The sequence below is a fragment of the Oncorhynchus clarkii genome, chromosome 31 (assembly GCF_045791955.1).
Source record: "Oncorhynchus clarkii lewisi isolate Uvic-CL-2024 chromosome 31, UVic_Ocla_1.0, whole genome shotgun sequence".
NCBI classification, from domain to species: Eukaryota; Metazoa; Chordata; class Actinopteri; order Salmoniformes; family Salmonidae; genus Oncorhynchus; species Oncorhynchus clarkii.
In genome coordinates this window covers 41,365,919-41,510,097 of record NC_092177.1, presented here as the reverse complement: position 1 = coordinate 41,510,097, position 144,179 = coordinate 41,365,919, and the positions used below count along the sequence as shown (strand labels likewise).

At 43.0% G+C, this 144,179-nt stretch overlaps 1 protein-coding gene across 6 annotated transcripts; it reads right to left on the bottom strand.

Annotated features, from left to right (window-relative positions):
- Window positions 1–60,271: 60,271 nt before the first annotated feature.
- Window positions 60,272–132,744, bottom strand: LOC139391074 (protocadherin-19-like). Of its 6 annotated transcripts, none has more exons than XM_071138575.1 (5): window positions 129,492–132,744; window positions 125,534–125,870; window positions 88,033–88,088; window positions 85,688–85,872; window positions 60,272–60,898 (listed from the first exon to the last, which is right to left on the bottom strand). In XM_071138575.1, the coding sequence occupies exons 1-5, from the start codon at window positions 131,636–131,638 to the stop codon at window positions 60,309–60,311; spliced, it is 3,315 nt and encodes a 1,104-aa protein (XP_070994676.1). In that variant the 5' UTR covers window positions 131,639–132,744; the 3' UTR covers window positions 60,272–60,308. The 6 variants fall into 6 exon arrangements, with proteins under 6 accessions (XP_070994676.1, XP_070994678.1, XP_070994674.1 ...); XM_071138577.1 differs by having other exon boundaries at window positions 85,700–85,872; XM_071138573.1 differs by having other exon boundaries at window positions 125,534–125,888; window positions 129,492–132,016.
- Window positions 132,745–144,179: the final 11,435 nt, after the last annotated feature.

The window sequence follows — 144,179 nt, the reverse complement described above, 5'->3', positions numbered from 1 at the left end:
GAACAGTTGCATATCGCGGGGACTATTCGATGCAATTGCAGTCCGCCACCGTATGATTTTGTGCTGGTTAAGGGCAGTCAGGTCTGGAGTGAACCAAGGGCTATATCTGTTCTTCGTTCTACATTTTTGAAAGGGGCATGCTTATTTAAAATTGTGAGGAAATTACTTTTTAAAGAACGACCAGGCATCCTCGACTGACGGGATGAGATCAATATCCTTCCAGGATACCCGGGCCAGGTCGATTAGAAAGGCCTGCTCGCAGAAGTGTTTTAGGAAGTGTTTGACAGTGATGAGGGGTGGTCGTTTGACCGCGGACCCATAGCGGATGCAGGCAATGAGGCAGTGATCGCTGAGATCCTGGTTGAAGACAGCAGAGGTGTATTTGGAGGGCAGGTTGGTTAGGATGATATCTATGAGGGTGCCCATGTTTACGGATTTTGGGTGGTACCTGTTGGTTTCCTTGATAATTTTTGTGATTTTGAGAGCATCTAGCTTAGATTGTAGGACTGCTGGGGTGTTAACTCTAGGGTACGTGGCCAACATCCAGTGAGGTTGCAGAGCGCCAAATTCAATTACAGAAATGGTCATTATAAAAATTTGGAAAACAAAACATATTTTACATATGTTTAAAGATTAACTTCTTGTTAAACTAACCACAGTGTCATATTTATAAAATGCTTTTCGGCGAAAGCATACCTAGCCCAGAACATACCTAGCCCAGAACATAGCTCAGTTGACAAATTATTACAAACAGTAACCAGCCAAGCAAAAACATTAAAAAACTAAGAAATAGACATAAAATTAATAACCTGTTAAAGATATGGCAGAAATATGCCCCCTTTGGAGGGATTTGGTACCCCTAGTAAACTGAAAATAAAATCTGTCAAAAATTGCTAATATATGCATATAATAATTATTATTGGATAGAAAACACTCTAAAGCTTCTAAAACCGTTGGAATTATGTCTGTAAGTATAGCAGAACTCACAGGGCAGGCATTCTTCCAAACTAGTTTCTGTGGTCATGAAAGTTGGAGCAACTTTGACGTCATCGCCCCCACCCTTCCCAACCAGTTGGGGAGACTTTCTATGTCTTCCACTAGATGTCCTCATTCAGTAGAGCTTTTAATCGTTCAAATCCCGCGAGAATTGGCCCTATGGGAGTGATTTGAGTAAGTGCCACGAGGAAAAAACCTGTGCGTTAGGGCGCAAATTGGTCACAGCCATTCCTTTGTTCCAGCACTCAAGAGAAGGACAGATGATGGCCGATTGAATTGAAATTTGTTTTGTGTGTTAAAAACATCATAAAGCTTGCTTCTGCACTTAGTTTGACCTGTTTAGTCGACATATAATATGTAATTTTGAAGTTTTGATGCGCAACTTTTCCGGACCAGAGGACATTTTGGCTGCATTTCAGCTGATGTTATTAGCAGTAGCTAATACAAAGACGCAAGACTTGAAACCAAACGATGTATTGGGTAAGTATGAAGCCTTCCACAACATTCTGAACGAAGACCATCGAAGGTAAGGGAATATTTATGCTTAAATCTGTGTTTCTGTTGACTCCAACATTACATTGAAATGTAGCTTGTATCTGAGCGCCGTCTCAGCATATTGAATAGTGTGCGATTTCTGTAACGTTAAAAATAAATGTAACAAAGCGGTTGCATAAAGGAGCAGTGTATCTTTCTAACTATATGTAGAACATGTATATTTAGTCAAAGTTTATGATGTCTATTTACGTTATCTTGCCGCGCTACCTAGATTTCCTGCAGACATTTTTGAGTAATTTCTGACCATGAACTCAATGTAAATGGACATTTATGGATATAAATGGCATATTATTGAAAAAAAAAAAATGTACTGTGTAACATGTTCTATTACTGTCATCTGATGAAGATTTTCAAAAGGTTAGTGAATGATTTATTTTTTAATCCTGCGTTTTTTTGATAGCATGTTTTGGCTATTCAAATGAGCTGTGTCTGGTGGTGGTTTGACATAAATATGTACTATGTTTTCGCCGTAAAACATTTTAGAAATCTGACTTGCTGGCTAGATGAACAAGGTGTTTATCTTTCATTTGAGCTATTGGACTTGTTAATGTGTGGAGGTTAAATATTTTTAAGAATATTTTTGCGTTCCATGCGCCACCGTTTCAGCTGAACGTGGGAGGGTTGAGTCCCAATTGGGAACCAATATCTTTAATATCTTCCCTTACCTTTGATAATCTTCATATGGTGGCAATCAGAAGACATTCACTAACTCAATAAATGTTCCTTTTGTTCGATGAAGTCTCTTTATATTAAAATACCTCCATTTTGTTAGAGCGTTTTCTTCAGTAATCCACAGGCTCAAACTCAGTCAAAACAATCAAACAAAAAATCCTAATTGTATCCGTAAAGTTCATAGAAACATGTCAAACGATGTTCATATTCAATCCTCTGGATGTTTTTTAGCCTAAATGATCTATAATATTTAAACTGGATAATAACGTTGTCAATATAAAAGGTAAAAAAGAAATACACATCTAGTGAAAGGCATAGGAACTGCAAATGGAGTCCCAAGTCAATGGATACTGTAATGGCATTGAATAGAAAGCTACAAAACAAAAAAAAAATGACTTCCTGAATGGATTTTTCTCAGGTTTTCGCCTGCTAAATCAGTTCTGTTATACTCGCAGACACTATTTTAACAGTTTTGGAAACGTTAGTGTTTTCTATCCAAATCGACCAGTTATATGCATATCATATCTTCTGGGCCCGAGTAGCAGGCCGTGTAATTTGGGCATGCTTTTCATCCAAAATTCCGAATGCTGCTCCCTACCCTAGAGAGGTTAAGCATATCCCAGTTTAGGAACGAACTCTGAAGATAGATAGGGGGCAATCAATTCACATATGGTGTCCAGGGCACTGGGAGCTGAGGGGGGTCAAAAACATGTGGCAACATTGAGAGACTTATTTCTGGAGAGATTTTTTAAATTAGAAGCTCGAACTGTTTGGGCATAGACCTGGAAAGTATGACAGAACTTTGCAAGCTATCTCTGCAGTAGATTGCAACTCCTCCCCCTTTGGCAGTTCTATCTTGACGGAAAATGTTGTAGTTAGGTTTGGAAATCTCAGAATTTTTGGTGGCCTTCCTAAGCCAGGATTCAGACACGGCAAGGACATCAGGGTTGGCGTAGTGTTCTAAAGCAGTGAGTAAAACAAACTTAGGTAGGAGGCTTCTGATGTTAACATGCATGAAACCAAGGCTTTTTCAATTACAGAAGTCAACAAGTGAGAGTGCCTGGGGACCCGCAGGGCCTGGGTTAGCCTCCACATCACCCGAGGAACAGAGGAGGTGTAGGATGAGGGTACGGCTAAAGGCTAGCAAAACAGGTCGTCTATTGCGTTGGGGACAGAGAATAAAATAAGCAGATTTTTGTGCGTGGTAGAGTAGATTCAGGGCATTACGTGCAGACAGGGTATGGTGGGGTGCGGGTACAATGGAGGTAAGCCCAGGCACTGAGTGATGATGATAAGAGAGGTTGCATCTCTGGACACGCTGGTTATACTGGGTGAGGTCACCAAATGTGTGGGAGGTGGGGCAAAGGAGGAATCTAAGGCATGTACAGTGGGACTAGGGGCTCCGCAGTAAACTAAAACAATGATAATTATCCTAAACAGTATACAAGGCATATTGATATTTGAGAGAGACATAAAGCTAGGCATAAAGCAATCACAAGTGTTGATTGGGAGAGCTAGCTAAAACAACAATGGGTAAGACATCAAATAATCAGCTAAGACAACAACAACAGGTAAAATGGCGATGAATGTGCAGATAGGGTCGGTTAACTACACACAGGGCCTGAGTTCGGGGCTAGGGCCGACAGATAAACAAAGGTAAACAAAGTGGAGTACCGCGATAAATGAACAGTCCAGCAGGCATCAACTATGTAGCCAAATGATCATAGGGTCCAGTGTACAGCAATAGATGGAACAGGTAAGCCGCGGGGTAGTCGTTGCTACGCTAGCACGCGGGAGACACAGCGTTTAATGTTAGCAGTCCGGGGCAAGTATAAGCGTCTGCTCCGACGTCCGGTAAATGCCGGTTGAAGGCACAGCTGATGGAATTACGTCTGCGGACCAGTCATGGTGGTACGGCGAGGCTCCGTGTCGATGAAGGGACCGGGCCAGATGGCGAAAGATCAATGGTCCAGGATTTACTGCTGGAATCCATCGTTGTAGTGGATAAAAACTGTCCGAGGCTGGCAGGTATTATCCAGGCAACAAAACGGCTGATGCCTGAGCAGAGGGTAAAGGTCGCTAGCAGTGGCTAACAATGACTAAATAGTTAGTAGCTGGCTAGTCTCTGATGCAAGTTTTGGCTATAAGGTCTAAAAAGAAAAATTGCGGATCCGTGTCACATTGAGTGAGGCGGGTTACCGGAAGGTATATTTAATTTTAAAATGGAAAAAGAGATTGAAAAATAAATTGGAATATTGAGAGAGGACGACAAACCACGTCTGCACTGCTAAGCCATCTTGGATCAACAACTGACCTTATGGGGACACAGAATTCAGAACCATTCAAAATCGGATTTTTCCTTCCCTAACCAAACCCTAAAGCTAATCTTAGCTCCTAACCCTAAAACTCCTAACCCTTAACCTAATTATAACCCTAAACCCTTGACTTTGTTTGTTTACTATTCTTATAGGGGATTCTGGTCCCCACAAGTATAGTTAAACAAGTAGACACACACTCTGGTCCAGACACTGACTATCCCTCAGAGCAGAGCAAGCCATCGCCATTTGAAAATAAAAATGGCCCTGTAGAGGTCAACAGAAGCAGGTTGTGTGTGTGTTTGTGTACACGTGAGAGATTAGGGGAGCGAGGAGGGGGTCCTAGAGAAAGTGAGAGAGAGAGTGTGATTAGAGCATTAAGCATGCATCAGAGCCCCTTCAAGCTGCCTCTGCAATGGTGGGGCGTCAAGATAAATAGCTTTAATATCCCAGTGTGTTGTGACAACAGAACGAGATGCCGGCCTTTAGAAAGTAGTCTTACTCTCTCCCCCCTTACACTCTCAGCTCAACATATGACAACACAATTAAATGGCGTAATATAATGTACATTTTGTCAAATTGCGCTTTATGTTCTGTGATAAAACATTTAGCAAAATGTATTTCGAAATGTTTTACGCTTAATCAACATGACTAACAATTACTGGAATAAATTACTTCTTTAAATGCCTATTTACATCTATGTTGGGTAGCTACACCTTGGTTCACACCATGAAATGATTAATGAATGAACCAGCCGAGATGGGCCTTATCATTTACAATAGATACTGTTGCAATGGTGAGAGAGATTGGCATCAAACTGGTGGCAGTTGTGAAAAAGTAAATAGTTGGAAAAGTTGTATAGATAATTGAAAATAATGCTATAGTTGATTAGTTGCTTTTTTCATTAATTAAGCTATTTTCTCTTGAACCATATCGTCTATCTATTAGAAACTCCCGGACAATATGGACACAGATATAAAAACAAATCTACTATATATCAATACAACATTTTAAAAATTATTCAAGTATAAATTTATTTTCTGTTAATTACCAAAATTACTGAAGATCCAAGTAACTTTGGAAAATTACCGGTAGATTTGCAACCATAGTCTAGAGCCTTATTGCAAGGATATGTTTGTGAAAAGAAAACAGAAAACAGCATAATAATCATTGGTTATTATGTATGTAAAATAAAATATATTTAAATACAGATCAGTAAATTAACTGAAAACATTAACTCTGTAACCCTTTAAAGTTATAGCATCTTCGCCAAATGAACAGCTGTGTTCATCTAAATCTGTAAGCAGTAAATCAACTGAATAGGTCTTCTCAACAAAGTCCCTGAGGCAGTACGAACTGAACATGACCTAACGAGGCCATCTCGGCCTGGAAACAGTTTCTCAACCCTCCGTAGTTTCCAGGTTTGTCTGGGTGTGTTATCTTCTCCGATGAGTGCAACGTCACCCACTTTCAGTGGGGTGGCCTGTCTCTTCGCCAGCTGTTCCTGCAGCTGGTCACAAGTCTCTGCCTGTACTTCTATCTGCATGACGTTTCCTCCTTGTTGAACTTTGGGTGCTGAGTATCAGCCGGATATGGCTTGGGCGGAAAGAGATTAGTATTTTACCCACATGAAAGTGTGCTGGTGTCAGAGGTGGTGGTTCGTCCAGTTCATTGTTCACGAAGGTCAGAGGCCTAGAATTTAGTATAGCTTCAACCTCTCTCAGGACTTTGCACATTTCTTCAAAGTTGAGTGAAGCTCTCGCAAGAACCTTTCTCAGGCATTTTTTCACTGACCTGATGAGTCTTTCCCAGAATCCGCCCCACCTGGCTGCTCGCTCGGCGATGAACCTCCAGGTGATGCCCGTTTCTGAGAAGAACGCCAAGAGTTAGGGCTCTTTGATTTCCTTCCACAGATTAAATCCTGATCAGCTCTCTTGAATGTTTTCGCATTGTCCGAATAGATTACCTTGCATAATCCTCTCTTTGAGATGAATCTTTTCTGAGCTAACAGGAATGTATCTGTTGACTGATCTGAGACCAGTTACAAATGCACTGCTCTGGTTACAGCACAAGTGAACAGTGCAATGTATAGTATGACTTCTTCAAGAAACCATTTTCATTCCAATAGAGCGGCCCTGCAAAATCCACACCTGTGACTTCGAATGGTGAGGATTCAGTTCATTATTTTTGGTAAAGGTGCAGTAACCTGCTGTCCGGCCCTTGCCTAAAATCTCTTGCAGACTATATCAATCTTGCCACTGTGCTCTTGACTAGCTGCCTAGCGTGCAAGATCCAGAATCGCTCTCTGATTTGTACTAGAGTGTCTCTTACTCCAGAATGCATCCTCTTCTCATGGTACTCAGCATTTCTGAGTATCTGTGCTTGTTGGGCAGAAGCTATGGGTGCTGCTCTCTGAATGTGAAGTTGGACTGTTGCAATCTAAGTTTTATTCTGAGTAGTTCGTGTTTGTCCAGAAACGGTTTCAGTTATCTGATTTTAGAGTAATTGTTTAGTCTTTTTCCTGCCTTCAGTAGTTGATATCCTGACTGAAACTGTTATGTTACCTTGATCCAGTACTTTTCTGCCTCAAACAGTTCGTCAGCAGTCAGTTCACCTTGCATCTTTTTGTTTGTACGAGCATTGGCTATGAAGCTCTTTATCCAGGCAGCCACTCTGAACACTCTTTTCAGTTTGCTGTGCCTTTCAAGCTCCAACACGGGTTCAGTGATGTCTGTGCTATTTGCTGTGAGCTGTCTAGCGGCTGGACTTGAGACAACTGCAGAAAACTTCTCTGTGTTTTCCATTTGCTTTAGAATGCTCAGTAGCATCCTGAGTTCAAACACAAAGTCATTTGTTCCCGGTCTCCACACTAAACCTTGTGTTTCTAGTGCCAACGGGTGGTTAGTTGTCGTACTTTCCTCCCATTTTGTTTTCAATTCAGAAGAGTTGGTCATCCACTTGCAGAGGTCCATGCCTTCAGTTGACAGCATTCACTTTGCAGTTGTTGTCACAAAGTAAGCCTCTTCAACATCACTTGAACTTGCAATGAAGTCATCTACACAAAGTGACTCTCTCAATGTCTCTACAACTTCTGGCTGTTCTGTTTCATATTGTTTCAAGTGCTTCCTGATTGTAGGTGCGAGCAAGAATTTTGTTATTTTTTATTTAACCTTTATTTAACTAGGCAAGTCAGTTAAGGAAAAAATCTTATTGACAATGACAGCCTACCAAAAGGACTCTTGCGGGGACGGGGACCTGGGATTAAAAAAAAAATACAAATAAATATAGGATAAAACACACATCACAAGAGAGAACACAACACTACAAACAGAAAGACCTAAGAAAACAACATAGCAAGGCAGCAACACAACATAACGACAACATGGTAGCAGCACAAAACATGTTACAAACATTATAAAGGCAAGAAGGTAGAGACAACAATACATCACACAAAGCAGCCACAACTGTCAGTAAGTGTCCATGATTGAGTCTTTGAATGAAGAGATTGAGATAAAACTGCCCAGTTTGAGTGTTTGTTGCAGCTCGTTCCCATCGCTAGCTGCAGCGAACTGAAAAGAGTGACCCAGGGATGTGTGTTCTTTGTGGACCTTTAACAGAATGTGACTGGCAGAACGGGTATTGTATGTGGAGGATGAGGACTGCAGCAGGTATCTAGGATAGGGAGAGTAAGGACTACGAGGGTTTTATAAATAAGTATCAACCAGTGTGTCTTGTGACAGGTATACCGAGGAGTATAGAGTGCAGTAATGTGTCATATAAGGAGCATTGGTAGCAAAGAATGTCTAGCCCCTTGAGAGCAACCTTACCTGCAGATCTATAATTATGACTCCGTAATCTAGCATGGGTAGGATGGCCATCTGAATCACGGTTATTCTATATTTAACTTTAGCCTGCAGCTTTGACATGTGCTGAGAGAAGGACAGTGCACCATCTAGCCATACTCCCAAGTACTTGTATGAGGTGACTACCTCAAGCTCAAATCAAATCAAATCAAATCAAATTTTATTTGTCACATACACATGGTTAGCAGATGTTAATGCGAGTGTAGCGAAATGCTTGTGCTTCTAGTTCCGACAATGCAGTAATAACAAGTAATCTAACTAACAATTCCAAAACTACTGTCTTGTACACAGTGTAAGGGGATAAAGAATATGTACATAAGGATATATGAATGAGTGATGGTACAGAGCAGCATAGGCAAGATACAGTAGATGGTATCGAGTACAGTATGTACAAATGAGATGAGTATGTAAACAAAGTGGCATAGTATAAAGTGGCTAGTGATACATGTATTACATAAGGATACCGTTGATGATATAGAGTACAGTATATACGTATGCATATGAGATGAATAATGTAGGGTAAGTAACATTTATATAAGGTAGCATTGTTTAAAGTGGCTAGTGATATATTTACATCATCCCATCAATTCCCATTATTAAAGTGGCTGGAGTTGAGTCAGTGTCAGTGTGTTGGCAGCAGCCACTCAGTGTTAGTGGTGGCTGTTTAACAGTCTGATGGCCTTGAGATAGAAGCTGTTTTTCAGTCTCTCGGTCCCAGCTTTGATGCACCTGTACTGACCTCGCCTTCTGGATGATAGCGGGGTGAACAGGCAGTGGATCGGGTGGTTGATGTCCTTGATGATCTTTATGGCCTTCCTGTGACATCGGGTGGTGTAGGTGTCCTGGAGGGCAGGTAGTTTGCCCCCGGTGATGCGTTGTGCAGACCTCACTACCCTCTGGAGAGCCTTACGGTTGAGGGCGGTGCAGTTGCCATACCAGGCGGTGATACAGCCCGCCAGGATGCTCTCGATTGTGCATCTGTAGAAGTTTGTGAGTGCTTTTGGTGACAAGCCGAATTTCTTCAGCCTTCTTCACGATGCTGTCTGTGTGAGTGGACCAATTCAGTTTGTCTGTGATGTGTATGCCGAGGAACTTAAAACTTGCTACCCTCTCCACTACTGTTCCATCGATGTGGATAGGGGGGTGTTCCCTCTGCTGTTTCCTCAGAGGTAGTAATAACACCTGTGGGAGGAGGGACATTATTTTTACCAAACCACATTACCTTTGTTTTTGAAGTGTTCAGAACAATGTTAATGGTAGAGAAAGCTTGTTGGACACTAAGAAAGGTTTGTTGTAGAGCATTTTGCACAAAATCCGGGGAGGGGCCAGCTGAGTATAAGATTGTATAATCTGCATATTAATGGATGAGAGAGCTTCTTACTGTCTGAGCTCTGTTGTTGATGTAAATTGAGAAGAGCGTCTGGCCTAGGATTGAGCCTTGGGGTACTCCCTTGGTGACATACTGAGACAGCAGATTTTCTGACTTTATACACTGCACTCTTTGAGAGAGGTAGTTAGCAAACCAGGTCAAAGACCCCTCAGACACCAATACTCCTTAGCCAGCCCACAAGAATGGAATGGTATACCATATCAAAAGCTTTGGTCAAGTCAATTAAAGTAGCAGCACAATATTGCTTAGAATCAAGGGCAATGGTGACATCATTGAGGACCATTAAGGTTGCAGTGACACATTGACACACAAGAAGGGACTTGGGGAAGCTACAAATACCACTCTGTTCATCCTCAGCACGCGCAGCTCCTCTTAATTTTCTCCCCTTAGTGGGCCTGTGAGCCACAGGAATCTCATGGCGTCTTTGTCTTTCTCTGCTAGGGATATCTGCAGGAAAGCCTTCTTGATGTCTGCCATGAATGCAATCTCGTGTAGTCTGAACTACATCAGAACGCTGAGCAGATCCGGATTCAGGTTCGGTCCTGTGAGTAGACAGTGGTAAGTAGTATTTCCATTGTCTGCGCTTGATGCATTGTCCTTGGGCACGCCCTCTGCCATATCGTGTTGTAAGTAGTCCTCTACTACTTCATTGCATCTGCTGTACAATGTCACATCCTTCTTCAGTCTCTTCTTCAGACCGTTTCTTGGCAATTCTATAGTAGTCTTGTAGTTCTGGCATTTCTCATTTCCAAGGCAACTCCACATGGTATCGTCCATCTTTGAAGGTGGTTGTTCTCTTGAACCTCTGCAGAGCCTCATTTTCCTCTGAGTTCTGTGTTTTCTCGCTTGTGATACACAGAGTCTAAAGCTTCCAGAATGTATTCAGTTGTTTGGAGACTGGTGTGTCTTCATCAAATGGGATGAACATGGATGTTGCCTCGGCGACACTTGACATGGACACTGGTCCCTGCACCGACCATCCAAAGGTGCTCTCTAAAGAAACCAGCGCCTCTGTCAGTCGCTCCCTTCGGCCTGATACTATCTGCCAGTAGTAGTTTGCTCCTATCAGGATAGAGTTCAGGATCATTATCATATGCTGGAAAGTCTGCGAGCTGCAGTTCCTTTCTATTGAGCTCATGTTGAATCTGCTCACGAGGAACCTTCATCACACCTCTATTTCAATTCTCTGCTGTTTGTCCCAGACATTCTCCAAGATGAATTTCACTGTGTTGCGTTGGGAATATCTAACAATTTCACAACAAATACCTAATGCACATAACTCTATGTAAAGGAATGGAATTAAGAATATATTAATTTTTGGACGAGCAATGTCAGAGAGGCATAGACTAAAATACAGTAGATAGTATAGAATACAGTATATACATATGAGAAGAGTCATCCAAGATACATAAACATTATTAAAATGGCATTATTAAAAGTGTTCCATTTATTAAAGTGGCCAATGATTTAAAGTATGTGTATGTAGGCAGCAGCCTCTCTGTGCTAGTGATGGCTATTTAGGAGTCTGAGGGCCTTGAGATAGAAGTTGTTTTTCAGTCTCTCGGTCCCAGCTTTGATGCACCTGTACTGACCTTGCCTTCTTGGTGACAACGGGGTGAACAGGCAATGGCTCGGGTGGTTGTTGTCCTTGATGATATTTTTGGCCTTCCTGTGACATCAGGTGCTGTAGGTGTCCTGGAGGGTAGGTAGTTTGGTAGTAGGTAGTTTGCCCCCTGTGATGCGTTGTGCAGACCGCACCACCATCTGGAGAGCCCTGCAGTTGTGGGCGGAGCAGTTTCCGTACCCGGCGGTGATGCAGACAAGCCACATTTTTTCAGGCTCCTGAGGTTTAAGAGGTGCTGTTGCGCCTTCTTCACCACACTGCATGTGTAGGTGGACCATTTCAGTTTGTCAGTGATGTGTACGCAGAGGAACTTTCCACCTTCTCCACTGCTGTCTCATCGATGTGGATAGGGGGCTGCTCCCTCTACTGTTTCCTGAAATCCATGATAATCTCCTTTATTTTGTTGATGTTGAGTGAGGTTATTTTCCTGACACCACACTCCCAGGGCCCTCACTTTCTCCCTGTAGGCTGTCTTGTCGTTGTTGGTAATCAAGCCTACTACTGTTGTGAACAGTGAGTACAGGAGCTGGCTGAGCATGCACCTTTGTGGGGCCCCAGAGTAGAGGATCAGCGAAGTGGAGGTGTTGTTTCCTACCTTCACCACCCGCGGAGGGGCTTAATGATGAGCTTTGAGGGTACTATGGTGTTGAATGCTGAGCTATAGTCAATGAACAGCATTCTTACATAGGTATTCCTCTTATCCAGATGGGATACGGCAGTGTGCAGTGTGGTGGCAATTGCATTGTCTGTGGACCTATTGGGGTGGTAAGCAAATTTAAGTGGGTCTAGGGTGACATGTAAGGTGGGTACTTCTTCTTTGAGTTTCTGCCTATCGGAAGGGAGGAGTCGTGGTCATATTTGCCGAAAGGAGGGCGGGGGAGGGCCTTGTATGCATCCCGGAAATTGGATTAACAATGGTTGAGTGTTTTTCCAGCACAAATACTACAGTCAATATGTGAATAGAATTTAGGAATTATTTTCCTCAAATTTGCTTTGTTAAAATCCCCAGCTACAATAAATGCAGGGACAGGATATATGGTTTCCAGTTTGCGTGAAGTTCCTTGAGGGCAGTCGTGGAATCGGCTTGAGGGGGGATATACACAGCTGTGACAATAACCAAAGATAATACTCTTGGGAGATAATACGGTCAGCATTTGATTGTGAGGTATTCTAAGCCTTTTGTTCAAAAGGACTTGAGTTCCTGTATATTATTACAATTACACCATGAGTCGTTAATCATGAAACACACACCCCGCCCGTCTTCTTCCTGGAGAGCTTTATTCTTGTCGGCGTGATGAACTGAGAATCCAGATGGCTGGATCGACTCTTGCAGTATATCCCGAGTGAGCCATGTTTCTGTGAAACAGAGTATGTTACAATCTCTGATGTCTCTCTGGAAAGAAACCATTGCCCTGATCTCATCAACTTTGTTTTCCAGGGACTGAACATTAGCAAGTAATATACTCTGAAGCGGTGGATGGTGTGCGAGCCTCCTAAGTCTGACCAGAAGACTGCTCCGAATCCCTCTTCTCCGCTGGCGTTGTTTTGGGTCGGCCTCTGGAATCAGTTCAATCGCCCTGGGTGGTTGAGAACAAAGCATCCGCTTCGGGTAAGTTGTATTCCTAGTCGTAATGCTGGTAAGTTACCGCGCTCTGACAACCATTAGTTCTTCCCGGCTGTATGTAATAACACAACATCTTCTGGGCCAACATTGTAAGAAATAATACATACAAAAACTAAATACTGCAAAGTTTCCTAAGGCCTAGAAACGAGACAGCCCTCTCAGTCGGCGCCATTATATCTGCAACAATCTATCTTCCTGCCCAATGGGCCTTCTACTCATGCCTTTGCTGTTTGTAGCAACACATTGTTCTGTCTGATTTCATCGTCACTGAATCGGGAATAACTGAGGAAACAACAGCATCTGCAGAAACAGTAAGGGGTTGCACCTCACGGTACACTCAGCAATGTGTTGTCTGCTTCCTTCCACATGTTGGACATTACACATCTTTGACTTTAAAATGTTTTGCTCTGTGTTTCCTAAACATACAAAGCATCTAGTTTCTCTTTGCTTGCAGCAATATTGTGGTCTGGGCAGTTTTCAGATTTTTGGTCTGCACTGTCACAGAAGAGACAGTTTTGTTCCTTCTGGCTGGCTGTTTGCAGTGCCACAGAAGATGGCATGTTTGGTCTTTTTGTTTTCATTTCATTGGAGGAGCATGACTTGTTCCATGGTTTGCACTCTTTCTGTTGGTTGTATGATCTTGTCATGTGTAGTGCTCTCTCCCTGCTCTGAACCTCATTCTGAAAGAAACTGACTATCTCAGACACTTTCCATTCATCATCTACTCCCCTCTGACGACTATAGTTAAGCACTATGTCCTCTGGAATCAGCTGCAGTAAGATTGGGCATAGTAGGCTTCCAGAGGATTCTGACACTTCACCCGATGATTCCAAGCTCCTAATCTGAATTTCACATTCATCATATAGCCGTCTAAATGCATTTATGTCAAAGGATTTCTTTACAGGAGTGAGATTCAGCAGCTTTGACATGTGAGCACTAAACACAAGATCCTTCCAAATATGCTCTTGAGCAGAGTGATTGCATCAACATAGTTATTGTCTATTAACAGCAGTCCTTCTACTACCATTGCAGCTGGTCCAGTGAGATATGTTTTCAGGTATGTAAACTTCTCTTTATTGCACAGTAAATCAGTGTTGTGAATAGCAGTCTCATACTGGCTCCAAAATTCCTGCCACATTACTGATTGTCTCTGTGATCTGTTTGAGTTAGCATCACTCAACCTTGCTGGTAGTGGATTGAGGTCCTGTTTTTTCTTTATCACTCATTGTGCACGGCTATTCAGCATGAGAACACACTATTTTTAATCCCCCATGCAATCTCCGCCTCCAATCCGGCCAACGGAGTTATTTGTTCAATTCCATGATCAAGACTAAACAAGCTTTCCTCCTTAGCCTACAGTCGTGGCCAAAAGTTTTGAGAATTAAACAAATATTAGTTTTCACAAAGTTTGCTGCTTCAGTGACTTTAGATATTTCTTTCAGATGTTACTATGGAATACTGAAGTATAATTACAAGCATGTCATACGTGTCAAAGGCTTTTATTGACAATTACATGAAGTTGATGCAAGAAGTCAATATTTGCAGTGTTGATTCATCTTCTTCAAGACCTCTGCAATCCGCCCTGGCATGCTGTCAATTAACTTCTGGGCCACATCCTGACTGATGGCAGCCCATTCTTGCATAATCAATGCTTGGAGTTTGTCAGAATTTGTGGGGTTTTGTTTGTCCACCCACCTCTTGAGGATTGACCACAAGTTCTCAATGGTATTAAGGTCTGGGGAGTTTCCTGGCCATGGACCCAAATATTGATGTTTTGTTCCCCTAGCCACTTAGTTATCAATTTTGCCTCATGGCAAGGTGCTCCATCATGCGGGAAAAGGCATTGTTCGTCACCAAACTGTTCCTGAATGGTTGGGAGAAGTTGTTTTTTTCGGTTGATGTGTTGGTACCATTCTTTATTGATGGCTGTGTTCTAAGCAAAATTGTGAGTGAGCCCACTCCCTTGGCTGAGAAGCAACCCAACACATGAATGGTCTCAGGATGCTTTACTGTTGGCATGACAAGGACGCTCGCCTTGTCTTCTCCGGACAAGTTTTTTTTCCGGATGCCCCAAACAATCGGAAAGGGGACTCATCAGAGAGAATGACTTTACACCAGTCCTCAGCAGTCCAATCCCTGTACCTTTTGCAGAATATCAGTCTGTCCCTGATGTTTTTCCTGGAGTTAATTGGCTTCTTTGCTGCCCTTCTTGACACCAGGCCATCCTCCAAAGGTCACTGTGCGTGCAGATGCACCCACACCTGCCTGTGTCATTCCTGAAAAAGCTCTGTACTGGTGGTGCCCCAATCCCGCAGCTGAATCAAATTTAGGAGATGGTCCTGGAGCTTGCTGGACTTTCTTGGGTGCCCTGAAGTCTTCTTCACAACAATTGAACCGCTCTCCTTGAAGTTCTTGATGATCCGACAATGATTCCAAGCACCACCCTCCTTTGGAAGCTTCCAGTCTGTTATTTGAACTCAATCAGCATGACAGAGTGATCTCCAGCCCTGTCCTCGTCAACACACATACCTGTGTTAACAAGAGAATCACTGACATGATGTCAGCTGGTCCATTTGTGGCAGGGCGGAAATGCAGTGGAAATGTCTTTTTGGGATTCAGTTCATTTGCAATTCATCTGATCACTCTTTATAACATTCTGGAGTATATGCAAATTCCCATCATACAAGCTGAGGCAGCAGACTTTGTGAAAATTAATATTTGAGTCATTCTCAAAACTTTTGGCCACGACTGTATATGGGGCTTTGGTGACAAAAATGGATGACACAGTGATAGACTGCATCCAATTTGTTAACTTCTTATGGGCAGGTGGGATGGTAGCGTCCCACCTGGCCAACATCCGGTGAAATTGCAGAGCGCGAAATTCAGACTACAGAATTAAAAATAAAGCTTAACTTCTTGTTAATCCAGCCGCTGTGTCAGATTTCAAAAATACTTGACAGCGAAAGTTCACCATGCGATTATCTGAGGACAGCGCCCCACATACAAAAGCATGAAAAACACATTTTAACCAGGCAGGTGCCATTGGGTTTACTTGATAACTACTGACACAAATAGCTAGCTAGAACAAAGTGTTAATAAGTCAAAGTCAGAAATAACGAAATATTATATATTAGATTATATATAGATGATTTTCTTCTGTTGGCACTCCAAAAGGTCCCAGATAAATCACAAATGGTATTTTTGTTCGATAATGTCCTTCTTCATATCCATAAAAACTCAGTTTAGCTGGCGCGCTTCAGTCATTAATCCACCCAGTTTCCCTCCATTAAAATACATACAAAATTAATCCCAAACGTTATTAATAAACTTTTCCAAACAAGTCAAACAACGTTTACAATCAAACCTTAGGGTACCTAACACGTAAATAAACAATAACATTTAAGACGGAGAATCGTTATTGTCTGTACCTGGAGAAAAATACCAAATAACGCGCTCTCTTCCACGCTCTTGGAAACACTACTGCAAAAATGGGAGCCAACTAGAAAAACTACAATTTATAGCTCATTTTTCCAAAAACCAGCATGAAACTCTTTTTAACTCTTTCTGACTGTTAACATCTAGTGGAAGCCCTAGGAACTGCAATCTGGGAGGATTTCGCCTTATAATAAAAGTGACAGCCATTGAAAACAGTGGTAGGCTGGGGGGATGGTTTGTCCTCTAGGTTTCGCCCGCCATATCAGTTCTGTTATACTCACAGACATAATCTTAACAGTTTTAGAAACTTTAGATTGTTTTATATCCAAATATATCAATTATATGCATATCCTAGCTTCTGGGCCTGAGTAACAGGCAGTTTACTTTGGGGACGCTTTTCATTTGGACGTGAAAATACTGCCCCCTACCCAAAGAGAGGTTAAGTTGGAGAGCATTTTGTCAATGACATCGCCGAGTTTGAGGATGGATAGGATGGTCAGTTTTACAGCATGAGTGAAGGATGCTTTGTTGCGAAATAGGAAGCCGATTCTAGATTTAATTTTGGATTGGAGATGCTTAATGTAAGTCTGGAAAGAGAGTTTACAGTCTAATCAGACACCTAGGTATTTGTAGTTGTCCACATATTCTAAGCCAGATCCGTCCAGAGTAGTGATGCTGGATGGGCGGGTGGGTGCGGGCAGTGATCGGTTGAAGAGCATGCATTTAGTTTTACTTGCATTTAAGAGCAGTTGGAGGCAACGGAAGGAGAGTTGTATGGCATTGATGCTCATCTGCAGGTTAGTTAACACTCTGTCCAAAGAAGGGCCAGAAGTATACAGAATGGTGTCGTCTGCATAGAGGTGGATCAGAGAATCACCAGCAACAAGAGCGACATCATTGATGTATACAGAGAAGAGAGTCGGCCCGAGAATTGAACCCTGTGTCACCCCCATAGACTGCCAGAGGTCCAGACAACAGGCCCTCCGATTTGACACACTGAACTCTATCAGAGAAGTAGTTGGTGAACTAGTTGATGCCTTGATGACAGCTTTGCACACTCTTGGTATTCTCTCAACCAGCATCACCTGGACTGCTTTTCCAACAGTCTTGAAGGAGTTTCCACATATGCTGACCACTTGTTGGTTGCTTTTCCTTCACTCTGCAGTCCAACTCATCCCAAACCATCTAAATTGGATTGAGATCGGGTGATTGTGGAGGCCAGGTCATCTGATGCAGCACTTCAAATTTGCGATTTTTGGTTCCTACCGCCCTGTCTTTGTGAGACGCAGAGTAGGTGAATGGATGATCTCTGCATGTGTGGTTCCCACAGTGGAACTATCATTTGTTTTCAACAGGACAATGACCCAAAACACACCTCCAGTCTGGGTAAGAGTTATTTGAACAATAAGAAGAGTGATGAGTGCTGCATCAGATGACCTGGCCTCCACAATCACCCCACCATTAACCCAATTTTGATTGTTTGGGATGACTTGGACCACAGAGTGAAGGAAAAGCAGGGCTCAGCATATGTGGGAACTACTTCAAGACTGTTGGAAAAGCATTCCAGGAGAAGCTGGTTGAGAGAATGCCATGTCATTAAGGCAAAGGGTGGCTATTTTGAAGGATCTCAAATATAAATTATAGTTTCATTTTAATTATACTTTTTTGGTTACTACATGATTCCATGTGTGCTATTTCACAGTTTTGATGTCTTCACTATTATTCTACAATGTAGAGAATAGTAAAATAAAGAAACATCTTTGAATTAGTAGGTGTGTCCAAACTTTTGACTGGTACTGTACATGTTTTTTTGGGGGGGGGTTGGAAATGTGACCCAATTTTCATATCAGCCGCCCCACATGGGGTCGTGTTCTCTACTTTGGGAACCTCTCACATGGGAGGTATGACATGAACTGTGAGGGGTAGCGTTAAAGGGATTTCTACTCTGACTTCAGTTAACCATCTTCCTGTTGATCCTTTATCTTTGGACTGTCTTTCAAATGACAACAGTATGACTATGGTATGCTCTCAAAGCAATAAGTGGCATTTTCACTCTAATTTACTTTTGTAAACTATATGTAATGGTTTGAAGTGTAACATTTAAGTAAAAACATTTCTATTTAGTGCCTTTTCACATCCAACTGTTTCTTTCAGGTGTTTAACAACTAAAATCACCCGAAATTCAAAGGAATAACTATGCATTACTCTCCATGAGTCTGACTGAGGCATTTTGAATACATTACACTTCATGAATCAAACTGAGGCATTTTGAATACATTACTCTCCATGAGTCTGACTGAGGCATTTTGAATACATTACACTTCATTACTCTAACTGAGGAATTTTCAAGACATGCCATATCATAGAGCAGGGTTCACCAACTGGTCTTATTTGGCTCCCATGTTTTCTGAGAAAAAAGTATACAAATAATAACAACTTTAAAAACACCAGGAAATCAGCTCCAAGTGATTTTAATTTCAGAAATCTGTTCCCAAGTATTCCCACACTTTATAGAGTGACATGATCATATACAAATGTAAGGAAGGTTTAAAATTATTATATTTCAGTCAAACGTTTTATCTGTTTGGTCTTCTTGTGGTCAATTTGCAATCTACAAATGATTTGTAATTTTGTTCCGGCTCCCAACCATCCACTCAAGAGAGAAAATCTGCCCGCGGCTGAATCTAATTGATAATCTCTGTCATAGAAGATCAAAATGTTGTGTTTTTCCAGCTACTGTAGGCCTTCCGATATTATTTTGACCAGAATCTATGAAACAAGTTTATTTTGACCTTGACGTCCTGGTAATAGACATTCCTCTGCCGATGCTTCAATTCCAAGGACCGTCGGATACTCTGTCAGGCTATGACATCATGTGTCATCTGTACTGGACATTCACTTTGATCCGATTGCAGCAATGTGAGGTGTCAAGCCAACATGTGGCCATGATGAAATCATCCCGGCCTTAGCCTGATTCCTTTCCCCCAAGAAACCATTATTACATGGCTGTCGCCTTAGATTGTTAATATAGAACTGACGGAGAAAGTGGAAAAAAAAGAGAAAGTAGTGAGAAGCTGCCTTGGCCTTAGTTGCCGTAATTTATGTGGACGAGTGACCTCACTAAGTCAACAATGGAGCCAACCAAGAGGAAAATAATTGATATGGTTGTAAATAAATATTACTTCACCAATTTTATAACACCCTCCACACCTTGCCTTATAATAAAGTGTGGGAAGAAATCACCGATATGCAGACAATCAATGACCCCAATAAGAATCACTTGGCGCTACATTTGTACGGATGAAGTTATTCAGAATCCATGAAGAAAAGGAGAATCATTGATTACCTCAGAATTGAGTGGTGGACACTGAGAATGAGATTTTAGCTGCACTTTAATGATGTTTCAATTTCAAGACCTTAGAAATGCATTCGACTCTCCAGACAGCCAATTGTAGATCACTTTGTTTACACCCCCCCCCCCCCCCGAGGAGCAGTACACACTACAACCATTAAATCTTCTCAGTAGTAATTGAGGGAGGGCAAGGCTCTCTTCGAGGCACATGGGCGACAGCTAGGTGATCGCTGTCTCGGCAGTTTGATACGTGCTCCGTTTGAAACTGAGGTCGACCTGGACAAGGCAGGAGCCTCCCCTCGCCTTGCGGGAAGCAGCTCTGCCTACCCAGACTCTCTACTTAATGGCAAATTGTCACTGTGGAGCACACCTCGTCCGTAGGGAGATGGCTTGAGGACGGCGGGGAGAATGACCTCGGTGAGGTTGGAGACCCACTGCCAAGGGGGGTATAAAGACACTATAGAGTTCCTTGCTAATCTCCTAGAACAACCAGGCCATGGATTTAAGATGGTTAGACTCCTATGATTAGTGTTTTTTGGGGATCGTGAGCTGTTGCTGAAGCAGCAGCTACTCTTCCTGGAGTCCACAAATGAACTGGATTAGACTCTTTATCATTTAAATTGACAAATAAAGCAAAGCCAGCTCAGAAAGGGAACCCGAAAGCCACATCCGCTGAAATTGCACCAATTAGATGCTAGTAATAATCATGCCTACCTAGTTTGGTGATTTTGTTTTAGGCCAGGGTTTCCCAAACTTGGTCCTCAGGACCCCAAAGGGTGCACTTTTAGTTTTTTCCCCTAGCACTACAGAGCTGATTAAAATAACCATCCAATCATCAAGCTTTGAATCAGCTGTGTAGTGTACCCTTTAAGGTCCCGATGACCGAGTTTGGGAAACACTGATTTAAGCTGACCGGTTCTGCTCACACATCCTGCTAATCATCTAATCAGATCTGATGTGATTGGTCAAAAGACCAACAGTGGAAAAAAGATCTGAATTGGGCTGCCTGTCTAAATGCAACCATGCTGGTATATGTGCATCACTGATCCAGGATAACCCATTCTACTACGTAAAGCGAGGTAATCACAATGCTGCACCTTCCATGTTATTTCTCTCTGATCACATGGACTGTGCTCTGAATGCAAAGTACTATCCCGGCAAGGCTCGTCACCCAGCCGTTCCCAGGTGGCAGTACATACTCTGCAATTAGGGCCTATTGCACGTGGCGGCTCTAATTTTTTGGAAAGCACACCAGTTTAATTGCAGCATAACCCCAACTGATGGAAATGTCTGGTCTGTCTAGTGCTACAGTCAGCTGAAAAACATTGCTTGCTAATTTGTGCTGGCAATTTTAGCATATCATAGCTGACTGATGAAAACCTCATCTCCAAAACAGAAAGCTATTTTGAATCAATTTTCCTGGTCCTAGAGTCATGAAATGTTCAGAATACAATCAACACATTTTAAATTGGGAAAAATGTAGGTTTTCATCAGACCGCAACGATATATCGCTTCCACCTGAGTGCGTTCCCAAAGTACCCACCTACTCCATGATGAAACGGTTTGTCTTTAACTTAATGTTGACATTAGTGTTAGACTTATGATCTCTATATAAGGTTAGCCTGTGCGCTAGGGAAGGTACTATTAAACAAAACAGTAGGGTCATTTAATGGTAATAAAATACGATTTATGAAGAATTGATTATCCCTTCAGGTATTTTTCCAAGCACTCTGCATCAAAACATGCCAAGGCCCTATCGTAGTTCAATGTGTAGCTACGTTGTTGCAATTACCGCCGTTCAACTACCTAACCTTTCTCCAAAATGAATAAAGCACTTCATATGATAGCGAGCGTAGATATAAACACGCATCAATGAAAGCGAAGTTTCAGGGGCACGTGGCATTCTTTTCTCGTTATACACACACTCCTCTTTTGATGTAAGCTAGCTCAACTCATTTTTTGGTCGGCTGCTCACTAAAGAGCTCAAGGTAATCTATCAATAAGCTTATACATTTGTTTATTAACAGAGGGCCATAGGATTTTGAATTGAGCCCAACTCAATGAATAATATTGCTACGGTGTGTAGCCATGCTCTATAAAGTCTAGTGACCCGGTGAGCTCTGAATAGGGTTGCAAAGGGAGCGTATATTACTGGAAACTTTCAAAGGTAATCAGTAAACTACCAGATGTTGGGTATCTTTCAATGATTTTATGTAATCTAACACAAGATGTCTAGTGGCCCTTTAGGGAACTTCAGATTGTCACATTATTGTCACATTATTGTCACATTATCTCTGGCCCTCTGTGGCCTTATCACATTACAAATATATTAAATAATTAAATCATATGATTTTTAAAAACTATTTTGTGAAATGTTACCCTAAATACAAACCATTGACCTAGTGAATACCATTCATTGGTGTTTAATATTAGGGTTTCAGCGTAACATATACTTTCCATACATTTTTTGTATGTATTTGTTGTCAATGTTTTGGTGTCAAACTGGTGGCAGTTGTGAAAAAAGTCAACAGTTGGAAGTATTGCATATAATGCCATGGTATTGTTGATCAGATGCTTTTTTTCATTAATTAGACTACTTTCTCTTCAACCATATGTTCTATCTACTAGAAACTCATGGACAATATGGACACAGATATATTTAAAACATGTATAATATGTATTAAAGTTATTCAAGTATAAATGACTAAAGATACAATAGACTGCCATAGATTTTCTGTTAATTACCAAAATTACTGAAGTCTGAACTTTGGTAAATTGTCGGTAGGTTTGCAACCCGATCTCTGAATGCAGTAAGGCACAATGACTTGATTGAGTCAGGGAGGAAGGGTGAGGCAGAGCATGGGAGGCCACTCTCACACACTGAGGGTAGGGAGCATTGACTAACATCCTTGTTGAGTAGGATGCACTCGGTTAGCCAGCACCTGAGCAGTCTCTCACTAGAGAGGATTTCATTACTCGGAGGTTCGGTAAACACTTTCATCCGAGAGCTGCCCGGTGATCACAAACACTCTGGAGAATCATGTGTCTCTTTAAATTGTGTAAAGCGTTTAGTTCGCTGACTGCACATACCGGTACTACACAATGTCACTCACATACACACACACGTGCACCTCATTCACAACCTCTCACACTGATACCCCAGCAGCAACCCTTCCTCTTCACTCTGTTTTTCAGCATGTGTTCATCTCATTTCGCTCTTAATTTCATTTTCAAAACCACTCATTTGAGACATATTCATAATTACTTGGATCCAACCTCATATTCATATTGATAAGCCTCGCATGTGACTTAAAATGAAAGGAGTTTATTAGTTAGTTCATTACGCATCTATTTAATCTATTTAATGATCAGAAATGTTTTTCCCACTGTGACCTGTGTAAGCAATATGCTGTAGTTCCATAATGTTTCCGTAGTTATTATATTTTATTTTGTTGTTGACAGGACTGATTGGTAATCTGCTGGAATGTAGTAGGAAAGATATTTTATAATTCAAGCAATTCACACACTACCAGTTCTGTCAGGTCATTCCTTCTTTAGCTCCTTGATACCTGGATCAGCGGAAGTTCTGTTCTGTGTGGTGCTTCCCAAAGTTCTGCAAGGTAACACCGTCATTAGCATTTCCTTGGTATAACAAGTGACCTAGGATACTGTGCTTTGAATGGAACACTTCCTGTGACATTCCTCTATTTGATTCTAGGCAGTAACCTTGGCAATAGGCTCAATAACAGCCAATTAATTCCAGTCACGGCCCCCGTTATATCGGCCAATGCATTGTACTACCCACCCCTGATGCACCCTGAATACCAGCTAAGCCACAACGATTCCCAGGTCCCCAGACCCCCATCGGCACCTGTTTGCTCTCTCTCTCTCAAACTGGGCCACTTCTTTGTCTGCCCACCGGTTTTAGCTGCCAGATCATGAAAACTGGGTCCCGTGTGGCTCAGTTGTAGAGAATGGCGCTTGCAATGCCAGGGTTGTGGGTTTGATTCCCATGGGGGACCAGTACGAAAAATGAATGCACTCACTACTTCAAGTTGCTCTGGATAACATTGTTCGCTAAATAACTAAAATGTCAATGTAGAAACATTTTTATTTCCACCCAGCCGCCGATCATGTTGAGAAAAACGTTTTTTTTTTGCCAAATCGGATTGGTGAGAGCATTCTGTCACTCAGTCCCTATGCATGAGCATGTGATCATGCGTACACCTTAGTGATTGTGCGTGCCTGTCTGCCTGTCTGTCTGTGTGTATATATACATGAGCTGGTGCGTCTGTAGTTTGCTGTCGGACTACCAATAAGGGCCGACACTCAGGGATCTCAGGTCACTACTCCAGAGGCTCATTGTACATTCAGGCCACAGCGGGCGAACAAAGACAGCCCACTCAGAGTGTGTTGAATACAGCCTCAGCACTAAGAGCAAGCTTCCCCTTTTAAAGGCCTTGTTTTCAGGACCTCCAATAAAGTAGCTGCTTTGATGCCCGGCAGGTAGCCCTCTCTGCCTCTTTCTTTGTTATGGACAATTAATGAGCCATCGCATACAGCAGCAAGGCATTCTGAATATTGTGTCTGCTTTCAATAGTGCAGAGATGTAAGAGACAAAGGGATGGACCGGGTAGTGGTTGGATAGGACATTTGACTGTTCTAAAAGGAATGGGTTATCCTTGTTTCTTATCTGACTCCTATAATCTGTATGTTTGTATGCTCCATCATAATATATTTGTATTGCTCTGCCATCTATTCAATTTTTGGTGCATTGACATTTATTACCTGTAGTTTTTTACTTTGTTCTTTCAGTTATTCATTTGCCTGTGTGTTACCAGAGATGGTAAGGTTGAAGATGAGAACGTCAGTTGAGGAATAGTCTCTGAAGGCAACATGTGGTTTCACATGCATCTTAGTAAAAATTCGGACTTTCATTCAGCCACGTTGCATGACACATGACTTACAATGTTGTGTTCCATAGGGCACAAGAGGAGCATGTGGAATGTGGTTGGTCTCTATAATTTCTCTCGATTTGATTCTTCTTCTGCAAGAATCCATGTGAAACATTTTGAAGCCTTTGTCTGATACATCTCAGTCAGTCATAAAAACTGTAATTGTATGTCGGTTTGTACGTCCATTTCCTCAAGGTCTCCTGTCGCTGAGCTCCACAGTGTTCGAGCTAGAACAGCAGATGCCCCACAACTTCATTCACAATAACTGCAATACAACTGGATGGCATCAGACAATTTCATCTTGGAAAACTGCCATTACTTTCCACTGTTGTTAAAAACTGTATTTTCTATTTGTAGCAAAAAGCAATGCTGTCGTTTATCAAAGTGAAGGGCACTGCAGTCGGAAGCAAATTCCAACATGCTATCATTTCAAATTCAAGTAAAGGGCACTACAATTGGTGACACATTTGGAAATGAGTGGCTATTTTGAAAGTCCCTCTACGGTCTTTGTCTACCCTTTCAATTGAGTGTTATTTAAAAAAAAAATGCATTTGGACACTGCTGACTGGATTCATTTGCTACCTTTTTTGGCAATAAGCTGGCCCTTTGCTGATGCATCAGACACACTCTCTTTAGGGATCTATCACACCATGTTTAGTGGAAGCCCTGACCCCAACCCGCCGGGGTTCTGTTTGCCCATTGATAATGGGTCAACTGAAAATAAATGAGTTGTCGTTGTGTTGCATTTGAAAAAGAAACCAGGCAATAAAACAGAGGCCTGATTGGGGTGGACAAACAGATTGAAATTGCAGCACTTGAGGGTGGCAGCAATAGCAATTTGTTGGGTGTACGGCAGACATGCATTAGATTCACACTTCTGAGTGGGTCTATCTATGCCTATTCTGTAATGGTTGAACTTTGAGACATACACACAAGCTAATGTTTATAGTATAGATTTTGTCAACAGGAAATTATGAATGGATACTGGTTGAGGAGAGATGGGAATTGAGACTAATAGATGGAGGGATGGAGGGGGGTGGATGAATCTACGGTGGGAGGTTGTGGTGGACCGAAGGCATCTGTCTGAGAGTGGCTGTAATTGGCTGCCGTGTGGTGCCGTCTCATCAATTTGGAGCCCAGGGGATGGAGACCGCCAGCTTCCTCCCCTGTGTTGGACTGTTTGACGGCGTAGTCATTGCTGCTAAACGCTGCACACCCGGGGTGCCCCATGCCTGTTGCTGCTTTGCCTCCTTGCAGCCTTGCTTCTTTAGCAACCAAAAATAATAATATTAATACCACAAGTTAAACAGAGAGGCGGGGGGGGTGGGGTGGGGGGGTCGTCAGCTCAGTCCTGGCCTGTTACTGAGCTTTCTTGTCATGCTTTCAGGGGTCCAATAGATGGATGCTCCAATCCGGCAGTGTCTACTTGGCCTCTATCAACATGCAAAGCGATTTGAAGAGGGTTGCCTCCCTAATTCGCCTGTCTGGAGAGTCTCTGGTTGTTAAGATGGAGCACAGAACCAGACCTTGGTTAAAGTACATGCATCCGTGAATGCTTGAAGAGGGATTAAAAGTAACTCAAAAGACTTTGGGCATGCATAATAGATTATAGTCCTATAGTCATACCAGACATGGGCCAAAAGGTGTTTGAGGTATACTTCACTGAGTTTTCCCTTTTGGGACTATTCCATTGGATCCATTGGTTCACTTGGTTACTCAAGCGTAGCTCAAGCATTTTTATATAATTTGACCCAGGCCTATACATATTGTAAGAGAGTGTGTACTGTATGCTATCTAATGGACACTCCAACAATTGCTAGAGAGCACATCCTGAACACTCATTGGCTATCAGATCTGCAATAGGACCATGCAACTTTCCCCTGCAGGAAGGCCCAGTCAGCAAGGTCTTCTCAGTAGCCATTACCGTTATTTTAACTTTACTTTACCGGTTGTGTTGTCCCAGTAATGAAAATGTGTTCCACAAAGGCTTGCAAATCAGGCAAATCCTTCCTCCATTATACTACATACTGTAATTTAAATTGGACTTCTTCCGAACTAAATTTTACTTAACAGCTTTTTGCCATATCGCCAATCCTCAGTCCCTTGGAAAGAAGTAGTTTCGATTAATCTTGTACAGGATTATTTTAGTACATGACAAAATTATTATCAAAAATGATAAACTTTTGAAATATATGAATGTTTTCATAGAGTAGCATTTTGTTTTCTTTATCTTTTCTAGCAATAAGAATGAAGTATACAACACTTTACATGAGCAGAAAACAAAGTCATTCCATCTTTGTCTGACTCGTGCAATATGAGAAATTATGTCAGTCTAGCAATCAATTATGAAAGCCTTTACATTTTAAAGTGGTATTTCTCTTTTTCCTGGGTCATGATGAAGAGGATTGTAACAATAATTAATATCTGAGTACAATGTTATGATATAAAGTGCCTTGTGAAAGCATTCGGCCCCCTTGAACTTTGCAACCTTTTGCCACATTTCAGGCTTCAAACATAAAGATATAAAACTGTATTTTTTTGTGAAGAATCAACAACAAGTGGGACACAATCATGAAGTGGAACGACATTTATTGGATATTTCAAACTTTTTTAACAAATCAAAAACTGAAAAATTGGGCGTGCAAAATTATGCAGCCCCTTTACTTTCAGTGCAGCAAACTCTCTCCAGAAGTTCAGTGAGGATCTCTGAATGATCCAATGTTGACCTAAATGACTAATGATGATAAATACAATCCACCTGTGTGTAATCAAGTCTCCGTATAAATGCACCTGCACTGTGAAAGTCTCAGAGGTCTGTTAAAAGCACAGAGAGCATCATGAAGAACAAGGAACACACCAGGCAGGTCCGAGATACTGTTGTGAAGAAGTTTAAAGCCGGATTTGGATACAAAAAGATTTCCCAAGCTTTAAACATCCCAAGGAGCACTGTGCAAGCGATAATATTGAAATGGAAGGAGTATCAGACCACTGCAAATCTACCAAGACCTGGCCGTCCCTCTAAACTTTCAGCTCATACAAGGAGAAGACTGATCAGAGATGCAGCCAAGAGGCCCATGATCACTCTGGATGAACTGCAGAGATCTACAGCTGAGGTGGGAGACTCTGTCCATAGGACAACAATCAGTCGTATATTGCACAAATCTGGCCTTTATGGAAGTGGCAAGAAAGCCATTTCTTAAAGATATCCATAAAAAGTGTTGTTTAAAGTTTGCCACAAGCCACCTGGGAGACACACCAAACATGTGGAAGAAGGTGCTCTGGTCAGATGAAACCAAAATTGAACTTTTTGGCAACAATGCAAAACGTTATGTTTGGCGTAAAAGCAACACAGCTGAACACACCATCCCCACTGTCAAACATGGTGGTGGCAGCATCATGGTTTGGGCCTGCTTTTCTTCAGCAGGGACAGGGAAGATGGTTAAAATTGATGGGAAGATGGATGGAGCCAAATACAGGACCATTCTGGAAGAAAACCTGATGGCGTCTGCAAAAGACCTGAGACTGGGACGGAGATTTGTCTTCCAACAAGACAATGATCCAAAACATAAAGCAAAATCTACAATGGAATGGTTCAAAAATAAACATATCCAGGTGTTAGAATGGCCAAGTCAAAGTCCAGACCTGAATCCAATCGAGAATCTGTGGAAAGAACTGAAAACTGCTGTTCACAAATGCTCTCCATCCAACCTCACTGAGCTCGAGCTGCTTTGCAAGGAGGAATGGGAAAAATTTCAGTCTCTCTATGTGCAAAACTGATAGAGACATACCCAAAGCGACTTCCAGCTGTAATCGCAGCAAAAGTTGGCGCTACAAAGTATTAACTTAAGGGGGCTGAATAATTTTGCACGCCCAATTTTTCCGTTTTTGATTTGTTAAAAAAGTTTGAAATATCCAATAAATGTCGTTCCACTTCATGATTGTGTCCCACTTGTTATTGATTCTTCACAAAAAAATAGTTTTATATCTTTATGTTTGAAGCCTGAAATGTGGCAAAAGGTTGCAAAGTTCAAGGGGGCCGAATACTTTCGCAAGGCACTGTAGATAATACTGAAGAATTTGTGAGTAACCATCAAGCTGAATTAGAGATTGTGGCGATAAATGCAGATGGTGAGAATGTAGTCATGATGAGAACGCTGCATTTTAAGTTACAAAAACGATGGCATAAAAATATAGCTGTAGCGGTTGCCTCTATACATGCAATAGAAGAAGAATCTCGTTATGTTACATAATCCGACGTGAAAAACTCATTAGGATTGAGATAGAGGAAGTGCTCCAACCAAAACTGTGTCACTTCCACTTTGTTTTACCCAACACTAGACATCAGTTAATCATTAATTATAAAATATGTCGGAATACACTGGAATTCCCACAGGAGCGCTTCGCTGTATCCACGGAGAAGAATCACGCAGGGGATGCGCAGGTCAAATTAAATAGGTTTCAACAGGATCTATTTAATGATAAAGACAGGGAAAATGCCCATAATTGGTTTAAAACATTGAAGGACATGTGAAGGACCCATACTTGCCCCACGGTCAAATTAGCATTTCTCGCAATCGTCTTTGAGCAAAGTTAATAAGTCTTCAATTAACCATCAGGGGTCCAATCTTTGATCATCTTCCTCTGATCAAGGTTGTGCTGAAATCAGTAGGAGGTACCTGGAAGCAGTGATGTAGTCAAGTCACTAAACCTCGAATCCAAGTCAAGTCCCTAGTGTATTATATTTGAATCCGAGTCAAGTCACGAGTCCTGGACTCGAATATTTGAGTACTACTAATTTACTACTTTTATTAATTATTCAGTTGTGATACAAAGTAAATAGCTATATTTTAAGTAGTTACCGTATTTGCTGGTGCCTTGTGGATAAAGGCAGTCACTGTACTGAAAAAAATGCTCCTACAGTAAATTACCAGGGCATGCCCTTTAATATTATGTTTCCCATGGTAAACTATACTCTATACACTCTCCCCATTCCTGAAATGCCCCCTTGAACTCCCCAAGCGGCTGGCCGAAACTCTATAAAATGGCCACCATAATGGAGACCTGATGATGTCACCTTGGTTAATGGGATCTGACCCCCAGATGTTTAAATTATTCAGTCCCTTTTTAAAGGAAAAAACGGATAAGCTCTTTAATTAATACAAAACCCTGAGTGAAAGGGACCTGCGGCTGCCTGCGCTTTGTAACGATGTTTGGGCCCAATGTCCATTGTTCTCTTCCTGCAAATTGGAGTTTTTTAATGAGCGACCACCATGTCTCACACTATTGTCTTCTGCACAATCAGCCACAGCTGGACCGAAGGGGCTGAAAGATGTTTCTCTGACTTAAATGGGATGAGCTGTAACGTTGTTGTTTTTTTCAGCCCTTTGGTCGACAGGCAACCTTTTGCAAAACTCTTTTTTTCATGTTGCTGTAACTCTCTCCTCTTTTTTTCTGTCTTGCTGTGTTTCTGTTCTTGTTTTGTTTTTCCTGTCAGTCTTTTTTTCTTTGGTATACAAAGTCTGCATTGTTGTATTGTAACTTAAACTACATTTGAGACCAATAATTTGTTGTGCACATGTAGGATCTGTATTTCTTTTAATAACAAAGAAAGGAAATTACAATATAGTTCCTCTGCTTGGGAAATTGGTCCAATCACCAAGTCCGCAGCCCAGCCGCAAACTTATAGCAATGAGGGAAATAATTTCTCTCCACAAGAAAACATCAATTTTGTTTTCCTCAAACCTGATGCTATTAATTATATTCTCCCTCTCCCTCAGGGGCTTTGGGCTTATCTGATCTTTTCACATTGCGGACAATTTTTTTGTTTCGGTATATAATAATTGCTCCGGAGGGGGGGGCTGTCGTTTTACGGGCTCCTAACCAACTGTGCTATTTTGTTAGTTTTTTCGCATTGTTTATAACTCATTTTGGACGTAATGTTGCTGCTACCATTATGACCAAAAAGAGCTTCTGGACATCAGAACAGCGACTACTCATCTCAAACTGGACAAAGATTTTTCCTTTAATGAGTCTGAATTGGAGGATATACTGCTTCATCGAGACGAGGCCCAAATCCACATCATCAGCATGAAGAAAAGATAGAGAAAAAGTAGAGGAGGGTGGTAACTTGTAAGAATTTGCCAACAAGGGACATAAGGTATTATAGTTTTTAATCCCATTGGTATGATAGTCTTAATCGTAAATCTTCCAGTTTGTTTTCAAATGATTGCACTTTGACCAATAATACCGACGGTAGTGATGGTTTACCTACTCGTCGTCTAATTATTTTATTTTTTTTCTTACCCATTTTTCTCCCCAATCCCGAGTGGCGCAGTGGTCTAAGGCACTGCATCGCAGTGCCACTAGAGATTCTGGGTTCGAGTCCAGGCTCTGTCTCAGCCGCGACCAGGGGACCCATGGGACGTCGCACAATTGGCCCAGCATCATCTGGTTTAGGCAAGGGTTTGGCCTGCAGGGATGTCCTTGTCCCATCGCGCACTAGTGACTCCTGTGGCGGGCCTGGCATGCTGACATGGTCGCCAGGTGTACTATGTTTCCTCCGATACATTGGTGCGGGTCGCTTCCGGGTTAAGTGGGCATTGTGTCAAGAAACAGTGAGGGGTTGTTGGGTTGTGTTTCGGAGGACACACGGCTCTCGACCTTCACTTCTCTCGAGTCCGTACTGGAGTCTCGGCAATGAGACAAGACTGAACTACCAATTGGATACCACGAAATTGGGGAGAAAAATGGGTAAGAAAAAAAAGAAAATAATTAGACGACGAGTAGGTAAACCATCACTACCGTCGGTATTATTGGTCAAAGTGCAATCATTTGAAAACAAACTGGAAGATTTACGATTAAGACTATCATACCAATGGGATTAAAAACTATAATACCTTATGTTTCACTGACACTTTGGTGAACAACGACACAGTTAATATAGATCTGGCTGGCTTCTCTGTGTGATTGGCATGACAGAGCAGCTACGTCTGGTAAGAGGAGGAGCGGGTGTGTCAATAACAGCTGGTCCACAATGCCTGATATTAAAGTCGCAAGGTATTGCTTGCCTCATGATAAACTGTAGACCACACAATCTACCAAGAGAGATCATCGAAATTATAGTCGTCTATTTACCACCACAATCCGATGCTGGCACTAAGACCGCAGTCAAAGAGCTGTATAAGGCCATAAGCAAACAAGAAAATGCTCAACCAGAAGCAGTGCACCCAGTGGCCGGGAACTTTAATGCAGGCAAATTTAAATCCGTTTTACCTCATTTTTACATGTGCAACCAGAGAGAAAAAAACACTCTAGACCACCTTTACTCCACACACAGAGATGCAAACAAAAGCTCTACCTCGCCCTTCATTTGGAAAATCTTATCATCATTATATTCTCCTGATTCCTGCTTACAAGCAAAAACTAAAGCGCAATGTACCAGTGACTCGCTCAATACAGAAGTGACCTGATGACGCTACACTACAGGACTGTTTTTCTAGCACAAACTGGAATATGTAACCGGGATTCATCCAAGTGCATTGGGGAGTATAACACCTCAGTCACGGGCTTCATCAATAAGTCAGTTGACGACGTCGTCCCCACAGTGACCGTGCGTACATTTCCCACAAGAAGACATGGATTACAGGCAACAGCTGCAGCGAGCTACAGGCTAGAACTGCCGCTTTCAAGGAGCAGGACCACTAATCAGGACACTTTCAACAAATCCCGTTATGCCCTCAGATGAACCATCAATCAGGCAAAGTGTCAATACACTTCTAATATTGAATCCTACTATACCGGCTCTGATGCTCATTGGATGTGGCAGGGGTGCGTGCTTAGTCCCCTCCTTTACTCCCTGTTCACCCACGACTGCGTGGCCAAACACAACTCCAACACAATCATTAAGTTTGCTGACGACACAACAGTGGTAGGCCTGATCGTTGACAATGATGAGACAGCCTATAGGGAGGAGGTCAGAGACCTGGCAGTGTGGTGCCAGGACAACAAACTCTCTCTCAATGTGAACAAGACAAAGGAGCTGATTGTGGACTATAGGAAAAGGAAGGCCGAACAGGCGCCCATTAACATCAACAGGATTGAAGTGGAGCGGGTCGAGAGTTTCAAGTTCTTTGGTGTCCACAGCACCAACAAACTATCATGGTCCAAACACACCAAGAGAGTTGTGACAGGGCACAATAACACCTTTTGCCCCTCAGGAGACTGAAAAGATTTTGCATGGGTCCCCAGTTCCTCAAAAAGTTCTACAGCTGCACCATCGAGAGCATCTTGACCGGTTGCATCTCCGTCTGGTATGGCAACTGCTTGTCATCTGACCGTAAGGCGCTTACAGAGGGCAGTGCGTACGGCCCAGTACATCACTGGGGCCAAGCTCTCTGTCATCCAGGACCTATATACTAGGCAGTGTCAGAGGAAGGCCAAAACAATTGTCAGACTTCAGTCACCAAAGTCATAGACTGTTCTCTCTGCTACCGCAAGGAAAGCGGTACCAGAGTGCCAAGTCTAGGACTAAAAGGCTCCTTAACAGCTTCTGCCATAGGACCGCTGAACAATTAATCCACCCGGACTATTTGCATTGACCCCTCCACCCCCTTTTTGTTTTTACACTGCTGCTACTCGCTGTTTAATATCTAAGCAGTCACTTTACAAATTACCTCGACTTACCTGTACCCCCGCACATTGACTCGGTACCGGTACCCCCTGTATATTGCTTCGTTATTGTAATGTAAATGTATTGTTACTTTTTGAATGAAAATATATTTTTTTACTTTAGTTTATTTGGTAGATATTTTGTTAGCTCTATTTCTTGAACTGTATTGTTGGTTAAGGGCCTGTAAGTAATCCGTTTTTGGTAGAACACCTGTTGTATTCAGCGCATATGACAAATACTACTTTATGGCCCCAATTGCTCTGATACCATACCTCAAAATACAGCATGGACTTAAACATTAAAAAATGGACTTGGCTGTCAGGTCTTCTGAGCTGTTTATCTGGTTTGATGGGCAGAGCCTTCAAGGAGAGGTGTAAAACCTACAGCCAATGTGTATTTTAGCAGTAGCTGTAGGTAGATATTAGAAACAGTTCCTGGAGAAAACAACACTATTCTTTATCAACACTTATGAAGCCACATCCTCAATGTGGTTGCCAGTGAAATTAGAAGCATTTAATAGCACACTTTGCCTACTGATAAAACTTGTCCCAAAACCTGTTTTAGCATGGACAGCGCAATGTACAGATTTAACCAATTTGAAGTAGTCACCTGGGTGGGACTTCAGACACTAATACATCTCCATGTACTACTAATAAGTTCTGATTTGTGTATAGCAGGCATATTCAGTAATACAGTACTTTGTTACTGCAGTCTGATTGGCTATGTTAATTCTAAACGCTATGTAATCACTCCGACAGACATAATGCACTGATAAGTCAACAACCCCAGAGGTTATATCAAGTTACTCCTCTCTTTCATGCTCTGTTCCACAAGTAGACAGTTTCTTATGTGACGTGTGTGATATTTTGTAATGGTGCAGTGATAGTAGGAAATGTATTTTGACCTTAAGTAAAGGCACAGTAAACTACTCAAGATCAAGTCAGATGGAGTTTTTTGCCGACGGCAGGGCCCGGCACGGACACAAATGCTCTGACATCCTCCACAGAGCTGAATACTTTCAACCAATGAATGTGGTGGTGATAAACCCTGACTAAAGCTATCAGAAAACCGAGATCAGGTATGGCCGCTGACCTGTGTGCTACCGATGAAAGCGTCCTGCTCTGAATGGCATTACTAATCTCCTGAGTCCTGGAAGAGCTTTGCTGTGTGGGGCAAAAATGGATGTCGCAAACATTCATTCAGACTGGGTTATACATTTACCGCTTTCGTACAGCAAAGCTGGGAATACAAAAATGTGTGTGCGCATGTGTGTGTGACCCGATCGGGTTTGATTGACAAGATGGGGATTGTGGATGTTTAAATGCAGGTTTCAGGCAAATTAAACTGAGGTCTCAGAATAGGAGCGAGGTGTGAGTCACACAAATATCAAACAAATGAAATGTCAAAGATGATACCTCGCACAAATAAAATGTCAGGGACAATTCCTCGGTCTGTGGCCCCTCTCACTTGGCCTCATCATTCCCAGCCAGTCATATTTTTAGTTAGGCAATGCGAGGGCACAGTAATGGGCACTCTCCCAGGCATGGAAATGGGCATCCGTTTGACCCGTCAGGACCCCATTATTTGAACTGCTGAATGGAACATACCAGGGGCTCCTCCAATCTCCAATCCACCAGGTCACAAAGCATATTTTCTCCACCCCTCGCCACCCAGGCACTTCTCCTCTCTGTTTCTTCCTTCTCTCTGTCTGGCGCTTTGCCTCAGTTCCTCCCATCGCAGCATCCCATCCTCCCCTCCACCAACTCTGACTATCAAAACAACAGTCATTAGGCAAATTTGCTTTGGTGCAAGGTTATGTTAATTATCATGGAATTATCACTTCATTAAAGCGGGCAGAGATACATTATCTCAGATTAAATGGATGCGAAATGGGAAAATAATGATCTGGCGACGAGAGGAAAAAATTTAAGCGACTACTTGACAATGGAAATAGTTAAATGACTCCCCATCTCGTTCCCAAAGAGCTGGCCAAACCCAAAGAGAGAATGCGGGCACACAATGCGACATGACAGGGCACCCCCGTGCCCGAACACGACTCGTGAGGCAAAAGTTTATTCGCAAGATTCCTCTGCAGGTAACTTTTTTCCTATAGTGAGTTGCAGGTATCCATTAATCACACCAAATACCAATTACAGTTTTAACGAAGGCTCTCATCAGCCTGGCGGAGCTCCTCTTTGTTTCCCAAACAAAGTATGGAGCTCTATGGCAAGACTGGGGTGTGTAATTCAGTGGATTGATGTCTCTATAATATTGATTCTAATAATGACCGTTATTATTATTGTTGGTATTATCATGGTGACAGCCTTAGTTTCAGTTTCTTTTCAGCTAAACGCAATTACAATAAGTTGAATGTCAAAGATGGAATGCTATGACAATGTACAATCATGGTGTGAGGGGAGGTTTGTTATGTCGGAAGCCAGGGCTGTCTTATCTAAATATATATTGCATTTGTCACCCGGGTGATGAGCAGCACGGTGACCAGAGGGACGCCGTTAAGGATACGCTCTACTGGTTGATCTGCCATCATTAAAGAGATCATATTGCTATGGCAACTTCAGCAGGACTCATGTCTCCCTGTTGCTCGGTGATAGATAGTGACTTAGGCAGTTGGTCTGGCCTTCGACAGCAACCAAATCAGGCAGAGAATAGGAGGAATCACTCAAGCCGTGGTGGTCGGTTCTCTCTATCTGAAATTCCAAAGAGACACGGGTCAGAGCCATGATGTATAGACATGAATAGTCCTGCTTTCACCTCTGTAACACTTCAAGTTATAAATATGGACCAGGGTTGTGATATATTTTGTGTTTGGATTTTCTTTATAATCCAATCAGCTGAATGCACAGTCCATGGGGGAGTGCTGTACAAATACATGAATACATGAATACACAGGGCAGGTAAGCGTGTTTCGGGGGTTACAAAAGCTTGTGAATAACAGAAGCAGTCTTGGTCACGATCCATGTACTAGAAAGATTCAGTTAGTGTTCTGCAGTATGAAGAATGAAGCAGATTGAAATTAGCATAATATTTGTCTTGCATGGGACAATGTCTTATGAAATGGAACAGTGGATGTAGTCAGTGAGCAGGTTCCAGTAGACTTATCAAGACCTCTTCTCACTAAAATCTGTGTAATGGACCTATGATTTCTAAAATGTGTGGTATTATCCAAGAAAGAGCCCACAAAAGGTTTCATTTTAGTTGCTTACTCATTCCCAAAGTTCCCGGTCTCCTCGCTCTTTGGAATTGTACCTTTGTGTGATCTGAGTGGGCATTCTATGTTGTCTGTCTAGTTTGTCTGTTTCTGTGTTTGGCCTGATATGGTTCTCAATCAGAGGCAGGTGTTAGTCATTGTCTCTGATTGGGAACCATATTTAGGTAGCCTGTTTGGTGTTGGGGTATGTGGGTGATTGTTCCTGTCTTTGTTACACCAGATAGGGCTGTTTATTTATTTTTTAATTTTTTTTTTAATTATTTTTTTTAATTATTTTTTGGGGTTTTTCACGTTTCTTGTTTTTGTATATTGTTTTATTTTCATCTTTATTAAAGATGTATCAAAATAATCACGCTGCGTTTTGGTCCGCCTCTCTTTCAACAGAAGAATCCCGTTACACTTTGCATGACTTATCTGTGTTGGAGGTGACTTGAAAAACATTTAATGTATGTGACCAAGCATTGCTAACACCATTTACCCTCATTATAAAAAGTGCAAAGTTTGCTTGCTCCCATGGTTATTTCAAGTCTAAACTCAGGGGGAATAATGCAATGTAAATGCAGCTAGACCTTATATTAATTTCACAACAGACTAAGGTAACTTTCTGCATTTGTTTACACTTTTTCAGATGTTTTTGTGTGGATTTCCATACTTTTCAATAGTTTTGATAGTGTTTTAACATTATTTTAACAATGACAATTTCAGATATAATGAAGAGAAATATAAACGCAACATGTAACGTGTTGGTCCCATGTTTCATGAGCTGAAATAGAAGATCCTAGAAATGTTCCATATGTACAAAAAGCTTTTCTGCAATTTCTTTGCACAAATGTGCATATATCCCTGTTAGTGAACATGTTCTCATTTGACAAGAGAATCCATATACCTGACAGGTGTGGCATAATAAAGAATCTGATTAAACAGCATGATCATTACACAAGTGCACCTTGTGAGGGAGCATGAAATTGGCATGCTGACTGTAGGAATGTCCATCAGAGCTGTTGCAAGAGGATTGAATGTTCATTACTCTACCATAAGCTGCCTCCAATGTAGTTATAGAGAATTTGGCAGTATGTCCAACCTGCCTCAAAACCGCAGACCACGTGTAACCACGCCAGCCCATGACCCCCACATCTGGCTCACCTGCTGGTTCATCTGAGACAAGCCATCCGTACAGCTGATGAAACTGAGGAGTATTTCTGTATTTAATAAAGCCCTTTTGTGCGAAAATACTCATTCTGAGTGGCTGGGCCTGGCTCCTCAGTGTTTGGGCATTGATCGCAAGTGGGTGGGCCTATACCCTCCCAGGTCCACCCATGGCTGTGCCCTTGCCCAGTCATGTGAAATCTATAGATTGGGGCCAATGAATTTATTTAAATTGACTGATTTCCTTTTACGAACGGAAACTCAGTAAAACCGTTGCATGTTGCCTTTTATATTTTTGTTCAGTGGTGTTTACTATAGGTGTTATTTTGAATACTTGATCTAGTCCCTTCTTTGAAATTTGGTTTGTGAGCTGTTGTCTGCCTCACCCCAGAGAAAGCACAGACACTTAAGTTGGTTTTCATTGTAGATTTCAAACAGACATTCCTATTGTGATTTTACATTCCATCGAGGAAGGCAAGACCATAACGTAACCACTGCTACAATAGCGTCTCAAAAAACTTTTTGAACCTAAATTGTCACGTCGACTCTCGCTCCTCCCCTCCGGCATTCGAAGTCGCCGGTATACTAACCACCGGTCCTGGGATTCATCATTACGCACACCTGGCATCAATCATTACTTGCACCTACAAGTCATCATGATACTCACCTGGACTCCATCACCTTCCTGATTACCTCCCCTGTATCTGTCACTCCCATTGGTTCTTTCCTCAGTCAGTATTGTTCCTGTGTTTAGTGTAGACACTACTGTTATGTTGTCTTGTTTCATGTTTGCAGTTTTATTCAACTTTCATCTGCTTCTCGATTCTTAGCGTCTCCGTTACATAAATACAAATTTGCTCTGCTTCGTAACATAATTTGTCATTTTAGCTTGCTGTGTAATAGGAAGTGCATCCCTTTTGTAGAATGTATGGAATTTGGTCCTAATACTTTGTGACTGCCCTGAATTTTTCTGAACGTCTCAGTGTAGCTCCTTCCAATTGGGCGCTTTCCCTTTAATTAATTCCCAATTAAATAGCCAGCATCAGCTGCGCAAAAGTGGGGTTGTGATGGAGACTATCTATTCCGTTTGTTTTGTTGCCGTTTTGTTGCCGTTAAACGTGTGTTTTGTAGTCCGTGGACTACACCTCTCTGTTCTTCGTGGCCTTTCTCCGCTGGAGATCTGTTGGCGGATTGGATTGTCTGACTGACCGACTGACTACAACCGTTTTTGTATACGGTATTTCATTTGTTTTGATGTGAGGTATACTGTGATGATTTATGTAGTTAGTTGTAGTTGACTTAGTAAGAGTTGATACGCTTTAAAGTTCTGTGGGAAAATAATTGTTATATTGATTGTATGATTAATACTGCGTTTACGCTACACTTGAATGAACGGATTAACATTGCGTGACTAAGGTCACGGGAGTTCCCTGAACTCCTTTACCGGGCTGGACTCTTTTTAGGCCCGAGGTACAGGACATTTCTAGAAGAACCAGAACTCATTGTGATATTATTAGATGTGTGTGTAATCATTGATGTTGCTAATACAACCCACGCAAAATAATATAGTTGTTTTTGAAGTTCTTTCCAATGTTTTAAGGGTTTATGAAAAGTTGATTTCCATCTTGACTTTTACATAAGTCCTTTGTATTGGTGTAGACTTGATGGACCAGATGGGACTCATTCCCTCCCAAACCAAAAGGAGAAACCAATGTTTTCTCTGGTATGCACAACCTACCTGGCACCCCTATAAATAATAACCTCAAGTCAAAACTGTTACAACTTGTCCTATTTTTGAGAAATCATGCAAGATAATCAAAGACAATTTAACATTACATAGAACCTCTTACCTCTGCATATGCAGAGACATAGCCATCTTCCCTAATCTATTGCCCCTCCATTGGCCATTCCCCATTGTCCTGCACTACCACTACTTTCTCCTCAATCTGAGTAACTCAGTAGCTAACTGCACCACAGCCACTGCAGTACGGCTCCATGAACTCCCTCAATAATCCCCCCTCCCTAATGGCTAGCCCGATGTTCTATAAAAAGGCAAGTTTGTTTTCGGAATGGAGGTACAGGTTCAATAGCTGCCATTCTGTTGGAGAGTGGGCTCCCCAGTGGAGTGGTGGTAGAGGACACAGGAAGCGCTGTTGGAAGGGTTGTGGTTCTTTCCATCTGTGTGGATCCAGGCTATGTCGGGTCTCTGTGTGGTTCTTCCTCACCCGTGTCGTTGGTATCATCCAGGCCACCAGTATTGTTTTCAAGGCCACATCAAACAATGGCGCTCATCCCCAGGGTTTTTCTATATCAGTTCCATCTAGTACTTCCAACAATAGCTGTATTGCTAGGCTCAGCCACATCTGCAGTAGGCCCATACATTAGGTGCTATAGTTTTAAAAAGGAAACCAAGGAATCAAAAATCAAACCCTCAGAGATACCGTTCTATGGTTCTGATATATTCACAATTCACCACACCTAGCTTTTTGCACTTTTAATGTTTGTTTTGTTTTAGGTGGCTTTTTAATGTTTTTTTTTTCCGTTGTGGGGAAATCTGTCTTCGGCAATCTCCAGAAAGTTAGGCTCAGGAGAAACCAAATCCAATTTCCTCCACCTGCTGCACTGGAAGCTTGAGACACCTGTCCTCAAAGTTCCTGGCAAGCTCTCCCTTGCGTTTGTTGGGAGATTTAATTAACATCAGAGAAATAAAGGTGGTGACAAAGCACACACGCTCAGTCATACACGTAAACACACAGGTACACACACACATACTCCTTCAAAATTTCGATAGTCAACCTGTTCAAATCTAAGAGCCTGTAGAAAAGCCTCTCTATACCACTCGTAACACTCAAACACATTAACTTTTCATTATATGGAAGAATTAAGCAAAAATTAACATGCACTTGCATGTTCTTCAACATATACAGTACATGTGTGGACACGCATGTTTAATACAGTACATTAATGCATGTATGCATAGCCTGTGCCATTGATGTGCATATCTGCACAACATAGTGTTCATGTTCATGTGATGTGCAGATTTATGTTTCATAGTGACACATTCCTTCACGCTGAACCAGTCTCGTACATTTGTGACGTCATTCTGAGGAACACACTGAGGAACACTTCCTTAGAAAGCAAACTAAAGAAATGTTTGCACAGTGCTTGTTGTACTGGAAAATGCATTATAGGTGTTTTTAAGGAATATAACACAATTGTGAAAGCTCATCGACCAATCAGATTGCGTGGTTGGAACTATCCAGTTGTATTTATTTATGGAATTAATTTGACAGGGACAGTGCACATTAATCAAATTGTTTGGGGCGACAGGTAGCCTCGAGGTTAGTGTTGGGCCAGTAAATGAAAGGTTGCTGGTTTGAATACCAGAGTTGACAAAGTGAAAAATTGGTAGCTGTGCCCTTGAGCAATGCACTTAACCCTGATTGCTCCAGGGGCGGTGGCTGTCACCCAGCTCCCTGCGGGTGTCTCAGGGGGAGATGGGATATGTAAGAAACACATTTGTGTATAACAGGACAACTATATTATACGCACATCCAGAAATATTACTTCACATCCACAGAAATCTGCCAGAGTTAGCAATAGAGCAAATTTACGCCTGTCGTCCTAAATGAAGCTAGATATGCTTGGTCAACTATCCACTTTGTTGAACTCTTCAGAAATAGGGTAAAATCTATCCACGTGGTTCCAAATTGACCCCTCTACACAACAATGGCTCTCTGTGAGTAAGCTCACTAATGTCTGTCCGACAGATGCAGAAGCATGCACTCTACACTCCCCATCCACATCTGCAGCCCCTTCGTCAGCCTTTCAATTGATTGGAAAGCTCTAATTATTTGCATTACAGGGAGAAAATGTAATGGTGTGTGAATGGGATTTGACTAGTGTTTGGATCGCTCTACTTGGCTCGAATAGGGTGACTGGATGGAAATTGCCAGGTTTGTTGTAATTTTTAATGGGTCTCTGTATGTTTGATGGTCCAACTGCACAGTGTATGCACATGTAGCCAGTCAGTAAGTATGCTAGCGCTAGAGTGGTGTTGTCAATCATATTTGTTCAATAGATCTGCAAGTTTGCTCGTTATGAGACAAGACCTTGTATTCACTCGCCATCTCTTGTTGCCATACCACAGTAAAAGATGGCCGCACGGGAGTTGATGGACAACTGCAAGTTACGTTGTCACATTTCACCATGAATCATGGCACACAGTGTCAAGGAAACATTATAGTAAAGCCTTATGTAATATTTGGAGATCTCCCTCCTTTATTGTTAAATCACACTCCTCCTCCGTTCATACCTTGTTCTTGTGAATCAGAGCCACCTGTTTATCTTCAGGGAGAGTTAGCATAGATAGCATAGATCACTGTCATCTTTCAAGTTCCTCGGCATTAGACGATTTTTGTTTGTTCCCGAGGCGAAAGGACAACTTCCCTACACTAATAAAATAAACAAATATTGTTTTGGACAACACAGAAAAGCAGGATTAAACAGAGGAGTGTTATTCTTGCAGCCTGTGTGTCATCTTCCCACTGGTTTAACGCTTTCTCTGGCTGGTGTAAAAATATGTGTCCTTGTAGCTTCCTGCGCCTCTTGATGTTCTCTTTTGGAGCTAATTTTCCTTTTTGGAATTGGTATGGAAATAGGAAAACGGGGTTGGGGGGGTTGCATTTTTTAGAGAACTTTCCCACTGTGCCTATCGATAAGTGGCTCTAGGGTTGGGGAAAGTAACTGAGCTCGCCTTAGGGGTAAACAAGGTCATGTAAGGAGAAAGCTGTCAATGTGTGTGTGTTGTTAATATGTACTTCTTTCTAATCCAATTTTGTCCAATTTAATTTAAAGGCAGAAAAATGTGAAGACTGTGTAAGGGGTGTAGAGACTTGAACTAGTCACTGTACATACAGCAAAAACATTAAGTAGAGAAAAGCTGTGAGAATTTTGTATGTTCTCATAGGCCCCTATCCAGCCATTTTCGAGAAGGTAGTAGCAGCTTTCTCGCTGACACCCTCGGGTTCAATTTATATGCCAACTGATCAGAGAGTATAACCACTTTTCCTACGCAGCTCCACGCCTACGTCTCCACCTCCTCATCCCTCAGATTTATGACAGCCGTTATTCAACATAAGAGCTACTCTGCATTCGTTGTCATGTGTTCAGCTCTCAGTAAAGTGCTCAAGTACCTGGCCAAAACCACTGTCAACAATCCACGTTTTTTTAGTTCAACGTGTGGGTGACATTCGGCTCTCCGACACACAATGAGAATAATACCCTCAGTTCGAGCTCACCTTGGGTGTTTTGTCTCCAGGCCACCAGTGGCTCAGCTGTGTGTTCGATTCCTAAAGGGACCAGTACGGATATGTATGCACTCACTGGATAAGAGCGACGCTAAATAACTCAAATGTAAAAAAAAATATGGGCCCTACTTTATCAGGGTCAATTATGTTGGCACTGTTGCATGCATTGTGTACTATGATACAGCACACAACACTGCTTGATATAAAGATGGAGCACCTACATAACATGCATGGATGGAAGACAGTGCTATCCATAACACAAGTCTTCATTGCATAATTATTGAGTCCTTAAAGTTTTGAGTAATGGGCTTAATATTGGCATTTACACAATAATAAAATGTTGCAATTAACTGGCTATGGGGCCAATGTCAAAACAAATCAAATCACTGCTGTTATAGAGAAAGAGTGGAATGAACTGATATTCCATAAAATTCTACCCCCATGTTACAGAGCATACCTTCAGTATCCATGGGAACTGACATTTAAAGTGACATGCTCCTCTGATTTTAACTATCCACAGCGCATTTTGGGTCTCACTTTGGACTGTGATCCATCTTTCCGAATTACTGTAGTACCGGAACAATTGATCCAATCATTTTAAATCCCCTAGTATATTCCACTAAAAGGCTTTGCACAAGACAGGGAAACATTTGAGTTTGATCCAAAGACGGATTAAAAAAGTAGATCTCATTAAGTAGTCCTTGTTGAAGGAACTACTTTTGATTGTTACATCAACTGGCCTTCTATTGTCGCTCTTCTTAAACCACTTAAACTGTGACTCCGTTATGGTGGCATTTTCTAAATGACACATGACATTGTATACTACCCGGCAAGTAGCCTAGTCGTTAGAGCATTGGTCCAGTAACCGAAAGGTTGCTGGATCGAATCCCTGAGCTGACACGGTACAAATATGTCGTTCTGCCCCTGAGCAAGGCAGTTTAACCCACTGTTCCCCAGGCGCTGAAGACGTGGATGTCTATTAAGGCAGCCCTCCCCGCACCTCTCTGATGTGGAAGACACATTTCAGTTGAAGGCATTCAGTTGTACAACTTTCCTTTCTACCCTCAAAGTGCATTTCGGTTTCAAAACTATACGTCCTACAAACACACGTGCTTCGTACTGTTATAAAGGTATCAGAAACAATGTGACTTACTGCAGACCTCAAAACAAAGCTGAAATGTACTGCTTTTGTTTTTGTTTACCCAAAATTTGCAGGCCCTGTACAGGGACCCAAAACAACCACTCAGAGTTTAGCAGGTTAAAACTTCATCGGGATCTGAGAGGTCAGAGAGCTTATCTGTGCCAGCGTAAAATAAATCATTGGCGGGCAAGGAGTTAAGGTCAACAAATCATCCCTCCGATAATGCACGTCCATGGAGAGGCCCGGGGAGATTCATTGCCGTGCTAGTGTTGACAATAATGGAGGCTTTGAAACCCCACACTCTTTAATTTCTAGTCCCGGCGTTTATCCTCCAGAGAGAGGAGGGTCAATAGCATCTGTTCCCCAGCCCCAGAACCTCGTTTTGGGGCTTTGAGGGCTGCGAGAGATGCCTGGGGGTCAGTGTCTGATTTCTGCTGGAGATAGCAGATTGAGGGCAAGGGGGCTCGTGTCCAGACAGAGGATCCTCAAAGAGCCCTGTTCCCAGGTCAGCGTTATCCGGGAATCTCCAATGGTTAGGATATCATCTGTCTAGCATCAATGCCAATTACAGGGGGTGGAGGGTATCTGGTTCTTGAGGATGCAGCAACGCACCATGAATGCAAGGCATTGTTTGTCCTCTTCATTTCAGAAGGGCGATCAAAGTTTGATTGTGCTCACCACAAAAGGAAGCGGCTGGGTCTATTAGATATGTAATGGTGGCCGGGAGATGGAAAGGGTAATGAGTTTCTCACAATCTCACTGATAGCAATGACCAGCCCACCTCTTTGCTGTATTACAAGCAAAATGCACATCCCTTTCTTTGACATTGTATCTCCACAATTACAGGCTCAAATCTTAGCAGTTTATTGTCGGAAAGTAATAGTAACCCTCCTCTAGAGCAAAACACTCTCTTAAAATGAATGTCTCTTGTCAGATAATCTGCCATTCTTTGGCCCCGTCACCTCCAAATAAATGTGACCATGTAACAGCGGTACTGTAGATTCCTTATCCATTACTCCTGTGTGGCGCTTCTGAGCTCCACAGGCCTCATCCAGGCCCCACGCTGAGCCAAGTCTGAGTCCAATGTAGATGGGCTGTGTGTGGGCCGCATGCAGGTGTGCAGAGCCCCGGCGCTGGGTCGATCTGATAACTCTCCTGCCGTGAGGATAATGGTTTCTTTTTAAAGGTGTGGATCTTCAGACCAAGACCATTATCTGCCTGACACCCCCCACCTCTTCGTCCTTGCACCTTTCTATCCCCAATCTGAGGTCCTTAGGTCCTGACACTAGGCTGACGCTAAATAGTGCTAATGCAAAACATGGAGAGTCCAGGAATAATAAATAAAACACCTCCCGTTTGTTCTCGCAAATCAGTCCCTTCCCACGCCCCTTCGGCCCTCCATTTCAAATAAAATAAAAATGTATTTGTCACATGCGCCGAATACAACCGGTGTTGTAGACCTTACCATGAAATGCTTAGTTACAAGCCCTTAACCAACAATGCAGTTCAAGAAGTAGATTTAAGAAAATATTTACAAAATAAAACAAAATAACAATAACGAGGGTATATACGGGGGGGGGGGGGTACAGGTTAGTCAAGGTAATTTGTACACGTAGGTAGGGTGAAGTGACGATGCATATATAATAAACAGCAAGTAGCAGCAGTGTCAATGTAAATTGTCCGGCTGGCCGTTTGATTAATTGTTCAGCAGTCTTATGACTTGGGGTAGAAGCTGTTGAAACGACTTATGGAGGTGGTCCCTGCACAGGGACAGCTCAGCGGAAATTTCAGAGCACCACCTATAGTACTCGAGTATAGTACTCAATAAATCTCAAACTTTCATAAAAATACACATGCAAGGTACTGAATTAAAGCTACACTCGTTGTGAATCTAGCCACCAAGTCAGATTTGTAAAATGCTTTTCGGCGAAAGCATGAGAAGCTATTATCTGATAGCATGCACCCCCCCAAAATACCAGCACGACACGTAAACAACAGATTTTGCGGTAGCCGGCGCTACCCAAAACGCAGAAATAAAATATAAAACATTCATTACCTTGGACGAGCTTCTTTGTTGGCACTCCTATATGTCCCATAAACATCACAATTGGGTATTTTTCCTGATTAAATCCGTCATTGTATACCCAAAATGTAATTTGCTGAAGGCCAGTCTGATGCTGCAAAAAGCCCATTTACAAGACGCAACGTCACTTTTTAAAATTACAAAAGTTGCCTATAAACTTTTACAAATCACTTCAAACGACTTTTCTAAACCAACTTTAGGTATTAATAAACGTTAATGATGTATCAAATTGATCACGGGGCGATCTGTATTCGATAGCAGCAAGTCTGGAAATCATCGTCCATTTTTTCAGTATCACAACATACTGTGGTGCGCCTCAAGAAAGGAGGGGTCTATTCGTGTTGTAACCAAGGATACATGAGTCAGATATTGATAGCAATGGCGACATCGTGTGGAAGCTGTAGGCGTTTACAGGGGATTCGCATATATTCTCTGTCGTCTTAAACAATACATTGAATGGCGGACAAATATTTTTTTTGTGTTTTTGGTAAACAGTTTTACCAGGGATTTTTTACTCCTAAACACGTTCTGTTATAGCCACAGACCCGATTTAACCAGTTTTAGAGACTGCAGAGTGTTTTCTATACACACATACTTATCATACTTATCATATGCATATACTATATTCCTGGCATGAGTAGCAGGACTTTGAAATGTTGCGCGATTTTTTACAAAAAGCTGCGAAAATTCGCATCATCCATAACAGGATTTATTAAGGAGACTATTGGTCCTAGACTTGGTGCTCTGGTACTGCTTCCCATGCTGCAGAAGAGAGAACAGTCTGTGCCTTAGGTGACTGGAGTCTTTGACAATTTCTTTGGCCTTCCTCTGACACTGCCTAGTATATAGGTCCTGCATGACAGGAAGCTTGGCCACAAAGATGTACTGAGCCGTACACACTACCCTTTATAGCGCCATGCGGTCAGATGCCGAGCAGTTGCCATACCAGGCGGTGATGTAACTGGTCAGGATGCTCTTGATGCTGCAGCTGTAGATCTTTTTGAGTATCTGGGGACCCATGCCAAGTCTTTTCAGTCTCCTGAGGGGGAAAAGGTGTGTATGGACCATAACCGTTTGTTGGTGCCGTGGACATCAAAGAACTTGAAACTTTCGACCCGCTCCATTTCAATCCGGTTGATGTTAATGGGTGCCTGTTCGGGCTTCCTTTTCCTATAGTCCAGAATCAGCTCCTTTGTCTTGCTCACATTGAGAGAGAGGTTCTTGTCCTGGCACCACATTGCCAGGTCTCTGAGCTTCTCCCTATAGGCTGTCTTGTCGTTGTTGGTGATCAGGCCTACCACTATTGTTTCATCAGCAAACTTAATGATGGTGTTGGAGTCGTGTTTAGCCACGCAGTTGTGGGTGAACAGGGTGTACAGGAGGGGACTAAGCACACACCCCCGAGGGGTCCCAGTGTTGAGGATCAGCGTGGCAGATGTGTTGTTGCCTACCCTTACCACCTGGGGGCGGCCCATCAGGAAGTCCAGGAATCAGTTGCCGAGGAAGGTGTTTTAGTCATAGGGTCCTGGGCTTAGTGATGAGCTTTGTGGGCACTATGGTGTTGAACGCTGAGCTGTAGTCAATGAACAGCATTTACACGTAGGTGTTCCTTTTGTCCAATTGAGATTGCATCATCTGTTGGGGCTGTATGTGAATTGGAGTGGGCCTAGGGTTTCCAGGATGATGTTGCTGATGTGAGCCATGACCAGCCTTTCAAAGCACTTCATGGCTACCGACGTGAGTGCTAAGGGGCGATAATCATTTAGGCAGGTTACCTTCGCTTTCTTGGGCACAGGGTCTATGGTGGTCTCCCTGAAACATGTAGGTACTACAGACCGGTCAGGGAGAGGTTGAAAATGTCAGTGAAGACACTTGCCAGTTGGTCCGCGCATGCTTTGAGTACACTTCCTGATAATTGGTCTGGCCTGCAGCTTTGTGAATGTTGACCTGTTTAAAGGTCTTGCTCACATCGGCTACGGAGTGCATGATCACACAGTCGTTCGGAACAGCTGGTGCAAACTTCAATGCTGCTTGCCTCAAAGCGAACATAAAAGGCATTTAGCTCGTCTGGTAGGCTCGCGTCAATGGGCAGCTCGCGGCTGGGTTTCCCTTTGTAGTCCGTAAAGGTTTACATGTCCTGCCACATCCGATGAGCTTCAGAGCCGGTGTAGTAGGATTCAAACTTTGTCCTGTATTGACGCTATGACTGTTTGATGGTGTACCGGGATTTCCTAAAAGCATCTGGATTAGTTTCCCGCTCCTTGAAAGCAGAGGCCTGTAGCTTGCTGCGGATGTTGCCTCTAATCTATGGCTTCTGGTTAGGATATGTATGTACCCTCGCTGTGGGGACAATATCGTCAATGCACATATTGATGAAGCCGGTGACTGAGGTAGTATACTCCTCAATGCACTTGGATGAATCCCGGAACATATTCCAGTCTGTGCTAGCAAAACAGTCCTGTTGAGTAGCATCCGCCTCATCTGACCACTTCTGTATTGAGCGAGTCACTGGTACTTCCTGCTTTAGTTTTTGCTTGTAGCAGGAATCAGGAAGACAGAATTATGGTCAGATTTGCCAAATGGAGGGCGAGGGAGAGCTTTGTATGCATCTCTGTGTGTGGAGTAGTGATCTAGAGTGTTTTTTCTCCCTCTGGTTGCACATGTGACATGCTGGTAGAAATGAGGTAAAACGGATTTAAGATTGCCTGCATTAAAGTCCCCGGCCACTAGGAGCGCCGCTTCTGGAAGAGCATGTTCTTGTTTGCTTATGGCCTTATAAAGCTTGTTGAGTGCGGTCTTAGTGCCATCTTTGGTTTGTGGTGGTAAATAGATGGCTATGACTAATATAGATGGGAAATCTCTTGGTAGATAGTGTTGTCTATAGCTTATCATGAGGTACCCCACCTCAGGCGACCAATACTTCGAGACTTCTTTAATATTAGTTATATTATCGCGCACCAGCTGTTTTTGACAGACACACACCCCCGCCCCTTTTCTTACCAGGCGGAGCTGCTCTGTCCTGCCGATGAATGGAAAATCCAGCCAACACTATATTATCCGTGTCGTTGTTCAGCCACGACTAGGTGAAACATAAGATGTTAGTTTTTAATGTCCCATTGGTAAGATGGTCTTAATCGTAGATCTTCCAGTTGATTTTATAATAATTGCACGTTGGCCAAAAGATGTATGGTAGTGGAGGCTTACTCACTTGCCTCCGAAATATCACAAGGCACCCCAACCTCTTCCCCCTTTTTCTCTTCACGTAAATGAGGGGATTTGGGCCTGGTCTCGAGAAAGCAGTATATCCTTAGCGTAGGACTGGTTAAAGAAAAATATTTGTCCAGTTTGAGGTCAATAATCGCTGTTCTGATGACCAGAAGCTTAGCAGCAGCAACGTTATCTACAAAATAAGTTAAAAACAAACAAAATAGCACAGTTGGTTAGGAGCCCGTAATACAGCAGCTATCCCTTCCGGTACCATTACCATTTGTGCGTTCACTTGCTCCTCTACCATAATCACAAGCGTTCTAAATCATTGAGGGTGTAGGTGTAACGGCCGTTGGTGGTGGAAGAAGGTGAGGACCAATGCGCAGCGTTGTAAGTGTTCATATTCTTTAATAGAACTCAGAACACTAAAATAGAAAAACCAACAAGAGAACGAAATTAAAACGAAACAGAAAATAATCACCCACAACTCAAGGGTGAAAACAGGCTGCCTAAGTACGGTTCTCAATCAGGGACAACGATTGACAGCTGCCTCCGATTTGAGAACCATACCAGGCCAAACACAGAAATACCAAATCATAGAAAAAAGAACATAGACTACCCACCCAACTCACGCCCTGACCATACTAAAACGTCACAAAGGAACTAAGGTCAGAACGTGACAGTAGGGAATAATTAGACCCTCCGACATTCACTCTGAGCCAGCTAATCTTCCGGCTTAAGTGGTATCCACCAAGCACCGCTATTTCTTTGGTCACACAAATGACTGGAGAGGCGTTTTATGCAATGTGTACGTAACGGTCGTCTGATGAAGAAGGATCGGACCAAAGCGCAGCATGGTATGTGTTCATGATTTTTATTAACACTGAACACTAGAACAAAATAACAAAGTGAGAAACGAAACAGTCCTGTCAGGTGCAGAACGCTAAACAGAAAACAACTACCCACAAAACACAGGTGGGAAAAAGTTACCTAAGTATCGTTCCCAATCAGAGACAACTATAGACAGCTGTCCCTGATTGAGAACCCTACCCGGCCAAAACAAAGAAATGCAAAACATAGAATGCCCACCCTGACCAAACCAAAACCAAAAGAGACATAAAAAGCTATCTAAGGTCAGGGCGTGACAGTGCACATTTGTTTGTATCTGATCTTGAGGCGTGACAAATGCATTAAATGAAATACCTCCCAATTTAAATGTTTAATTGTTAATATCCTCTAAAACAACATGGGGAATATGTTACTTTGAATTTAATCCCTGTTTTATTGCTGGACTATGGAACATGAATTGCATCATTCAAATCAAGAGTGTATCCCGAAGTTGTTGGGTTTATTTGATCCCCTCGCCACTCTCAAAGTCACCCTCTGAGTTTTTTAAGTTACACGTGACAACAGAGGGCCCTCCAAACGAGTTGGTTGGGGCGAGGGGCTGGTTTGTGATTCATCGCATTAGCTTTAGATCTGTGATCATTTTTGTGTAATAGAATGGTTGCCAAAAAAGAGCGGGAACGTGGTGTTGTTTTTCTTTGTCCTTCATATGGACCAACATCTACTGTCCTTCTTTTGGTCATGGCTGAGTACCTTTTCTCCTGGTCGTGGTTGGTGGAGCTCCAGCTGAGATGTGACTGGAGAATTAAATAAGAGATGTGGGATGGGAAGCGCCTGAAGTTAAGCCGGAGCAACACCTCATTTGCATCCATTAGACTGAATGAGTTTGGCAATTGATAAGTAGAGAAGTGGAGAAAAAAGCACATTAGACCTTTGATATTTATGGGCCAGACACCTCTCCATAACAACTTATGGTGCCACTGGTAGTCCACTGTTGACTGGCAACAGCTTGGGCCTTCAAGTCAGCTTGAATAGTGTATGCATTTCAATGGACTAAATGCCTCCATTGTCCACAGCTTAAGACCAAACGTGAGGTCTACACCCATTTTTGTCTCTACAAAAGCATATATACTGTATTCATGATCCCTAATTCAGTCCATAATTCATGTGTCTGAACTGAGATCTGACGTTGCTTTAGTGGCAACTCAAGCCTTTGCTATTTGATGGTGCTGGACTCTGGGCAGACATTTTGTTAGCTTCCAAATTAATCCCCCTGTGAAAGTGTTGTGGGGTTCCTGAACTGGTCCCATGGTCCCATAGGATCCAGTTAATAGGAATAGGGGGTCACAATAAGGCCTGTCCCTCTGCAGGAGAAGCAGCTGCATTTCCTTTTGAAAGAATGAGGTCGGTGCAGAAAGGGAGGAGGGGGGGGCTAGCGCACTCAAAAGGACAGGCGACAAACTATTTTGTATTGGAGGAATTCTGGGCTGTCGAAGGTGGTGCCCCCCTCTACAGTGCATGGCTGTGTCAGAATTAAATCATTTTAATTGTTCAATGATTTCCCCTCTCGCAATTTCGCTAAATGATAATTGAAACATTAATAGGACAATAATAGGACGTGTGTCCCGGTAACCTTTGATATAAATCTCTGCGCCGTAATGGGGGACAATTCACCCTGACCAATGGGAATCAGAAGTAATTAAATATGAGACAAGTGCCATTTGGGGATGGCTTAAATTACAAATACGGCTAACGATTTGCAAATACAGCTAATAAACTCGGGACTCGCTTGATAGAGAAGGGCACGGTTTTCACACAAGGCTGTGAGTCTGTGTGTGTGCATGTGTGTGTGTGTGTTATTGTATTGTGCTGCATACTGTAGCTTATTTGTAATGATATACGCTGAGTGTGCAAAATATTAGGAAAACCTGCTCTTTCCATGACAGACTAACCAGGTGAATACAGGTGAAAGCTATGACCCCCAATAGGTCCACAGACGATGCATTTCGCCATCACACTGCACACTGCCCTACCCCATCTGGACAAGAGGAATACCTACTGTATGTAAGAATGCTGTTCATTTGACTCTAGCTCAGCATTCAGCACCATAATACCCTCCAATCTCATAATTAAGCTTGAGGCTCTGGGTCTCAACCCCACCCTGTGCAATTGGGTCCTGGACTTCCTGACGGGACGCCTACCAGATTGTGAAGGTAGGACACATCTCCACTTCGCTGACCCTCAACACTGGGACCCCACAAGGGTGCGTGCTCAGCCCCCTCCTGTACTCCCTGTTCACCCATGGTGGCGTGGCCATGCACACTTCCAACTCAATCATCAAGTTTACAGAAGATACAACAGTAGTAGGCTTGATTACCAACAATGACGAGAGGTGAGGGCTCTCAGAGTGGGGTGTCAGGAAAATAACCTCTCACTCAACATCAACAAAACAAAGGAGATGATCGTGGACTTCAGGAAACAGCAGAGGGAGCACCCCCCTAACCACATCGACGGGACAGCAGTGGAGAAGGTGGAAAGTTTTTTTTTTTTTTTAGTTTCTCGGCGTACACATCACTGACAATCTGAAATGGTCCACCCACACAGACAGTGTGGTGAAGAAGACGCAACAGCGCCTCTTCAACCTCAGGAGGTTAAAGAAATTTGGCTTGTCACCTAAAACCCTAACAAACTTATACTGATGCAAAATTCAGAGTATCAGCCGGGCTGTATCACCGCCTGGTATGGCAACTGCATTGCCCACAACCGCAGGGCTCTCCAGAGGGTGGTGGGGGCAAACTACAGCACCCCAGGACACCTACAGCACCTGATGTCACAGGAAGGCCAAAAAGATTGTCAAAGACAACAACCACCCAAGCTTTTGCCTGTTCACCCTACTAACATCCAGAAGGCGAGGTCAGTACAGGTGCATCAAAGCTGGGACGAGAGACAGAATCTGTTTTTCAATCTCAAAGCCATCAGACTGACAGACAGACATCACTAACACAGAGATGCTGTTGCCTACATACAGACTTGAAATCATTGGCCACTTTAATAAATGCAGCACTAGTCACTTTAATAAAGCCTCTTAATAATGCTTGAATATGTTGCGTTACATACTGTTCTGTCATTGCTCATCCATATATTTTTATATTCTCATTCCAGTCCTTTACTTAGATGTGTGTGTATTAGGTATCTGTTGTGGAATTGTTAGATATTGCTGCGCTGTTGGAACTACAAGCACAAGCATTTCGCTACGCGCAATAACATCTGCTAAGCATGTGTACAGTATGAGACTAATAAAATGTGATTTGATTTGATCCCTTATTTATGTCACCTGTAAAATCCACTTCAATCAGTGTAGATGAAGGGGAGGAGACATGCTAAATAATTATTTTTAAACCTTGAAACAATTGAGACATGGATTGTTTGTGTGTGCCATTCAGAGGGTGAATGGGGAAGACAAAATATTTATCTGCAAGGGGTATGGTAGTTGATGCCAGACACACTGGTTTGAGTGTGTTGAGAACTGCAACGCTGCTGGGTTTTTCACACTCAGCAGTTTCCTGTGTGTATCAAGAATTGTCCACCACCCAAAAGACATCCAGCCAACTTGACACAACTGTGGGACGCCTTGGAGTTAACATGGGCCAGCATCTCTGCGGAACACTTTCAATACCATGCCCAGATGAATTGCTGCTGTTCTGAGGGCAAAATGGGGTGCAACTCAATATTAGGAAGGTGCTCCTAATGTTTTGTGCACTCAGTGAAGTTCATACTTTGACCTTAAAGACAATAGCTGCTAGCTCCTAGTTAAAGGTACTGTTATGGGATCCCAGGGTAGACCCTATTAGGCATTGAGTGTATACAGTATGTGTGTTACTGTATTGTGGTTTTAGCTGGTTTGTAATGGCAATTATGACAATATGCACTGCCTTTGACCGTAGTTACAACCCTTTCCTGCAGTCAAATGACCAAAGTGCCCTCTAGTGGCCTCATGGGTGGAATGTTATTAATATTCCTCATTATTAATACACGTTTTTTCTTTTTTTTACCACCCAAAATCCTGTGTTCCTGTGTCAAATGGTTTCGTTATTATTCAGTTTTCTGTGATGTATATAAAGTGTAGTATTGGAATGCAAACTCAAAATGGAACACATTTCAACTCTATATCTGACATGGTACAGGTGTCTTCTTTTTTAAGCCCATAATCTTGTGTGAGAGGTGTAGATTTGTTTAAGACTACCAAGATACACTCAGTTCGATCCTGATTCAGCCCACTGCAGTAAAAGTAAAACCAGGTTAGCTCCAGGTTAAAGACACACTCCAGATATTTTTGAACTTTTCCTTTTGAAAAACAATATCCCATGTATGAACACAGTAATGTACACACACGGCTGTGAAGCCGGGTACAAAAATATGTTTTGAGCAAAATTGAGTTTCCTTAGAGCGCTGCGCCATTCGGGACTTGTGTCTAAGGCACTGCATCTCAGTGCAATAGGCGTCACTACAGTCCTTGTTTCGATTCCAGGCTGTATCACACCCAGCGTAGTCCGGATTTGGCCTAGGTAGGCTGTCATTATAAATAAGAATTTGTTCTTAACTGACTTGCCTAGTTAATAAAAAATATAAAAAAATTAACTTAATTGAGTTGGCCTGATGGTAACCTCTGGTGTCATCAGCCTCCTCCATGCTTGAGGAACAATAATGAAGAAAGGCCTCCCACCCTGCTGTCAGAGGACACCAAAAATGTAGATGTCTTTTGTTAAGTAAATCGGTCGATGAATGAGCTGAAAAGGATACTGGAGTAGGACTGTAAATGTGAAGAACCCAGGGGTCTAAACAGTATTAGAACGGCATGAATCATCTACATTAATGGGGGCAGGGCTACTGCTAGTGACGTAGGGGAGGAAACGTTAGCTGGAGGAAACAAGATTCTCCTAATAGATTAATGGGACTGTAAGCGAGTACGTTTTAAACTACTTTCATGTTGGCTTGACCAGAGGGTAGACAGGCAATGGCAAATTAATTAGAGAATATAAAAACGACCCCGCTCTCCACACTTATCTGCGAGGGCAGCTGTGTGGCATCAATTTTATCTCCATGCATTGGGGGTTCTCTTCTTTGTCTTTTTTCTCCTCCTCCTCTTCCATTAAGCTGTAGTTGTAGAATGTCTCCTTGTCAACCTGCATTTTCTCATTTGGAGCATCAATCCATTACAACTCGCTCAAGGGAGTCATCTGCACCTATGGGGGAGGTGAAGAGTGGAAGCACCATTGAGTGAATATGTCAAGGATAGAGAAAGAGTAGGAGTGGTAGATGAGTGAGGTCCTGACATAGCTTTTCACTTATTTCATCGCTTCAGGCTCTTCAGTGCATCAAAGGCAACTAATCAATTAATAAGGTTTGTAAGGAGAAAATCCTGTCAAAAGGATATTATGTTGCTGGGTACGAATGTGCATTACTCACTCACCTAATGCAAAAGGAATGGCCACGCAAGGCTTCACATGCCTCAATGTCTGTTTCGTGACATCTAAGGAGGAGTTGGTGAATGTTAAATGCCTCTAAAATGGCATGGGTGACCCACTCCTGCAAATGAAAAGGGCTCTGCCATTAGAAATGGGCACTTTGGCTGGAGCAGTCCCAAAAGACTGGTTTGCTTTGCAAGCTTGAGGTGTATCTACCGCCCGTCGCCCTATACTGGTGGGCCTTCCTCATTTATTTCCTAAAATGAGTCAATCAAAATATCAACAAACAAAAACATGATGTCACAGAGCACTTATAACGAGAGCAGCACCTGCCTGAAATGCTTAATTGCGACTAGAGTGAGCCTGAACAGAAACTATGAATTTCCATCGTGATAGACATACAGTGCCTTGCGAAAGTATTCGGCCCCCTTGAACTTTGCGACCTTTTGCCACATTTCAGGCTTCAAACATAAAGATATAAAACTGTATTTTTTTGTGAAGAATCAACAACAAGTGGGACACAATCATGAAGTGGAACGACATTTAATGGATATTTCAAACTTTTTTAACAAATCAAAAACTGAAAAATTGGGCGTGCAAAATTATTCAGCCCCTTTACTTTCAGTGCAGCAAACTCTCTCCAGAAGTTCAGTGAGGATCTCTGAATGATCCAATTTTGACCTAAATGACTAATGATGATAAATACAATCCACCTTTGTGTAATCAAGTCTCCGTATAAATGCACCTGCACTGTGATAGTCTCAGAGGTCCGTTAAAAGCGCAGAGAGCATCATGAAGAACAAGGAACACACCAGGCAGGTCCGAGATACTGTTGTGAAGAAGTTTAAAGCCGGATTTGGATACAAAAAGATTTCCCAAGCTTTAAACATCCCAAGAAGCACTGTGCAAGCGATAATATTGAAATGGAAGGAGTATCAGACCACTGCAAATCTACCAAGACCTGGCCGTCCCTCTAAACTTTCAGCTCAAACAAGGAGAAGACTGATCAGATCAGAGATGCAGCCAAGAGGCCCATGATCACTCTGGATGAACTGCAGAGATCTACAGCTGAGGTGGGAGACTCTGTCCATAGGACAACAATCAATTGTATATTGCACAAATCTGGCCTTTATGGAAGAGTGGCAAGAAGAAAGCCATTTCTTAAAGATATCCATAAAAAGTGTCGTTTAAAGTTTGCCACAAGCCACCTGGGAGACACACCAAACATGTGGAAGAAGGTGCTCTGGTCAGATGAAACCAAAATTGAACTTTTTGGCAACAATGCAAAACGTTATGTTTGGCGTAAAAGCAACACAGCTGAACACACCATCCCCACTGTCAAACATGGTGGTGGCAGCATCATGGTTTGGGCCTGCTTTTCTTCAGCAGGGACAGGGAAGATGGTTAAAATTGATGGGAAGATGGATGGAGCCAAATACAGGACCATTCTGGAAGAAAACCTGATGGCGTCTGCAAAAGACCTGAGACGGAGATTTGTCTTCCAACAAGACAATGATCCAAAACATAAAGCAAAATCTACAATGGAATGGTTCAAAAATAAACATATCCAGGTGTTAGAATGGCCAAGTCAAAGTCCAGACCTGAATCCAATCGAGAATCTGTGGAAAGAACTGAAAACTGATGTTCACAAATGCTCTCCATCCAACCTCACTGAGCTCGAGCTGTTTTGCAAGGAGGAATGGGAAAAAATGTCAGTCTCTCGATGTGCAAAACTGATAGAGACATACCCCAAGCGACTTACAGCTGTAATCGCAGCAAAAGGTGGCGCTACAAAGTATTAACTTAAGGGGGCTGAATAATTTTGCACGCCCAATTTTTCAGTTTTTGATTTGTTAAAAAAGTTTGAAATATCCAATAAATGTCGTTCCACTTCATGATTGTGTCCCACTTGTTGTTGATTCTTCACAAAAAAATACAGTTTTATATCTTTATGTTTGAAGCCTGAAATGTGGCAAAAGGTCGCAAAGTTCAAGGGGGCCGAATACTTTCGCAAGGCACTGTAATAGTCATCACTCTCTGCACTGGCATGCCATTTTCAAGAAAGGCTTCCAGACGATATTTAGATCACTTTATACATTTTAATGAATTATGGTAAGACAAAAGATAATTTAAAAAAAAAATGGATAATTGCAATATGCTGGGATGCTGTCATGCTCATTAATTTACAACAATGCGCACACACTCTCTCGTATCGTTTACAACACACATTTCATTTGATGGTAATTTTGAGGAGTGTTATCAAAGACGACTTTCTCTCTCATACTATACATTCAGGAAAAACAAGGAAACAGAGTGGAGAACATTTAATAGTTTAATAATAAGCTGCTGTATACATTCAGTGATTATTCAGATTTTCATGATGCCAGAAGCCATGGGTGAGACCAGCAAAAAAACATTCAGCTACAAGATCTATTTCGTTGTATGCAAATGTATCCTTTTTTCATTTACAATTGTCCATGTTGTACATGGGTTAACTGCAAAGCATCTGAAAACCGCATCGCTGATTTGCAAGACCTTAATTTCCTCCAAAACATACAATTCCACCAAATCTGTTTGGTTGTGATTGTAAGATTTGACTTGTTGTTCTTAATTATATTTTCAAACTCAATTCCAATGAGATGGTACCTGATGACACAACAGTTGAGCATTCCTTCATCCTTAGTCTCTTACTTGAAGTGTCAACAGGGCTCTCACCAGTGCTGAGGTGAGGAATTTACGGAGGGGTACCTTCGTCCAAAAACAGACACACAGAAATAGTTGGAATCATCTCAATAGCTGAAAAAAAAAACGATCTTAAACCTCTTCATCTCACTTAAATAAATTAAGCAATCTTAAAGGTTTTGTTTGTGTCCTTTTTGGTTTATTTTGCTATCTCATTCTAAGCTCAACTGGCACACTACTGTTGCTGCTGAAATTGCTTTTTTTGTTTTTACATTTTCTATTTGCCCACACAGAAACTTCATGGCACGAGAACTGACCAATAAGAAACTCTTTACAACAAGGTAGACTGCAAGTCAACAGTTGCCAGGGGTAACACAGTAAACAAAATAATCCAAGTTTAATGAAAAGAAAATGATAATAATCATGATCAATAAAAAAGCTAAAATAAATGAATCAACAAAAGCCAGTTAATTTTAAGTTTAACTTACTGATAAAATAACTAAAATAACTACACAGCATTAAATATTCTCATTATACATTTTTAAATTATTTATAAAATATATTTTGGCATATGTTTTTTTATTTTTGTGTTTGTGTAACAAACGCTACTGTAGCTTCAGTTGAACACCAATGTTTATTATTATTATTTTTTACTCTTGAAACAAAACATTAAAGGGATTGTCACATAACAACAGGTTATTAAAAATGATACTAGTATACCCTATACAGAGTTTCACATAGCAAGACGTGAGTGACGATCCCTCTATTCTAGCCCCATAGTCAAAACTCAGAAAAAGTACAAGACCAGAGCACAAAGTTTCTAATTGTGCTCCACTGGCTACAATCAAGATTGGGCACAGGAGATTTCTAAAGCAATGTTTTTTTCCCCCTCTTCCATACATCTCGGTTGTGACGGAAGGAATCGGTCTGTCCCGAGTCCCAGTGTTTGGAGTGCCTGGGCAGATAGCGAGTTCATTTAGCTCCATCAGTGATAAGCCATACATACTGTTCCCTCCCTTCCATTCCTTTCTCCATCTTTACTACTGAGCACTGTTCAAGACGCGCATGGAGGCAATTCTTCAAAGAAGATGTATGTCTGTCTGTTGCCATCTGTTGCACTGTGGTGAGCTCACTCTACAAAGGAAACAACAAGTTGATTTGACAGCTGAGCCAAACTGCAAACCAAAGAAGGCAATCTCAGTTAGTGATACAAAAAAGTTCAAAAAGGCATAACTGTACTTTTATATCTGTCAGTGTAGGTGTCCAATCCACAAAAATCCGAACGGTGCCAGCCTCGGGCGGGGAAAGAGGCCGAATCCGGCCAAAGGGGCATGATTGGGCGAGTCACACAGTCAACAGTAACCTGCCTGTCCACTGGCTACAGACGGGGTGAGCAGCAAACAAACGGAAAAGCAAACAAGAAAAGTACTGCGACTACAACAAAGCCACATCCAAGGCCTTCACTTTGATTGAGGAACACAACACAAAGCTCAGCATATTTCAGTACGGTTCCATATCTGGGCTGTGTCAGACCTGGTCGTTAGGTACTGTATACTATGCTCAAGGTGTCTCTCTTTCTTTCCTCGGCTTGAGTTTCTCCTGCGTACACACAGCTATGGCGGAGTGTGTGTGTGTGTGTATGTATGTATATATATATATATATATATATATATATATATATGTATGTATGTATGTATGTGTTTGTTTATGTGTGTGTGTGTGTGTGTGTGTGTAGACTCCCCTGAGGCCCGTTAGAGCACAATGTCCTTCAGGCGCTTGCTGCTGGGAGACTCCTTCTCAAGATGGACGCTGTTGTGGAGGAGCGTGTTGATCTCCCGGACGGCCGGCTCGCTGTCCTTTCCCTCGGGCTGTCGCAGCATGCTGTGGTTGGCGATGCGCTCAGCGTCGCGGCACTTGAGCGTGTTGTAGCCGGATGGCGCCTTGGCCAGCGGGCTTTTCAGGTGCACAGGGGAGGTGATGGGGCTGGCTGCCTCGCGCCCGTTGCCTGCCTCGCGCACGGCGCCGCCGTTGGCCTTGGGGCTGTATGCCTGCGACTCCATCATTGTCCGCTTGTTGCCCTTTAGCTCGCCCCGCTCTGGATCCTCTGGGCCGTCCTTGCCGAAGGTGGCAAAAGTCCGTTTGATGGTGCCGGTGCCGCAGTCCTCGTAGTGGGGCACATCCACGGTGGTGGCCTCGATGGACAGGGCAATGACGTTATTACGTGGGTGGCCATGCTCAGGAGACTTGCCACGGGCTGGGCCGGGCACACGGGGCATCCAGCAGCGGTCCGAATGGCCCAGGATGCGACACTCGTCCTGGCAGTGGAAGCCTTCGCTTGAGTCTGCAGAGAGGGGGAAGAAGGGGGGGAGGGAGAGGGAAATCATTAGGTTTGTCTGTTGAACTGGCCTATTTTCCAGCGCTTTTAACTCATTCACGTTTTGCTTTCATGGATTTCACCATGGTTTGTTTCTGGTACTTTCATCTTATTGAAAGGTGTCAGAAACGTGAAAAAAATGAAGAAAAGTTTGTGGCAGCCCCAGTTTATATTTTCGTGGGTAATTTGCTTTCTCTTTCATGTATGGCGTTTCTGCCATCTACACAAGACTCTTCTCCTGCTGCCTTGCCGTTGCTTCCAGACGACTCGAGATCTGCAAGTTTGAGGCACTTTTAATGCGCCAATTAAAGGACATATTATTAAATCAAAAGTCCATTTCCAGATCATGCACCATCAGGTTTTCTATAGCAACACTTGATGAATGCCAGGGTTTAAAAAGTGCAATCAGATATTCCCACTAAGAGAGACAGCAGCCACGTTGCCATATTGTTGCCTAGTTCATCTAGCCCAGTCTCTGTCATCTGGCACCGAGTTATAAATATATAATGATGTTTAAATGCTGAAAATAATATTTGGCTGAGTCTGCATAACTACATATCCTTTGTGTCGAAGGGAAGGGCTTTCAAGACGATTTTTGTATCATTATAAAAACAATAAAAGAGCCAAGCGCTCTAGTTTTGAGCTGTCGTCCTCTTTTTCTGTCTTTTTGTTATCTAAGTGAAAATTGTCTGTCATTTTGACATTCCCTTTCTTTTTTAAGATGTTTTTTTTTTTTTATCCATATGCCAGTCGAGTGAGTTCTTGATGCTGAGGCCTTTTGAATCCATACATTCATTATTGGCCATCTGGACAGATAACCTAACAAGGGCACATGCAGGATGCCCTCGTGTTTACGAATACTATCAAAGAGTGTGAGCCTCTCACCAAATCACACACCCATCACTAAGCAGGCAAAGGATGGCTTTATACTGACATATTGAACGCAAGTGAAGGGCAAGTTCTGTTATGAGAATGAAAAGGATGTTTGTGGATATGTAGCATCTCACTACAATCGCACTCGTGAAAAAAGACTGAATAACATCTACAGTAGAGATACCATGTTAATGCCCAAATATACACAGTCATTAATCTTAACCATTCAGTATGCCACTGCTGTGCCTCCGAGCTCTCTCTGTTGGCCTCGGCCTTGTAAAAGAAACTGACACGCAGATGTTCAGTGACCACATTTCTAAGCCTCCCGATTGGTCCTCGCCTCCTAAGGGCAAGGGGCCCTCCTCCCACACGAGAGGCCCAAGGTGACAAGAAGGGATTGTGGGTAGAAATTGCAGCGAGCCACACATTTACATATCACCTATTTAAAATCACTAATTACTGTTTCCTTCCCCTCTTTTCTGCACTCTGAGGAACACCTCTGCTTTGGGCAATCAGATCGATATTTAAAGATCGCGTTCCAGGGGCAAGGCTGCCGGAACTGTCTCCCTCTTAAACTGTGATCCTATGAGATTGAAAGATGACTGAATGGCTGGCTAACTGGCTGGCTAGGTTCATGGGCCATTTAAACCATGCTATGGCTGATCTCAGTGGAGGATTAAGTGGGTTTGCTCAAGGCCAGGGACACTGGAGCTCAGGAGGCCAAGCGGGCAGCCATGACCATGGGTGACCGACGTCAATTCCATCATGAATGTTTCATGGAAGGGCTGTGCTGAAGGATTACCTTGAGCTTTGCAGTGTGTGTGTGGGGGGGGGGGGGGGGTTTGTGTACCCTGACGCATATTGCCTGTGTCTGCAATATGCACACAGACACACCCTCTCTCCTTCCCTCTATTCACACGCTTGTCCATACACACTCCCGCCTACACACTCTGATGTGCACAGGGGAACATGGCGAAATTAAAATGGAATAGAAAATAAAGCTCTGGATCAACTCTGGTGACTCAAATTTAGTATGTAATTACCAGGGCCTGTGAACACACACAAATCACCTAAAGTCAATGTTATCACCATGGAAACGAGTGGTTGAGCTTTACCATTATCCATACTGCTCTCTGTGGCAGAGACTGGCTGTAGAGCACCTGGCATATTGTACAATCCCAATCTCCACTTCAGAACTTTTGCTCTCCTATGAGGATCTTCCTCCTTTTCCAGGGAAGCTAGATTTGACTGAAAGATCTCAGAACACAAAGAAGACCTATTTAAAGCCTATGCTTTATACTGAGCCATCCATGCAACATGCAGTGAATATACCCTTTTTCACCCACTTCCTTTAGGGGACCTCCGGAGAGAGAGAGCGGTTCTGAAAGCCTGAGCGCTATTAACGAAACTTTCACATCCTGACTCCGCTTAGAGGTTCACAACACAAGCAGATGTCATTCTCAACGGTTCCCCCCCAAAGACGACAAAACAACATTGAAAATAAAGAAAAATTAAGATGTACGACGAGTCTTCGGTCGAACCCTGACAAAGCCGAATCTCTTGGGGTGGGGGTGGGGTGGGGTGGGGGGGGGGGGGATCTAAAGAAGCTAAATCTAATGCTCACAAATGAAGCAATTAAATGCTCTTTATAGCCGGATCTGAAACGCCACAAGCTGAGAGGAAGAGCAAGAAGGAGGCACCCTCCTGCTGTGAATGCCTATTGAAAGTCATCAGGAAAATAAGCTTGCCAATCAGTTCCATGAAAAAAACTTAGAGTACAGACAGAGCCGTTCGTTCTATATCATTTCCTATCTAGGATTTAATACCTATTAATTACTGAGGGCACTCCGTCGGGAGTCGGAAGCTCGCCTGTGTTTTTCAGTCATTCCAGATTTGAAATAGAAATCGAGTTAAATGGAGAGAAGGGGTAAAAATAAATCACAACGATCCAAGTCCCTCAGTACTGCTGACAATTCAGAAATGTTGTGCCTTTAATTCAGCATTGGGGCGTCAACAGAATAGCAAAGGCTTTGGGGAGCACTTTAAATATGTATGCCCTTATAAACGTAACACATAGTGTAGGCGAAGAATACATATTGGCACTTCAAATGCAAAAGCCAAAATCTCCTGGTAGATATCGCCCATGTTTTTACATAGAACAACATTGGTTTTACATCAGCATGAAGAAGGGAGCCCACCTGTTTCCCCCTCGCTCCTGCTTTCTCTGCTGTATTCATTCACTTGGAGCTCCGCTTATTCCGCCACCTCACTTTCTGCCCCCTTCCTCATTCACAGGAATGTGCCAGAACCTTAGGTCACGGCAGATAGGAAGTCAGCGGGTAGCTCTTTGAGCCACTCACAGCCATCCCTCAGTGTACCGTTGCTTGCAGACCTTTAATGATCCACCCTAGTTGATCACCTGGAGGTGCTATTTGTTTGTGGCTAATGTAGCAAAAGTGAGAGAGTCGGCTAAACTAGCAAATGGTTGAGGATGAAATCTCCTCACAGTGAGCACAAAAAGGGAAGTATTTTGCTCATATGTAGAAAAAATCTGTTGCCTTGTTTGGCAGGGTAAAGTGCTTTCACTTGGAAAACAAACAGTTTTCCATCTAAAAAGTGCCACAAGCGAACCTCCAGGTAATCCTATAAAATGAGGGGGAAGTAGGCAGAGTAATGTCTTAACGAATAAGGCGGCTTTGACTAGAAAGCCAGGGGTGACTCGATGCAGGCCCAAATTCTGGAGACGACTCACACTCGGTTTCTATTGGGGGGCTTAATTGCAGCCATGGGGCTGTGAGATTCTCTGTATGACATCGTTCAGTCAGTTTGGGTTCTCTGAACTATGAACCCTAAAAATTATTTGGAGCAGTAAGACTCTTTAAAAAGTAGTATTAGAAAAAGGTGGATGAGGATATATTCTTAAAGATAATTGTATATAGTCATATACCCTATGGTTAGGACCATGTACCATTTTATTCCACTTCATTTAGCAATGATTAGTGCTATTGATAATGATTATGATAGCCCAATAATACCGTAACAACACTGTGCTGCCCCAAAATAAAGAAACTTGTCAGACGATAACATGTTGAGATCATTAATCAGACGCTACACAGGGAAAAACATGATTTGGAGAGATTTTCAACTTTTCATTTATTTATTTTCATTTACTGCCCCAAAAGCTTTACTTGTCTACTGTAACCCCCGTCATCTTCAGTATTGGTCTATGTGTCCAATGGCTGAAACAATGAATTTACAGCTTGTTTGTGTGAGAAGAAAAAGTGATTGGCTCTGGGAGAACGAAAGACCAAACCGTTATGGCTGATATTCTGTTTTGTCTCATTCACTTCGAGAGGTGCTGCCTGTAGCTGACTGGTACGAAATCTGAGCAGTTATCCAGCCACTGACCCCTTTAACCTTTTACTGCAGTGGGCTAAATCCAGGTAACACAGAATGATTCTTTGTAGTCTTAAACAAATCTACTTTGAAACAAAGTATACACCTCACACACATGGTTATGGGCTTAAAGAAGAAGTCACCTGTACCATGTCAGATATAGAGTTGAAATGTATTCCATTTTGCGTTTATATCCCAATATTACACTATATACATCACAGAAGATTGAAATATGACATAGACAAAGACATAGACATATTAATGATGAAATTGTGAAAAAAATATTGATAACATTCCACCCATGAGGCCAAAGAGGGTGCTTATGGTCATTGACTGCAGGAAAAGGCTACGGACAAGACTGGTGGCAAGCCGCCTCTCCTCCTCCATGTCTGTCTGTCATCACTCCTCATGCACCACAACAAAGCCCACACGTTGCTGCACTTGAGGTGCCAGCCCCTATCTGTGACAGTGGAATTGCTGTTTTGTAATTGCTCTCCATGTTAATTTCCCATTCTACCAGCCAGAGACTAAATTACCAAGATTACATCTAATTTGTCCCACAGTCTCTCAATGCTCAACTGCTGATGCAGAAGCTCCCTCAGCAGAAAAATCTGAGAGAGACATTTCAGAAATGGGGAATTTAGTGTCTGTGTGGTTGCTTGGTGCTAGAGCTAAGTTGAATTCTCAGGCAACCCTGGACTCTGCTGAAAACCTAGGTTGTGTATATTAGGCACCAAGTGAAAGAAAGGGGACTGAAACAGGGAGGCACTACCTTTAACAACAATATATGCACATTTTCATTTTCCATTTGCAAAATGTTTAAACCCTGTGCCCCAATGAACACAACCCTGATTAACTTGGTCATGGCTTACCCAGACACAGTGGGTCAGGGGCTTTACAGTCTGGTCATGCTTTAGCTAGCTCTAGGGCTAATGCTATTTGCCATCCACTATTACTGGGCTTGAGCGGGGCCTGCCAGTGAGGCAGCCTCCTCCACTACTACCCACCAGGGAGAGTCCAAGCGCTGCTGTCATCCCAGCCAGCCAATTCAGTCGGCCGGTGTCATTAATCAGCCGTGAGCCCTGGTTCCTGCGGGAGTGCAAGATGGAGTGTGATGGTCTTGTTTTTACAAACATTGGAGGGGCATCCTTACCGTGCCGTGCAAGCCCATCATTCTCCCAGCACCGCTACGGCAGCCGAGGCCTTTCCCTTCTCTCCATCCACTGCCTCCTACTCCCAACAGCATCTGGTTCACTCAACCCCCTTCCTCCTCCCAACCGCGAGTCTATCCCTCCTCCCCATCCACTGTTCTCCCTCCCTCTTCCTTCCTCTCAACTTGTCTCTTGTCTTCCCTCGTCTTACATAAAGCACATCACTTTTATTAAATCTACCTCTTTTTTTGGTGTCGTTATCCGACCCCTCCAGACTTCCTTCTCCTCTCTTCCTCTCATCCTCTTTACTGTCAGTCAGATTATTAATTATGGAGGAAATTAGAGTCGCTGGGAAGCTGTGTTAAGACTGTCATACGGATGGGGAACTGAGAGAGCGGGGGGCCCTAAGCTGCCTCCATTTCGGAGCATTAGTACCAGTAAATTTATCAGGGAAGTGATTTGCCATCTAGTCCATCGAGCGGCCGGGTGTGTGTCTGACAGGCCAGTCACTTCCGTGAAGGCCCCGGCTGTGTGATTAGTTGGCGGCTAACGTAAACTGACAGGTTATCTTATATCTCTGGTCAACACCACCAACCACTACCCTTACAGCCTGTTTATTTTACAAGTACCTCTTTCATTAATTATTTTAAAAGCTAAACTATAAATCATGCCAAATTCCAGAGAACGTTCTCCTTCTCCTCCTCCCAAGTCTCTGTTTTACTGCCCCATCAACTCCTGGCGTGTGTGCATTCCATCGCAGGTTCCTCCTTTTTTAAAGAATGAATCTCCAAACTGGTGTTGACAAACAATGCAATGGCTTCTAAATTGGTACAAACACCATATGTTTAACAGCTGTGTAACTGCGACGGGGAGAAGAAAATATATGTAATATATTTTCCTATGTTGTTTTCATAAATCACTTTGTCATCGCTGCCTACTGCAGCGTTTTGGTCAAAGGCAGAAGTGGTGAGCCAATTGACTGCTTTATATAGTGGTAACGAACATGAGCTGGTTGTCATTATGAAATACGCCCAAGTGGGCTGGCGGGAAATTTTTTTCCAAGTGCCCTGGCAGGTGACTAATTCTATTTTGCTGGGAGGCACCTTTCCGCACCCTATCCAACAGTGGCTCTATATAGGAGATATAACCATCAATGGCAACTAGAGGTCACAGAAGCCTGGTTAAAGGTTCTAAAAATGCCATCACTGGCTCCAGGGGCTCAGCCTTTACTGGGAACATGGCGTAGGGAGATAGGGAATGCTCAGAGGGGCAGGTTTTAAAGTGATCATGACTGATCTTGTGTGAGCTACTGGGATGTAGGCAACTTGGATCACAGCGTAATAATTCCAGGGGTGGTTGGGGTCGGCTCACGCCCAAGACTCTGATTTGACGACAGCCTGACACACACACACACACACACACACACACAGCCAGCTCAGGCCAACATATCAACAAGAGTAGGATTTGTACTGCATCCTAGGCGACCGGCTAATTAGATGAAGGATACCATTCTAGGGGTGCTGCTCACCCTATTGGCAGACCCTCAAATTAACCTGGATCATTGCAGGGCCACAACAACAACAGTGGCACGCACCCCCAGAACACTCAATCCCCATTTTCTCCACAGTCCCATTCCCTGACCTGCCATTGGCTCTCTAATTTCATCTTTTTGTAATGGCATCTTTAAATACATTGTAACAAATGCTGCATTTCTGCTGTGTTTAAGCTTGACCGAGCTAGCGAGCTAATTTGCTTCTGCAAAAACCCTTGAGTCTGGGAAAGGGATCGAGGAGGGACAAACGCAGACAGTAAATTACATCTGTGATAGGGGGACAGGGACGAGCTGGGCTTTTGGGGTTGAGGGATGGAGAGGGGGGAGTAGGCAGAGGCAGGAAGACGCAAGTCCCTTTGACGAGGTAAGCAGGATATAATCATCGCTGAGGCTTTCTACCCATCTCCAGGGAAGCAGTCTTAGCTAAGGAGTCCCTTATGGAACAGTTCTCAAATGAGTCTATTTGTGGAATTTGTAGAATCAGAGTTGGAGTCTGAGAATATTAGAAGAGTAGCAAGGGTAAAAGATGCTCTACCTCACTTTAACAGCTGGGTGCTCTGCCATATATGACAATAAGGTTTCTTCAAAAAAGCCACCCCACTCTCACCCCAGTGCTACAATAGACCAACTTCCCTTACATTTTGTATTTTTATTTCCAAGTGTGGTGTTTTATTCACTCAGGAAACCCAACACAATAGCTCAGTTCCCATCTGACCACGAACCCACCTGGACATCCGGCAGCCTGAGTTCAACAAATCAATGCGTCTTCCTCTAAACAGCTGGGCCCAGCATGCCGAGACATTGAATATACTAACATCGCTAGACTCCATGGCATTCCCTACATAGTGTACTACTTTTGACCAGAGCTCTATGGCTCGGTCTATGAGCCATGGTCAAACGTAGTGCACTAAATAGGGAATAGGGTGCGATTTGGCACTCAGGCCATCTCTGTCTCTACCCAGTGAGACTCGGCACTGCTTGAACAGAGGCCCCCTTACATAATTAATGTAATGTGCCTTCTCATTCAGTCATGTTCACTCTGTGTCTGCTGGGACTATGTGTTTTATATTCCGTTTTATCTCCCAGCAGAAAAGACGCCAGAGCATTCATTCTCTCCCTCCCCCTCTCTCTCTGTTCCCTCTTTCTTCCCTGTATCTCACTCTCTTTCTCACCCTTCCCTCTTTCTTCCTGTTATTATTTCTTTCACTGTCCTCCATTTCTTTCCACGTCCCCTTTTCTTCATGCTCGCTTGAACAATCTATGGAAGTAGAACCATGTGGGTGAGGTTGGTTGTGCATGTAGGAACACAGTGAAGCAGGGGATGGCCCCCCTGGGGAGAGCCTAGCGGTCCAGTAGAAAGGCTTGATAAGAGGCCTGGCGCAGGTCACCGGAGCAACCCCTAGCCAAAGTAAAGTGCAGGTGACGCATAGAGGCTAATGTTGCACAGGGGCTTGTTGTGATTTTCTCCAGTCACAAAAAGGCAATTTTTGTTTGGTGTCTGGGGGCCTGCTGTTTCTCTCAGAGGGTCTCCATTATTCACAGCTGAGAGGGCGCTGGCTGTGATGGCACTTAATAGCACTGAGTCCGAGCCCATCTCCACACCACTCTGTTTCTCTAGCCATTGCCTCTACGACGGAGAGGGGATTGTCAGCAGTACAGCAATCCCAGAGAACTGCGGTGGGCTGGTATCACCCACAGCAGACAGAGTGGGTGAAGAAAAGAAAACCAGTGAAGTAAGAAAGGAAGAGGGAACCAACAGTTATGTATTTTCTCGACTATGGCATAAGGTAGATAGATGGTGGGGAGGAGGGGTGGGGGCTCCTTACTGGATGCTTTGTGTATCGTACATTGGGTACGGTTACATGCACACAATAAAACGATTATTGTGAATACTCAGATTAATAAACTAGTTTGGTTTACATGCTTTGCAAGAAGATTTGCCTAATAATCATGTTTACATGGGCAGATCTAAAATCAGGCAACTTGATGGGACTTTGATAAATGCAGAAAATTGCCAATCAAAATAAACTTTCTACCACAGCGACCGTGTTATTTTTGGGAAGACTAGTTTGATTCTGGGTTTGGACATATAAAGTTTATTGTGAAACTATTTCTATGATGAACACTTTACTCAAGCAAAAGAGGTATCCTTTGGCTGGGGCTAGCACATGTGCTAGATGAAATACACAGCTAGAACTGTGATTAAGGTGTTTACATGTCCTAATAATTTGGAAGATCAGAAATCCAGGTGTTTTAATCGGTGTATGCTTACTTCGATTGTGACTTTACTCCGATTAAGCTAAACAGAGTAAGTTATTTACATGACTAATGCCATACTCCTCCTACTGCCATAATCAGTTTAATATTGAATTATTATTGTGCATGTAAACATACTCATTATGATTAAATGGCCTATATGTGGCAAAGAAGCATGCGCTTAGCTTGGCACGTTGCCACCCCCTATGCAAGTTAGAATGCCCCATTTAGGGATGGGGCCACACACACGCACAACAAGGTTTGTTGCATGGGGGTTGGGTTAGGATAGGCCCATTCATATCCTCAAGGAAACCCATGTCATTAAACTCATAATCGTGTGTGGTGGGATATTAAATTAGACGTCACCTGTGAGTGCTGAATGATATCAGTGTCATCTGAGACTTATTAAGTTGTTTAAGATCTCTTTGTGATGCTAATGAGAGCCAAACTAGGAGAAGGTGTCCGTCCCAAATGGCACCATATTCTCTACATAGCGCTCTACTTTTGACCAGAGCACTATGGGCATTGGTCAAAAGTAGTGCACTATATGGGCAATAGGGTGCCATTTGAGATGCACCCAAGGAAACACAGGATTCCCATTATGGTAATGTGGTCATGTGTGTCAGTCTTCTCCAGGCCATATTAATAAGGGGCTTAAGTCCCCTATATACGGCGGCTCTTGTTCATTGTCTGGGGTATGGCGATCAGTCTCTCTGCTGTCTATGTGCAGTCTGGCTCAGAGATTTAATGGGGAATGCATGAGAACAGGACGGTGCATCATAAAAAAAGCAATTTTGTGGGTTTCCTGTCTGCCATTAAACTTAACAGCCAACCTCTCCCATTACTTTTTATCCTCCTTTTTTAAAGGGGTGGAAGGGTGGAAGACGAGTAAGGGCTGAAAAATCATAATTGGCTCACCAAGGAGAATTAACTGATTAAATGGAATGTCTTCCTTTCCAAGGGATAGCTATTTGATTGGCATACCTTGAACATTCTTGGGATTTTTGTTTTCTTAGTTTTCTCATGGAGGTTGCGTGCATTCAGAGTGGACAAATGGATCTTGATTGGAGAGAGGGAGGCATGTGCAAATGATGGTCTGGGTTGTGTGTGTGTGTGTGTGGTGGAGGTGGAGTCATCAGTTTCAGCAGGCCACTAGTTTATCAGTAGCGGCCAGAGGCCTTCTGGCAAGGTTGGGGAGGTGAGGGGGGTTACAGGTGTCCACAGGCCATTTTCTGATCCCCTCCCTCTGTCTGTCCCTTTAATCTTTCATCAATAGCTATTAATCTGGACCCCAGCTGGCCAACAGGCTTGCTATAGCTGCGGTCATTCTGTACCAAGGGAAAGTCCCTCCCAACTCCCTCTACCTACATTTTTTCATCCTGTTTAATTTAAATACTGTGAGCTTATCCGGCCGAGGTCATCATTGGGGACAACCAAGTGGACTTCAGACACTAATCAATGAGGCTAAGAGGGAGAAAATAGGTTTGTTTCAGTTTCCTCAACCTGTGGCCCCTACAAAGGAGATAAGCGAAAACACCGCCTGCTATTATGCATGTTTTATAGGTAGGTTGGCTGGGCTGGTGTGCTAGTATTTCTTCATTGAAAAATAGGGTCTGCTTTCCAAATGATTGAATGTTTAAAGAATAAATAATTTGCTGCTGAATATACATGAAGCAGAGTGAGAGATAAAGGAAATGCCAGCTGCCCAGGGTAGTAACCTTTTGTAACCACCTTAATTACCATAGAAGGAGAAGGAAGTGGCTTCTACAACAAATTCCATATATTTTAAATACACTAAGTGTACAAAACAATAAGAACACCTTCCTAATAATTAGATAAACAGAAAAGCCTCAATTTGTCGAGGCATGGACTCTACAAGGTGTCGAAAGCATTCCACAGGGATGATGAACGATTTTGACGCCAATGCTTCCCACAGTTGAGTCAAGTTGGACCATTCTTGATACACACGGGAAGCACAAGAGAAGGTGAGACTGAGGGATATCTCACACAGTTAGAGGAGGAGAAAAGCTTTCTCCTATCTGTCAGGAAGTGTGAGACCCAGTTAAAAGCAGAGATGCACACATTGCAGCAGTGGAGAGATGTGCCTCTCTCTCGCTCACTCTCCCTCTTTTCTCTTCTCCTCCCCTGCTGCAGTGATAAATGTCTCTTTGTATTCTGGACAGAAAACTGCAGGGCTACAATGTACTTGTCAGTAGACAGCTCATTTTCTCTCCCTTAAACAGAGCACAGTATATGCTTAATCTTTCCCTTTGGTGTAGGCAGGAAATAAAACAAACGCCTATTGCCAAGGACTGGAATGCCCAGAAAATCGAACCCCATTCATTGCGTGTGTGTGTGCATGTGCATGTGTGGTGTGCGCATGTAAGTGTGTATGTATCCGTGCGTAAGCATATTATGGGCTTGCCTGTATGCACACATGAATGTGTGCATGCATGTCTGTGTGAGAGAGTAGCATATTAAATCAGTGTTGTGACTGCATGGCTGTTCATATCTTTGTGCCTCTATAGCCTATTGAGACGTTCCGACTGTAGTACTGTAAAGTATTCCTACATGGGAGTCTACAGTGTAGCAAATAGAGATGATTAGAGCTGGCTCATTGCAGGCTAGCTTCCAGGCTTGGCCCGGTCTAGACCGAGCGCATACAGCCTCGTGTCTGATACCCAGGGATCCCTGTAATACGAGGCCCAGCTTTGCTTTGGCAGCAACGCACGCACATACACACGCATACGCAAGCAAGCAAGCAAGCACACACATATATACACACACACACACAGCCTCTCCCAGAGATATTTGTCCTGTCTGCTCAGTTATTGCCACACACACAGCCTCTCCCAGAGATATCTGTCCTGTCTGCTCGGTTATTGCCACACACACAGCCTCTCCCAGAGATATCTGTCCTGTCTGCTCAGTTATTGCCACACACACAGGTCCCACCATTATAGTTCCAAATCATCATCCTCAATTCAAAAATAAAATTATCTCAGTGTCATTCTAAGATTAGAATTATATGGTATTTCAATCAAGCCAATATACAATGAGTGTACAAAACATTAAGGACATGACATAGACTGACCAGGTGAATCTCAGTGAAAGATATGATCCCTTATTGATGTCACTTGTTAAATCCACAATCAGTGTAGATCAAGGATGACCAACCGGTCGCCCCCCTTTTGTAGGCCCGCGGACCAATTTCAATCTGGGGGGAACTCCGTCTCAGTCTCAATTTACTGTTGAGAGTTAGAATAATAGAATACATTAGGTGCAATTTATACATTTTTGTTGTGAAGTCACTTAATTAGCCCATGTCAGCTAAAAAAATGTATTGGTAAATTAGTCTAGCGGACAGCTATAGAAACTTGTAGTAAGCATGATCGAATTACCGATCGGGGTGGGGGCAATTGATGATCAGCTATCGCATAAAAAAAACTGCAAACAATTGCCTCCACCCTATGGAAAAAATGTGTAGACTCGCAGGAATTGAACATTAAAACCCCCAAAAATATCTTCTCGGTCACGAGTGAAGCTGCTGAAATGTTTTGCTCGCAAGGTGTGTGTGTACGTGTGTGTGTGTGTGGGGGGGGGGTTGGGGGAGGAATGTGTGTACGCAGACCCATGATGCACAGTGTGGCCCCTCATGATGAGTTCAGTTCTTTTGTAGCCCCCAACCCCATCAAAGTTGCAAAGATGTAGATGAAGGGGAGGACAGGTTAAGGAAGGATTTTTAAGCCTTGAGACAATTGAGACATGGATTGTGTATGTGTGCCTTTATGAGGGTGAATAGGCAAGGCTAAATATTTCAGTGCAAGGGATATGGTAGTGCCTTTGAATGGGGTATGGCAGTAGGTGCCAGGAGCACTGGTTAGTGTCAAGAATTGCAATGCCGTCTTTCACACTCAACAGCTTCCCACATGTATCAAGAATGGTCCACCGCCCAAAGGACACCCAGCCAATTTGACACAACTGTGGGAAACATTGGAGTCAACATGGGCCAGCATCCCTGTGGAACGCTTTCGCCAACTTGTAGAGTCAACGAATTAAGACTGTTCTGAGGACAAAGGGGAGGGGGGGATGCACATCGCAATATTAGGAAGGTGTTCTTAATGTTTTGTACATTGTATAATCATGCCATTTCCAATGTGTTTCGATTAGTGATCCAGGACAGAGCATCCAGTAGGGGTCTGGAATTTACCCCCAGACAGAGCAGAGATGGTCAGGTCATCTCTACTGGGCTCAGCCCCTGGTTCCAGTCTATGGTTTCTTGGCCATTATTTAGTGTCTGATTAGACTACAGAGATCTAGCCTGCAGACCTCTAGCTATACCCCCTGAGCCTTGTTACCAGTGGAGACTGTGTTGGAATGGAAATGGCGCTTTGCCAAAGCGAGGACTCTGGAGGTACTAGGACAGGAGTAAGGGGGAAAGGGGAGTATCTAGTGCTGTCACAGGCTTCCACAGTCCAAAAACACAATCATTCCGAACCACAATAGCCTGCACAAGCGGTAGACTGCAGACAGCTAGCACAAGGCCAGGGATGGGGTACTCACATTTCAGTCTGTTTTCTCTTTCCTCCAAGCACAGTTATCTCCTCTCTCGCTTTATCGCTCTACCCCACTCTCTCTCTCTCATTAACCTTTGAACACACACACTCATTCGCTTGATCTAACACACAGACACATACACACACCAGCGTGCACATAGAAACAGGCAAACTCTCCCTCCAGACATATTGCCCTCTCTCTCTCACTCACACACACACACTCTCCTTTTCTCTTTTTCCCTCCCTATCAACTTGTCACATGACCTGTTCTTAATCTCTCCCCCTCTGTTCAGCACTGCCCTGATCCCCCCTGTGCCCTCCTCCATTGGCTACTAGCTGTGTGTTCGACAAACAATTGTGATTCTGCTTGGTTTCTGAGGAGATTATTAACACACCTAGCCTAGCATGCCTAGTAGCTACAGCGGGGTCATGAATAAGCAATGGGAAGAAGTATCCAAGAGCCGTATTTTCTCTCTTTCTCCCCCGCTCCCAATGAATGCAAGGGATTGTGTGGAAAATGAGCTGTCAGTGGAGGAGATACATCAGGCTCATTGGCGAAGCCCTAGGAAATAATGAAGGACTCCACCATTTCTCCCTCATACGTTCAATATGCTCCTATCCATGACAAGTGCAGGGGAGATAAGCAGTCATCCCTCTCGAGCTGATTAAATACATTAGGTTTATTGAGGAGGGCTGGAACGTTAGGGTAATGTAAAGCCGAAGGTTCAGGGGAAGTTGATACAACATTAGAGCGATGTCTTGTGAGTCACAGGATGGAGTGGAGGGGAGGCGGAGAGAAATATTTTGTGTGTGTGCGTGGTGCAGAGCGAGTAGCTATGTCAGGGGTATAGAAAGAGAGGAGAGGGCCTCAAGCCTGAGTGGAAGCCGTTATTCTTCCCAACGGAATCTGTAATTACCTACATGGCACACTGACTGACTGAGGGGCCTGCTTGAGGCATATACTGATAATAACATGAACGCACCAGGGCCTGGATTCCCAAAAGCATCTTAAGGTTAAGTTAATCGTTCAAACCTTCGTAGCAGCATCTGTAAATATCCAAGCTGTTTCCCAAAACCCTTGTTTTTAACAATGCACTTGAAAATGTTCGTAATCTAATGCCTGCCTCAGACCAATTTTAGAACAGCTACAGTAACTTCAGAAAGTATTCACACCCCTTGGCTTTTTTCACATTTTGTTGTGTTACAGCCTGAATTGTAAATTGATTTTAAATTGAGAATGCGTGTCACTGGCCTACACACAATACCCATTATGTCAAAGTGGAAAAATGTATTTGTGAAAATTTGACAAATTAATTTAAAATGAATAGCTGAAACGTCTTGAGTCAATAAGTATTCAACCCCTGTAAGGCAAGACTGAATATATTCAGGAGTAAAACTTGCTTAACAAGTCACATGATAAGCTACATGGACTCTGTGTGCAATAATTGTTTTTAACATGATTTTTGAGTGACTACCTCATCTCTGTACCCCACACATACAATTATCTGCAAAGTCCCTCAGTAGAGCAGTGAATTTGAAACACAGATTCAACCAAAAATAAAGAAAGCCAACATTGAATATCCCCTTGAGCATGGTGAAGTTATTAATTACACTTTGGATGGTGTCAATACGCCCAGTCACTACAAAGATGCAGGCATCCTTCCTGTGATTCAGGCGTCCAATGGTGACTTTAAAACAGTTACAGAGTTGAATGGCTGTGATAGGAGAAAACTGAGGATGGATCAACAACATTGTAGTTACTCCACAATACTAACCTAATTAACAGAGTGAAAAGAAGGAAACCTGTACAGAATAAAAATATTCCAAAACATGTATCCTGTTTACGAGGCACTAAAGTCATCCTGCAAAAAATGTGGCAAATCCAATACAAGACATTACTGAGTACCACTCTCCATATTTTCAAGCATAGTGGTCGTTGCATCGGGTTATGGATATGTTTGTAATTGTTATGGACTGTAGTTTTTCAGGATAAAAAATAAACATAATGGAGCTAAGCACAGGCAAAATCCTAGAGGAAAACCTGGATCAGTCTGCTTTCCACCAGACACTGGGAGATAAATGTAGGACAATCAGCAGAACAATAACCTAAAACACCAGACCAGACCTAAAACACCAGACCAAATCTTGCTTGCCAAGACAATATTGAATGTTCCTGAGTGGCCTATCTACAGTTTTGACTTGGCAAAAAACTATGGCAAGACTGTCTAGCAATGATCAACAACCAACTTGACAGAGCTTGAACAATTTTTCAAAAGAATAATGTGCAAATATTGGATGTTCTTCTGACTTTCTTTCCTCTGACATTTTATGTAATTCTAGTTTTTATATTAATTCAGTTGGCTTGTTGTCAGCCATTTTGTCTACAGTTTTTCAAAAAAGATACAGACTAGGAAAATCAAAATGGAAGCTCCCACTTCATGTCGATGTATGTTAATATAATAACAGACGACGGACTATGGGCGGGCATAAACAACTGCACGTTTTTGGAGTTTGATGTTTAATTCAATCAAATGTTAATATTTGGTTGAGCAGCCGTCGGATCCTCTGACACATTCATGGGGGTATTTTGCCTTCTGAGAAGGAGAGAGAGGACGAGAAAGAGGAGAGAAAAAAATACTCCTACCTGTCAGAGATGTTTTATTTTCCCTCATCAAGTCTGCTTACTAGACTCTCAACTCCTCTCCCTCCCTCCCCTCTCTCAGGTTGTCAGCACAAACCCCGTTCCTATTGCTGTCCTGATTCTGACACCTGTCAGCATTTTCATTAGTAGATCAGAGGAGTAGCAAACTCAAAATGTTCCCTGTGTTGAATTTAGGGCATGTTTTGCGACATAAACACGCAACACTGCTTTACTGTTTCTTTAATTCAACAGGGGAAGGGAAGTGCTTGACTGGCAGGAAGTTGACTTGGCAGATGAGGGTTTTGTGTGTTGAGATATATGGAGAGAGAGAGAGACTAGGAGAGCAGTGAAGTTAAGATGGGGGAAGCCTCGTGAAATCAATTAATTAATCAATTAAGAGCAGTTGGACCCTGGTGGATCTGTGCTCCATTGGCTGAGCTTCATTCCTGGGCTTCTGCTTCGGGAACACACCCACGGGGCGTGGATGGGATTAATGAGTGGAAAAACCCCTCAGGGGTGAAGGATATGGAATATGTGTGGAATGAGAGAGACTATTGCCCTGCGACTGCAAATGTAGCTGACAAGAGTCCCTGTGGTGCTAAAGACCAGAAAAATTGGTTTTCTGACCAACACGTTTCCCCCTAGAGTCATAATCCAAGAACCAAAGACCCCTGGTAAACTAAACCCACAAAATGGCTACCAAGAAAAGTACACAAACAGGCAAAAAAGGACATGGAAAAGTTGAGTTTCCGTGCATTGATCATTTTTGCACTTAACTAGAGAATCTCGAGCCCTTAAAAAACCCATGGCTCATCCGTGTCTGCAAGGAATTAAGTAAGAGGTTGAATAATCAAAGGATGTGGGGGTAAATAAAATGGCCGCTTCTGTTTGTTACCAGAGCCCTGTGCGGCTGTTCGCCCACTTCTCCCGTGAGACACTAATGGTTCTCTAGAGCCAAAGCTAGCACATTGTATATTTTTTCAACAAAATCCCCTTGACGTTCACAGTCACGCCTATAGAGGTAATTTTATACATTTTTCTCCAGCTCCTCTCCCTTCCCTCAACCGTTTATAGCTGGGCGATATCATCCATAGTCAATCCATAGCCAGATACTGTACAAGAGAAAGCATTAATAGTTGAAGATATTTGACGATATGGGGCCTATATATTTAATGTAATGTGCTTTTTAAGATATTTTATATATTTCCCTAGTGTAATCCATTGGCAGAGTAGATTTCAAACCAAGGTATTCTTAGGAAGAACAGTACCTTCTTACAATGTTTGGTCTCGTCTCAGTGTCACTGTTGATTATGGACAAAATACCTCTCCACGAAGTCAGACAATAGTTTAGCTACTGCTGGATTCCAGAGACACAATCCATTATCGAGTATCACATTTCAAATCGAGAAGGATAAATAGAAACGCAGGAAATGGACAAACAAGTCGGTAACATAATCAAAAAGTGCAAAACGGAAGCCTGTAACAAAGGAAGAACTTTGTATTGTGCGAGAGAAACCCAGAGCCTCGCAGAGAGCTCCATGTCTCATATGAGCGGATTCCCACACTGAGACTTTTAAGGAGGGGTGGGGGGAGGGTTCTGTGTGTTCCTCTTTGTCAAAGGTAACGGTACGTCCCACTGTGCAAACACCACCTTTACATGGCGCCTATGAGAATGGTAAACATTTGTACTGTAAAAAGCTTAGGGAACCCACATGAGGGGAGTTTACTGTACTCCATCTATCCCCTCCATTCCTTCCTGTTTGCGTTTCGCTTCCGAACACAAGGAAACATCACAATAAAATCTCTTTTGTATCCAGAGCCTGTCCTTTGGGGCAATTGCGGTGTGTTATGTTTTTTTTTTTTTTTTTGTTGCTGTAGTACCAGAAGGAGAGGCAAACTGCAGATCTAAGTTATTCCCTATAGAACATACAGTATCTAAATGGCGGGGTGTTTTGCGAACAAGACTATTTGTTTTGTTCACACAGTTCCCTTCGCCAAACAGGGCTACTGCATGGTCGGTGCCCGCTCACATTCAATTAAGACGGATGTGTCCGAACAAACCGCGTTTTCACTTCACTCCAAACCATCGGGGCTCTCACATCTAGTATATGTTGCTGCTGTAACTGCGCTATCCTGATCTGCTCCTACTTCTGTAAATATATAGGATGCATCCCAAATGTCACCGTATTTCCCAGTGCGCTATTTGGCCAGCAAATAGCCTAGTGGTTAGAGCATTGAGCCAGTAAACAAAATGTCACTAGTTTGAATCCCTGAAATGACAAGGAGGGGAAAAAAATTGTTGATGTGCCCTTGGCACTTAAGCCTAATTGCTCCAGAGCCTCCATTGATAACGGCACTCCCCGAGTGCATCGAGAGCGATGCAAGAAAAACATTTCCATTGAAACGGGACAAATTTAAGCATCCACCAAAATGTTTTTATATGACTTTTGACCAGGGCCTGTGGAGACTCTGGTCAAAAGCAGTGCATTATGTAGGGAATAGGGTGCTCTTTGAGACACAGTATTGGTTCAGCAAAGTATCTTCTCTGCCTTTCATATTTTCTTAGGGCCGTCACAATTCACACAAGCCACAATTGTCTGACTTGTGTCTCTGTTCCGCAAGTCGATTAGCTTCGGCAAATACATAGCAGCGATTTCAGCGAGCTAGCTAAGTAAGGGACAATCATTATTGGTTGATGCTAGCGGAGTGGAACTAACCTTCCACGGAGTGCATTGTTTTCCAGAGAACGCATAGAGCCGCAAATTAAATATCCCTTTCATACTACGACTATAATTTAACACATTTGCCGCGAGAAATGTATTCAACATCCACTAAAGTAGCTAGCAAGTTTACTTGATGGCGATAGTAGTTGCCTTGGTAACCAAACAAACTTGCTAGTTTAGCTAACCAAACCATCAGTCCTAGCTTGCTATTAAGACAATATAATCAAACAATAAAAATAATGTTTTCAATTCGACTTAGCTCAAACGTGGAACATGTAAGAATGAAACATTGCCATGGAATTCTACCGGGGAAACGCAGTGTGCGTTATAAGTAAATAATGCACACTCTAGAACGCCCTTCAAGCCAATCAGAAATGAGTATTCAGCAATAGCTAATATCCTCTTGAAAAAGGTAGGAGGATACAACAAGGGCCTTGTCTGTGGGGTATCGGAAGTATAGTATAGTGTGGCCGTGCCGATTCTGTCGAGCTTAGCCCCGGCCCCATCATACTCGTTAACTGTGTAATTAGAATGCTGAGATGTTAATGAAAGGACAATTCCATTTGGCTATGTCGTTACGTTCATGCATGTGTAAGGGTCTTTTGGTCAATTCATTTAATAATTATGAACAAGCCCTCAATACTGATGAACCCTCATGCTGATTTACTGCCACAGACTCCCTTTAAAGACAGGAGAGAAGACAGACATTGCCTGCATTCCATATGGCCCCCTATTTCCTACATAGTGCACTAATTTTGTCCAGGGCCCATATACCCACTATATAGGGGATAAAGTGCCATTTGGGATTCAAGTTTAGAGAAAAATTAAGCCATTTTGTTCAGTGCTTCTTACTGCTTCTTTTTCAACAGAGGGAGAAATTGGCCTGTTGCAAGACCATATTATAACTAGGTCTGGAGAAGGGGAGTGCAATAACAATAGCAACAAGGATCCAATTGCAAATCCAAATAGATATTTTTTACTTTTCTATTGCTGCTATGGTCAAAGCAAAGTCTGCCTGGTAGTGGTAAATAGTCCCCGTCGTTCTGTTTACCAGTAGCGTTTATTTGTTTACATACATTCCAGGAGTTAGCATCCATCTCGCGAGTGATAATCAAAAAAGCCTCTCTCTCTCTTTCTTTGTCTCCCCTACTCCTCTCTGTCTATCCCTTTTTCTCCACTTGTAATATTCTTCATGTACACATTTTCTAATTGTCTCAAATAATGACTTTGCTAGACTGTTGGACCTGGTCAGTATGCATGTTTTGAAGAGGGTTGTGAAATAATTACGGCCAGCCAACCAAATAGGCAGTGAACCCACTAATCATTATTCATTACTGTCTGACACTGCCAAGGCAGCTGTCCAAGGCCTTTTCAGGCAGCATTTCATTGCAGGACGTCACAATTAGCATGTCCCAATCCTAACGAACCTTAAAATGCTGCCTTCTAAGGTGCCTTCATTCGGGCATTTTTGAAGCTGGCATCCCATGTATCCTTTGCTGGGCAGGCTGTACCAAAAAACCTTGCGGTGCACCGAAAATTCGAAACAATTCTGAATTAATAGAGGACACAAGTCCCAGCATAGGAGAACATTTTCCAGAAGAATAAGGAATAGCTGAGAAATGTAAGTAAACTCAGCAAAAAATAAATGTTTTTCAGGACCCTGTCTTTCAAAGATAATTTGTAAAAATCCAAATAACTTCACAGATCTTCATTGTAAAGTGTTTAAACACTGTTTCCCATGCTTGCTCAATGACACATAAACAACAAATGAACATTCACCTATGGAACAGTCGTTGAGACAGACGGTAGGCAATTAAGGTCACAGTTATGTAAACTTAGGACACTAAAGAGGCCTTTCTACTGACTCTCTGAAAAATACCAAAAGAAAGATGCCCAGGGTCCCTGCTCATCTGCATGAACATGCCTTAGGCATGCAGCAAGAAGGCATGAGGACTGCAAATGTGGCCAGGGCAATAAATTGCAATGTCCGTACTGTGAGAAGCCTAAGACAGCACTACATGGAGACGGGATGGACAGCTGATCGCCCTCGCAGTGGCAGACCACGTGTAACAACACCTGCACAGGACCTGAACATCACACTTGCGGGAGAGGTACAGGATGGCAACAATAACTGCCTGAGTAACACCAGGAACCCACAATCCCTCCTTGTAGGCCTGTTGTAAGGCAGGTCCTCACCAGACATCACCGGCAACAACGTTGTCTATGGGCACAAACCCAACGTTTCCGTACCAGACAGGACTGACATTAAGTGCACTTCACTGACGAGTCGCGGTTTTGTCTCACCAGGGGGGATGGTTGGATTTGCGTTTATCGTCGAAGGAATGAGCGTTACACCGAGGCCTGTACTCTGGAGCAGGATCGATTTGGAGGTGGAGGGTTCGTCATGGTCTGGGGCGGTGTGTCAAAGAACCATCGGACTGAGCTTGTTATCATTGCAGGCAATCTCAACACTGTGCATTACAGGGAAGACATCCTCCTCCCTCATGTAGTACCCTGGCTGCATTTTCTACAATTTTGATTAGATGAAAAAAAAATATATGTCTTACCTCCAAACGAGTAAGTTAATTCTAGGCTTGCTAGCCAGTGAAGTTGATTGTGCATTTGGTTTACCTTACGTTAAAGTTAGCTAACTTTCTCTTGTCACTTTTCCTTCCCCTATTGTGTTGCACGATTGGGTTTAAAATTAGAGGTTAAGTTATTCAACTCTTACAGTAAGTAACTAAACAAGCCCTAAAAAAATGCTAAACTGTTGACAAAATGATTTGCAGCTTCATTGGCTTGATCCAGCACTGAAATTTGAGCAGCGAGGTTCATTTCAACCTCCATTGTCTCCACTCGCTCCAGCTTTAAGGACGTCACCCTGACATCCAGAAGATGGGACAGCCTTTGTTGGGAACTTCCCCAGCCACCAGGACAATCACCATATCCCAGGGTTTTCATTTTGAAATGGGCAAAATCACAATCTTAAATAGAACCAGATTTCCCCCCATGTTGTTGTTTATCATGCAGATTTGTCAGAACATTTGCAACTTATGAAGCTCATTCTAAAATACAGACGTGCGGGGAAGTCTTCAATGTAGTCCACAATTCGTTGAAATGAGGTGTTAGTAAAGGGCTGGAACTAAAAATGGTGTATAAAAAAAACTGTGGCGGTCATGACTAAATAAGCTTACTGTATTTACTGTATATAATTAATTATATTGGACATTTTGTTTTCCTTTTATTATATGCCAGTATTTTTATCCAATGCATTTAGCTTACATTAGGATGAAGTAGCCTAGGCCTTCAAATCACCTTTCACAGTGAAACACCACTATTCTTGTTATTAATCATTCTTAAACTGTCTGTATAAAAGCTATCTCAAAAATTCCTATATCCTGCATGCAAGCTTACCTATCATGTCCACAGTTGAGCTGCAGACCAAGCAATATGTGAAAGGGGGACCCTATACCATAGGATAACTATTCTAGTTGGTGTTAACTTCATGCATGAATAGGTACTGAGGAGATCGATTCTGTTACTTGCTATTCGTGGCAGATACAGTATTTCCATTTTGGGATAGTTGTTCACTGAAGGTAAACAAATGTCTAGTGCTCGGTGGAATGCGAATGCATTGTCACGTGATGCTGCCTTTCGAATCCCATCACAAATGGCAGTTACCTACTAGAAAAGTGCTACCCTATTAAAGGTTGGTGCCTTTGGAGGCCTTTGGATTGGGACAAAGCTAACCTCCCCATGCAGCTAACATACAGATACACACATAGACACGCATGCAAACACTCCCTGCCACTATCTGTTAACCCCCTCCCACCCCACCACCCCCAACCAAGCAGTCATCACAACATCACAAGACATGTTCAAGTTCAACACCAGCAACTGAACCAGATCCGCTTCAATCCACATGCCTTTACAGCAGCATCCGCTCCCAGATGAAAACGGAAGTAGAAGAGACTGAACTTACCTATTCTCCTCCTATCATGACATCATAATGTCTCTTTCCCCTACCCATGCCTTGGGAGCATGGGTAGGGGAGCATTAAAATGGAAGACTCAGAAAATGTGAACATATAGCTAGAGAGGATCACTAGAGGGGTTTTGAGAAAATTGGAGGGAAAAAATCACAGAGGTTTAGCATAAGGTGTGTGTTTGTTTGTTTGGGGGGAGGGGTAAAGGCTAGGGTTATGGCTAAGAAAGTGCCTAACACTAGACGCCACACTTCGACTAGAATTTCAACATATTTCACCAAACCGGTCCTAAATTTTTCTCTATAGCAGAAGCCAATGACCAAGGAGTAGGCGAATTCAAACCAAACAAAGACACTGCGACGTGAAGCCTCCTGGGTAATATGCAGATGTAGTTTTCCCTATTGACCAATGGAGCTGTTTGATTGTTTCAAATTGCTAAGATGAGAGACCTAGTCATCAAGACTGAACAAAGCAAGGCAATTCACCAGCTTCCTGTCTCTTCAGAAAATTAAGCAATTGTTACCTGGAGTAGGAGGCAAGCCAGTGAAATGGCTGCCGTTCATTTTGAGTTCATGCACTGAATCCACTGCTCTATGCTCTCCCAAGTCTGAGCACCTGTGTGTGTTTCCTTTTGAGCTGGATAAACACCCCCATGTGCATACAATGGTAGCATACAGGTCTGTGCCAGTTTCTATCCACCTAATTCTCACCCATTCTTGTTCTCTCACTCGCTCTATCTCCGTCTACAGGCATATCTTTAATTCTCCTTCTTTCTCAATTCAATTCAATTTCTTCACAGGTCGGTGCCAGTTCTACCCACTACCCTTTCCTCAAATACACACCCTCTCTTTCTCTCTCTCCCTCTCTCCCCCTCACCCTCCCTTTCTCTATGACACTTCTTCACATAAGCTCCCCCTCTCCACTACTCTAAAACCATGGAACCAGGAAACACTAACATGACCACCTCCACTTCCCCTGCCAGGGAATCGGATGTCCTCTTAAACGTTGGAAGTCGGCAAAGAAACATCAACATTATTTCCTCTGCTAAATGTTCCTGCTGAATAATGTATGAGAGTGGTTACAACGCGATATGTAGATTTCAACCCACCTTTGTCAGCCTTTCAAGCGCATCAGAAGTTGGCTGCCACCAAATACTTCCAGACAGACATGGCTAGGCCTACAATCAGTCAATAATGTTACCAGAGCATCATATAAAGGGAAGCCTTGGTAGGGGGAGATCCCTCTACATTAGCAGCCTTAGCACCGAGACATCAAAGGGAAAGTACTGAGTTGTTATTCACAAAAACAGATCTGAGGGGCCTTATCTGAGAGTGGGCACAATGCTACTGCTAAATGTGTTCTGCTTGATGTAAGCACACGAATACACACACAGGAATGGAATTAATTCAAATTTTATAGATACACAAAGACACAGAGAGACACACACACACTCACAGGTCTGAGGCCTTATGTAGGAGTGGGTATAATGGACTGCTGAAGCTGCTCTAGTTGGAGGTGTAAACAAGCTTCGTTTTACATACACAAGCTTTGACCAAGTATCTGATGGGGTAATTCTAACACTAAGGGATGAATGATGAGTAACACACACAGCTTTCCACAAACCTTTTCTCCTACCTTGGTCAGGCAGCTGGCAGACGTTGGGGGGTACGGTCATGTTGAGCACGTCGTTGACAGCCGTGTCTATGTAGTGGCCTCTCTGGACATCGTGCTCACTGTCCGTCTGGTCGCTCTCTTCGTGCCCGCTGTCCTTCAGACTATTGCCCTCCAGGTCCTTGAATGTTGATGTGCTACAGAGGGAAGGAGGGAGGGAGAGGGGGATGAGAAAGGAGAGAATGTTGATTTACTGTCACATCAACTTCTATCAGATTCTCTCCTCTCCTTCATCACCTCTCCCTCAATCCATTTCTCTCCTGTGTCGGTCTCTTTTTCACTATTTCCTTCTTAGCGCTCTTCTAAAAAAATCGAAACATTTTCTTCATATTGTCTCTCTTTCACTATCTCATCCTTGACTCTCTAACATGTGTGTCTCTCCACATCCTCCTCTCTCACACATTTCTCACAGCACTCGGAATCTTGAGACGAGGAGAGGGATGATGGGAATCTTCAGAAGGACTCTTAACTCTGGCCTCAGCTGTCTAGAAGGACACGAGTTCACAGCGTTCCACATTTTATTTCTGGAGGGAAACGAACCTTGCTACTTCTGTAGTAATCGGAGGGTTGTGGTGGTGGAGGCACAGATTAACTCTGTTGGGGATTTTTGGGATTAAGAGGCCATTTTCAAACTCTGCTGATAGTGGAGCAAAGAGGCTGCAGGCTGTTTTAGTCTGTTTCTAAAAGGGACAGTGTGGATGGCGATGCACTGACTTCAAGGGCATCTCTAGTGTGAACCGTTGTGGTTATAAAGGGCCTGTCCGGATATTTAAATCCAGTTTTTTTATCATTTAAATGTATGTAATTATATACCCATTGATTAATTAAGAATATCAGACAGTAAATGCCTCATGAACCCTGTCCCTCAGCTTTATAGCAAACCAAGAGTTGGAGACTGCCGTTGTGTTTTTCAAATAACAGAGTGGGCTTTTAAAACGCCTTGCAATTACACTCTACTGTTCAACAATCAGATGATAATCAAGCATTCCAGGAAGGAAAGGAATATAGAAAATGCTATGAGCATGTACGTATGTGCACAGATTGAATCTGTCTTGTTTGGGGCTTAAAGTCAATCAACAGCTTCATAGTGTATGCATGATTTCTGTTCATTTGATTGCCGCCCCACTGGAACAAATTGGGCTATACAAACAAGACTGCTATTGAGGGAGGAGGCGAATGTATACATCAAGAACCTCACGTAGGAGAAGAGAGGAGAATGGAGGAGAAGAGAAAAAATATAAGAGAAGGAAAGAGAAGAGACATAAAGAAAGAAAAAAACAGTAGCAACAGCAGTTCCCAGCTTTCCTTTGAGAGGTTTGCCTGGGAAAGGGGGAGAGAGAGAGGTACTGCAGTGACGGTAATGCTGGCTTTACCTCTCTCTGATGTTATCAGTGTAATTGCACCTGTCCCAGACTACAGGCCCACAGGCTCCTAGGGGATAGCTTTGTAGTGTGCTGCAGAGGCCCCTCGCTTAAATGTGCTTTTGTTTACATAAACATAGGGATTTTTTGGGGGAGTAAAATTGCCATAATGGCTTTTCAAAAAGCCGGGGACGGCCTCAAACAAAGGAAGGTTGGAATGTTCAGCAGCTGCAGGTAAAAAGTGAGAAATTATAGGCCTGGCCACAACAACAAAAAAAGAAATTGCTGCAGGGCGTTATTAGAGTTGTCTACACTACCCCGCCGGAACCACAAGCTCACCTTATATCCTGCTTCAGGTGGAATCAGGAATGCACCATTAGTCCCATACCCCATACCTTTATATCCTGCTCAATGTTCTCAAAATGGGCGACTCAAATTAACTTAATTATTGGTACTTTGGTATTAGCATTGAGCTGATGTAAAAAAAAAAAAAAACACACTGAGATCCAACTGTGCTACGAACCTCTTGCAATATTGAAATCACGTTCCCGGCCAAAATTCTATTTGATTTCTTTGAATCTTATTCACAATGTATAAGTCGTTTTACGAGACGTGTTTTAGCAGGAGTTTTTCATATTGCTCAACGTGTCTTGATTTATGTTTTTATGGGAATGGATGGAATTATTCATGATAATGTTAAAATATGTGCTTTGAAGACACAGACTTGAAAAAATGTACCTAATATAGTAGTGAGGGATCATTTTAGAGTCTAATTCCAAATTAGATTATTGACTGTGTGAATTTGTAGTGAATACACAGAACAAACACGGGTCTTCACAACATGCACACTCATGCATTTGCAGCCCATAGCATATGACAATTACGGATCACAACGGGTGACAGCGGAAAATATCAAATTGCCTAATCAAGACATACCTTTTGATAAGATGTGCTCGGCTGTTCACATAGCTGGAGTCGATATAATTATCCGTCTGTAACAGAAGATTGGGGGAGGAGGGGGAAGAGGGGGAGGAAAGTAGAGAAAAAAAACAGAAGAGATGCATTTAATTTCGTAGGGAACCAAATAATGTTACAACGGTAATTGCCTTTCAATAGAAATGTTATTTTACACAAAGTGAGCGAGCCTCAGCTTTCAAAGGTGGAAGCCATTCTCTTTCAAAGTACCTACACAGAGACAAGGAGAGAGGGAGAGAAAGAGAGAGAGGGCCGGCTAGGAGCTGAGAGAACTAAGGAGAGTGCTGCAGTGAGGAGACACTCCTCCATCCCTCCCTCAGTCCTCTCCATCCATCAGACCAAAGTCACAAAAATGTGATCATTAGGGATGACAGTGCATCATGCAGAGATAAAATGACGGAGGGAAGGAAGAAAAGTTTTCCTTTTTCTCCTCTCCAAATCTCTTTTCTCCTCAACCTTTTTGAGAAGATCTGAATCTATAAATTCGAAATAAATAAAAGTGTAAGAGGAGAAGAAGAAATTGAGAGCGTACCAGGGGGAATCTTAACTTTTAGCAATTGCAGATTAAAAGCAAGCATGGAGGAATCTGCATACGATGGATCTCTGACCCACATAGTTCAAAGACATTGTGCATCATTCTTGGAGAGGGGTGTTATGACAGGGGAGAGAAGGTACATTGAGACGTCCCCTTGTGTCTGGTGACCATCTACTCAGTCAAAGGCATCCTGTATTCAACATAAAAAATAAAATCCCCCAACATTTATAGAAAGACTGTTATAGTAAGTTAGACAGGAGAGTGACAGGGGAGAGAGGGGACATTGAACAGGTAGTCCCTTGTGCCTGGCCAACATCCACTCACGCCCAGATAACATGTCAAGAGGGTATCAAAGGCACTCTCAAAGGACTTCCCCAGCCTGCCCATGAAAACTCCATGATCCGACCCTTTCAACATACTTTGATGCAGGTGTTTTCCTGTGGGAAGAGGGAGAAAAGGACATCACTCCTCTTAAATTCCACTCTCATAGACTCATGATATGCTATCTCAGATAAAGGATAAGGGATAGAGGGATAGTCAGTGGCTCACATCCGGTGATGAAGTGTTTCCTCTGACAAAAGAGTCACCCCTATGATAAGAGACGTTAATGCAGGCGGTGGCACGAACTCACTGATCATCAAATGAGGGACAATATTTGCCAGCTCGGTCCTGCTGTTCGGGGGAGCGGGGAGCTGTGTGCGACGATGAGGCAGTGAGGCAGGGTGACCAAATGCATTTGTATAAAAAATGTAGCTTGTTAACTGGTGATGGGGTTGGCTTTTTTGAAAAGTGAAACCCTTCCCCAATCCCCACCCTATTTTTTCCAACCTGTGTAGGTCGAGGCAGAAACCAAAATGCAAAACCACAATGTAAAAGTTATAGAGAGAGAGGCTATTGATGCTTTTTATTGAGACATCCTGACTTAAACATCTTATGAAACACCCCCCCCCCTCATTAAAAAGGCAAGAGTGTGTGAGAGAGAGGGGAAGGAGAGGCAGGAGACGGGAATGTAGATGCAACACTAGCCCTTGTGTTCTTGTATGTTGATGTGGCTTTTAAAAGGCACTACACAAGAGCAAGGAGGCAGGCTGGTCTCAGAGCAAAATGTATTATATTTTACTCATCTGTTTTAGTAGTTCAATTAGTATGATACGTTAAGTTACATTATTTGACCTGTTTAGTATGACATAAACAGTATTACATTTTACTCCTTTAGTATGATATGTTACATTTGGTATGTTTACATGAGACAGAGTTACTTTTTTGTAAGATGGCACCGGCTGATATGGAAGCTCTGCTTCTAGCTCCTAAGCAACTTGGCAGTATTTCATTTTTTTTTTCAATTTCAGTTTTGCGTGAATGCTGCCATCAATCCACGGTTTCTGATTGGGGAAGGTTTTAATTGTCACCGTGGGTACAACATCACCGATGCACTTGTTAATAAACTCGCTCACCGAATCAGCATATACATCAATGTTGAACAGACTTTAAGCACAGGCTTTTCCTGTTTTAGTTCCTGTCTATAGGCTGGGAGCAACAAAATGGAGTCGTGGTCAGATTTGCCGAAAGGAGGGCGAGTGACGGCTTTGTATGCCTCGCGGAAGTTAGAGTAACAATGATACAGAATGCTACCAGCCTGGGTCGCGCATTCGATATGCTGATAAACTTTAGGGAGCCTTGTTTAATCCCCAGCTACAATAAATGCAGGCTCAAGATATGTGGTTTCCAGTTCATATAGAGTCCAAGGAAGTTCTTTCAGGGCCTTCGAGGTGTCTGCTTGGGGGGGGGGGGGGGGGGGGTATACACGACCGTGATTATAATCGAAGATAATTATCTTGGTAGATAATGCGGTTGGCATTTGATTGTAAAGAATTCTAGGTCAGGTGAACAACATGACTTGAGTTCCTGTATGTTGTTATGATCACACCATGACTCATTAATCATAAGGCATACACCCCCGCCCTCTTCTTACCAGAGAGATGTTTGTTTCTGTCGGCGCGATGTGTGAAGACACCAGGTGGCTGTACCGACTCTGATGACATATCCCGAGTGAGCCATGTTTCCGTGAAACAGAGAATGTTGCAATCTCTGTTTCTCTGGAAGGCAACCCTTGCTTGGATTTCGTCTACCTTGTCAAGAGACTGGACATTGGCGAGTAGTATATTTGGGAGTATACTTGGGAGAGGTGGGTGATGTGCCCATCTACGGAGCCAGACCAGAAGACCGCTCCGACTGCTCCTTCTGAGGCGCCGTTGCTTTGGGTCGCCTGTTGGGATCCGATCCGTTGTCCTGTTTGGTGGACCAAACAGAGGATCCGCTTCGGGAAAGTCGTATTCCTGGTCATAATGTTGGTAAGTTGACATTGCTCTTATATCCAATAGTTCCTCCCGGCTGTATGTAATAAGACTTAAGATTTCCTGGGGTAACGATGTAAGAAGTAACAACATTAAAAATAAAAATACTAGCCGGCTTCCACCCGGTTACGCAATCCTGCACCTTAGAGGCTGCTGCCCTATATATTGTACACAGACTTGGAATTCCTGGCCACTTTTAATAATGGAACTGTTGTCACTTTAATAATGTTTATACACTGTATTCTATTCTACTGTATTTTAGTCAATGCCACTCCGACATTGCTCAATGTAATATTTATGTATTTCTTAATTCCAATCTTTTACTTTTAGATTTGTCTGTAGTGCTGTGAATTGTTAGATACTACTGCACTGTTGGAGGTAGGAATACAAGCATTTTGCTACACCCACAATAACATGTGTTAATTATGTGTATGTCACCAACAAACTTTTATTTGGATTTGATTTAGAGCAAAAGCGAAAGCAGGGTGGTTGGTCGCGAATGTCTAGCAAGCGAAAGGTTGTGTGTTTAAATCTCATCACAGACAACTTTAGCATTTCAGGTAATTAGCATCTTTGCAACCACTTACATTTGAACTACTTTGCATGTTAGCTAAGCCATCCCGTTACCTTAACCCTAACATTAACTGCTGACCTACAAAAGCAGTCCAACGCAACATATCATCCTAAAGCAGTCGAACATAGCATATCATACTAAATGGGTGACCGGGCTACCTACAGTGGCTTGCAAAAGTATTCACCCCCTTGGCATTTTTCCTACTTTGTTGCCTTAGAACCTGGAATTAAAATAGAGTTGTTTTTTTTTGGGGGGGGGGGGGGGGTTGTATCAGTTGATTTATACAACATGCCTACCACTTTGAAGATTCAAAATATGTTTTATTGGGAAACAAAAATGAAATAAGACAGAAAAAATGGACAACTTGACAACGCATAACTGTTCACCCTCCCAAAGTCAATACTTTGTAGAGCCACCTTTTGCAGCAATTACAGCTGCAAGTCTCTTGGGGTAGGTCTCTGTAAGCTTGGCACATCTAGCCACTGGGATTTTTGCCCATTCTTCAAGAAAAAACTTCTCCAGCTCCTTCAAGTTGGATGGGTTCCGCTGGTGTACAACAATTTTTAAGTCATACTACAGATTCTCAATTGGATTGAGGTCTGGGCTTTGACTAGGCCATTCCAAGACATTTAAATGTTTCCCTTTAAACCACTTGAGTGTTGCTTTAGCAGTATGCTTAGGGTCATTGTCCTGCTGGAAGGTGAACCTTCGTCCCAGTCTCAAATCTCTGGAAGACTGAAACAGGTTTCCTTCAAGAATTTCCCTGTATTTAGCGCCATCCATCATTCCTTCAATTCTGACCAGTTTCCCAGTCCCTGTCGATGTAAAACATCCCCACAGCATGATGCTGCCACCACCATGCTTCACTGTGGAGATGGTGTTCTCAGGGTGATGAGAGGTGTTGCGTTTGTGCCAGAGATAGCGTTGTCTTTGATGGCCAAAAAGCTCAATTTTTGTGTCATCTGACCAGAGTACCTTCTTCCATATGTTTGGGGAGTCTCCCACATGCCTTTTGGCGAACACCGAACTTGCTTGCTTACTTTTTTCTTTAAGCAAAGGCTTTTTTCTTGCCACTCTTCTGTAAAGCCCGGGTCTGTGGAGTGTACGTCTTAAAGTTGTCCTATGGACAGATACTACAATCTCTGTTGTAGGGCTTTGCAGCTGCTTCAGGGTCATCTTTGGTCTCTTTGTTGCCTTTCTGATTAATGCCCTCCTTGCCTGGTCCGTGAGTATTGGTGGGCTGCCGTCTCTTTGCTTGTCTCTGACCTGTTTGGAGAGCTCCTTGGTCTTCATGGTGCCGCTTAATTGGTGGTACCCCTTGCTTAGTGGTGTTGCAGACTCTGGGGCAGTTCAGAACAGGTGAATATATACTGAGATCATGTAACACTTAGAATGCACACAGGTGGACTTTATTTAACTAATTACGTGACTTCTGAAGGTAATTGGTTGCACCAGATCTTATTTAGGGTCTTCATAGCAAAGGGGGTGAATACATATGCACATTCCACTTTTCCATTTTTTTTGTTTTTTTTAAACAACTTTTCTTTTTTTTTCACTTCAATTTGGACTATTTGTGCATGTCCGTTAATGAAATCTAAAGACAAATCCATTTAAATTACAGGATATAATGCAACAAAATATGAAAAACGCCAAGGGGGATGAATACTTTTGCAAGGCACTGTATTAAATCGGTAGGCCTATGTAACATTTCTTTCTAAATGAAGTGGTGAGGATTTTGGTCAAATATTATTACGTTTTGCTTTGAGACCAGGTTGATGCGGACTTGATGCGGCCTTCCAGAGTCGTGTTTACCTCTGGCAAATAGCACCCAGCTATGGTCTTTGAAACAATGGAACAACATTTTAAAACAGTGAAATGCTTACTTACTGGTACTTTTTCAACTATGCAGAGTTAAAGGTAGAGTTAAAGTGACTAGGCGACACGATAGGTAGTACACAGTAGCATCAGAGGGTAGCCATTTGATTAGCTATTTAGCAGTCTTGTTTTGCACTCTTATGGCTTGGGGGTAGAAGCTGTTTAGGGTCCTGTTGGTTTCAGAATTGGTACACTGGTACCGCTTGCTGTGCGGTAGCAGAGAGAACAGTCTATGGCTTGGGTGGGAAAAAGTTGGCCTTCATAGCATGGTTTAGAGGTCTTGGATGACAAGGAGCATGGGCCCAGTGATGTACTGGGTTGTACTCATCACCCTCTGTAGCGCCTTGTTGTCAGGTGCCTTGCAGTTGCTGTACCAAGCGTTGATGCAGCCAATCAAGAATTCTCAAAGGTGCAGCTGACAATTTTTGAGGATCTGAGAGGCCATGCCTCTCTTGAGGGAGAAGCGGTGCTCTCTTCACCCTCTTCACAACTGTGTGGGTGTGTGTGGAACATGTTATTAATTCCTTGGTGAAGAACCGAAGATGAACCGCATGCCCCACCAAAGAACTTGAAACTGTTGACCCACTCTACTACAGCCCCATGGATGTGGATTGGGGCATGCTCGCCACTCCGTTTCCTGTAGTCCACGATTAGTTTCTTTGTCTTGCTGTTGTTGAGAGAGATGTTGTTGTCCTGGCAGTGCCAGGTCTCTGACACTGCCAGGTTTCTGACCACTGTTGTGTCATCAGCAAACTTGATGATGATATTGGAGTCTTGTGCGGTAGTCATGGGTAAACAGGGAGTATAGGAGGGGACTAAGCACACACCCCTGAGGGGCCTGTGTTGATGGACAGTGTGGAAGATGTGTTGATGCCTACCATCACCGCCTGGAGGCGGCACATCAGGAAGTCCAGGATTCAAGACTTCCTGACGGGCTGCCCCCAGGCGGTGAGAGTAGCCCCTCATGGGTGTGTGCTTACTGTTTATTAATGCTAGGGAAATGCATGTCTGTGTTTGTTTTACTCTTTAGTAGACCTGCCATTTTCTCTCCTAGCTTCAAGGACAAACACAATGCGATCAAATATATAATAATGTCATCAGCTTTAGCAATGTAAAGTACTATAGGTTAAAGAAGTATTGTTGAAATATCACGTTCCACCCAACAACTTACATACCAGCTATACTGCAATGGTTAAATGTCAACATTTTGACAAATTAAAATGAGACCAATGTAAATCAGAGACGTAATTGTGGTTGAAATATCACGTTCCCCCCAGCAATATAAGTCACAGTTGTTATTGTGGTTGAAATATGGTGTTTCCTCCACCCCCTCTGTCCAGTAGACTAGGCCCGCCAAAATACCTCAATCACTGACCAAATAAGGCCATTGTTTGTCGTCTCACCTCCACACCAGCTAATTACATCCGTAACAAGATAATATTGTAATTAGCGACGACGGCGGGGCAGGCGGCCTCCTGATTGCATCGTCATCTCACAAATTTCAATCTTAATTCATTAAACCTTAACTCATTGTCATCAAGGAGATCATTTGTGAAAAGCTATTTTAATTAACATTTTATTAGCCGCCCTTAACTCATCTGTAATTATTGTTGATAGTTATTTTGTGGTTGGATGTGTATGCACTGTACATAGACATTATATTGTATTGTGTGGTTTTTTTGGTGGAGCGTGCCACCTGTGCTCTACTTTGGTCCCAGTGAGCACTCATTATAATGCCTGGATCACAGAAATATAATGAATGTATTCTATGGCCAGGATTTCCATCTAGCCCAGGCATTCAGTGAGAGGCTAATGAAAGTGCATGGCGGGAGTATCAAGGGGAAAACTTAATATACATTTCCTGATGAATCTCACTTTGGCTCAAGCCCTGTAATTGGTTTGGAATAGTAAGCTCAGCATTGAGTGTCGTCAGTCCCCCTGGGAATAGCGATGGTGGGAAGGATGATGCTTAGGCACTATAGTGGTTTAGTAGTCTACACACTGGGCTGCGTCATCAGGACTGCATTTCCCCAAATGCACTGCTCCGTATTCACCACAGGTAATCCTATTGTAATCCCTTCAAGACACCCTAATACCCCCTTATATTCTTGGTTTTCTGCCCTTATAATGATTTGAACTACTATTCAACCGTTCAGTAGAGTAGCTTCAATGGACCTGTGCTCCGCCAAGGGACTCTAGTCATCAGTAAAATCAGAGCAGCAATAAAGCGAGCACATTTTCTCTATTATCACATAGTCAATGGCAATGAGCAAACAAAAATCAGAAAAGGGCACAAACTTGCCTACCGCGTTCATGAGGAGGCACTCTGGAGAGGGTTTTTCTGAGGGAGAATATGGCCAGATAAATTAGCAGGGCGGCTTCCTGTAAAGAAATGCCCTCCGCCCACGTCTGCCTTTATCTATCTGACCAACTTTAAAAAGCGGAGGAGGAAATGTCGATATTTCTTGCGCTGAGATCGAGTTTCAGGACGAGGAGAGACTTTCTTAACTATCGCTAGGCCACTGCAAATGGCTACTTAATCAAGTTGGACAATGTGTTGTTGTGATCTGAGTGGCCCAAGTTTGACAGCCAGAGTCACTCTATCCCTATAATTATTGTTCCGTTTCATCTGGAGAAGAGGAGGAGAGGAGGGTTAAAGCGCTTGGGGGAGTAAAAAAGAAGATGGGTCGAATGAAAGTGGTGAACGTGGGAGGGTACAAGGGAGGGGGAGATAGGTGAGACTTCTCTTTCTACTCACCCTCTAGCCCCAGCCCTAAGGCCTCCCCTTTCCCCTTCTCTCTTCCTCCCTCTTTTTCTCCCAAGAAAGGGGCACTAGTGGGATCCTCCTCGGTGACACTCTTTCTGCCGCAGCAGAGAGAGGAAAAGCAATCTTCTCGCTTAGTCTCTGCCATGAGATTTGATTTACCTTCCTACCTAGCGTGACAATAGGTATTCATTGTATATGGGAGTGGAGAGGGGCACCCAGTGTGTGATTGTTTGTGTGTAGGAGAGGACGGGTTGGGAGCAAACACAAGCACCAGGCAAGTTCTGGAGTTGTCGGGAAAATATAAGAAAGAAAGTAGAAGAAAATATTGACACAAAGTCACAATGTTGGTTTCTTTAAAAAAAAATCTATGCCGTGGCCTGATATATCAACCAATACAAATCAACTTGCATTTACAGAGGAGGGATGCAAAAAAAGTAATTGACTAATTGAAGCGGCACGCTTAAAACTCAAATGATTAATTATCGTGCCCGTGTCCTTGTTTTCAGTTTCCAAAGATAAAACTCCTATAAGTTTGCCGTTTTAAATCATTTAAGATGAGCGGAACACTTCATTTAAATGACTAAAACCTTCCACAAATGTAGTTGGAATGGAAGAAGTGAGTTAGTGGTGGTAGACAAAAACGTGTTTGGAAAAATAAGCACTGGGGAAAAAACAAGGTCTGGAAAGAGGAACTCAATGCCCGTCGTGGATGCAGGCCTCTAATCATGTTAAGTTGTTCTGCAGAAACACTCAGCCGAGGCTGTATCAATTAAGTCAGCCACACAGCCTCTGGCTACACCATTCCCTCTGTAGGCTACTAAATATGAAAATAGTCCACAATATCATCAACATAGAAAAAAGCACAAAGTCCCACGATTAAAACAGACTGTATTTTCATGCCTGATTTGGTCTTTCACACTCTCAGTCTGCAGTCTTGAGTCATCTTATAGCGGGGCTTACTCAGACGGTCCCTTGAGTCCTGGGAAGGAAATGTTACCCATAATGAGCCATGTTGTTTCTATACTCTTCCCCAGGAAGGGGTCAGATATTAGGGCTCAGTGAGCGAGAGGGAGGGAAGGGGGGGGGGGGGGGGGGGGCAGCAGAGGGAAGGCTTAGTGTCTGAAGAAGCATCTGTTTACACACGTATGTATTCCTCCTTGTATAATGCTTCAGTGAAGCTGCAGAGGAGATTGTGTGTGTGTGTGTGTGTGTGTGTGTGTGGCCTATCATCCCACACCCCGCTCTTGCACATTCCGATCGCGAATAGAAACGCTCACCCATAAGCCTCTCACACTCTCTCTGTCACGCACATCTTTCTCTCTTTCCAAAAAATGCTGCTCTGACAAACTCTGATTTGCATGCCTGTGCTGGTGCCCCCGCCACAACTGCTACTGCTAACACGGCCGCCACACCAGACCTGCCACTGTATAACCCACTTCTCTAACCAGCTCGGCTTCATGCTGTGTGGCACTACCCATGACAGCACACCAGATCAGCACAGTACCTGCTAGGAGTGAGATTCATGCAGCATTTACCAACGGAGAGGATAGAAATGCTCAACTAGCCTGTAGACAATATCCCCATTTTCACCACTCTCTTAACCTACTATTTCCCAACACACACCTATAGAATGTCCTATAGATCCTCTACATCTGCTAGATTATAGATGTCCCTTTTCCCAGCCAGGAGGCTCAACCAGTAAACAGGGGTGAAAAAGCGCCCAAGGTACCACACCCATGGAACTAGTGGATGAGATTACACATTCCATTTCTGGAGCCCTCCCCACAATGAATACGAGGGAGTTGTTACCATTTAATATCAATCGGCATCCTGCAAACTCTAATTACGGCTGATCCGTGGGCACGTGTAAAGTTCTCAGCATCATTTCAGTTTATCACCTGTCAATTCAGCCCCCAACTTGGAATCAAGCGTATTATGAAAGTGAGTGACCTTTTGTGAGTAGTGAATGTAGTAACGGCGTTCTGAAAGCAGAGCTAAGAAATGCATTTTCCCCATTCTTTGTGTCTGCAGGCACTGTGGTAGTGCTACTATGTTCACACAGAGGATGTGTCCCAAATGGCACTCTATTCCCTATGTAGTGCACTATTTTTGACCTGGGCCCATAGGGCTCTGGACATAAGTAATGTACTATGCAGGGTATAGGTTGCCATTTGGGTCACAAGCACAGATACATTAATAGCAGACAGAGTGAATCAAACGCGATCACACCACTGCCCTTGACCACGTGTTGGTGTCGTCGGCATTGTTTGAACCCGACTGACTATACAACCCGTCCGCCGAGGGAGGAAACACAATGAAACAGTATATGTCAACACAATGCTCCTACTTCCTGATTCCAGTCTTTCTCTCGTTCAGTCTCTTTCTCTCCGCCTTCCCGTGTGAAACGGAACAAACATTTGCCCATTCTGTTCAGAAACAATTGCCATCTGCTTGTTTTAATAAACTGAGGAAAAGAAAAGACAACGGTGTGTGGATACTTTTGAGTACTTTTTTCCTGCCTTGGCATCTGTAGTTACAAAGAGCGAGAGGAGGAGGCTCTCATGCCCTTGAGTTTTGAACCAGCAATAATGTAATAGCCTCAATAGCCAATCCCAGGCTATAACATCCCAGTCAGGCCCTTATAGGAATCATCTCCTTCGGCTCCATTTGTGTGCGAGTGAGTGGAGATGTGATTAATTATACATACATTAATAGCAACAGCATTCATAATTCATCAAACGTTAACGCTACTTTCCTTCCTTTTCCGTGTGATTAAAATATTTTAAATAATAGGCCCACGTCGAGATGTCTGTTGCTGCATTCTGGAGGATGGGGCTGAGAGCGTTGGTTTTAGCCTGGTCTTGTTGTTGTCTTACTAGAGAGGAACATTGTTCAAGCCCACCGCTCCCCTGTTTCTAAAGTGTCAGTCAGAGAGAGTCGGAAAGGATCGGAATAGCACCTGTGTTGTGCTTTGTCAGTGTATCTGCCTTTGTGGTAAAATGCAAATGAGACCGAGACAATGTATCCACTGAGAGTAGCAGGCTATCAGCGTAACATCCCGCTCAGTAGATTCACACCACTGACACAGAGAGAAGGGAGTATGGGGAACTGTGGTTACATTTCACAACTGTGTGTGCCTGTTTGTGTATGTCAGTGTGTGCATTTTTTTTTTTAAAGCTATCTATCTGCCCGTCTGTTTTGAGCGAAATCCTGAAGGAATGTGTCAAGATTAAGATTTGGGGTTTTACATACTAAAAAGGGGAGGGGAAAACTCTTGGCTATCACATGCTAGCTTTTTCAAATGGGTAAATAGGCTTACTTTCCTCTTAAGCCTGCGAAACCTAATCAAACTCAAATAGCAGGAACTTCCCCTGAGGCAGTCCCAGGGGATTTTCCTTAATTTGGATGTCAGGATAAAAAAAGAAGAAAAAAAACCCAACCTTTTACACCCTCATCCCAAACTGGGGAAGTCTGCTCGGATGTCAACTGGGACAGGTGGACATTTGCATCGAAATTCCCTGAACAGGCCCTGGAATTCCAGAATGATCATTCAAAGGAAGTCGGAACATCTAATCAGAATGTCGAATCCACGCAGATTTCCTCAGTTCTCCATTCGTCCGGTGGTAGGCGTGAAACCGGTGTGGTTACTAACCATTTTAGCTTTCCAAGTTAATTAACCTAGTGAGGATTTCGGAGGGCTTCGTCTCAATTGTGGATTTTCTCTGTTCACCAATGTAAAAGGGGAGAGGGGAGACTGTAATTTAATGTTCTTATCATTCCCACCGCTTTTGGTGAACATTACTTCCCTGTCAATAATCCCAAGTCTCAAATAGGAGCCCCTTTGCAGTATCTCTCCCACATTCTTAGGTCTAATAATCCTACATACTTAAAAGTGGCACTGGAAGTAGGCTGAGCTTTCATGATTAACACAGTCAGAAGACATTCAAACTGTGCTCCTTTACACTCTAATGTAAATATACAGTAGAGTAGAAAAATACCTATTGTAGGATACAGTTGTACTAATACAGAATACTACCGTAAAACTTCAATGAAACACCAAGTATCAAATGGCATATATAATATGAAAATAATATAAAAATAGCCTCATAAGCCTCATAAATTATCAATGGAAATCAAATTTATCAACCCATGGAGGTCTGGATTTGGAGTCACACTCAAAATTAAAGTGGAAAACCACACTACAGGCTGATCCAACTTTGAAGTAATGTCCTTAAAACAAGTCAAAATGAGGCTCAGTAGTGTGTGTGGCCTCCACGTGCCTGTATGACCTCCCTACAACGGCTGGGCATGCTCCTGATGAGGTTGCGGATGGTCTCCTGAGGGATCTACTCCCAGACCTGGACTAAAGCATCCGCCAACTCCTGGACAGTCTGTGTTGCAACGTAGCGTTGGTGGATGGAGCGAGACATGATGTCCCAGATGTGCTCAATTGGATTCAGGTCTCGGGAACTGGGAAATGCCTTCCTCTTGCAGGAACTGCTGACACACTCCAGCCACATGAGGTCTAGCATTGTCTTGCATTAGGAGTCTGGGGTCTGAGGATCTCATCTCGGTACCCAATGGCAGTCAGGCTACCTCTGGCGAGTACATGGAGGGCTGTGCGGCCCCCCAAAGAAATGCCACCCCACACCATGACTGACCCACCGCCATACCGGTCATGCTGGAGGATGTTGCAGGCAGCAGAACGTTCTCCACGGCGTCTCCAGACTCTGTCACGTCTGTCACATGTGCTCAGTGTGAACCTGCTTTCATCTGTGAAGAGCACAGGGCGCCAGTGGCGAATTTGCCAATCTTGGTGTTCTCTGGCAAATGCCAAACGTCCTACACAGTTTTGGGCTTTAAGTACAACCCCCACTTGTGGACGTCGGGCCCTCATACCACCCTCATGGAGTCTGTTTCTGACCGTTTGAGCAGACACATGCACATTTGTGGCCTGCTGGAGGTCATTTTGCAGGGCTCTGGCAGTGCTCCTCCTGCTCCTCCTTGCACAAAGGCGGAGGTAGCGGTCCTGCTGCTGGGTTGTTGCCCTCCTACAGCCTCCTCCATGTCTCCTGATGTACTGGCCTGTCTCCTGGTAGTGCCTCCATACTCTGCACACTACGCTGACAGACACAGCAAACCTTCTCGCCACAGCTCGCATTGATGTGCCATCCTGGATGAGCTGCACTACCTGAGCCACTTGTGTGGGTTGTAGACTCCGTCTCATGCTACCACTAGAGTGAAAGCACCGCCAGTATTCAAAAGTGACCAAAACATCAGCCAGGAAGCATAGGAACTGAGAAGTGGTCTGTGGTCACCACCTGCAGAACCACTCCTATATTGGGGGTGTCTTGCTAAATTGCCTATAATTTCCACCTGTTGTCTATTCCATTTGCACAACAGCATGTGAAATTTATTGTCAATCAGTGTTGCTTCCTAAGTGGACAGTTTGATTTCACAGAAGTGTGATTGACTTGGAGTTACATTGTGTTGTTTAAGTGTTCCCTTTATTTTTTTGAGCAGTGTATAAACACACATACAGGACAACAAAACATTGTACGTAAAAAAAACAGAAAGTCTTGACTAAAAACAATTACACTCTTCTATGATATATACATCAATCAAGTGTTTAAACTCCACCAACGTAACTAGATCATGACATTTTAAAATGTTCAGAAGAGAATTTCAGGAACACGGAGCTAAGTAACAAACTATTTATACCACGACCTGTTCTATATTTTGGCTCTGTTAGAAGCAAATGAGAATGGGACCGTAATTGATATTTATTTACCGACCTGACTAAAAAAGAGCAGAGATAAAATGGCATTTTACCCAATGTGGCCTTATAAATCAGTGTATACCAGTGTTTAAGCCTACGCAAGGTCAATGACTACCAGCCAACAGCGCTGTAGAGATCACAATGATGTGTTAGACGTTTCTGATTTGTAATGAACCTGAGGGCTGCATGATACACTGAATCAAGTGCTCTCGGGGTAGTGGTTGAGGCCTGCATAACATCACTATTTCAGCAAATAAACGCCTGCTTCAAATAAACACTGGGACTAAATGAATTGTTTGTGAAGTTAGCATGAATAATTTACAAGTTTCATTGTTTGATTTGTTACATGAAATAATTCAGTAATGACAACAACAAAAAATGTTAATCATTACTTTTTATCATCAGTAAGAAACAGCTTGGATGCTAACGGCTGAGAACTGCTGGCTAACTGGCAAGAATGAAAACAGCCAACAACTTCGGAAGTACAGACCCCTATAAATCGTCGGATTGCCCTCTAGTGGTGGAAGTAAGAACTGCTGAAAATGCACAGTCGAAGAGGAGAATAATTATTCTGCCAAGGAAAATGTGAGAGTTTGTAAATGGATTAGAATGCTGGAATTAAACAATTAACTATGCAAATGAGCAAAAGCTGTGTGCATTAAATACTTCCCTATGACACAACATTCGACGTCTCCGGGTCCTATCAGCGTAGGGAGAGCTATCAATCGAAGACAGTGAACACTGTTGTGATCGCTTGACACAACAAAGTGAAGTAATGAAATGGTTCATCGGTGGCTATATTCCCCCCCCCCCCCCCCCCCGAAATATCTAGCAGGCATGCGGCTGCCATGTTGGGTTGTCTCTTCAGATTCCAACCCCCTGTCCTCGGGAGACTGACAAGGCATCTTTCCAGACATTTTTGTTGGATTAAAAGCCAATTCATGCTTGATCCGAAAATGTGGTCTGAAGCACCGTATGGATGGTTTCACGCAATTGCGGAACCTCCGGAGGCATACAGAGGCCAAATTGAGCTCCGTACCGCATCGTCTACGTCTCTTCATTTTTTTAACAATGCGGTAGGTGATGGTGGGAGGTTCTGTATCAACACAAACAACTTCCTTCACAACGGCTCTTTGCTGCTCTGCGAAGCGCAAAACTTATGTTTGCTCAGACCTCTGTCGGAGGCTGCATCACGGTAAATGATGTATGGCAGACGTCGGATTGACCATGCAGTGCCTTTAAGATTTGCGGCAGCTCATTACAGACTGGGGCTCGGTGAGAGGATGCACTCACTCTGAGATGGATTGAGTGGGTCTCGTTATTGACATGCGTTAATCTGACACTTGCTGAAGGATGAGTCTCACACACACTGGTTAAGGGAGTAACAGTCCACATACACACACACACACACACACACACACACTCTCTCTCTCTCTCTGCCTCCAGAGGTTGCGTCTGATTTGGAACTTCATCAGTGCTTATTAATCCTTCTAGCCCTGAATACTCACTTAAACAAACCACATGTACACAATGGGCTTGGGCTGGCCACTGTGACAGGAGAGGTGGCGGGGGTGGATTTGATCTAAGGCATGTATGCAGGTGCTAAGAGCTTCATACACACACACACACGTATGCACCTACAGTACACAGTTCCCATTCCAAAGACCACACACACACACACTGCATACACTAGCTGTACCACACCACTACGGATGCTCTTTCGTTTCACAGAAATGAAAGCCTATATATGTGCTCAAAGCACTAGGTGGATATGATAGGGCAGGCTCACTAACTGGTGAATCATAGGCGGGGGGGGGGGGGAGGTTAATAGACAGATGGGCATGTATCGGTGGCTGCTAACTACAGCAAGGCTGCTCCAATCACGGCTCCCGTCCAGTAATGGAAGGCCCTAGTTAGCTTTGAGCCCCCCTGTTGCCGATGGGGCACATCTGGTCTAAGTTTTTCGGATTGGTCTTTCTAGGCAGCTGTCAGCTAGCGGTGGGATTGATGGGAGCCACGTTACCACATCAAGCACGTCACTCACACATCTGTACAGCCAGGAGTAGCAGCTTGGTCAACAGGGGACATGATAGGCTGCCATCAGGTCATCATAGTCATAACAACAACATTCTATCTCTCACAACTATACGGTGAATGTAATTCACACTGTGATGTTGGTTTAGCTCAACCACCTTATTTCGATAAGCAAGTGTCATTTTCCCCCCCTGAGAAGCTAAGGAATGTAAGTGATAGAATAGAGGAGTCTGCCAATGTTGCCCAATAACATGGCTATAGGAGTGCAAATATTGTAAATATATACATAGGAACATGCATGCACGTAGAGAGAAACATACACGCACATAGAAGAACACACATACACAATCAACCACCAACACACACACATCCGCACACACACACACTCTCAGTGGTGGGGTGGGGGTTCATCTCCAGTCAGGGAGCAAACGGTGAGCAGCTTGAGAGCGCAGCCAGGGCAGAGAGCGGGCCAGATACAGCGGGTTTGACCCACTAATTCAATGGGGGGGGGGGGTTCAAACTGCTGATACACAAAGGGATTACCCTAGCCTGCACTGTCTTGATTTAATTTGTATTAGGCCCTGTCTTTGGGGGCAAACAGGTTTTTACAGAGAGAGGAACGCCAGGGCCACTGAAAACAACAACAACAACAACAGAAGGCCCGTCTCTCCGGTGCTCCCAAACCCCATGTCTCCATACTGCAGTCCTGGAGCCGCGTGGTCTGCTCCATACTGCAGGGAGGCAGGAGTCGCCAGGACACAGTGTTCTGATGCCCCTAGCATGCCGGATAGCATCTTGTTTGCGGCTTGAATAGGTCTGCTGCCTGTGCTTTACCTCTTTGACATAATGAAATTGCTCGCCTGCCTTTAATACACACCTTGACTTCCTTGAAATGAAAAGCTCAAACCCTTTTGTTCTGCCATTGTAAACAACTTGTCGTAATTGTTGTTGACTTATCAGCTGAGCTGTCTGTGTGTGTAGGTGCGCGTGAGTGACATTGTGTGTGTGTGTAATTGCGCGTGTGTGCGTTTGTGTGCACTTACACTGCACACAAACATTCTCAGTGGTTATCAGATGAAAACATATCTTGGGGGTTGATGTTTATCCATTCTGATGCAGATTGGGTGAAGGTAGCCTTTGTCTCAATGCGGCAGCTATGGCAGGATAATGTAATTCATCTTATCCTTATTCATGGCTTCTGATTAACAGGCAATTTTATTCACTGCAGGCTGATGTAGTTTGATATCCTATAGCGGATAGAAGAAACATTCTGTTTACCCCGTAGATATCTAATGTGCTTTTATTTGTAATCTTGGGAATTAATTAAATGAAAAGGAGGTAGGAATCTGCACACAATATAATCATTTTACATTCCCCTTTGTCCACAACTGGCGAAGTCGACAGAAGATGACTTACAATGTTAAGCAGAAGAGAGAGAAAAAAGGATACTGTGGAGCTGAACTGTGGGCCTAGTAAAATGAAAAGTGAAAACCGAGCAGCCGGAGAGTAACAACAGAGAGTAGGCGGAGTACGTGGGCTATTCCAGTGAATAAGTAGACATCCTAGTGCCTGACCATCTACAATAGTGTGCTGTGAAAAATATGCCAATGCTGTGTAGCCATCTAGTCTGTTAAAACCCAAAGGCATGATGGTCTAAAAGCCTCCTCGCTCAGGTGACAGGCTCCATGAGAGCGAGCTAATGTACCATGCACTGGGAAAAGTTGTTTTATTACAAGGCAGATCTAAACAACATTAAAGGAAAGAGAGAAAAACCTTGGGAGAGCTACAAATGCATTTGGAGGGTCCTTCTGACAGGAAAAGAAAACACTGTCGGAGTTCCTTCATTCGAGACTATCAAGCGGCACTCAGAAAATAGATGCTTTTTCATCCTCCCCTGCTCCTATCGGAAGATATTACGGTGGGAAATGTCAAAGAAAGAAAGAGAAAAAAAAGGGGAAGAGAAGTATTCTGGTTCTATTTTTTTTGATCGCAAGTAGAATAATTGGGCCTCAGACTCTTTACATGAGTGGCACGCCAGCCAAAAGAGTGCTCCGACTGTCCCCGTTCATTCATGTGGGACGCTTTGAAAATACTGCTTCCTGCACTAACCTGCTCACTGTGAGATACAACAGATCTGTCACCTGCGGGAGGCGCTATTCTAACCCTATGTTGATGGGCAATTTCACAAATCTTTGAAAATGCCTCTTTCATACCATCCCGTTCTTAAAACATCTATGGCGTGGTGGTGAGGTAGTAAAGATGAAAAAGACAACGATCTGACTCAGTAATAAGGTCATTAGAATGAGCATTACAAAACAATGTTTTCACATTCCCTCTCTGTGTCTGTGTCTCTCTCTCTCTCGTTATTTGGCAGTACATTTTCCCCTCATTTGCATCTAGTATTGTAATTCGTGTACCCAGGCTAATTCGGGCCCTATTACTAATAGCTAATAGCATGATCCTTATTGTTGTTCTAACTACCCATGTTAATGATTGTAACTCTAATTACTGTTGCTGTATTACCCAACTTAACCTATTCCGGGGTGTAGATCACCCGCATTGATGGCAGTTCCGTCCCAAATAGCACCCTATTCCCTTTATAGTGCAATACTTTTGATGGGTGCCGATAGGGCTATGTAAGGAATAGGGTGCCATTTTGGACGTAGACCATGACAAAGCCGGTGAGGAATCGCAGAATTGCCCCTTCGATCAAACCTAATTAGCAGTGTGGTTTACGAGAGAGAAAGAGAGACAGAAATGGTGACACACCGTAAACAAGTATCCACACACAGGAGCACCTTCTATTTCTATCCCTCCCTCTATCCTCACCCAAGACCCAGAGGCTCTCAGGCTGTACCCACAAGGGATCCAGTCCAGCACCTCCTTCCCTCCCTCTCTTTCTCCCTAATGAGATGCATGATGGCTTCGCACTTTCAGAGCATCTAAAATAACACATCAGGTGGCAAGTGCTAGATTGGTGCCAATTCCCTTGGTAACTGTGTGACAGCCAGTCAGCCAACCAAAAAACAACACTTCATTAGCAAGGTAGTGAGACAAACAGGCTTAAATTGGAAGAAGACTGCTATCACTCCTATTCCTGCTCCATTTCCTTAAAACAACTCTTCTTTGTTCCTAGATAACACCCAGATCTGTGCGATAGCAACTTCACAGCAGCTATAGTTCACTGAATGTGCTGTGCTTATTAGTGTAGGCTGTAAAAGTAGAGAAATAACAAGATAAACTTTCTGCAAATGTGCTAATTTCAGAATGCTTTTTTGATCTTTTTGCCTCTGACATTGAAATATTTAGGCATTCCCATTTGGCTTAAATCCACATTTTCCTTTACATAAACACTCAGGCAGTCATGTCAAATCGAGTAACTAAGTGCATATGTTGAATGTGATTATAAAGGCGTAAACCGTACAGCTTAAACAGATCAGCTGGACACGCCATTCTGCTGCTAAATTTAACAGGTTTTTCTTACTGCTGTGCTTATTAGCGGCGTAAAATAACACATCACCACTTGGCACCCTCTTTTTTTAAATAGGGGAGAACAATTAAAAGAAAAACCTCAAAGCCATGAACAAAGAAGAAGATAGTCAAGGACCTCAGTCACCCGAGCCACAGACTGTTCACTCGGCTAATGTTTGACAGACTGAGACAGTACAGGTGCATCAGAGCTAAGACAGGGAGACTAAAAAACAGATTCTATTACCGGGCCATCAGACTGTTGAATAGCCAACACTATCCGTTTACCAGGTGATGCACACACACAAGCTATCACACACACACCTCATGCACACACGCTGTACACAGCCAATGCTGCTGTCCCATGTTAGAGAGACGTGAAACCACAGGACACTTCCTGTTTCACACTGTTTATTTAAATAATGTATTCTCAACATAGCTTACTCCAATACTTCTACTACTGTATATTGCATTTTAGTTACACTGTTTATACAGACTACACACACACACTTGACATAGCTCGCTCAGTACAGTATCCACTGCTACATACTGTACCATTCTTAGTGTACATCCGTGTACATACGTATAGATTGCATTTAGATTACTGTTACAGTCCTATTTGGGTTGTTAATTGGATTCGTTCAAACATTTCTTGATAATTTTTAAATTTGTGTACTTGACTGACATTTTACTGCATTGTCAGGAGCCAGTAACATAAGCGTTTCACTGCACCTGCTATAACATCTGCTAAACTGCACATGTGACCAATAAACTTTGATTGAAAAGTCATTTCTACAAGGAAAAAAAGTAAATGATCATATATTTTTTCTAGATCAATTGATTTCCTGAAAGGAAATGCAAAATGTTTACAAAAAAAAACAGCGGGTGTAAATATAGAGAAATAACAAGATAAACTGTCTGCAAATGTGCTCATTTCTGAATGCTGTTTTACCCTTTTTGCCTCTGACATTTAACTATTTATGCCTTCCCATTTGGGCTTATTACATCCATATTTGCCTTTTCATTAACGCTCAGGCAATCGTGTCCAATTGAGTTACGAAAGTGCATGCGCTGAATGTGATTATAAAAGCATGAACCATACAGCTTAAACAGAACAGCTGGACACGCCACTCTGCTGCAAAATGGAACAGATTTGACTTGCTGCGTTAGTTGGGTGTGAGCATGTGTGGGCTTACATTATTGTGCTTATATTAAAATCCATATACCTTTTTAAAAACTTCACAGGTTAAAAAAAAAAAAAAAAAAAAAAAAGAAATTGTGAATATCCCGATTATCGTTCATATTACTTGTCAGGTGGCATATTCGAGAAGACACAACAAATGCCAACATTCTATGACGTCGCTATCTCACCCTATTTGAAAAGTCACTGTTAGAATGTTACATCCCAAATTTGTACCCTATTACCGATATAGTGCACTACTTTTAACCAGAGCTCTATGGGCCCTGGTAAAGGTAGTGCACTAAATAGGGTGTAATTTGGGAGGCATACAAAGAGTTGAGGGAGGCAGTGATAAGCAGCCCCTTATCCGTTTAGAGACACCACCCGGTAATCCAGCTGAGGGGAAACTGCAGCTTCAAAAGACTTAGTCTGGATTAGGTCTAGTCCTTCCAAATTAAACCAAAAATCAGCTTTCTAGCCATTGCTCTTGCAAGTTGCTGCTTTCCCTTGATGGCCTTTGTCCCACCAACCAACCACAACAAGGAAATTGGAAAAAGGGTTAGGGCTATTATTAGAATATTAAGAATATTCAAATGATATTGCTCTGTTGTCTGACGCTGGCCCCAGACACCCAGGTACTTGGAGGGTCGGCTAAACCTTGTCCCCTCCTAACCCTACCCTCAGTATTGACCTGTATTGTCCCAGGAAAATAATCCTGCAGCAACAGTATTTTAATGTCTTGTCCATAATGTGTAAATGACAAAACTCATCTGCATTTCCTGCGGTGCAGGATAATTCTAAGGAACAAAATAGTGATCAAATTAAGATCCAACATCTGTACATCAACCATGGCTGTGCAGTAGGAAAACAGCAAAAAGCAATGATTTGTAATTTATCTCTTCCCGCTGCTGGGGGAAAAAAGTGAGAGCAATGTGCAAAATCATTACTCATGCAACTTATAAAAACCCTGGAGAACACAATGTCTTGACTCATGTCATGACATGCCCAAAATGTAATTATTAGAATCTGATGTGGCTCAGATTAAGACAGTTGTGTGTAAAAACTACATGAACCCCCTTTCTCCTCAAATACATTACAGCTGTGTGTGTGTGTGTGTGTGTGTGTGTGTGTGTGTGTGTGTGTGTGTGTGTGTGCTATTAATGTCCCTGTCAGGCTGCTTTAGGATAATGATCCTTCAGTGTTAGTGGGTGTGATCAGAGCACCTGAACACAACTCCATGGTGACCCTTCTCCCATAAGGAATATTCAATCCCAGTTGTTATTACAGCAAGCTGCCTGCCTGCCTGCCTGCCTGCCTGCCTGCCTGCCTGCCCGCCCGCCCGCCCGCACGCCCGCCCGCCCGCCCGCCCGCACGCACGCACGCACTGCCTCCCTCCCTATCCAAGCAAAACAAATCGGATGGAAACAATCCCACCTGAATCGTTTTCAGGGAAAACCGGATAATCAAAATTCAAAACAGTTGAGTCACTGGAGATACCTATACCTATAACATCTGCATTCATCTTCATAAACTTCGTAGTCATCTGTTTTTTAATGTAGTATAATATAGTATCCCATACCCTACCAGTCAATGTACTACATCTATTATCTGAAGTCTCTTTATGGCCAGCAGAATAGAGGATTGCCTGCTCTGGGGCCTTCCAGGCATTATGAATACAAAAGCACTAGAGGCATTGTGACACATTAGGGGTCCCCCCATCTCTTTAGACAGGGGGACAAAAGGAGGGGAGGAGAGCGAAAGGGGAAAGAAAAGAAGGGAATGTGGGTAGGGGTAGGGGCAGGGGCAGGGGCAAGAGGAAGGGGAAGATGAGAAAGGGAGATAAAGCCCTGAGAAGTAAAGACAGAGGCATTGGCGACATGGGATGGAGAAAAGAGGGGAGTAAAGAGAGGAATGAGGGTAGGAGGAGGAAGGGGAGGAAATGAAAGAGAGGGTAGGGCAGGGGAAGATAAGAGACGCACAAAAGAAAGAGATGAGACCCAGAGACAGAAAGATAAAGAGGCATTGTGACGTGGGGTAAAGAGATGCATGTGGGGGTTAGCTCTGAAAGGCCTGTTAGTCCTATGGCCGGTCATAGCCCATTAACCCGGCGCGGGGAGAGAGTGCTACAGCTCATTACATGCTCTGACTCCTGTTCTGGGGATGAACAATGCACAATTACGCCGGCCTGCTGTTTCCACAGCCCTACCGCTGTCTGCCTCTGAGGCTACTGCTGTGGCTGTAGCATGCCAACAGGCTTCTGTGTTCATTAAACTACCCCTATAGCTACTAGCTATGCTAATGCTAAATCTATGAAGAGGTATAAATGGCTTACTATGAAACGAGGGGAAGTATGGTGTACCATTCAAATAGATAATAAAGTAATACATCAAGGAATGTGCTGTGTTTTATCGTGTGGTTTTTCATATGATTTCTTTCATTTTTATTGGTCAGCTCAATCTTTAAAGATGCACTATGCAGAAATTGCTCCGCCATTTCCTGGTTGCTAAAATTCTAATAGTTTGCCTAATGGGAAGCATGGAAATAGCGCACATAGAACAGATCTACTGCTTCATAGACTTGCTTTCAATGAGAATGACAGATCTATAACTCCCATTTCTATGTGATTTTGATCTGGTCACCCAAAAAGCTACATATTTCAGCTTTAATAGATATCAAATTCAGACATTAAAGTAAGATGACATGTGAGGAGTAAATGTGAGCCTAATTCCTTTATTTTCAATTGACTTAGATGTCATTTGGCTGTCCATTCCCTATCTCTTATTATATGCAGATTCAATGAGATTAACATGGGCCCAGTCATGCTTAAAGTGTATGACTATAATATAACGATGCAGATAATTGATCACGTTATCCACTACAGTGCTATTTTCCTAGCACTGCCGAGAATAACAAGACAAAAAATCAATTTCACCAGCAAATTGGTTCATCTCTCTCTCTTTTTTTCTCCTGTACCATCCAACAATTACGCATGCAGAAGTTGACATTTAATCGGATGGTGGGAAATGCTAACTAACTAGCATCCTCCTCCCTACTTCCTCTTTGTTTTAGGTCATTCTCTACTAGCTGTCTGAGTTGGATGCCTAGAAAAATAGTGTTTTCAATTACCCTCCTTCACAATGAGCATTGTTGTGTTCTCACCACGGCCCTCCCCCATCACTCAATCACTCTAGCCACCACACAGTATCACCACTTCAAGCTGAGGTTGTGAGAAACCTTGTCAGCCAGCGCAGTGGGAAGTCTGGTGGTGTAACTAGCAATTCAGCTAAGAGTGTGGGACCCCGAAAGAAGAGCCACATGTAATTATGCATCCATTTTAATTAATACCTTTCCTACTCCTGCATTTTGGACTAAATAGATTTTTGTGCACTCGAATAATAGCGGTCATTAAATAAAGTCGAAATTAACTACGCTTTTCCACGATGGGAACGGTTAGGTTTTGTTGTTCCTCGCACTTTGGTAGAGAATTTACAAAGATTTCCCCAAAGAGGACTCAGAGCCTGTAAGTCCCTTGTCAGTCTTATCACTAACAGGGACAAACATATTGGAGGGATGGCTACGTCCCCAAATCCCAAACAAAACACCCATCACTCAATATTTGTCAGCCTATATTATGAGGGGCAATTTAGCTAGCAAGATATCTTGGCTAGCTCCATTGCTACACTCTTCCTACCCCATGCGTTCTATAATACATACACTATATATACACATGTGGAAACCCATTCAAGTTAGTGGTTTCAGCCATTTCAGCCACACCCATTACTGACAGGTATACACAGTGCATTCTGAAAGTATTCAGACCCCACATTTTGTTACGTTAGAGCCCTGTTCTAAAATGGATTCAATTGTTTTTTCCCCTCATCAATCTACACACAATAACCCAGAATGACAAAGCAAAAACCAAAATATCACATGTACATAAGTATCCAGACCCTTTACTCAGTACTTTGTTGAAGCCTTCTTGGGTATGAAGCTTGGCACACCTGTATTTGGGGTGTTCCTCTCTGCAGATCCTCTCAAGCTCTGTCATGTTGGATGGGGATCGTTGCTGCACAGCTATTTTCAGGTCTCTCCGGAGATGTTCGATCGGGTTCAAGTCCGGGCTCTGGCTGTGCCACTCAACGACATTCTGAGACTTGTCCCGAAGCCACTCCTATGTTGTCTTGGCTGTGTGCTTAGGGTTGTTGTCCTGTTGGAAAGAGAACCTTCGCCCCAGTCTGAGGTCCTGAGTGCTCTGGCTCAGGTTTTCATCAAGGATCTCTCTGTACTTTGCTCTGTTCATCTTTGCCTCGATCCTGACTAGTCTCCCAGTCTATGCCACTGAAAAACATCCTCACAGCATGATGCTGCCACCACCATGCTTTACCGTAGGGATGGTGCCAGGTTTCCTCCAAACCAGATGCTTGGCATTCAGGTCAAATAGTTCAATATTGGTTTCATCAGACCAGAGAATTTTGTTTCTCATGGTCTTAGTCTTTCGACGACTTTTGGTAAACTTCAAGCGGGCTAAGGAGTGGCTTCCGTCTGACCCTTCGACCAGACCTGATTGGTGGAGTGCTGCAGAGATTGGGTTCCTTCTGGAAGATTGTCCCATCTCCACAGAGGAACTCTATAGCTCTGTCAGAGTGATCATTGGGTTCTTGGTCACCTCCCTGACCAAGGCCCTTCACCCCCGATTGCTCAGTTTGACCGGGTGGCCAGCTCTAGGATGAGTCTTGGTGGTTCCAAACTCCTTCCATTTAAGAATGATGGAAGCCACTGTGTTCTTGGGGACCTTCAATGCTGCAGAAATGTTTTGGAACACTTCCCCAGATCTGTGGCTCGACACAATCCTGTCTAGGAGCTCTACGGACAGTTCCTTCGACATCATCGCTTGGTTTTTGCTCTGACATGCACTGTCAACTGTGGTGCCTCTCTAAATCATGTCCAATCAACTGAATTTACCACAGTTGGACTCCAATCAAGTTGTAGAAATAGCTCAAGGATGATCAATGGAAACAGGATGGACATGAGCTCAATTTCGAGTCTCATACAAAGGGCCTGAATACTTATGTAAATAAGATATTTCAGTTTTTTATGTTTAATACATTTCCAAGCCTGTTTTCGCTTTGTCATTATGGGCTATTGTGTGTATATACCTGAGGATGTTTTTTAATTTAATCCATTATAGAATAAGGCTGTAATGTAACAAAATGTGGAAAAAGTCAAGGGGTCTGAATACTTTCTGAATGCACTGTTTAATCGAGCACACATACATGCAATATCCATAGACAAACACTGGCAGTAGAATGGCCTTACTGATGAGCTCAGTGACTTTCAACGTGGCACCGTCATAGGATGCCACCAACAAGTCAGTTCGTCAAATTTCTGCTCTGCTAGAGCTGCCCCGGGTCAACTTTAAGTGCTGTTTTTGATACGTGGAAACGTCTAGGAGCAACAACGGTTAAGCTGCGAAGTGGTAAGCCACACAAGCACACAGAAGGGGAATGCTGAGTGCTGAAGCACGTAGCGTGTAAAGCGTTGGCTGGAGTGGTGTAAAGCTCACCGCCATTGAACTATAGAGCAGTGGAAACACATTTTCTGGAGTGATGAATCACGCTTCATCATCTAGCAGTCCGACGGACAAATCAGGGTTTGGCAGATGGCAGGAGAACGCTACTTGCCCTAATGCATATTGCCAACTATAAAGTTTGGTGGAGGAGGAACAATTGTCTGGGGCTGTTTTTCATGGTTCGGGCAAGGCCCCCTGGTTCCAGTGAAGGGAAATCTTAATACTCCAGAATACAATGACATTCTAGATGATTCTGTGCTTCCAAATTTGTGGCAACTGTTTGGAGAAGGCCCTTTCCTGTTTCAACATGACAATGCCCCGTGCACAAAGCGAGGTCCATACAGAAATGGTTTGTCAAGATCGGTGTGGAAGAACTTGCCTGGCCTGCACGGATCCCTGACCTCATCCCAATCAAATACCTTTGGGATGAATTGGAACACTGACTTTGAGCCAGGCCTAATTGCCCAACATCAGTGCCCGACCTCACTAATGCTCTTGTGGCTGAATGGAAGCAAGTCCCTGGAATTATGTTCCCACATCTAGTGGAAAGCCTACCCAAAAGAGTGGAGGCTATTATAGCAGCAAATGGGGGACCGACTCCATATTAATGCCCATGATTTTGGAATGAGATCAACGAGCAGGTGTCCACATACCTTGATTTCAACTGAGTGTAAGCTACTATGTGAAAGTCAATAGCCTTTCCTCCCTAACCCATGGCATTAACAAGTGGTTTAGCTTGTGTCGAAGAATGTAGGCCGACCTTTCCTATCCCATTAATTGAACTGCAGGCGTAAAAAAGGAAGCTGGCAGCCAAATCTGTGTTAATGAGAGAAGAGGCTAAGAGAGGCAAAAATAATTTAATGAAGTTATTTTTTCCTCCCTCTCTCCTGCAGCGTTAGACACCAAACACTTCTTCCCTGAGACCAGTGGTATTTTATTAGGTGTTCTTCCGCAGCCACCTTCCTTTGAATCGTTTCCCACCAAAGGCAGTAAGAAAACTCACATATGAATTGTGTATGATATGAAAAAAGTGTGTTATGTTTCTTGCAACCCTCAGGGATGGTTTCCAAAGGCTTGTCTTAAAAATTAGAGGAGATGTGAAGCCTTCTGTTTATTGGACTTCTCTCATACCGACAGGCATCCACAGGAGATGCTACACTTAAAATCTCACCCAAGATTAAGATGAGAGTAGCCCTTTCCTGCAGGCAAATGACCCAGTGGCCTCATGGGTGGAAGGTTATTAATATTTCATATAAAGGTTTTGATATATTTCAGTCTCTTGTGATGTATATAAAGTGTAATATTGGGAACTCAAAATTGAATACATTTCAGCTCTATGACATGTTACAGGTGTCTTCTTTCTTCAAAGGCCATAACCATGTGTCTGAGGTATATACTTTTGTTTCAAAGTAGATTTGTTTAAGATTACCAAGACACACTCTGTGTGACCCTGATTTAGCCCACTGCAGTAAAAGGTTTTAAAAGATACAACGATGCTTGTAGGAAGATAAACATGTCTATATTATTTAAGATATTTAATGCATATGGATTTGTGCAAATCATCTTCTTTTTTTCTAACCGTGGCAAACTGTGTTGGAATACCTTGCCCGGTTCCATGCAAGACATAGTAGGCTGTATATCTTTGATTGCCCACTATTGACATAGTACCTCAATGACCTTCAACATCAATGTACCTCAAACTGCCAATATTACCAACATTGAATGCAGGCCTACATATGCAGAATACATATGCTTAAATGTATTGTTCCATAACAGACAGTAGAATAGAGTGAAAAAGAATGAGTTGGATCTGCTAAATCAATGTACCTTAAAACGGCTAACATTACTGACAGTTAGTGGTAGTACAGATCCCTGACTAAACATGCTCAAAGGTATAAATCCACAACGTACGTAAAGTACAAATGCTGGAGGTATAGGTCTATCCAGTATAGTCCATTGGATTGCAGGGTGGACGCAAACCGAGTGTGGCATATTTGTGTCACAGGCTTTAATTTAAAAAAAAAATTAAAACAGTGGTTGGGGGAAAGTCCTTTAAATGGGTAATTACGTCCGAGGCTCGGCATCGCTGGAAGGGCTTAACAAGGTGCATAATGATGTCCCCCCTTCCCCGGGGATAAACCTCACCCTTCTCTCGCCCTTTCTCCCTCTCTCTCTGTCCATTTCACTCACTCCATTTATTTGTGGTGGTTTCGGTCTCGCCTCTCATTTACCCCTCTACAACCTTCAGTCCAGACCCAAGGTCATTATCTCCTTATTGCCTTTCTGGGATCTATGAAAAAGCTTGGCTGGTTTATGTTGCTAATGTACGGCTCGTAATGCTCTGATTCCATAGTGAAACTAATTTGGTTTGCGCACAAAATGTGTTTTGTTGTCAGCAATGGATCACGGGTTGGATCACAGTAAGTAAGTATAAGTTCAGCTTTAATTGAGAAGTGTAATATATTTCACATTGCTTTGGATCTATAAGTGAGGTTGTTGTTTTTGTTCTGTGGGTTACGACTGCTGGATGATGCATTGAAAAGTGAGAAAGTGATTCAATAGGTGAATTGCATTTTGGGATGTGTGGTAGGATGTATCATTATATTAGTGCATATTATTTTGTTTTACAAGCGGGGGGGGGGTGCTCAAAGCACATTAGTGCTTACCTCTTCGTACTGTCTACCATCTAAGGTTTACAGTTTGGACTGCCATTGCTGCCAGGCAAATTGTACATGTGCAAAAATAAACATTTTGGTGAATGACTACAGTATTTTCATGTACAATGCACAACTTCATGGAGGTGCTTGATATGGATATTTTCTTTAGCAGATGTAGTGCATGCTGAACCAACACTAAAAGGGAGCCATTTTCTTTCCCTCCTGCTCTATAGTTTCATTTGGGTTATATTTTGAACAAAGGATGGGGCTTTCAGTATAATAACTGTATCTGTACTTCACAATAGAATTACATTTCAGAGGGAAGAAGAGAAAGAGTGTTTTGGAGTCAGACTAATACAGGTTATGGAAAATCGTTCGGGGTCCTATAAATAGACTTACAGATAAAGCTGAGGTTCTCTCTCTTTCTCTGTCTCCCTCCCTCTTTGGAGACTGTGTTGCTCTCTCTGTCTTCTTTCCTCCCTCCTCTCATCATAATTCCAGCCTTTTTCCGTGTCCACAGTTTCCCTGGCCTTGATGCACCCGACAGAGGGGCTGCTCAGCCATCACATGTGGTTACAGGCGGGCTTCAGTGACATGCATATGACAGGCCCTCTCACTCAAGTACTGTATGTTTTGACACCTCAGCTGTTGCCTGCACCCCCCAATCCTGAGAAGAGGGCAGCAGCCTGGGGCTTGAGGAGGCTACCATTGGCTGCTAATGTGACATATTTATTGTACATCCTCTACATACAAAGCAAGGAATAGTGTTTCAGGGGCAAGGCTATATATATATACACTGAACTGGCATTGGCTTGTCAATCATGTTGACCTGAACCGTACTGTGCTGGCATGGATGTTTTCTTTTCACATTGTTATTTGCAGCAAGTTGCCAGGAATTATGGTGGATGCGCAACCAGGCCAGTCCAGTACAGGTCAACTTGGCTAGACTATGTAGTAGGAACAGGGTAGGCCTATCCCTGGGAATTAAAGCATCCCATGGGTTAATGTTACTCATCCATAAAGGCTCAAGTGCAACCCATTTCAGTGTTCATCAGAGCATAATTTCAGTCACCGAAAATTAAATGGCCCGACGTGGCTATTGGTTGACACATATACAGTACCACTCAAATGTTTGGACACACCTACTCATTCAAAAGATTTTCTTTATTTTTACTATTTTCTACATTGCTTAATGTTAGCTAGCTAACATTAGGCTATAAATAGTCAAGCAAATGTCTCTGAGATGCGAAAAATAAGATCATACATGTAACGTTAGCTAGCGAGCCAGCCATCTAATGTTAGCTAGCTAACAGTACACTTTAACTTGAAATGAAACCATTTTCTGTCAAAATTAGAAGTGTGTAATATCTGAAAATGTAACTAGCTAGACTATCTTACCCATATACATCATGGATGGATGTGTCTCCTGTCGGATGCTATGGTTTCTCTTAGTTTGAAGATGTAATCCGGAGACAGGTCAATCAGGAACATTTCAAGAACTTTGAACGTTTATTTGCGTGCAGTAGCAAAAACCATCAAGCGCGTGATGAAACTGGCTCTCATGAGGACCACCACAGGAAAAGAAGACCCAGAGGTACCTCTGTTGGAGAGGATAAATTCATTAGAGTTAACTGCATCTCAACATCAACTGTTCAGAGGAGACTGCTTGAATCAGGCCTTCAAGGTCGAATTTCTGCAAAGAAACCACTACTAAAGGCCACCAATAAGAAGAAGAGACTTACTTGGGCCAAGAAACACAAGCGATCGACATTAGACCGGTGGAAATCTGTCCTTTGGTCTGATGAGTCCAAATTTCAGATTTTTGGTTCCAACCGCCATTTTTTTTTGAGACGCAGAGTAGGTGAACGGATGATCTCCGCATGTGTGTTACCCACCGTGAAGAATGGAGGAGGAGGTGTGATGGTGCTTTGCTGGTGACACTGTCGTGATTTATTTAAAATTTAAGGCACACTTACCCAGCATGGCTACCACAGCATTCTGCAGGGATACGCCATCCCGTCTGGTTCGTGCTTAAAGGGACTATAATTTGTTTTCAACAAGACAATGACCCAAAACACACCTCCATGCTGTGTAAGGTCTATTTGACCAAGAAGGAGAGTGATGGAGTGCTGCATCAGATGACCTGGCCTCCACAATCGCCCGACCTCAACCCAATTGAGATGGTTTGGGATAAGTTGTGCCGCAGAGTGAAGGAAAAACAGCCAACAACTGCTCAGCATATGTGGGAATTCCTTCAAGACTGTTCGAAAAGCATTCAAACAGCATTCCAGCATTCCAGAAACTGGTTGAGAGAATACCAAGCGCGTGCTAAGCTGTCACCGTGGCAAAGGGTGGCTACTTTGAAGAATCTAAAATCTCAAATATATTTTGAGTTGTTTTTGACGTAACCAAAAACGTGTTAGTGTTGATGTCTTCACTATTATTCTACAATGTATAAAATAGTGAAAATAAAGAAAAACCCTTGAATGAGTAGGTGTGTCCATACTGTACATGACTGTGCATTAATGTTGAAATATTTGTTTGTTTCACTGACTGACTGACTAACTGACTGTCAGACTGACTGATGGTTTTGCAAGAACGTTCCCAAATCCATGGCTCACTCACAAATCAAACCTTTCTCGCTATAATTCCTGCACTCATCTGCCAGTTACTCAATCAGGGGCTTCAGATAAGATGCTTCACTCTCTCGTATCCCTCTGAAGAGGAGACATTAAAGCACGCAAAGGTTCGCCCCCAACTCCTTCAACAGATAAAACACACTAGCATTTCAACATTTCAAGTTCAAGCAGCCAAGAATCCGTCAGTTGCCACTCTGTAAAATCTTTGTTTCGCTTTTTCACCACCTGATTATTCTCTTTTCTTCTTCCTGAGCTTCGAAAATCCCCTTTTGAAATTGTTTAAATGGTACTCCCTCATCAGAGCTTTTTCCTGGAGCCTGACTGAGATTTCTTCTCAGCATAAAGCCCCTCAACGAGACAGCATGCTTTGACCTTTACTTTATCGTATGGATTTAGGGATGATTAATTGGATTAGCCTGATGAAATTTAGAGAAATACAAAAGCCCTAGTCTGTTGCCTCGATGTGAGTCATAGAAAATGTACAATTCTGTAGTTCGCAACATATTATCCCGCCATATGTGTTGTCACATGTATTAGTCAGTGGCTTAAAGAGGAAGGCAACCAGATTAGAGAAGACAGACATTTCTCAGAAAAAGCTAAGTGAGATGGAAGGAGGGAAACAGGGGGCTTGGATCGTCCAATTACAATAGAAACATCACAAGATCAAAGACTAAACGTAGAGCGGCTTGAGTTTGTGTTGTGCCAGTCAAACCAGACCCAACACTCTAGTAAAAGGCAATAGGTCAGGCACAATCTGATTAGCAATAGCTCAAGATTATGATCAAGACTGCTAACTGAAATTAGCACACTGACTAAGTAGCATTTGATCCAGCATCCAAGCCTGAATATCCAGAGATACGACAATGTGCTTGGAATTGAGTTTTTTATCTTGATTCCTCTATGGTTTTCATCGGTAATGTAATTATATTTTTTTATGGCAGAGCTGCAGTCTTTGTCTGTGTCTCAAATGACACCCTAACTCCTTTAAAGTTCACCACTTCTGACCAGGGCACATAGGCCTCTGGTCAAAATAGTGCAATGTATAGGCACGGATGGGGGGTGGGGGATTGGCAGGCACAGCAGATGTGTAGTATGTGTTGACAGCACGACATCTACTTTGCATCCTCAATGTGGCATGTTGGAATGTGTTCTGTGCATATTGTCCTGATGTGAAGTGATTGCATGGGGGGTGGGATGATGTTCAGACATGTAGAATATGGAACCCAGTACCGCTCCCCATCGCCTCTCTTGCAGCAATATCAAAATGTAGGCAATTTCAAGCTATCTTAGAAAACAGTTAGTGATTAACAAATTGCTGTAGCTAGCAACCTTGGTTTTGTTTACAGCATGGAGTTCTGCTGTTGACTGTGAGAGGAACAAATTCAAGACACAGTAACAGAAATGCCTTTGGTTTTGCCAAATGCTCCAAGTGCCTAAACTCGTCACACTGCAGAAAGCCCGAAATTGAACTGTACGACATGTGCCATTTGCTTACAATAGCTAGTTATGTAGCCATCTTTCAGGTAACAGAATGGGAGCATCTGGATGTGATTTTACCTCAATTAGCATTGAACTAAACTTGGCAAAAAATATCTGCTTACAGTTTCTCCACAGAAAGTCTCACACTTTAACACCAGGGAGCACAAAGACTGCCTCCCTTTTTTCTATTTCATTGAACACCATAATGAAACCCAATAAAAAAAAAATATATGCAATCTGTTTCCCGCATAAGGATGAGCGTAAACTGAATCAATACCAGAGATAAGTTATTTTTTTCCCTGAACATATTCATTATCTGGAATCACAGGTTGAGATATAATAAAGCCACAGTAGTACACATTACCCATTCAAAAACACGTTATAGCCAAAGGCCATTCCTTTACTGTCTAATTGTCTCCCCCACCAACTGATCTGCTACAATTAAGCCATGGAAGAAGAAGAAATTAAACCAGCGACCTATAGTCTTAATCTGCAACCACAACCACAGGCAGGTCAACCAAACATCTCTCAGCTGGTAATACATAGGTTATTCCTGTTTAACTACCATTTTACCATGTAGTTTCTTAGTACACCTAGCTTGAAATAAAGAACTATTAAAAATCTCTCTCTCTCTGAAGTAGGATAATACAACCAATGTCAACAAGCCTTAGTTTCTCTAATGACCTGGTTCACTAACTACTTCTCAGATAGTTCAGTGTGTCAAATCGGAGGGCCTGTTGTCCGGAACTCTGGCAGCCTCTATGGGGATGCCACAGGGTTCAATTCTCTGGCTGACTCTTTTCTCTGTATATATCAATGATGTCGCTCTTGCTGAGGGTGATTCTTTGATCCCTGATGCCGTTCTTTGGACACTGTGTTAACTAACCTCCAAACGAGCTTCAACGTCATACAACACTCCATCTGTGGCCTCCAACTGCTCTTAAATGCATGCTCTTCAACCGATTGCTGCCTGCCCAGCATCATCACTCTGGACAGTTCTGAATTAGAATATGTGAACAGCAATAAATACCTAGGTGTCTGGCTAGACTGTAAACTCTCCTTCCAGACTCACATTAAGCATCTCCAATCCAAAGCCTCCTTCACTCATGCTGCCATCCTACCAATCCTTGACTTCGGCGATGTCATTTACAAATTAGCCTCCAACACTCTACTCAGCAAATTGGATGCAGTCTATCACAGTGCCATCTGTTTTGTCACCAAAGCCCCATATACTACCCACCACTGCGACCTGTTTTCTCACGTTGGCTGGTCCTCGCTATATATTTGTCGCCAAACCCACTGGCTCCAGGTCCTCTATCAGTCTTTGCTAGGTATAGCTCCGACTTATCTCAGCTCACTGGTCAACATAGCAATACCCACACTTAGCACGTGCTCCAGTAGGTATATGTCACTGGTCATCCCCAAAGCCAACACCTCATTTGGCCGCCTTTCCTTCCAGTTCTCTGCTGTCAATGACTGGAACGAATTGCAAAAATCACTGAAGTTGGAGACTAATATCTCCCTCACTAACTTTCAGTGTCAGCTGTCAAAGCAGCTTACCGATCACTGCAGCTGTACACAGCCCATCTGTAAATAGTTTATCCAATCAACTACCTACCTCATCCCCATATTTGTTTTTGTTTTTCTGCTCTTCTGCACACCAGTGTTTCTTCTTTCACATCTTCATCTGCACATATATCACTCCAGTGTAAATTGCTAAATTGTAATTACTTCAACACTATTGGCCTATTTATTGCCTTACCTCCTTACTTCATTTTCACACACTGTATACAGATTTTACTATTGTGTTATTGACTGTACGTTTGTTTATCCCATGTGTGTCGTTGTTTTTGTCGCACTGCTTTGCTTTATCTTGGCCAGGTGGCAGTTGTAATTGAGAACTTGTTCTCAACTGGCCTACCTGGTTAAATAAAGGTGGAAAAATACAAAACGACCTAATACATGTACTGGGTGCTGATGAGACCCATATACCTGTACACCAATAACACAAATCCTATAACATTAATGAATCTCATAAAATCAAATCCTCATTATTACATATGAAGTCTTTCACTCTCCTGTTTTCGATTATTCGTTTTTTTCTCTTATTCAAATCCTAATGCCATTATTCCATGTGGCTCGGCTTAGAGTTCATACAATAAGTTGGAAATAAACAAATATGATGCCGTAGGGTAAAACTGTAAAACGGTGGTTGACTCACAGATGATTACAGGAGCGCCCTCAGGCCAGGGTGAAGACAAACGTTTTTGAGGATAAAGCATGAACCTCACTAATCACAAAAGTGCCCCTGTGTCCTAGCTAGACCTCGTGAAAATGTGGACTTGTGGAGTCAAGTGGGTTTGCTCACCGTGACAGAGCTATTATTGGTCATTTCACAGATGCACTGTTTGTTTGCGGTCTACATCAATGGCTATGCAATTGCAATTGACAACACTTTTTGTAATTTAACAGCAATGTGTGAATATTTAGCTACTGTCTTCTAAATGTCAGAATGGAGAATAAATATTTGGCTTTAGCTGCAGCCTGCTTGAGGGGGAGAATGCAAACACACACAGATACATGAACATACTCCCTCCCGCCTCTCTCTCTCTCTTTCTTCACCCAGCTCATCTATCCTTTTTCCTCTTTCCCTCTTTCCCGCTCTCTAATTGACTAACAATCAGCATCTCCTCTCTCCGTCTGTCCACAGGAAATATGCACAGGGTCGCGGTCAAAGGGATGTTTGTCAACGTCATGTGGAACGCGGAGCTGCGACAGAGCTTGCATGTTAAGCAGACCCTCTGCCTTTATCAAGCCAATCACAAACGGAAAAAAAAAATGTAAAAATGTGGTGGAGCCCAGACACCTGGCATTAAGACACAATCCCTCCCTCCTTTCCTCCATCCCCTAACTCATCCCTATCAGACACCTCCAAGCTTTGCATATCAGAACCTCAGACCTTTATTTGTCTCCCTCTCTTCTCTTTTTCATTAACAGAAACAAATAAAGGCCTCTCTAATCCCCCAGAAAATGTGCTTTTTTATTGGATGCTTTAAGCCTTCAAGACAGGCTACTCCACCTGGATTTTACAACCACACAGTCATTTCTTTGTGCCTGCCGGACTGAAGTTTTTTCCTGTGTTTTGCTCATGGTCTGTGGCCTGAATGCTACCTGCGGGTACATAAAGGCCTGGGCACGGCATGGTGGCATGCATTTGTTCGACCCTACCAGGACATCTCTTTCTCTCCTTCTTCCTCTCACTCACCCTCTATCTGGCTCCATCCGTCCCAGACAGTCTGCAGTAAATCAGTGTGGCTGTAAGTGGGGCCTCATCGACCCCGCGGGATCCGATAGGAGCTCAGATCCTCAGTGGATCAGCCAATCAATGGCTCAATAACTGTTCTTATGTTTCTGGTTTTGATTTTAGGCTTTTCCACCCTTCTTCTCACTGAATGTCAAACGAGGATTGGAGTCATCAAATATGTGATGGCTGGGGTTGCTTTATTTGGGACTGAACAGGATTGTGAGAACCCCCTACCCCACTGAGGGCCATAGAAGTAGGTCAAGCTAGAGAGGATGTCCAAGGAATCCAATAGACTATGGCATAGAGGCAAAAATCTATACTCTAAAGACCAGCTAGTCTGTGTACACTCTTGTCAGCTTAAATAGCCAACTCGAGCGAGGCCTTTGCTGTCTTCAGCCATACATCGCTACGTCAATACAATCAACCCTATGCATAGTGAGTTGACTATAGCTCTATAATAGCTGGCTGCGTGGGGTGCAAAGCTGCAGCCTTGGCCTTGACTGCATGACTAACACTGGAGCCTATTGGGCCGTTCGCACTGTTTGCACATGGAGCATTTAAGCAATGATTATTCTTTCTTCTACCACATGTGGTGGAGCTGATTAGCAGGGTCAATGCGTCTGGCAGGTGTTCAAACTCCTGTTCTTTTGCAATAGCTCAGCTCACAAAAAAACAAGGCAGGTAGGTGGAAGCCAAATAATCAATTTTGTCAGGCCTCCAAATTTGCGCTTGGCACGGCTCGCTCTCATCCACAGGTCAATCCCTGTACCTGGGTAAACCTCTGACATGCCTTTGATTTATTTCTCTCAAATGCAGCTACTAACACACAAGACCACACATGGCGGATCAGATTCTATTTCAAACGAGTAGGAAATGTACTGTTACACTGAGGTTATAGAAGTATGATCTGGTACGTTTCTGTTGAGAGAACATACCTGGTCAACGTGACAATTCATTCACATACACCAGGCGAACCCACAGCGACTGTACTCCCTACAACTACTATTTTATACCCCAAAATGACTATACTCCCACTGGAAGCTGAAGCACAACGCAGTCATGACAATGACTAATGAGACTATGTAAGAGTTGACCGGACATGTCTTAACCATCACTCTCCCCTGTCCCATACACCCAACCCCGTACATCCACCCTCTGTCCCCCCCTCTTCCCAAGGGCATTGGCACAGATTGGCACAGCAGCAACAAGACGCAGGGACAGATCAGAGCGAACTAAGCGTGGTCTCACCTCAGGCAGCGGCATGCCGTTGATGATGAGGTCAGGCTGCTGGGGGCCCTGCCCGCTGGCGAAGGAGTGCTGCTGATAACTGCCGTGGTTGGGTGCAGCATTGCGTGAGTTCTGGTTGTCCACGTTGATGAAGGTGCTTTCGGAGCGCCTGCAGCCCAGCGGCAGGCTCTGCTGGTGGTAGTCGAAGTAGTTGAGGGAGGAGGTGAGAGATGAGCAACTCACCACGTTCATCTTGTCCGTCTCCTCCACGTCGCGCGGCACGAGGCGGATGTCGTTCTTGCTCAGCTTCTTCTTCTTGCTCGACTTCTTCTGGCTGCCATATGAGTACTCCGCCACCCTGCGCAAGTAGAAGAAACTGAACAGACTCAATAAAGCAGTGCTCTGTTGTATCTGCCCACAGGCAAACGCCATTCAGTCAGAGGCGCCCCGCCCGGCCATGCCAGGGTGCTGACCGAAAGTTCCCATGGTGGTGGCCAGCTCATTGGTGGGCATTCAGGGTAGAGAGAGAGGAGCCATGCTCAAGTCACCCCAAGCCTGACCGCCTTCCCCATGCCACCAATGGAGCCATCATCCCTCATTTGTTTGCGTTTGCATGCTCGGCACAGTTGACATGTCTCACAAACAACAAGCACACACAATGCAAACATGCCAAACCACAAAAGCACACGTACGCACACACAGCAACAACAAGACAACAGACAATACTGAAGAGCACCAACCAAATTTTGCAATCATATTTAAAGCACAGCCCCACTGCTAACGTTAATTCCCTTTTTTCTTTCATTACCAAGCGAGGCCCACTGGCAATATGGAGTGCAGGAAAACTGTAAAATCAAATTCATTTAGAAACTAGTGTCTGTGGCTGTTCCCTGACTGGAGCAGAGCATTTTGATTCTAATCAGCCTAAATGAGAAAGCCGGAGATTCTTTCTGGAAAGGATGCTGCTGATGCTCAGGCTGGAAGAAGACCATTTCCATTCTCCATCCAGGCTTGTAAATTCTTATGAGGGGAAGTTTTATTTTAAGCAGAATCCCTTGAATCCCTCCTGACCCGAGCCTATTCCTCTGAGTTTTTAACATGTCAAACATTTGCATGGACTCCCACTCTCCAATAATCTATTTTTAGCCCTGGTTGGATAGATTGTTTACTCTTGTTTCTACCGTGCATCTAATAAAACTTGAGGCCCTGGTTGCATATGCACATGTAGGACTCCCCCATCCTTAGTATTTACTGGATGGGTTCTCCTTTTCACTTAAGATGCTTTCCGGGTCTGTTCCTCCCTGCCTTCATTCTGGAAAATAAAATGTCAATAGCAGCAGCCTTGGACTCTATCTTTTTCGGGGCATCTCAAAACTGTTATTTCTCTCTCTCGCGCACGTGTGTGCTCTCTCGTCTGAGTAGGGGAGAGAAGAGACTGTGAGGATCAAAAAAGAGAGTGCGTCGTTCTGCCATTGTTCTCTCTAGTACTCCTGTGCCCAAAATCGAAAAATGGACAGAAGAAATCCTCCCGACTCAAAGAAAATTAGTAATAAATTGCAGATAAGTACTGCATAGGTTTGAGGTGGTAGCTAGCTACTCAGGAGCACTGCACAGCAATATAGATTAAAGTACCCAGCAGGAAGAGGATTTTTATGCCACAAAACAGGATTTTTTAAGGTGAAGGTTAGGTAGTGTTGGGCAGATATTATTTTATTTAGCTTCGTTTTTTTGTTTGATTGGTTGGTTGTGTATTTTTCTTACAGAAATAGAGCCTTGTGGGTCACATCCAAATGAAAGAGCGTGCTGGGAAATGTAGTAGGCTATGTTTTTCAATGTGGCAATGACAGACATATAAACACCCTAAATCCCCTTAAAGTTGGCTTAATAAAATTACTTATGTCCAGAGTCCTTTGCTTCACTCTCTAAGAGCATTGTTTTTTTCAGAAAACAAACAGATGTTTTTATTCCAATGTTATTAATTACTGTCTGTGTGCTGTTTGTGTTGACAACAAACAAACAGGAAGCTATGTGACATAACAAGTGAGGCCCTAGGGGTGCTATCCATACCGTACATAGAATATTGAATGTAAAAGGGGTCTCCTACTATGTGAACCCCTGATCAAATCTACATCTCCGAAGAATAAGGATTGGGAAAACATGATGCAAATCCATGAGTGCTTTAGATTTTAAATCAACACTGACCAATATGAACCATAATCCATGATCATGTGTGCCTGAGAAAGTCCACACTTTTTTTGAAAAATAAAGTTGTCTGCACACCTTAAGTATTTCTAGGTGAATAAAGGAAAAGAAAGTACAACACAATGTCCATTCTTGTAGGCTATACTTCACAGCAGGGGTTCCCAACCTTTTTTTCCCAAGGGTCCCCTCAATAATTATTGTTAATTGAGATAGCCTATATTAAATACAACACTAATTTGGTTTAATTAGAGGAACCTAGGAAAATGTTGTTTTGAAACTCATTTCCTGCAATTCTACATAGTTTAACATGACCCGTGACATATTTTATGAAGGTTATTTAATGATTATAATAATAACAAATAAGGAAAATAAAGTATAGACCCGATTTCCCCAAATATTATTCTATTAACAGATGTGTTTTATAATTTTTATGTACCCTCAACTTGATTTTATGTATTCTCTTTGACAGAAAGTGATTTGATCAATTGATAGTGACAGAGTCACACATTGTATGAAATTACTTACCAAGCAAAGTCCAATTTCTTTGACTCCTGGACTTTAGAAGGTCATAGCTCAGCTTCTGATTGTCATAGAGACAAACCAATACTCCCATGTGCATCAGAGTCCCATCTTCGTCTGGCATTTTACAGCTTGTTTGTAGCCTAAAGCATTGCAGATTTATGCGTAGTTTTAGATCAAGGAAGGTCAAGGAAGGTCCCGAGCATCCCATGAAACGTTGGCGCCACGTTTGGGGGGCATGCCCCCTGAGTTGGGAACCCCTGCTTCACAGTGTGTTTAATGGATCTCAACCCAACATTTTTGTCAATAGTCCTTTATCCGCTAGAACTGACTGAGATATGTGCATTTGCCTTACTTTATGGAAGAACCATACAAGGTCAGCCAATTGCCACACGTTTGAAACGGCCTGATGTAGCAGCACAACTAAAATGCTGTTCAGAGTAAAATATGAAATATGATAATAGCTTCAGGTTAAATCCACAAATGCAATTTGGACATTTTAAGTGGTAATGTATCACTAGGAAATCAAAGTGGAAGCTGATGCTTTACAGAAGAAAATCATATGTTTATTATGATGATCAAGATAATAATGTGCTACATAATAATGTATGTCTCCTTCAGAGGCATAGTGGGTTCAAAGGTGGATGACATTAGTTTTAGTAGTAGATCCCTCTAGCATTAATTGTATTATTATTAGGCTATCATTATTGAGTTTATCATTGTGATTAGTAACAGTATTATTGATAATGATAATTATTATGTCATCGTTCTCACAGAATGGTAGGGTATGCTGTCTCCTTTAGAACATCCATTTGAACCCTTGGGAATAACATGCGCCATAAATTCAATAGCTGTAAAATTCAGATAATTGTCCGAATCTAGCCAAGATTATTAGTCCTAGGTAATGGTGAGGATTTGCAAAAAAAAGGAGTAAGCCAAGGACGCTTGGTCAAGGAGTCCATAAGCCATTTTTGCTTTACCAATTCGGAGCACCTGCATTCCTTAGTAGCGCCTAACATTCAGGCCCCTGGACATGCACTAGGTATACAGCTACGTGCACTCAGTACCAGCCTGAACTCACTCACTCTCTCTCTCACACACACACACACGCACAACAATTATGCGCACCACTGAATGGGTACCAAAATGCGTACATGTAGGCCTATATGGAGGAATAAAATAAAACAACAGGCCTATAACCATGACCGACTGAAACACCAAACTAATGAGATGGATGTGAAGGGGCTGTTTTCAGTACCTGCAGTTGTACGTTCGGATCTCCTTGTTATCCCTTTTGCACTTTACTGCCACAAAAATCATAGTGACAAACAGGATAGCAGCAATAGAGCCCAGGGCAATGATGAAGATCAACGACAGGTTTACGGGTCCAATAGATTCTTGAGCGTTCAGGTCCGGTGAGAGGTAAACTACAATGTATGCCGAGGCCGACAATGACGGTTTCCCGTGGTCGCGTGCCACCACTGTGATCTCGTAGGTCGACTTGACCTGCTCTCCGAACATCTTGGTGGACCGGACCTCTCCATTCACTTGGTCTATCTCAAAGAAAAGCCTGTCCCCCTCCGAGATGGTATAGGTCAGCCTTCCATTCTCCCCCTCGTCATAGTCGTCGGCCTTGACTTGGGTCACCAGGTAACCCACTCCTGCATTTCTTGGAATGGATACCTCCGCGGTGCCATTTACCAGGGATGGAGTGGTCATAACAGGTGTATTGTCATTCACATCCAAAACGACAATGCGCACCGTCGCGTTACTGGACAAGGACGGATTCCCCTGGTCCCTGGCCAAAACTTTGAAGTCAAATGTCCTAGTGTACTCGTGGTCGAATGATCTCATGGAGTAAATACGCCCTGAAGGATTTATGCTGACATATGTGTTTACGTCCATGTGTTTAATCTCACTGGGCACGATGGTGTATGAAACTGTGCCATTCATGCCCAAATCAGGATCTATAGCTGACACAGCCAGCAAACATGAGCCAGGAAGGTTGTTTTCTAGGACCATCTCTTGGTAATGTGGTTTTAGAAAGTGGGGAGGGTTATCATTTTCATCCGTGACTTTCACTACAAATGATTTAGTGGCGCGTAAAGGGGGGGTACCACTGTCCTCTGCTTGGATAGTTAGATTGTACGTGTCCCTCTGCTCTCTGTCTAGCCTGCCATCAACAAGGATGGTTGAGAAGCTCTCGTATTCCTGGAGCCTGAAAGGAACGTTGCCTTGTAGTCTACACTGCACCTTACCATTCGCGCCCGCGTCCTTGTCTGAGACCCTCACTAATGCAATAACGTATCCGCGAGGCGCGTTCTCACTAACTTCAATAAGCTCCGTGTTCACCGACAATAAACTAATGACAGGTGGGTTATCGTTCGCATCCATCACATTGACAGTGACTTTACAATGAGCCGGAATAGAATTGGGACCTAAATCTTTAGCTTGGACATCAATCTCGTAAATATGGGTTACTTCATAATCCAAAGGGCCATTTACAGTGATAATACCGGTTCTAGGATCAATTTTAAATACGTCTCTCGTTTTCTCGGTGACGTAACTGTTAAACGAGTACACAACCTCACCATTAGTTCCCTCGTCAGGGTCCGTTGCATTCAAGTCAATTACAAGTGTATTAATAGGAGAATTCTCCATCACGTTCACTGTATACACAGGCTGGTCAAAAACGGGATTATTATCATTTGAATCTATTACTTTAACATTGAGCTGGACTGCGCCAATCTTTGGGGGGTCTCCACCGTCTTCTGCACTGATTTCGTATGAATAGTGAGACTGAGTCTCCCGATCTAAAGATTTTTGAACTACGAGCTCGGCAATCTTGGACCCGTCCCCCCTAGTCTTAATCTCCAGCCCGAAGAGCTCATTCGGGGTGATCGAATATGATTGCACACCGAAGATCCCCGAGTCCGGATCGCTTGCCCCCTCTAGGGGGAACCTGGTACCGGGGGAGGCGTTCTCTGAGATTTCAATGTCAATGTGATTTGTGGGGAATCTGGGCGCATTATCGTTCAAATCCACAATTTCAACTTTAATGACACATATCTCCATAGAGTTAGACATCACCTCCAGAGAGACAGTGCACTTTGCCGTCTGTCGGCAAGCCACGTCCCGGTCTATTTTCTGATGTGTGAGGAGAAGTCCAGCCGGGCTGAGTTCCACCCATCGCGGCTCTGAATTCGAGATGACCCGCAAGTACGGCGCTCGCGGTGCAATGGCAAATCCTTGCGTTTGTGCGTCCTTTGTCACGTTTCCAATGATATACCCAGCTTTCTGCTCTTCGTTTATCGAGTATTTCAAATTAATAACAGAATCAACCCCAGTCCAGCATAAAATAACTATCAAAATAATTTGTAGAAAATCCATCTCCCTGGCGTACATTGTACCTGTTGATTTTCCTTATATTTAATTGGGACCTTGTATGATCACGCACACCTATGCATGTCAGAGATAACGGGAAAAATCATCCAGTTATCTCATCGAAAAGTTATCCAGGGAATACGTTTCGATTAAAGAAAAGGCTCGTATATGACATAAATGTTACTTGATTATATCGATATGGTCTACTTCATTGTACTCTTCTGATAAAAAACACATTCTCCAATCTGCTGCAACGCGTGAGATTTTGGGGAGGATAGAGCTTGGAAAACATTCTGAATGATCTCAGAACACTGATTTACCCATGTAAATCTGAGCAGTTCATATCAAGCAACAACTATAGCGATTGACACGATAAACCCAACCATTTCGATGCAGGAAAAAAAAATAATAATTTAAAAATCAAAAGGGAGGAACAATCCGATGAACAGGTATATCAAAGGATAACGTTCAATGGAGATAAAATAATTGGCTAAAACATTTTCCAGTTAAATTCTTCCCAGCGTCATGATTCCGGTACCAAAACCACAAGACGCATTTTAGACAAACTGGATTTTACGCATGTGTTCCATTCATTCATATTGACGGTTTTTTTCAAGTTGTAATGACTTTTCCTCTTCACTGGGCAATTATATCACACCAGATATCCGATTGAAACGTAAAAATGAATCCGTATTGAGAAAAGCCCTGAATAGCCAAAGTCCAGTTATCGAACGTAGACCAAGGATGCTGTTGTCGGAACTAGTCTTATAATGCTATTAGTGAAGACCACAGTTACCTTTTTATTTCCAGGCAAGCATTTAGAGGTTTTACTCTCTCTCTCAAAGTAGTGTAGCTTATTTTACTAATTAATTTCCTTGGATCGCACACATGGAGACACCGAACACATTCCGCGGCGAGATATGGTCCATATCAAATCCATTGTGAAACTATATATAGATAAAAGGATGTTATACCGTCACAATAAGAAGCAGTTCGTTTCAAGCTCGCAGCAGAGCAAAATGCATTAAAATATCCGGCCTGAATGAGCTAAAAAGCACCACTCGTTGTCAGTAGGCTGCTAGTTGACTCCAATACGCGCTCCCGGCTCCGCTCGCATCAACAGTACACACTGCCCCAATGCACAGCTCAGCGCCGAGCGCTCGGTCTCAGGACCCGCAATCCCCTCAACCAATCAGAGGTTACACAGGAGGTTTGGATTTGCTGGTGGGTGGGGCAAACTACAGCAACGAAAACTCGGCCGACTACCTGCACACTTGTACAGCTGTAGATGGAATGGGTTAAGTAGTGTTGATATAAATAGGCAACATTTGTTTACTTATCACTCGATGTTTATTATGTATTTAAAGAGATTGAACAGGATCCAAGCCTAGTACCGTAGTTCTAATTAACTAACACAGACACGCACATATATATATATATATATAACGGGTAGACCTCTTGGTATGTTTACTATATTTAATATTTCAGGTTCTCTTTGTGTTTCTTGTCATTTCAATGCAATCGGAGTGTTTACATGCTTTCTTTTGAAATACCGGTGTGTATTGAGGCTTTGCCGAAATGCAGCTGCATTTTCTATTGGGATCTGAGTCCAATCCTTCAATGATGATATGGCTTTATGTATCGAAATAATATTTGATCTACACGTGATTGCTGATGACATCAAGATGATATAAGCTTTATTTACACAATGGACGTAGCATATAGCTTATTGTAGCCTATTTTGTTAAAGTGGATAGATTTGATCATGAAACGCTGTAAAGGGGTTCATTTTTGGCGGCTTCAGACTGCGTTAGATGCGCGAAATGTAACGCCAACCTTTCTTGAGAATCAGGTAGGTGTAGTTTGCCATGTAAAACGAGGACAATTAGTTAACAATATAATGAGGATAAGTGTCATGTTGCATGTTATTTGTGGAACATCGTGTCTGTATTGCCGGACAATGAAACAAATGTGCTTCTAGTTGCAGCCTGCAAACTCCCCCTCTGTCAGAGCGGGCGCCACACGCACGCACGCGAGCGCACACACACTGCATTCCTTAGATGTGAATAAAATGACATGGTCACTAAAATGTATAATTTGGCCAACAAAACAATGCGATTGCTTTGATGTAGCAACATGGCATGCTCTAATTAAAATAATTTGCAATTATTGTTTACGATACTGCAGTCCTTCGGTCTCCTGAAAGAAACACTTTTTATGTTTCATATCAGTATATCTCTGATAAGACTAGGCTACTTCGATCTGCCTTTGGGTGCAAACAGCAATATAACTTCCCACGTCATTCCATGGAAATGTAGTTGATTGTTGTATTAACAGCACAGAAAGCACACATATTTTGGTTTGCATCATGTCTATATTTTGAGGATATGATAGACTGCGTGCTATCCGTTGACAAAAATGTAGGGGGGGGGGGGGTAGGCCCAGCATGCCCAGCATGCCTGTTGTAAGGCATATTTGTCCCTCGTGTGTTTTGCTGCCTTCTCGTTCCTCAGCTCACTCCTCCCCTCCAGTAAACATGGTTGCAGACAACCCCAGACCATATCGAGTGCTAACAGGTTTCAAAGTCACAAGGGTGACACCTAGCGTCCTTTTGCTGCTTGGTTCAGTTATTGACATTGACCCAACTACATTTATGTCAATCATTTTGTCCATTGTTAAATTGCTGCATAATTTTCTCATTGTCGCAGACTAACTTGCTCTGAAATATGCGGTTATTTTGCTTTTCAGTGTTTTATTCAGTTTGCAGGTAATTTGTTTCATTTATTGTTTGTATTAGGCCTACAGGTGTTTATTGTTTTGTCGTCATCGGCATATTTGTCCATAAGTTATGCTTGAAAAGACATGTTTTGTATTCCTCATATCTTACTTGAGATGTTCTGAAAATTAAAAATAGTCAAACATCAAAAAACTATTATACCATATTTCTGGAATACAACACACCCTAACAGTTCTGGCTATTTTACATTTATTTTAATTTTTATTATTTTCAAACCTCAAACAGCCATCCGATTCCAGAGTGAGATAACTGTTATATTCGAATTACAGGATGTACATTCCATTGTGGAAGTTGCCAAAACACTGGTTGCATGTGAAACACAGTACGAATCACACTACCTTTCACAGTCATATGCCATGTGAAAAAAAAGAGGCTCTACTAACACACTAATCCCTATAGATCTGTAACATTATGTGGATATTGAAAGTACTTGATGGATAGATTTTATTTTTGATTTTGAGTTATTTTACACACAAAACCGCCAACTGTGGGCTACTCTCTTCTCTTTTAGTCTTGATAAGCAAAACAAGCTTTCTGAAAAAAGTACCTTCAGAAAGTATTCAGACCCATTGACTTATTCCAACAATGTGTTGTGTTACAGCCTGAATTCAAAATGGATTAAATAAACAGTTTTTCTCACCCATCTAGACACATGACCTCGCAATGACAAAGTGAAAACTTATTTTTAGAAAAGTTAGCAAATGTATTTTAAAAAATGTAATACGGTAATATCTACTGTAATATACATAAGTATTCACACCCCTGGGCCAATACATGTTTGCATCACCTTTTGCAGCGATTACAGCTGTTAGTCTTTCTGGGTAAGTTTGTAAGTGCTTTGCACACCTGAATTGTACAATATTTGAACATTATTATGAAAAAAATGATTTATCCTCTGTCAAGTTGGTTGTTGATCATTGCTAGACAGCCATTTTCAAATCTTGCCATAGATTTTCTAGACTATTTAAATCAACTGTAACTATGCCACTCAGGAACATTCCATGTGGTCTTGGTAAGCAACTGCAGTGTACGGCTGATGTCGGAAGTTTACATACACCTTAGCCAAATACATTTAAACTGAGTTTTTCACAATTCCTGACATTTAATCCTCGTAAAAAATGCCTGTCTTAGGTCAGTAAGGAACACCACTTTATTTTAAGAATGTGAAATGTCAGAATAATATTAGAGAAAATGATTTATTTCAGCTTTTATTTCTTTCATCACATTCCCAGTGGATGAGAAGTTTACATACACTCGATTAGTATTTGGTAGCATTACCTTTAAATTGTTTTACTTGGGTTAAACGTTTCGGGTAGCCTTCCACAAGCTTCCCACAATAAGTTTATGGCCAAACAGTTCTATTTTTGTTTCATCAGACCAGAGGACATTTCTCCAAAAAGTACGATCTTTGTCCCCATGTGCAGTTGTAAACCGAAGTCTGGCTTTTTTATAGCGGTTTTTGAGCAGTGGCTTCTTTCTTGCTGAGCGGCCTTTCAGGTTATGTCGATATAGGACTCCTTTTACTGTGGATATAGATACTTTTGTACCTGTTTCCTCCAGCATCTTCACAAGGTCCTTTTCTGTTATTCTGGGATTGATTTGCCACTTTTTGCACCAAAGTCAACCAAATCAATCAAATGTATTTATAAAGCCCTTCTTCAAATCAAATCAAAATCAAATCAAATCAAATGTTATTTGTCACATTCACATGGTTAGCAGATGTTAATGCGAGTGTAGCGAAATGCTTGTGCTTCTAGTTCCGACAATGCAGTAATAACCAACAAGTAATCTAACTAACAATTCCAAAACTACTGTCTTGTACACAGTGTGAGGGGATAAATAATATGTACATAAGGATATATGAATGAGTGATGGTACAGAGCAGCATAGGCAGATACAGTAGATTGTATCGAGTACAGTATATACATATGAGATGAGTATGTAAACAAAGTGGCATAGTTAAAGTGGCTAGTGATACATGTATTACATAAGGATACAGTCGATGATATAGAGTACAGTATATACGTATGCCTATGAGATGAATAATGTAGGGTAAGTAACATTATATAAGGTAGCATTGTTTAAAGTGGCTAGTGATATATTTACATCATTTCCCATCAATTCCCATTATTAAAGTGGCTGGAGTTGAGTCAGTGTCAGTGTGTTGGCAGCAGCCACTCAATGTTAGTGGTGGCTGTTTAACAGTCTGATGGCCTTGAGATAGAAGCTGTTTTTCAGTCTCTCGGTCCCAGCTTTGATGCACCTGTACTGACCTCGCCTTCTGGATGATAGCGGGGTGAACAGGCAGTGGCTCGGGTGGTTGATGTCCTTGATGATCTTTATGGCCTTCCTGTGACATCGGGTGGTGTAGGTGTCCTGGAGGGCAGGTAGTTTGCCCCCGGTGATGCGTTGTGCAGACCTCACTACCCTCTGGAGAGCCTTACGGTTGAGGGCGGAGCAGTTGCCGTACCAGGCGGTGATACAGCCCGCCAGGATGCTCTCGATTGTGCATCTGTAGAAGTTTGTGAGTGCTTTTGGTGACAAGCCGAATTTCTTCAGCCTCCTGAGGTTGAAGAGGCGCTGCTGCGCCTTCTTCACAATGCTGTCTGTGTGAGTGGACCAATTCAGTTTGTCTGTGATGTGTATGCCGAGGAACTTAAAACTTGCTACCCTCTCCACTACTGTTCCATCGATGTGGATAGGGGGGTGTTCCCTCTGCTGTTTCCTGAAGTCCACAATCATCTCCTTAGTTTTGTTGACGTTGAGTGTGAGGTTATTTTCCTGACACCACACTCCGAGGGCCCTCACCTCCTCCCTGTAGGCCGTCTCGTCGTTGTTGGTAATCAAGCCTACCACTGTTGTGTCGTCCGCAAACTTGATGATTGAGTTGGAGGCGTGCGTGGCCACGCAGTCGTGGGTGAACAGGGAGTACAGGAGAGGGCTCAGAACGCACCCTTGTGGGGCCCCAGTGTTGAGGATCAGCGGGGAGGAGATGTTGTTGCCTACCCTCACCACCTGGGGGCGGCCCGTCAGGAAGTCCAGTACCCAGTTGCACAGGGCGGGGTCGAGACCCAGGGTCTCGAGCTTGATGACGAGCTTGGAGGGTACTATGGTGTTGAATGCCGAGCTGTAGTCAATGAACAGCATTCTCACATAGGTATTCCTCTTGTCCAGATGGGTTAGGGCAGTGTGCAGTGTGGTTGAGATTGCATCGTCTGTGGACCTATTTGGGCGGTAAGCAAATTGGAGTGGGTCTAGGGTGTCAGGTAGGGTGGAGGTGATATGGTCCTTGACTAGTCTCTCAAAGCACTTCATGATGACGGAAGTGAGTGCTACGGGGCGGTAGTCGTTTAGCTCAGTTACCTTAGCTTTCTTGGGAACAGGAACAATGGTGGCCCTCTTGAAGCATGTGGGAACAGCAGACTGGTATAGGGATTGATTGAATATGTCCGTAAACACACCGGCCAGCTGGTCTGCGCATGCTCTGAGGGCGCGGCTGGGGATGCCGTCTGGGCCTGCAGCCTTGCGAGGGTTAACACGTTTAAATGTCTTACTCACCTCGGCTGCAGTGAAGGAGAGACCGCAAGTTTTCGTTGCAGGCCGTGTCAGTGGCACTGTATTGTCCTCAAAGCGGGCAAAAAAGTTATTTAGTCTGCCTGGGAGCAGGACATCCTGGTCCGTGACTGGGCTGGATTTCTTCCTGTAGTCCGTGATTGACTGTAGACCCTGCCACATGCCTCTTGTGTCTGAGCCGTTGAATTGAGATTCTACTTTGTCTCTGTACTGACGCTTAGCTTGTTTGATAGCCTTGCGGAGGGAATAGCTGCACTGTTTGTATTCGGTCATGTTACCAGACACCTTGCCCTGATTAAAAGCAGTGGTTCGCGCTTTCAGTTTCACACGAATGCTGCCATCAATCCACGGTTTCTGGTTAGGGAATGTTTTAATCGTTGCTATGGGAACGACATCTTCAACGCACGTTCTAATGAACTCGCACACCGAATCAGCGTATTCGTCAATGTTGTTGTCTGACGCAATACGAAACATGTCCCAGTCCACGTGATGGAAGCAGTCTTGGAGTGTGGAGTCAGCTTGGTCGGACCAGCGTTGGACAGACCTCAGCGTGGGAGCCTCTTGTTTTAGTTTCTGTCTGTAGGCAGGGATCAACAAAATGGAGTCGTGGTCAGCTTTTCCGAAAGGGGGGCGGGGCAGGGCCTTATATGCGTCGCGGAAGTTAGAGTAACAATGATCCAAGGTCTTTCCACCCCTGGTTGCGCAATCGATATGCTGATAAAATTTGGGGAGTCTTGTTTTCAGATTAGCCTTGTTAAAATCCCCAGCTACAATGAATGCAGCCTCCGGATAAATGGTTTCCAGTTTGCAAAGAGTCAAATAAAGTTCATTCAGAGCCAACGATGTGTCTGCTTGGGGGGGGATATATACGGCTGTGATTATAATCGAAGAGAATTCTCTTGGTAGATAATGCGGTCTACATTTGATTGTGAGGAATTCTAAATCAGGTGAATAGAAGGATTTGAGTTCCTGTATGTTTCTTTCATCACACCATGTCACGTTAGTCATAAGGCATACGCCCCCGCCCCTCTTTTTACCAGAAAGATGTTTTTTCCTGTCTGCGCGATGCGTGGAGAAACCTGTTGGCTGCACCGCTTCGGATAGCGTCTCTCCAGTAAGCCACGTTTCCGTGAAGCAAAGAACGTTACAGTCTCTGATGTCCCTCTGGAATGCTACCCTTGCTCGGATTTCATCAACCTTGTTGTCAAGAGACTGGACATTGGCAAGAAGAATGCTAGGGAATGGTGCACGATGTGCCCGTCTCCGGAGTCTGACCAGAAGACCGCCTCGTTTCCCTCTTTTTCGGCTTTTTCAGCTGATGTCACAAAGTGCTGTACAGAAACCCAGCCTAAAACCCCAAACAGCAAGCAATGCAGGTGTAGAAGCACGGTGGCTAGGAAAAACTCCCTAGAAATGCTAGACCCTAGGAAGAAACCTAAAGAGGAAGCAGGCTATGAGGAGTGGCCTCTTCTGGCTGTGCCAAAAGTACGTTCATCTCTAGGAGACAGAACGCGTCTCCTTCCTGAGCGGTATGGCGGCTGCGTCGTACCATGGTGTTTATACTTTCATACTATTGTTTGTACAGATGAACGTGGTACCTTCAGGCATTTGGAAATTGCTCCCAAGGATGAACCAGACTTGTGGAGGTCTACAATTTTTTTCTGAGGTCTTGGCTGATTTATTTAGATTTTCCCATGATGTCAAGCAAGGAGGCACTGACTTTGAAGGTAGGCCTTGAAATACATCCACAGATACACCTCTTATTGACTCAAATCATGTCAATTAGCCTAGAAGAAGCTTCTAATGCCATCACACAATTTCCTGGAATTTTCCAAGCTGTTTAAAGGCACAGTCAACTTAGTCTATGTGAACTTCTGACCCACTGGAATTGTGATACAGTGTGAAATAATCTCTCTGTAAACAATTGTTGGAACAATTACTTGTGTCGTGCACAAAGTAGATGTCCTAACCGACTTGCCAAAACTATAGTTTGTTAACAAGAAATTTGTGGAGTGGATGAAAAACTAGTTTTAATGACTCAAACCTAAATTTATGTAAACTTCAATTGTATATTTGGCCTTGTGTTTTAGGTTATTTTCCTGCTGAAAGGTGAATGTGTCTACCAGCGTCTGTAGGAAAGCAGACTGAACCAGGTTCTTCTCTAGGATTTTGTCTGTGCTTAGCACTTTTACGTTTCTTTTTATCCTCAAAACTCCCTAGTCCTTGCCAATGATAAGCATACCCATACGATGATGCAGCCTCCCCCGTGCTTGAAAATATGAAGAGTGGTACTCAGTGATGAGTTGTGTTGGATTTGCCCAAAACATAACGCTTTCTATTCAGGAAATAAAGTTAATTAATTTTCCACATTTTTTGCAGTTTTACGTTTGTTCCTTATTGCAAACAGGATGCATGTTTTGTAATAGTTTTATTCTGAACAGGCTTCCTTATTTCACTCTGTCAATTGGGATAGTATTGTGGTGTAACTACAATGTTGTTGATCCATCCTCTATTTTCTGCTCTCACAGCCATTAAACTCTTCAAATGTTTTATAGTCACCGTTGGCCTCGTGGTGAAATCCCTGAGCGATTTCTTCCTCTCCGGCAACTGAGTTAGGAAGGATGTCTGTATCTTTGTAGTGACGGTGTATGGATACACAATCCAAAGTGTAACTAATACCTTCACCATGCTCAAAGGGTTATTCAATGTCTGCTTTTAAATATATTTTTTTGCCATCAATTACCCTATCAATAGGTGCCCTTTGCAAGGCATTGAACAACTTCCCTGGTCTTTGTGGTTTAATCTGTGTTTGAAAGTCACTGCTCGACTGAGGGACCTTACAGATAATTGTACGTGTTGGGTACAGAGATGAGGTAGTCATTAAAAAATCATGTTAAACCCTATTATTGCACACAGTGAGTCCATACCAACTTACTATGCGAGTTAGTAGCCCTTTCCTGCAGTCAATCACCAAAAATGACCTATTTGGCCTCAAGGGTGGCATGTTATTCATATGTTTCATAATTAATAAAGATTATTGACAAAAAACAACAACTAAAATCCAGTATTTCTATGTCAAAGTATTTTTTTATATTTCAGTCTTCTGTGATGCATATAAAGTGTAATTTTGGGATGCAAACTCTAAATTTAGTACACTTCAATACATATAGCTGACATGTTACAGGTGTCTTCTTTTCTCAAGCCCATAACCTTTTGTGTGAGGTGTGTCACGGCATTGCATGGGCGGTTCCTCCTGCAGGCAGAGGAGGATCGTTAATGATTGTAGCCACCTGGGCTTAGGGTATTTAAACTGCTTCACTAACCACTCTTGTCTCTCTCTCTGCTCCTCCAGGTATGATCCTGTTTTGTTTGTTCCTTTGTAGTTTTACTTAGTTTTCACTCAGTCATATTCACACCCACAGATTCACGCATCCCTGCACTTTACATACACCCCACTTTATGATACTTTCACACCTCATTCCTTTTTCTTGGTTTAAAGTTAATAGTTTTTGGTTTATAATAAATAACCTTTTTGATTGGCCTATACCTGTCGTTCGTGTCCCCTCATTTTTGCCACAGGCTATGAGCCGGCCTGTGACAGGTGTATACTTTTGTTTCAAAGTAGATTTGATTAAGACGACCAATAAACACTCTTTGTGACCATGATGGCTAAGGGCTGTTCTTAGAAATGAATCAACCCTGAGTGCCTGGATATAGCCCTTAGTCGTAGCATATTGGACATATACCAAAACCCCCCAAGGTGCCTTATTGCTATTATAAACTGGTTACCAACGTAATTAGAGCAGTAAAAATAAATGTTTCGCCATACCCGTGGTATACGGTCTGATATACCATGGCTGTCAGCCAATCAGCATTCAGGGCTCAAACCACCCAAACCACCCAGTTGCTGGTGCTTTTACAAGACACTGGGTGGATTCTGAAGCTAGAAACAATACATTTTTAATGGACAGGGAATTAAAACAACCATCGGTGATGGTGGGGCTTTTTACTCAAGACTTTTATTTAAAACATGTTGCATAGTAAAGGTCTGCAAATCAGCCAGAGGATTTTATACTGTATAATATTCCTTTTGAAATTGTGCACAGGTTGATAAACAAAGTTGCTATGTCATAGGAGAGTGGAAGGGAAACAAATCAATAATTTCAGTAGGCTAGCCACTCTGTCTCCATGAAAGTGGTGGCATATAACATAGGTGATGAGTAATAGAGGGGAGGAGATTACTGGACAAATTACATTCATTTGTTTGTCCTTTTGTTTTGAAATGATTTGAGTGCTTTTTTTTAGTGGTTGTAAACATAACTGTTTACATTTTCTATGCTAAGTATCGTTGTCATTTTATCTGTATAATTTGGTCAACGCAATATTTTGATTTCAGACACTAATCTACTAATCTACTGTATATCCTTCTCTATCATCTAAGAGGAGATGATGGCGATTGACTAGGCTACGTCTCCCTTCATTATAAGTATGACTTTTTATTGTTTCAAAGTATAATTACCCAGAAACCTCCAGCTCTCATGAACAAAGTGGCCATGAAAATATGTTTCTCCACAGCCACAGATATTGGACCACATGTGGAGCACAGTTGGCACACCCCTACAGTGCATGTGGGGGGTGGGTGTTACTTGTTTGCAGTTAAAGGAACCATATCTGATGGTCCTGGGTTCTGTTTACCTATGAGTCATGACGCACACCTAGATTTAATTAATTTGTGCCAATAATAGATTGGAATAGATACCTTGAGTCCCATTCAGGCTTTCATAGAGATAGATATAGGTCTTTGTCTCTCTCTGTTGTATTAAAAAACACATTTAGAAATGTGTACTCTCTCTATCATACTTACAAATGTGCTCTACCTTTGACAGACAGACGACAAGGGTTTTGTTGAGCTTGCGATATGTAGTGATGCATACGAAATTGGGTTTTTAATCTATCTTGGCTCTATTCTTTTTAATGGAACAGAAAAGGGAGCGAGGCACACTTGCTGTTGTGCGGAGACTGAGACAGTCAGACGGGTTCTGCTGTGACGATAGACTGAAGTGGGGAGATGAGATGGCTCGCTGTCAGAAAATGCAGAGACTTGACTGCACCTAGATGCTTTGAAGTCAGGAAGAAGAAAAGTTGCTAATCAGAGATGACAAAGGCTGTTACGGTCCTTCTCAAAGGGTTGGAAGTGTTTGAGGCAGCTCAGAAGTTTTTCTTTGTACTTTTATAGTGTACCACCATTGCTGACATTTGTTTGTTGCTCTCTGCACTGTTATCACCTCTTTCTAACCCTATGTGAAGTACGGCACGGTGGAGGAGTATGACGACGGATAGATGGTAGCAAAAGCTAGGCTAGTTAGGGTGAAGGGGAGCACATTTATACTTTTTTTGCCCAGAAGACTTGAACCTCCACAGTTCAAAGTACAGAGAGAATGATTGATTTTGTCTCTCTCAATATTTTTCTCTCCACCAAGGCATGTCTGCATGGCACACGCTTCTGTAGTCGGACTCCTCTGTCCCTGCTGCTTGGTTCGAAAGGAATAGCTGAGTCCCTCTGACGTTGCGTTGGCACTATCCTCACCCCTCGCTGCACAGCCCACCCCACCTGTCCATGCCGGTCTGCCCGCTGAAGCTTGGCCTGCACTCAGACACACGCCTTACAGGTAGCTAGCGGAAGACAGAGACCGACAATGGAGCGTTGATTCGGAACGAGCTTGTTTGGGCTTTTAGAACGACCTTATTATTAGTCTTCAACCACACGGTATAGCGAGAAATGCATTCCCCCTCACTGTCCTGGTCAGATGCTGAAGGCAAAGGAAGTGACAGGCTTATTCTGTCTACAGACCCTGTCCATGAATAATGTTATGCCTTCCACTCCACGCTATGGCGACTGTGATGATACATCCGTTAATATCTCCTCTACTCTTTTTATCAGTGGGCACTGTCCTAAAAGCACTGGTATAAGTTGGATAACAATGGTTTTTTTTCTTATGCTAATATAACCAAGCATGTTGTTGGTTTGCCACAGTCTTAGAAGCAATGCTAGGTGGATTCCAGTCAGAAACTATATACACGAAACATTAAGAACACCTGTCTTCCATGACATGGACTGACCAGGTGAATCCAGGTGAAAGCTATGATCCCTTATTGATGTCACTTATTAAATCCACTTCAATCAGTGTGGGT

What these genes read in the sequence shown, in the direction of transcription:
- LOC139391074 (XM_071138573.1), bottom strand. Translation starts at nt 131,638, where the DNA reads ATGTACGCCAGGGAGATGGATTTTCTACAAATTATTTTGATAGTTATT. An exon ending in ATCCGAACGTACAACTGCAG is followed by an intron (nt 125,889 to 129,491) that starts GTACTGAAAACA and finishes GAGTCTGTTCAG; the next exon opens with TTTCTTCTACTTGCGCAGGG. An exon ending in ACGGCATGCCGCTGCCTGAG is followed by an intron (nt 88,089 to 125,533) that starts GTGAGACCACGC and finishes CTTCTGTTACAG; the next exon opens with ACGGATAATTATATCGACTC.